The 135,449-nt window shown below is 46.6% G+C and overlaps 2 protein-coding genes across 2 annotated transcripts; both read left to right on the top strand.

Annotated features, from left to right (window-relative positions):
* Positions 1–40,180: 40,180 nt before the first annotated feature.
* Positions 40,181–72,736, top strand: C1QTNF2 (C1q and TNF related 2). The gene is made up of 3 exons (XM_069763775.1): positions 40,181–40,334; positions 66,228–66,485; positions 70,540–72,736. The coding sequence occupies exons 2-3, from the start codon at positions 66,236–66,238 to the stop codon at positions 71,190–71,192; spliced, it is 903 nt and encodes a 300-aa protein (XP_069619876.1). The 5' UTR covers positions 40,181–40,334; positions 66,228–66,235; the 3' UTR covers positions 71,193–72,736.
* An 18,441-nt stretch (positions 72,737–91,177) lies between these two features.
* On the top strand, positions 91,178–119,535 carry WDR55 (WD repeat domain 55). The gene is made up of 9 exons (XM_069763774.1): positions 91,178–91,385; positions 97,640–97,690; positions 98,003–98,160; positions 101,049–101,149; positions 101,597–101,684; positions 110,369–110,548; positions 113,718–113,817; positions 116,127–116,296; positions 118,896–119,535. Exons 1-9 carry the CDS (start codon positions 91,368–91,370, stop codon positions 119,239–119,241), a joined length of 1,212 nt encoding a protein of 403 aa, XP_069619875.1. The 5' UTR covers positions 91,178–91,367; the 3' UTR covers positions 119,242–119,535.
* The last annotated feature ends 15,914 nt before the right edge of the window (positions 119,536–135,449 follow it).

Below are 135,449 nucleotides of genomic sequence, written 5' to 3'. Positions count from 1 at the left end.
GCCCCAATAGAGATATGCCGCTCCTGGGGCCCCAATAGAGATATGCTGCTCCTGGGGCCTCAATAGAGATATGCTGCTCCTGAGGCCCCAATAGAGATATGCCGCTCCTGGGGCCCCAATAGAGATATGCTGCTCCTGGGGCCCCAATAGAGATATGCCGCTCCTGGGGCCCCAATAGAGATATGCTGCTCCTGGGGCCTCAATAGAGATATGCTGCTCCTGGGGCCCCAATAGAGATATGCTGCTCCTGGGGCCTCAATAGGGATATGCTGCTCCTGGGGCCTCAATAGAGATATGCTGCTCCTGAGGCCCTAATAGAGATATGCCGCTCCTGGGGCCCCAATAGAGATATGCTGCTCCTGGGGCCCCAATAGAGATATGCTGCTCCTGGGGCCCCAATAGAGATATGCTGCTCCTGGGGCCCCAATAGAGATATGCTGCTCCTGGGGCCCCAATAGGGATATGCCGCTCCTGGGGCCCCAATAGAGATATGCTGCTCCTGGGGCCCCAATAGAGATATGCTGCTCCTGGGGCCCCAATAGAGATATGCTGCTCCTGGGGCCCCAATAGAGATATGCTGCTCCTGGGGCCCCAATAGGGATATGCAGCTCCTGGGGCCCCAATAGGGATATGCTGCTCCTGAAGGCCCCAATAGGGATATGCCGCTCCTGAGGCCCCAATAGAGATATGCTGCTCCTGAGGCCCCAATAGAGATATGCGGCTCCTGAAGGCCCCAATAGGGATATGCGGCTCCTGGGGCCCCAATAGGGATATGCCGCTCCTGGGGCCCCAATAGAGATATGCGGCTCCTGGGGCCCCAATAGAGATATGCCGCTCCTGAGGCCCCAATAGGGATTTGCCGCTCCTGAAGGCCCCAATAGGGATATGCTGCTCCTGGGGCCCCAATAGAGATATGCTGCTCCTGAGGCCCCAATAGAGATATGCCGCTCCTGGGGCCCCAATAGGGATATGCCGCTCCTGGGGCCCCAATAGAGATATGCCGCTCCTGAAGGCCCCAATAGGGATATGCTGCTCCTGGGGCCCCAATAGAGATATGCGGCTCCTGGGGCCCCAATAGGGATATGCTGCTCCTGGGGCCCCAATAGAGATATGCTGCTCCTGGGGCCCCAATAGAGATATGCCGCTCCTGGGGCCCCAATAGAGATATGCTGCTCCTGGGGCCCCAATAGAGATATGCCGCTCCTGGGGCCCCAATAGAGATATGCTGCTCCTGGGGCCTCAATAGAGATATGCTGCTCCTGAGGCCCTAATAGAGATATGCCGCTCCTGGGGCCCCAATAGAGATATGCTGCTCCTGGGGCCCCAATAGAGATATGCTGCTCCTGGGGCCCCAATAGAGATATGCTGCTCCTGGGGCCCCAATAGGGATATGCAGCTCCTGGGGCCCCAATAGAGATATGCTGCTCCTGGGGCCCCAATAGAGATATGCTGCTCCTGGGGCCCCAATAGAGATATGCGGCTCCTGGGGCCCCAATAGAGATATGCGGCTCCTGGGGCCCCAATAGGGATATGCTGCTCCTGAGGCCCCAATAGAGATATGCCGCTCCTGAAGGCCCCAATAGGGATATGCTGCTCCTGGGGCCCCAATAGAGATATGCGGCTCCTGGGGCCTCAATAGAGATATGCTGCTCCTGAGGCCCCAATAGAGATATGCCGCTCCTGGGGCCCCAATAGAGATATGCTGCTCCTGAGGCCCTAATAGAGATATGCCGCTCCTGGGGCCCCAATAGAGATATGCTGCTCCTGGGGCCCCAATAGAGATATGCTGCTCCTGGGGCCCCAATAGAGATATGCTGCTCCTGGGGCCCCAATAGAGATATGCTGCTCCTGGGGCCCCAATAGGGATATGCAGCTCCTGGGGCCCCAATAGAGATATGCTGCTCCTGGGGCCCCAATAGAGATATGCTGCTCCTGGGGCCCCAATAGAGATATGCGGCTCCTGGGGCCCCAATAGGGATATGCCGCTCCTGAAGGCCCCAATAGGGATATGCTGCTCCTGGGGCCCCAATAGAGATATGCGGCTCCTGGGGCCTCAATAGAGATATGCTGCTCCTGAGGCCCCAATAGAGATATGCCGCTCCTGAAGGCCCCAATAGGGATATGCCGCTCCTGGGGCCCCAATAGAGATATGCGGCTCCTGGGGCCTCAATAGAGATATGCTGCTCCTGAGGCCCCAATAGAGATATGCCGCTCCTGAAGGCCCCAATAGGGATATGCTGCTCCTGGGGCCCCAATAGAGATATGCGGCTCCTGGGGCCCCAATAGGGATATGCAGCTCCTGGGGCCCCAATAGAGATATGCCGCTCCTGGGGCCCCAATAGGGATATGCTGCTCCTGGGGCCCCAATAGGGATATGCAGCTCCTGGGGCCCCAATAGAGATATGCCGCTCCTGGGGCCCCAATAGGGATATGCCGCTCCTGGGGCCCCAATAGGGATATGCTGCTCCTGGGGCCCCAATAGGGATATGCTGCTCCTGGGGCCCCAATAGGGATATGCAGCTCCTGGGGCCCCAATAGGGATATGCCGCTCCCGGGGCCCCAATAGGGATATGCAGCTCCTGGGGCCCCAATAGAGATATGCCGCTCCTGGGGCCCCAATAGGGATATGCCGCTCCTGGGGCCCCAATAGGGATATGCTGCTCCTGGGGCCCCAATAGGGATATGCTGCTCCTGGGGCCCCAATAGGGATATGCAGCTCCTGGGGCCCCAATAGGGATATGCAGCTCCTGGGGCCCCAATAGAGATATGCGGCTCCTGGGGCCCCAATAGGGATATGCCGCTCCTGAAGGCCCCAATAGGGATATGCTGCTCCTGGGGCCCCAATAGGGATATGCTGCTCCTGGGGCCCCAATAGGGATATGCTGCTCCTGGGGCCCCAATAGGGATATGCAGCTCCTGGGGCCCCAATAGAGATATGCGGCTCCTGGGGCCCCAATAGGGATATGCCGCTCCTGGGGCCCCAATAGGGATATGCGGCTCCTGGGGTCCCAATAGGGATATGCAGCTCCTGGGGCCCCAATAGAGATATGCTGCTCCTGGGGCCCCAATAGAGATATGCTGCTCCTGGGGCCCGAATAGGGATATGCTGCTCCTGGGGCCTCAATAGGGATATGCAGCTCCTGGGGCCCCAATAGAGATATGCGGCTCCTGGGGCCCCAATAGGGATATGCCGCTCCTGAAGGCCTCAATAGGGATATGCTGCTCCTGGGGCCCCAATAGGGATATGCTGCTCCTGGGGCCCCAATAGGGATATGCTGCTCCTGGGGCCCCAATAGGGATATGCAGCTCCTGGGGCCCCAATAGAGATATGCTGCTCCTGGGGCCCCAATAGGGATATGCCGCTCCTGAAGGCCCCAATAGGGATATGCGGCTCCTGGGGTCCCAATAGAGATATGCTGCTCCTGGGGCCCCAATAGGGATATGCCGCTCCTGGGGCCCCAATAGGGATATGCGGCTCCTGGGGTCCCAATAGGGATATGCTGCTGCTGGGGCCTTAATAGGGATATGCCGCTCCTGGGGCCCCAATAGGGATATGCGGCTCCTGGGGTCCCAATAGGGATATGCTGCTCCTGGGGCCCCAATAGGGATATGCCGCTCCTGGGGCCCCAATAGGGATATGCGGCTCCTGGGGCCCCAATGGGGATATGCCGCTCCTGGGGCCTCAATGGGGATATGCCGCTCCTGGGGCCCCAATAGAGATATGCGGCTCCTGGGGCCCCAATAGAGATATGCCGCTCCTGAAGGCCCCAATAGGGATATGCTGCTCCTGGGGCCCCAATAGAGATATGCTGCTCCTGGGGCCTCAATAGAGATATGCTGCTCCTGGGGCCCCAATAGAGATATGCCGCTCCTGAAGGCCCCAATAGGGATATGCTGCTCCTGGGGCCCCAATAGAGATATGCTGCTCCTGAGGCCCCAATAGAGATATGCCGCTCCTGGGGCCCCAATAGGGATATGCCGCTCCTGGGGCCCCAATAGAGATATGCCGCTCCTGAAGGCCCCAATAGGGATATGCTGCTCCTGGGGCCCCAATAGAGATATGCGGCTCCTGGGGCCCCAATAGGGATATGCTGCTCCTGGGGCCCCAATAGAGATATGCAGCTCCTGGGGCCCCAATAGAGATATGCTGCTCCTGGGGCCCCAATAGAGATATGCTGCTCCTGGGGCCCGAATAGGGATATGCTGCTCCTGGGGCCTCAATAGGGATATGCAGCTCCTGGGGCCCCAATAGAGATATGCAGCTCCTGGGGCCCCAATAGAGATATGCTGCTCCTGGGGCCCCAATAGAGATATGCTGCTCCTGGGGCCCGAATAGGGATATGCTGCTCCTGGGGCCTCAATAGGGATATGCTGCTCCTGGGGCCCCAATAGAGATATGCGGCTCCTGGGGCCCCAATAGGGATATGCTGCTCCTGGGGCCCCAATAGAGATATGCAGCTCCTGGGGCCCCAATAGAGATATGCTGCTCCTGGGGCCCCAATAGAGATATGCTGCTCCTGGGGCCCGAATAGGGATATGCCGCTCCTGGGGCCCCAATAGGGATATGCCGCTCCTGGGGCCCCAATAGAGATATGCCGCTCCTGAAGGCCCCAATAGGGATATGCTGCTCCTGGGGCCCCAATAGAGATATGCGGCTCCTGGGGCCCCAATAGGGATATGCGGCTCCTGGGGTCCCAATAGGGATATGCAGCTCCTGGGGCCCCAATAGAGATATGCTGCTCCTGGGGCCCCAATAGAGATATGCTGCTCCTGGGGCCCGAATAGGGATATGCTGCTCCTGGGGCCTCAATAGGGATATGCAGCTCCTGGGGCCCCAATAGAGATATGCGGCTCCTGGGGCCCCAATAGGGATATGCCGCTCCTGAAGGCCCCAATAGGGATATGCTGCTCCTGGGGCCCCAATAGGGATATGCTGCTCCTGGGGCCCCAATAGGGATATGCTGCTCCTGGGGCCCCAATAGGGATATGCAGCTCCTGGGGCCCCAATAGAGATATGCTGCTCCTGGGGCCCCAATAGGGATATGCCGCTCCTGAAGGCCCCAATAGGGATATGCGGCTCCTGGGGTCCCAATAGAGATATGCTGCTCCTGGGGCCCCAATAGGGATATGCCGCTCCTGGGGCCCCAATAGGGATATGCGGCTCCTGGGGTCCCAATAGGGATATGCTGCTGCTGGGGCCTTAATAGGGATATGCCGCTCCTGGGGCCCCAATAGGGATATGCGGCTCCTGGGGTCCCAATAGGGATATGCTGCTCCTGGGGCCCCAATAGGGATATGCCGCTCCTGGGGCCCCAATAGGGATATGCGGCTCCTGGGGCCCCAATGGGGATATGCCGCTCCTGGGGCCTCAATGGGGATATGCCGCTCCTGGGGCCCCAATAGAGATATGCGGCTCCTGGGGCCCCAATAGAGATATGCCGCTCCTGAAGGCCCCAATAGGGATATGCTGCTCCTGGGGCCCCAATAGAGATATGCTGCTCCTGGGGCCTCAATAGAGATATGCTGCTCCTGGGGCCCCAATAGAGATATGCCGCTCCTGAAGGCCCCAATAGGGATATGCTGCTCCTGGGGCCCCAATAGAGATATGCTGCTCCTGAGGCCCCAATAGAGATATGCCGCTCCTGGGGCCCCAATAGGGATATGCCGCTCCTGGGGCCCCAATAGAGATATGCCGCTCCTGAAGGCCCCAATAGGGATATGCTGCTCCTGGGGCCCCAATAGAGATATGCGGCTCCTGGGGCCCCAATAGGGATATGCTGCTCCTGGGGCCCCAATAGAGATATGCTGCTCCTGGGTCCCCAATAGAGATATGCCGCTCCTGGGGCCCCAATAGAGATATGCTGCTCCTGGGGCCCCAATAGAGATATGCCGCTCCTGGGGCCCCAATAGAGATATGCTGCTCCTGGGGCCTCAATAGAGATATGCTGCTCCTGAGGCCCTAATAGAGATATGCCGCTCCTGGGGCCCCAATAGAGATATGCTGCTCCTGGGGCCCCAATAGAGATATGCTGCTCCTGGGGCCCCAATAGAGATATGCTGCTCCTGGGGCCCCAATAGAGATATGCTGCTCCTGGGGCCCCAATAGGGATATGCAGCTCCTGGGGCCCCAATAGAGATATGCTGCTCCTGGGGCCCCAATAGAGATATGCTGCTCCTGGGGCCCCAATAGAGATATGCGGCTCCTGGGGCCCCAATAGAGATATGCGGCTCCTGGGGCCCCAATAGGGATATGCTGCTCCTGAGGCCCCAATAGAGATATGCCGCTCCTGAAGGCCCCAATAGGGATATGCTGCTCCTGGGGCCCCAATAGAGATATGCGGCTCCTGGGGCCTCAATAGAGATATGCTGCTCCTGAGGCCCCAATAGAGATATGCCGCTCCTGGGGCCCCAATAGAGATATGCTGCTCCTGAGGCCCTAATAGAGATATGCCGCTCCTGGGGCCCCAATAGAGATATGCTGCTCCTGGGGCCCCAATAGAGATATGCTGCTCCTGGGGCCCCAATAGAGATATGCTGCTCCTGGGGCCCCAATAGAGATATGCTGCTCCTGGGGCCCCAATAGGGATATGCAGCTCCTGGGGCCCCAATAGAGATATGCTGCTCCTGGGGCCCCAATAGAGATATGCTGCTCCTGGGGCCCCAATAGAGATATGCGGCTCCAGGGGCCCCAATAGGGATATGCCGCTCCTGAAGGCCCCAATAGGGATATGCTGCTCCTGGGGCCCCAATAGAGATATGCGGCTCCTGGGGCCTCAATAGAGATATGCTGCTCCTGAGGCCCCAATAGAGATATGCCGCTCCTGAAGGCCCCAATAGGGATATGCCGCTCCTGGGGCCCCAATAGAGATATGCGGCTCCTGGGGCCTCAATAGAGATATGCTGCTCCTGAGGCCCCAATAGAGATATGCCGCTCCTGAAGGCCCCAATAGGGATATGCTGCTCCTGGGGCCCCAATAGAGATATGCGGCTCCTGGGGCCCCAATAGGGATATGCAGCTCCTTGGGCCCCAATAGAGATATGCCGCTCCTGGGGCCCCAATAGGGATATGCTGCTCCTGGGGCCCCAATAGGGATATGCAGCTCCTGGGGCCCCAATAGAGATATGCCGCTCCTGGGGCCCCAATAGGGATATGCCGCTCCTGGGGCCCCAATAGGGATATGCTGCTCCTGGGGCCCCAATAGGGATATGCTGCTCCTGGGGCCCCAATAGGGATATGCAGCTCCTGGGGCCCCAATAGGGATATGCCGCTCCCGGGGCCCCAATAGGGATATGCAGCTCCTGGGGCCCCAATAGAGATATGCCGCTCCTGGGGCCCCAATAGGGATATGCCGCTCCTGGGGCCCCAATAGGGATATGCTGCTCCTGGGGCCCCAATAGGGATATGCTGCTCCTGGGGCCCCAATAGGGATATGCAGCTCCTGGGGCCCCAATAGGGATATGCAGCTCCTGGGGCCCCAATAGAGATATGCGGCTCCTGGGGCCCCAATAGGGATATGCCGCTCCTGAAGGCCCCAATAGGGATATGCTGCTCCTGGGGCCCCAATAGGGATATGCTGCTCCTGGGGCCCCAATAGGGATATGCTGCTCCTGGGGCCCCAATAGGGATATGCAGCTCCTGGGGCCCCAATAGAGATATGCGGCTCCTGGGGCCCCAATAGGGATATGCCGCTCCTGGGGCCCCAATAGGGATATGCGGCTCCTGGGGTCCCAATAGGGATATGCAGCTCCTGGGGCCCCAATAGAGATATGCTGCTCCTGGGGCCCCAATAGAGATATGCTGCTCCTGGGGCCCGAATAGGGATATGCTGCTCCTGGGGCCTCAATAGGGATATGCAGCTCCTGGGGCCCCAATAGAGATATGCGGCTCCTGGGGCCCCAATAGGGATATGCCGCTCCTGAAGGCCCCAATAGGGATATGCTGCTCCTGGGGCCCCAATAGGGATATGCTGCTCCTGGGGCCCCAATAGGGATATGCTGCTCCTGGGGCCCCAATAGGGATATGCAGCTCCTGGGGCCCCAATAGAGATATGCTGCTCCTGGGGCCCCAATAGGGATATGCCGCTCCTGAAGGCCCCAATAGGGATATGCGGCTCCTGGGGTCCCAATAGAGATATGCTGCTCCTGGGGCCCCAATAGGGATATGCCGCTCCTGGGGCCCCAATAGGGATATGCGGCTCCTGGGGTCCCAATAGGGATATGCTGCTGCTGGGGCCTTAATAGGGATATGCCGCTCCTGGGGCCCCAATAGGGATATGCGGCTCCTGGGGTCCCAATAGGGATATGCTGCTCCTGGGGCCCCAATAGGGATATGCCGCTCCTGGGGCCCCAATAGGGATATGCGGCTCCTGGGGCCCCAATGGGGATATGCCGCTCCTGGGGCCTCAATGGGGATATGCCGCTCCTGGGGCCCCAATGGGGATATGCCACTCCTGGGGCCCCAATAGGGATATACCGCTCCTGGGGCCCCAATAGGGATATGCCGATCCTGAAGGCCCCAATAGGGATATGCCGCTCCTGAAGGCCCCAATAGGGATATGCCGCTCCTGGGGCCCCAATAGGGATATGCCGCTCCTGGGGCCCGAATAGGGATATGCGGCTCCTGAAGGCCCCAATAGGGATATGCCGCTCCTGGGGCCTCAATAGAGATATGCTGCTCCTGGGGCCCCAATAGAGATATGCGGCTCCTGGGGCCCCAATAGGGATATGCAGCTCCTGGGGCCCCAATAGAGATATGCCGCTCCTGGGGCCCCAATAGGGATATGCTGCTCCTGGGGCCCCAATAGGGATATGCCGCTCCTGGGGCCTCAATAGAGATATGCTGCTCCTGGGGCCCCAATAGAGATATGCCGCTCCTGGGGCCCCAATAGAGATATGCGGCTCCTGGGGCCCCAATAGAGATATGCCGCTCCTGAAGGCCCCAATAGGGATATGCTGCTCCTGGGGCCCCAATAGAGATATGCTGCTCCTGAGGCCCCAATAGAGATATGCCGCTCCTGAAGGCCCCAATAGGGATATGCTGCTCCTGGGGCCCCAATAGAGATATGCGGCTCCTGGGGCCCCAATAGGGATATGCTGCTCCTGGGGCCCCAATAGAGATATGCTGCTCCTGGGGCCCCAATAGAGATATGCCGCTCCTGGGGCCCCAATAGAGATATGCTGCTCCTGGGGCCCCAATAGAGATATGCCGCTCCTGGGGCCCCAATAGAGATATGCTGCTCCTGGGGCCTCAATAGAGATATGCTGCTCCTGAGGCCCTAATAGAGATATGCCGCTCCTGGGGCCCCAATAGAGATATGCTGCTCCTGGGGCCCCAATAGAGATATGCTGCTCCTGGGGCCCCAATAGAGATATGCTGCTCCTGGGGCCCCAATAGAGATATGCTGCTCCTGGGGCCCCAATAGGGATATGCAGCTCCTGGGGCCCCAATAGAGATATGCTGCTCCTGGGGCCCCAATAGAGATATGCTGCTCCTGGGGCCCCAATAGAGATATGCGGCTCCTGGGGCCCCAATAGAGATATGCGGCTCCTGGGGCCCCAATAGGAATATGCTGCTCCTGAGGCCCCAATAGAGATATGCGGCTCCTGGGGCCTCAATAGAGATATGCTGCTCCTGGGGCCCCAATAGAGATATGCGGCTCCTGGGGCCCCAATAGGAATATGCTGCTCCTGAGGCCCCAATAGAGATATGCGGCTCCTGGGGCCCCAATAGGAATATGCTGCTCCTGAGGCCCCAATAGAGATATGCGGCTCCTGGGGCCTCAATAGGGATATGCCGCTCCTGAAGGCCCCAATAGGGATATGCTGCTCCTGGGGCCCCAATAGAGATATGCGGCTCCTGGGGCCTCAATAGAGATATGCTGCTCCTGAGGCCCCAATAGAGATATGCCGCTCCTGAAGGCCCCAATAGGGATATGCCGCTCCTGGGGCCCCAATAGAGATATGCGGCTCCTGGGGCCTCAATAGAGATATGCTGCTCCTGAGGCCCCAATAGAGATATGCCGCTCCTGAAGGCCCCAATAGGGATATGCTGCTCCTGGGGCCCCAATAGAGATATGCGGCTCCTGGGGCCCCAATAGGGATATGCAGCTCCTGGGGCCCCAATAGAGATATGCCGCTCCTGGGGCCCCAATAGGGATATGCTGCTCCTGGGGCCCCAATAGGGATATGCAGCTCCTGGGGCCCCAATAGAGATATGCCGCTCCTGGGGCCCCAATAGGGATATGCCGCTCCTGGGGCCCCAATAGGGATATGCTGCTCCTGGGGCCCCAATAGGGATATGCTGCTCCTGGGGCCCCAATAGGGATATGCAGCTCCTGGGGCCCCAATAGGGATATGCCGCTCCCGGGGCCCCAATAGGGATATGCAGCTCCTGGGGCCCCAATAGAGATATGCCGCTCCTGGGGCCCCAATAGGGATATGCCGCTCCTGGGGCCCCAATAGGGATATGCTGCTCCTGGGGCCCCAATAGGGATATGCTGCTCCTGGGGCCCCAATAGGGATATGCAGCTCCTGGGGCCCCAATAGGGATATGCAGCTCCTGGGGCCCCAATAGAGATATGCGGCTCCTGGGGCCCCAATAGGGATATGCCGCTCCTGAAGGCCCCAATAGGGATATGCTGCTCCTGGGGCCCCAATAGGGATATGCTGCTCCTGGGGCCCCAATAGGGATATGCTGCTCCTGGGGCCCCAATAGGGATATGCAGCTCCTGGGGCCCCAATAGAGATATGCGGCTCCTGGGGCCCCAATAGGGATATGCCGCTCCTGGGGCCCCAATAGGGATATGCGGCTCCTGGGGTCCCAATAGGGATATGCAGCTCCTGGGGCCCCAATAGAGATATGCTGCTCCTGGGGCCCCAATAGAGATATGCTGCTCCTGGGGCCCGAATAGGGATATGCTGCTCCTGGGGCCTCAATAGGGATATGCAGCTCCTGGGGCCCCAATAGAGATATGCGGCTCCTGGGGCCCCAATAGGAATATGCCGCTCCTGAAGGCCCCAATAGGGATATGCTGCTCCTGGGGCCCCAATAGGGATATGCTGCTCCTGGGGCCCCAATAGGGATATGCTGCTCCTGGGGCCCCAATAGGGATATGCAGCTCCTGGGGCCCCAATAGAGATATGCTGCTCCTGGGGCCCCAATAGGGATATGCCGCTCCTGAAGGCCCCAATAGGGATATGCGGCTCCTGGGGTCCCAATAGAGATATGCTGCTCCTGGGGCCCCAATAGGGATATGCCGCTCCTGGGGTCCCAATAGGGATATGCTGCTGCTGGGGCCTTAATAGGGATATGCCGCTCCTGGGGCCCCAATAGGGATATGCGGCTCCTGGGGTCCCAATAGGGATATGCTGCTCCTGGGGCCCCAATAGGGATATGCCGCTCCTGGGGCCCCAATAGGGATATGCGGCTCCTGGGGCCCCAATGGGGATATGCCGCTCCTGGGGCCTCAATGGGGATATGCCGCTCCTGGGGCCCCAATGGGGATATGCCACTCCTGGGGCCCCAATAGGGATATACCGCTCCTGGGGCCCCAATAGGGATATGCCGATCCTGAAGGCCCCAATAGGGATATGCCGCTCCTGAATGCCCCAATAGGGATATGCCGCTCCTGGGGCCCCAATAGGGATATGCCGCTCCTGGGGCCCGAATAGGGATATGCGGCTCCTGAAGGCCCCAATAGGGATATGCGGCTCCTGGGGCCCCAATAGGGATATGCCGCTCCTGGGACCCCAATAGGGATATGCGGCTCGTGAAGGCCCCAATAGGGATTTGCCGCTCCCGGGGCCCCAATAGGGATATGCAGCTCCTGGGGCCCCAATAGAGATATGCCGCTCCTGGGGCCCCAATAGGGATATGCCGCTCCTGAAGGCCCCAATAGGGATATGCCGCTCCTGGGGCCCCAATAGGGATATGCCGCTCCTGGAGCCCCAATAGGGATATGCCGCTCCTGAAGGCCCCAATAGGGATATGCCGCTCCTGAAGGCTCCAATACGGATATGCTGCTCCTGGGGCCCCAATAGGGATATGCCGCTCCTGAAGGCCCCAATAGGGATATGCCGCTCCTGAAGGCCCCAATACGGATATACTGCTCCTGGGGCCCCAATAAGGATATGCGGCTCCTGGGGCCCCAATAGGGATATGCCGCTCCTGAAGGTCCCAATAGGGATATGCCGCTCCTGAAGGCCCCAATACGGATATACTGCTCCTGGGGCCCCAATAGGGATATGTGGCTCCTGGGACCCCAATAGAGATATGCCGCTCCTGGGGCCCCAATAGGGATATGCCGCTCCTGGGGCCCCAATAGGGATATGCCGCTCCTGGGGCCCCAATAGGGATATGCCGCTCCTGGGGCCCCAATAGGGATATGCGGCTCCTGGGGCCCCAATGGGGATATGCCGCTCCTGGGGCCCCAATAGGGATATGCCGCTCCTGGGGCCCCAATAAGGATATACCGCTCCTGGGGCACCAATAGGGATATGCCGATCCTGAAGGCCCCAATAGGGATATGCCGCTCCTGAAGGCCCCAATAGCGATATGCCGCTCCTGGGGCCCCAATAGGGATATGCCGCTCCTGGGGCCCCAATAGGGATATGCCGCTCCTGGGACCCCAATAGGGATATGCGGCTCCTGAAGGCCCCAATAGGGATATGCCGCTCCCGGGGCCCCAATAGGGATATGCAGCTCCTGGGGCCCCAATAGAGATATGCCGCTCCTGGGGCCCCAATAGGGATATGCTGCTCCTGGGGCCCCAATAGGGATATGCTGCTCCTGAGGCCCCAATAGGGATATGTGGCTCCTGGGGCCCCAATAGAGATATGCCGCTCCTGGGGCCCCAATAGAGATATGCGGCTCCTGGGGCCCCAATAGAGATATGCGGCTCCTGGGGCCTCAATAGAGATATGCGGCTCCTGGGGCCCCAATAGGGATATGCAGCTCCTGGGGCCCCAATAGAGATATGCGGCTCCTGGGGCCTCAATAGAGATATGCTGCTCCTGGGGCCCCAATAGAGATATGCGGCTCCTGGGGCCCCAATAGAGATATGCCGCTCCTGGGGCCCCAATAGGGATATGCCGCTCCTGGGGCCCCAATAGGGATATGCTGCTCCTGGGGCCCCAATAGAGATATGCCGCTCCTGGGGCCCCAATAGGGATATGCTGCTCCTGGGGCCCCAATAGGGATATGCTGCTCCTGAGGCCCCAATAGGGATATGCTGCTCCTGGGGCCCCAATAGAGATATGCCGCTCCTGGGGCCCCAATAGGGATATGCTGCTCCTGGGGCCCAAATAGAGATATGCAGCTCCTGGGGCCTCAATAGAGATATGCTGCTCCTGGGGCTCCAATAGGGATATGCAGCTCCTGGGGCCCCAATAGGGATATGCAGCTCCTGGGGCCCCAATAGGGATATGCAGCTCCTGGGGCCCCAATAGGGATATGCCGCTCCTGGGGCCTCAATAGAGATATGCTGCTCCTGGGGCCCCAATAGGGATATGCCGCTCCTGGGGCCTCAATAGAGATATGCTGCTCCTGGGGCCCCAATAGAGATATGCCGCTCCTGGGGCCCCAATAGGGATATGCAGCTCCTGGTGCCCCAATAGGGATATGCAGCTCCTGGGGCCCCAATAGGGATATGCCGCTCCTGGGGCCTCAATAGAGATATGCTGCTCCTGGGGCCTCAATAGAGATATGCCGCTCCTGGGGCCCCAATAGGGATATGCAGCTCCTGGGGCCCCAATAGGGATATGCAGCTCCTGGGGCCCCAATAGGGATATGCCGCTCCTGGGGCCTCAATAGAGATATGCTGCTCCTGGGGCCCCAATAGGGATATGCCGCTCCTGGGGCCTCAATAGAGATATGCTGCTCCTGGGGCCCCAATAGAGATATGCCGCTCCTGGGGCCCCAATAGGGATATGCAGCTCCTGGGGCCCCAATAGGGATATGCAGCTCCTGGGGCCCCAATAGGGATATGCCGCTCCTGGGGCCTCAATAGAGATATGCTGCTCCTGGGGCCCCAATAGAGATATGCGGCTCCTGGGGCCCCAATAGGGATATGCAGCTCCTGGGGCCCCAATAGAGATATGCCGCTCCTGGGGCCCCAATAGGGATATGCTGCTCCTGGGGCCCCAATAGGGATATGCCGCTCCTGGGGCCTCAATAGAGATACGCTGCTCCTGGGGCCCCAATAGAGATATGCCGCTCCTGGGGCCCCAATAGGGATATGCAGCTCCTGGTGCCCCAATAGGGATATGCAGCTCCTGGGGCCCCAATAGGGATATGCCGCTCCTGGGGCCTCAATAGAGATATGCTGCTCCTGGGGCCCCAATAGAGATATGCGGCTCCTGGGGCCCCAATAGGGATATGCAGCTCCTGGGGCCCCAATAGAGATATGCCGCTCCTGGGGCCTCAATAGAGATATGCCGCTCCCGGGGCCCCAATAGGGATATGCAGCTCCTGGGGCCCCAATAGGGATATGCAGCTCCTGGGGCCCCAATAGGGATATGCCGCTCCTGGGGCCTCAATAGAGATATGCTGCTCCTGGGGCCCCAATAGGGATATGCCGCTCCTGGGGCCTCAATAGAGATATGCTGCTCCTGGGGCCCCAATAGAGATATGCCGCTCCTGGGGCCCCAATAGGGATATGCAGCTCCTGGGGCCCCAATAGGGATATGCAGCTCCTGGGGCCCCAATAGGGATATGCCGCTCCTGGGGCCTCAATAGAGATATGCTGCTCCTGGGGCCCCAATAGAGATATGCGGCTCCTGGGGCCCCAATAGGGATATGCAGCTCCTGGGGCCCCAATAGAGATATGCCGCTCCTGGGGCCCCAATAGGGATATGCTGCTCCTGGGGCCCCAATAGGGATATGCCGCTCCTGGGGCCTCAATAGAGATATGCTGCTCCTGGGGCCCCAATAGAGATATGCCGCTCCTGGGGCCCCAGTAGGGATATGCTGCTCCTGGGGCCCCAATAGAGATATGCTGCTCCTGGGGCCCCAATAGGGATATGCCGCTCCTGGGGCCCCAACAGGGATATGCAGCTCCTGGGGCCCCAATAGAGATATGCTGCTCCTGGGGCCCCAATAGAGATATGCTGCTCCTGGGGCCCCAATAGAGATATGCGGCTCCTGGGGCCCCAATAGAGATATGCGGCTCCTGGGGCCCCAATAGGGATATGCCGCTCCTGGGGCCTCAATAGAGATATGCTGCTCCTGGGGCCCCAATAGGGATATGCAGCTCCTGGGGCCCCAATAGGGATATGCAGCTCCTGGGGCCCCAATAGAGATATGCCGCTCCTGGGGCCCCAATAGAGATATGCGGCTCCTGGGGCCCCAATAGGGATATGCAGCTCCTGGGGCCCCAATAGAGATATGCTGCTCCTGAAGGCCCCAATAGGGATATGCAGCTCCTGGGGCCCCAATAGGGATATGCAGCTCCTGGGGCCCCAATAGAGATATGCGGCTCCTGGGGCCCCAGTAGGGATATGCTGCTCCTGGGGCCCCAATAGAGATATGCTGCTCCTGGGGCCCCAATAGGGATATGCGGCTCCTGGGGCCCCAATAGGGATATGCAGCTCCTGGGGCCCCAATAGGGATATGCAGCTCCTGGGGCCCCAATAGGGATATGCCGCTCCTGAAGGCCCCAATACGGATATGCTGCTCCTGGGGCCCCAATAGGGATATGCCGCTCCTGGGGCCCCAATAGGGATATGCCGCTCCTGAAGGCCCCAATAGGGATATGCCGCTCCTGAAGGCCCCAATACGGATGTACTGCTCCTGGGGCCCCAATAAGGATATGCGGCTCCTGTGGCCCCAATAGGGATATGCCGCTCCTGAAGGCCCCAATAGGGATATGCCGCTCCTGGGACCCCAATAGGGATATGCCGCTCCTGGGACCCCAATAGGGATATGCGGCTCCTGAAGGCCCCAATAGGGATATGCCGCTCCCGGGGCCCCAATAGGGATATGCAGCTCCTGGGGCCCCAATAGAGATATGCCGCTCCTGGGGCCCCAATAGGGATATGCCGCTCCTGGGGCCCCAATAGGGATATGCTGCTCCTGGGGCCCCAATAGGGATATGCTGCTCCTGGGGCCCCAATAGGGATATGCAGCTCCTGGGGCCCCAATAGGGATATGCAGCTCCTGGGGCCCCAATAGAGATATGCGGCTCCTGGGGCCCCAATAGGGATATGCCGCTCCTGAAGGCCCCAATAGGGATATGCTGCTCCTGGGGCCCCAATAGGGATATGCTGCTCCTGGGGCCCCAATAGAGATATGCTGCTCCTGGGGCCCCAATAGGGATATGCAGCTCCTGGGGCCCCAATAGAGATATGCGGCTCCTGGGGCCCCAATAGGGATATGCAGCTCCTGGGGCCCCAATAGGGATATGCAGCTCCTAGGGCCCCAATAGAGATATGCTGCTCCTGGGGCCCCAATAGAGATATGCTGCTCCTGGGGCCCCAATAGAGATATGCGGCTCCTGGGGCCCCAATAGGGATATGCCGCTCCTGGGGCCTCAATAGAGATATGCTGCTCCTGGGGCCCCAATAGGGATATGCAGCTCCTGGGGCCCCAATAGAGATATGCAGCTCCTGGGGCCCCAATAGGGATATGCAGCTCCTGGGGCCCCAATAGAGATATGCGGCTCCTGGGGCCCCAATAGGGATATGCAGCTCCTGGGGCCCCAATAGAGATATGCAGCTCCTGGGGCCCCAATAGAGATATGCGGCTCCTGGGGCCCCAATAGAGATATGCGGCTCCTGGGGCCCCAATAGGGATATGCAGCTCCTGGGGCCCCAATAGGGATATGCCGCTCCTGAAGGCCCCAATAGGGATATGCCGCTCCTGAAGGCCCCAATACGGATATGCTGCTCCTGGGGCCCCAATAGGGATATGCCGCTCCTGGGGCCCCAATAGGGATATGCCGCTCCTGAAGGCCCCAATAGGGATATGCCGCTCCTGAAGGCCCCAATACGGATATACTGCTCCTGGGGCCCCAATAAGGATATGCGGCTCCTGGGGCCCCAATAGGGATATGCAGCTCCTGGGGCCCCAATAGAGATATGCGGCTCCTGGGGCCCCAATAGGGATATGCTGCTCCTGGGGCCCCAATAGGGATATGCAGCTCCTGGGGCCCCAATAGGGATATGCAGCTCCTGGGGCCCCAATAGAGATATGCTGCTCCTGGGGCCCCAATAGAGATATGCTGCTCCTGGGGCCCCAATAGAGATATGCGGCTCCTGGGGCCCCAATAGGGATATGCCGCTCCTGGGGCCTCAATAGAGATATGCTGCTCCTGGGGCCCCAATAGGGATATGCCGCTCCTGAAGGCCCCAATAGGGATATGCCGCTCCTGGGACCCCAATAGGGATATGCCGCTCCTGGGACCCCAATAGGGATATGCGGCTCCTGAAGGCCCCAATAGGGATATGCCGCTCCCGGGGCCCCAATAGGGATATGCAGCTCCTGGGGCCCCAATAGAGATATGCCGCTCCTGGGGCCCCAATAGAGATATGCCGCTCCTGGGGCCCCAATAGGGATATGCCGCTCCTGGGGCCCCAATAGGGATATGCGGCTCCTGGGGTCCCAATAGGGATATGCAGCTCCTGGGGCCCCAATAGAGATATGCTGCTCCTGGGGCCCCAATAGAGATATGCTGCTCCTGGGGCCCCAATAGGGATATGCTGCTCCTGGGGCCCCAATAGGGATATGCAGCTCCTGGGGCCCCAATAGAGATATGCGGCTCCTGGGGCCCCAATAGGGATATGCCGCTCCTGAAGGCCCCAATAGGGATATGCTGCTCCTGGGGCCCCAATAGGGATATGCTGCTCCTGGGGCCCCAATAGGGATATGCTGCTCCTGGGGCCCCAATAGGGATATGCAGCTCCTGGGGCCCCAATAGAGATATGCTGCTCCTGGGGCCCCAATAGGGATATGCCGCTCCTGAAGGCCCCAATAGGGATATGCGGCTCCTGGGGTCCCAATAGAGATATGCTGCTCCTGGGGCCCCAATAGGGATATGCCGCTCCTGGGGCCCCAATAGGGATATGCGGCTCCTGGGGTCCCAATAGGGATATGCTGCTGCTGGGGCCTTAATAGGGATATGCCGCTCCTGAAGGCCCCAATAGGGATATGCGGCTCCTGGGGTCCCAATAGAGATATGCTGCTCCTGGGGCCCCAATAGGGATATGCCGCTCCTGGGGCCCCAATAGGGATATGCGGCTCCTGGGGTCCCAATAGGGATATGCTGCTCCTGGGGCCCCAATAGGGATATGCCGCTCCTGGGGCCCCAATAGGGATATGCGGCTCCTGGGGCCCCAATGGGGATATGCCGCTCCTGGGGCCCCAATGGGGATATGCCGCTCCTGGGGCCCCAATGGGGATATGCCACTCCTGGGGCCCCAATAGGGATATATCGCTCCTGGGGCCCCAATAGGGATATGCCGATCCTGAAGGCCCCAATAGGGATATGCCGCTCCTGAAGGCCCCAATAGGGATATGCCGCTCCTGGGGCCCCAATAGGGATATGCCGCTCCTGGGGCCCCAATAGGGATATGCGGCTCCTGAAGGCCCCAATAGGGATATGCGGCTCCTGGGGCCCCAATAGGGATATGCCGCTCCTGGGACCCCAATAGGGATATGCGGCTCCTGAAGGCCCCAATAGGGATATGCCGCTCCCGGGGCCCCAATAGGGATATGCAGCTCCTGGGGCCCCAATAGAGATATGCCGCTCCTGGGGCCCCAATAGGGATATGCCGCTCCTGAAGGCCCCAATAGGGATATGCCGCTCCTGGGGCCCCAATAGGGATATGCCGCTCCTGAAGGCCCCAATAGGGATATGCCGCTCCTGAAGGCTCCAATACGGATATGCTGCTCCTGGGGCCCCAATAGGGATATGCCGCTCCTGAAGGCCCCAATAGGGATATGCCGCTCCTGAAGGCCCCAATACGGATATACTGCTCCTGGGGCCCCAATAAGGATATGCGGCTCCTGGGGCCCCAATAGGGATATGCCGCTCCTGAAGGCCCCAATAGGGATATGCCGCTCCTGAAGGCCCCAATCGGATATGCTGCTCCTGGGGCCCCAATAGGGATATGCCGCTCCTGGGGCCCCAATAGGGATATGCCGCTCCTGAAGGCCCCAATAGGGATATGCCGCTCCTGAAGGCCCCAATACGGATATACTGCTCCTGGGGCCCCAATAAGGATATGCGGCTCCTGGGGCCCCAATAGGGATATGCCGCTCCTGAAGGCCCCAATAGGGATATGCCGCTCCTGAAGGCCCCAATACGGATATACTGCTCCTGGGGCCCCAATAGGGATATGTGGCTCCTGGGGCCCCAATAGAGATATGCCGCTCCTGGGGCCCCAATAGGGATATGCGGCTCCTGGGTCCCCAATGGGAATATGCCGCTCCTGGGGCCCCAATAGGGATATGCCGCTCCTGGGGCCCCAATAAGGATATACCGCTCCTGGGGCCACCAATAGGGATATGCCGATCCTGAAGGCCCCAATAGGGATATGCCGCTCCTGGGGCCCCAATAGGGATATGCCGCTCCTGGGGCCCCAATAGGGATATGCCGATCCTGAAGGCCCCAATAGGGATATGCCGCTCCTGGGGCCCCAATAGGGATATGCGGCTCCTGGGGCCCCAATAGGGATATGCCGCTCCTGGGACCCCAATAGGGATATGCGGCTCCTGAAGGCCCCAATAGGGATATGCCGCTCCCGGGGCCCCAATAGGGATATGCAGCTCCTGGGGCCCCAATAGAGATATGCCGCTCCTGGGGCCTTAATAGGGATATGCCGCTCCTGAAGGCCCCAATAGGGATATGCTGCTCCTGGGGTCCCAATAGGGATATGCCGCTCCTGAAGGCCCCAATAGGGATATGCTGCTCCTGGGGCCCCAATAGGGATATGCAGCTCCTGAGGCCCCAATAGGGATATGCCGCTCCTGGGGCCCAATTTATGCAGTGATTTATGCACACATGGAATTTTTGTGCAAATTTTCCGGCATTGTAGCAAAACATTTTCTGCTAAAAAGTCTCAGGCTGCCGTCACACTAGCAGTATTTGGTCAGTATTTTACATCAGTATTTGTAAGCCAAAACCAGGAGTGGGTGATAAATGCAGAAGTGGTGCATATGTTTCTATTATACTTTTCCTCTATTTGTTCCACTCCTGGTTTTGGCTTACAAATGCTGAGGTAAAATACTGACCAAATACTGCTAGTGTGTCCCCAAATCCAGGTGTGAAAAACTTGTTGCATCATTCCCAAGAAGACTCATGGCTGTACTAGCTCAAAAGGTGCTTCTACTCAATACTGAGCAAAGGGTCTGAATACTATTGACCATGTGATATTTCAGTTTTTCTTTTTTAATAAATTTGCAAAAATTTCCACATTTCTATTTTTTTTCAGTCATGATGGGGTGCAGAGTGTACATTAATGAGAAAAAAATGAACTTTTTTGAATTTACCAAATGGTTGCAAAGAAACAAAGACTGAAAAATTTAAAGGGGCCTGAATACTTTCCATACCCATTTTACATAAAGAGAGGGCACTGTGTAATAAGGGGCGGCAATATATATACTGAGAGGAGACTGTAAAAAATATGTATAGCTGTAGCTTGGTCACCATAAAAGGAGGGGGTCCCAGATACATTTCTTGCACAGGGGCCCCAAGTTGTCTGTGTCCACCCCTGCCCCCTACTTAGGCTGGAGTCACACTAGCGAGTTTTACGGATGTAAGAGCGCAGAAAATACGTCCATAAAACTCACCAAACAAACGTCCCAATTATTCTTTATGCCCCAGCTCCTATCTGCCGTATTTTACTGATCTGTATTATACTGGCTTCTACGGCCGTAGAAAATCGCAGCATGCTGCGTTTGTCACCGTACTGCGCAAAAAATACGCCAATGAAAGTCTATGGAAGCCAGAAAAATACGGATCACACACGGACCAACAGTGTAACTTGTGAGAAATACGCAGCGGTGTTAGAGAGAAAAGCCGGTAATTCATTGCGGTGTACAGTAAAATCACACTGACAGCTTCCAGTAGAATAGGTAGAATAAATGTGTACACATAGAATAGGTATATATATATATATATATATATATATATATATGTCAGTAGACACATATATGTATATATATTATTACTTCATCCAGCACTAGATAGCTTTAAAGCCGGTAATTCAATTACCGGCTTTTGCTATCTACTTCCTAAACCCGACATGATATGAGACCTGGTTTACATACAGTAAACCATCTTATATCACCATTTTTTTGCATATTCCACACTACTAATGTTAGTAGTGTGTATATGCAAAATTTGGCCGTTCTATCTACTAAATTAAAGGGTTAAATGGCGGAAAAAATTGGCGTGGGCTCCCGCGCAATTTTCTCCGCCAGAGGAGTAAAGCCAGTGACTGAGGGCAGATATTAATAGCCTGGAGAGGGTCCACGGTTATTGGCCCCCCCCTGGCTAAAAACATCTGCCCCCAGCCACCCCAGAAAAGGCACATCTGGAAGATGCGCCTATTCTGGCACTTGGCCACTCTCTTCCCATTCCCGTGTAGCAGTGGGATATGGGGTAATGAAGGGTTAATGCCACCTTGCTATTGTAAGGTGACATTAAGCCTAATTAATAATGGAGAGGCGTCAATTATGACACCTATCCATTATTAATCCAATACTAGTAAAGGGTTAAAAAATACACAAACACATTATTAAAAATTATTTTAATGAAATAAACACAAAGGTTGTTGTAATATTTTATTCAACGCCCAATCCAGTCACTGAAGACCCTCGTTCTGTAACAAAAAAAAATAATAAACCAACAATATTCTTACCTTCCGAAGATCTGTAATGTCCAACGATGTAAATCCATCTGAAGGGGTTAAAATATTTTGCAGCCACGAGCTTTGCTAATGCAATGTTGTTCGTGGCTGCAAAACCCCGGGGAATGAAGGTAAAGTAGGTCAATGACCTATATTTACCTTCATTTGCGGTGAGGCGCCCTCTGCTGGTTGTCCCTAGATCGTGGGAACTTTTCTAGAAAGCTCCCTGGCTCGAGTTCATATGAGGACAACCAGCAGAGGGCACCTCTTTCTAGGAAAGTTCCCACGATCTAAGGACAACCAGCAGAGGGCGCCTCACCGCAAATGAAGGTAAATATAGGTCATTGACCTACTTTACCTTCATTCCCCGGGGTTTTGCAGCCACGAAGAACGTTGCATTAGCAACGCTCGTGGCTGCAGAATATTTTAACCCCTTCAGATGGATTTACATCGTTGGACATTACAGATCTTCGGAAGGTAAGGATATTGTTGGTTTATTATTTTTTTGTTGTTACAGAACGAGGGTCTTCAGAGATTGGATTGGGCGTTGAATAAAATATTACAACAACCTTTGTGTTTATTTCATTAAAATAATTTTTAATAATGTGTTTGTGTTTTTTTTAACCCTTTACTACTATTGGATTAATAATGGATAGGTGTCATAATTGACGCCTCTCCATTATTAATTTGGCTTAATGTCACCTTACAATAGCAAGGTGGCATTAACCCTTCATTACCCCATATCCCACCGCTACACGGGAATGGGAAGAGAGTGGCCAAGTGCCAGAATAGGCGCATCTTCCAGATGTGCCTTTTCTGGGGTGGCTGGAGGCAGGTGTTTTTAGCCAGGGGGGGCCAATAACCATGGACCCTCTCCAGGCTATTAATATCTGCCCTCAGTCACTGGCTTTACTACTCTGGCGGAGAAAATTGCGCGGGAGCCCACGCCAATTTTTTCCGCCATTTAACCCTTTAATTTAGTAGATAGAACGGCCAAATTTTGCATATACACACTACTAACATTAGTAGTGTGGAATATGCAAAAAAAAAAAGGTGATATGACATGGTTTACTGTATGTAAACCATGTCACAAATCATGTCGTGTTTAGGAAGTAGAAAGCAAAAGCCGGCAATTGAATTACCGGCTTTAAAGCTGTATAGCACTGTATGAAGTAATAATATATACATATATGTGTCTAATGACACACATATATATATATATATATATAGACAGTATATATATATATATATAATTTTTTTTTTTAAACACATGGATCCCTTGTATAGCCGTGTGTTGGTTTTGCAAGCCTGCGAGAAAAACACGCAGTACAGATGCCATACGGATTGCCATGCGCAAAATACGCTGACACACCCTGCCTACCGAGGAGCTACGGACCACTTTTTTGGGGACTTTTCAGCGTATTACGGCCGTAATATACGGACCGTATTGTCTTACGCTGAGTGTGACTCCAGCCTTAGTATGATTGTCACCACAGCCGCCCATACGGTATGATATCCACAACAAGCATTTGTGCATTAATAGCCCTCTGTGTCTGTACTGTTACATACTTAGGCTGATAACCGGTCCTTGCAGCACTACATGAACACCCGATTATTACACTATGGCTGGTCCGAACAACTAAACTAATTGTTACCATCCACCTCTCGTCTCTCCCCTTTTTCCTCATAAATTGTAAGCTTGCAAGCAGGGCCCTCATTCCTCTTGGTATCTGTTTTGATCTATGTGTTTATTGTTATGCTGTAATGTCTATTGTCTGTACAAGTCCCCTCTAAAATGTAAAGTGCTGCGGAATATGTCGGCGCTATAGAAATAAAATTATTATTATTATTATTATTAACAAGCCGCCAATATATAATATAGTCATCACCACAGACCCCCTATATAGTATGATATCCACCAAAGACCCCCCCATGTATTCTATGATGAACCCCACAGCACCGCATACAGTATTATGGCCCACAAACAGTATGATATTCACCACAATCCGCTATCCAGACTGGTCCTCACAGCCCCAAGTATAGTGACCTCCACAGCCCCATATACAATATCATCACTACATCTCCTCATATACTTTGCTGTGTCCCAACACAGCCCATTTCATGGCCCAAATACACAGCCCCTCGTTTCACAGTCCCTGCACAACCCCTCATTTCATGGACCACCTTCCCCAGCACAGCCTCTCGTTTTGTTCCCCCATCTGCACAGCCCTCATTTTATGCCCCCCATCTATGGAGCCCCTCATTTTATTCCCCACATTTTCAGAGCACCTCGTTTTATGCCCCCATCAGCACAGTCCCTCATTTTATTCCCCCCATTTTCACAGCACCCCATTTTATTCCCCCCATATGCACAGCACCTCATTTTATTCCCCCCATCTGCACAGCCATTCATTTTATTCCCCCCATTTTCACAGCACCTCATTTTATTCCCCTTTTTTGCACATCACTTAATTCTATTCCCCCCATCAGCACAGTCCCTCATTTTATTCCCCTCATTTTCACAGCACCTCATTTTATTCCCCCATCTGCACAGCCCCTCATTTTATTCCCCATCAGCACAGCCCCTCATTTTATTCCCCCAATTTGCACAGCACCTCATTTTATTCCCCCTATTTGCACAGCCCCTCATTTTATTCCACCCATCAGCACCTCATTTTATTCCCCCCATTTGCACAGCACCTTATTTAATTCCCCATGAGCACAGCCCCTCATTTTATTCCCCCCATTTCCACAGCACCTCATTTTATTTCCCTAATTTGCACAGCACCTCATTTTATTCCCCCCATCTGCATGGCATCTCATTTTATTCCCCCATCTGCACAGCACCTCATTTTATTGCCCCATCAGCACAACCCCTCATTTTATTCCCCCATCTGCACAGCCCCTCATTTTATTCCCCCCATTTTCACAGCACCTCATTTTATTCCCTCATCTGTGTAGCCCCTCATTTTATTCCCCCCATTTTCACAGCACCTCATTTTATTCCCTCATTTTTACAGCACCTTTATTTTATTCCCCCATCAGCAAAGTCACTCATTTTATTCCCCCATTTTCACAGCACCTCATTTTATTCCCCCCATCTGCACAGCACCTCATTTTATTCCCCCATCACCACAGCCCCTCATTTTATTCCCCCATCAGCACAGCCCCTCATTTTATTCCCCCCATCTGCACAGCACCTCTTTTATTCCCCCCATCAGCACAGCCCCTCATTTTATTCCCCCCATTTTCACAGCACCTCATTTTATTCCCTCCATCAGCACAGACCCTCATTTTATTCCCATTTTCACAGCACCTCATTTTATTCCCCCATCAGCGCAGTCTGTTGTAAATTCTGTTGTCGAACTCCCTCCTGTGGTCGTGAATGGTACTTCGGCGAGTTCTGTCCATGGACTCCCTCTGGTGGCTGTGAGTGAAGCTGCTGCTTCTGAGGTACCTTACACAGGTGACGTGGTTTATCCTTTGGTTGGCTGCTCTATTTAACTCCACTCAGATCGTTACTCCATGCCAGCTGTCAATGTTCCTGCATTGGTTCAGTTCGCTCTTGGATCTTTCTGGTGACCTGTCTTCTCCAGCAGAAGCTAAGTTCCTGATAGTTATTATTTGTTCATTGTTTCCTTGTCCAGCTGGTTATCATGATTTTGTCTTGCTAGCTGGAAGCTCTGGGATGCAGAGTGGCACCTCCGCACCGTGAGTCGGTGCGGAGGTCTTTTTGCACACTCTGCGTGGTCTTTTGTAGTTTTTGTGCTGACCGCAAAGATACCTTTCCTATCCTCTGTCTGTTTAGTAAGTCTGGCCTCCCTTTGCTGAAACCTGTTTCATTTTTGCGTTTGTGACTTTCATCTTTACTCACAGTCAATATATGTGGGGGGCTGCCTTTTCCTTTGAGAAATTTCTCTGAGGCAAGGTAGGCTTTATTTTCTATCTCTAGGGCTAGCTAGCTTTTAGGCTGTGAAGAGGCGTCTAGGGAGAGTCAGGAACGCTCCACGGCTATTTCTAGTTGTTGTGATAGGATTAGGGCTTGCGGTCAGCAGAGCTCCCACATCCCAGAGCTTGTCCTTTGTGAGTTTAACTATCAGGTCGTGCCGGGTGCTCCTAACCACCAGGTCCATAACAGTACAGCTGGCCCAAAGTATTAATGCATCTCAATAGAGGGATAAGAGAAATTCTGAGACCATTATTTTTTTCTTTGCACTGTGTTTTGTCTTTCTTTTCCCCTAAACCTTTGGGTGGTTCAGGACACAGGTGTAGATATGGACATTCAAGGTCTGTCCTCTTGTGTGGATCATCTCACTGCAAGGGTACAAAACATTCATGATTTTGTGGTTCAGAATCCTATGTTAGAGCCTAGAATTCCTATTCCTGACTTATTTTCTGGGGATAGATCTAAGTTCTTGAATTTCAAAAAATAATTGTAAACTGTTTCTAGCTTTGAAACCCCGCTCCTCTGATGACCCCGTTCAACAAGTAAAAATCATTATTTCTTTGTTGCGTGGTGACCCTCAAGACTGGGCATTTTCCCTTGCACCAGGAGATCCTGCATTGCGTGATGTTGATGCGTTTTTTCTGGCGCTTGGATTGCTTTATGATGAACCAAATTCAGTGGATCAGGCAGAGAAAATCTTGCTGGCTTTGTGTCAGGGTCAGGATGAAGCGGAGGTGTACTGTCAGAAGTTTAGAAAGTGGTCTGTGCTTACTCAGTGGAATGAGTGTGCCCTGGTGGCAATTTTCAGAAAGGGTCTTTCTGAAGCCCTTAAGGATGTCATGGTGGGATTTCCCACGCCTGCTGGTCTGAATGAGTCTATGTCCTTGGCCATTCAGATCGATCGGCGCTTGCGTGAGCGCAAAGCTGTGCACCATTTGGCGGTATTCTCTGAGCATAGGCCTGAGCCTATGTAATGTGATAGGACTTTGACCAGAGCTGAACGGCAAGAACACAGACGTCGGAATGGGCTGTGTTTTTACTGTGGTGAATCCACTCATGCTATCTCCGATTGTTCTAAGCGCACTAAGCGGTTTGCTAGGTCTGCCACCATTGGTACGGTACAGTCTAAATTTCTTTTGTCCGTTACTCTGATTTGCTCTCTGTCGTCCTATTCTGTTATGGCATTTGTGGATTCAGGCGCTGCCCTGAATCTGATGGACTTGGAGTTTGCTAGGCGCTGTGGTTTTTTCTTGGAGCCCTTGCAGTATCCTATTCCATTGAGAGGAATTGATGCTACGCCTTTGGCCAAGAATAAGCCTCAGTACTGGACTCAATTGACCATGTGCATGGCTCCTGCACATCAGGAGGATATTCGCTTTTTGGTGTTGCATAATCTGCATGATGTGGTCGTTTTGGGGTTGCCATGGCTACAGGTCCATAATCCAGTGTTGGATTGGAAATCTATGTCTGTGTCCGGCTGGGGTTGTCAGGGGGTACATGGTGATGTTCCATTGTTGTCAATTTCGCCTTCCACTCCTTCTGAAGTCCCTGAGTTTTTATCAGATTACCGGGATGTATTTGAAGAGCCCAAATCCGGTGCCTTACCTCCTCATAGGGATTGCGATTGTGCTATTAATTTGATTCCTGGTAGTAAGTTTCCTAAGGGCCGACTGTTTAATTTATCTGTGCCAGAGCACGCCGCTATGCGGAGTTATGTAAAGGAATCCTTGGAGAAGGGTCATATTCGCCCGTCGTCGTCACCATTGGGAGCTGGGTTCTTTTTTGTGGCCAAGAAGGATGGATCTTTGAGACCTTGTATTGATTACCGCCTTCTTAATAAGATCACAGTCAAATTTCAGTATCCTTTGCCGCTGCTGTCTGATTTGTTTGCTCAGATTAAGGGGGCAAGTTGGTTCACCAAGATAGATCTTCGAGGGGCGTATAATCTTGTGCGAATTAAACAGGGCGATGAATGGAAAACAGCATTTAATACGCCCGAGGGCCATTTTGAGTACCTGGTTATGCCATTCGGGCTTTCTAATGCTCCATCTGTGTTTCAGTCCTTTATGCATGACATCTTCCGAGAGTACCTGGATAGATTCATGATTGTATATTTGGATGACATTTTGGTCTTTTCGGATGATTGGGAGTCTCATGTGAAGCAGGTCAGAATGGTGTTCCAGGTCCTTCGTGCGAATTCCTTGTTTGTGAAGGGGTCAAAGTGTCTCTTTGGAGTTCAGAAGGTTTCATTTTTGGGTTTCATTTTTTCCCCTTCTACTATCGAGATGGACCCTGTTAAAGTTCAGGCCATTTATGATTGGACTCAGCCGACATCTGTGAAGAGCCTGCAGAAGTTCCTGGGCTTTGCTAATTTTTACCGTCGCTTCATCGCTAATTTTTCTAGTATTGCTAAACCGTTGACTGATTTGACCAAGAAAGGTGCTGATGTGGTCAATTGGTCTTCTGCGGCTGTAGAGGCTTTTCAGGAGTTGAAGCGTCGTTTTTCTTCTGCCCCTGTGTTGTGCCAGCCAGATGTTTCGCTCCCGTTTCAGGTCGAGGTTGATGCTTCTGAGATTGGAGCAGGGGCTGTTTTGTCGCAAAGAAGTTCTGATGGCTCGGTGATGAAACCATGTGCCTTCTTTTCTAGAAAATTCTCGCCTGCTGAGCGCAATTATGATGTTGGCAATCGAGAGTTGTTGGCCATGAAGTGGGCATTTGAGGAGTGGCGACATTGGCTTGAAGGAGCTAAACATCGCATGGTGGTCTTGACGGATCACAAGAATTTGACTTATCTCGAGTCTGCCAAACGGTTGAATCCTAGACAGGCTCGATGGTCGCTCTTTTTCTCCCGTTTTGATGTTGTGGTTTCATACCTTCCGGGATCTAAGAATGTGAAGGCTGATGCCCTGTCAAGGAGTTTTGTGCCTGATTCTCCGGGTGTTCCGGAGCCGGCGGGTATTCTTAAAGAGGGGGTAATTTTGTCTGCCACCTCCCCTAATTTGCGGCGCGTGCTGCAGAACTTTCAGGCTGATAGACCTGACCGTTGTCCTACGGAGAAACTGTTTGTCCCTGATAGATGGACTAGTAGAGTTATCTCTGAGGTTCATTGTTCGGTGTTGGCTGGTCATCCTGGAATCTTTGGTACCAGAGATTTGGTGGCTAGATCCTTTTGGTGGCCTTTTTTGTCACGGGATGTGCGTTCTTTTGTGCAGTCCTGTGGGACTTGTGCTCGGGCTAAGCCCTGCTGTTCTCGTGCCAGTGGGTTGCTTTTGCCCTTGCCGGTCCCGAAGAGGCCCTGGACGCATATTTCCATGGATTTTATTTCTCATCTCCCTGTTTCTCAAAGGATGTCGGTCATTTGGGTGGTTTGTGATCGCTTCTCTAAGATGGTCCATTTGGTACCCTTGTCTAAATTGCCTTCCTCATCTGATTTGGTGCCATTGTTTTTCCAGCATGTGGTTCGTTTGCATGGCATTCCAGAGAACATCGTCTCGGACAGAGGTTCCCAGTTTGTTTCGAGGTTTTGGCGGTCCTTTTGTGCTAAGATGGGCATTGATTTGTCTTTTTCTTCGGCTTTCCATCCCCAGACTAATGGCCAAACCGAACGAACTAATCAGACTTTGGAAACATATATGAGATGCTTTGTTTCTGCTGATCAGGATGATTGGGTGTCCTTCTTGCCTTTGGCTGAATTCGCCCTTAATAATCGGGCCAGCTCGGCTACTTTATTTTCTCCTTTTTTTCTGTAATTCTGGTTTCCATCCTCGTTTCTCTTCAGGGCAGGTTGAGCCTTCGGACTGTCCTGGTGTGGATACGGTGGTGGACAGGTTGCAGCAGACTTGGACTCATGTGGTGGACAATTTGACATTGTCCCAGGAGAAGGCTCAACGTTTCGCTAACCGCCGGCGCTGTGTTGGTCCCCGACTTCGTGTTGGGGATTTGGTTTGGTTGTCATCTCGTCATGTTCCTATGAAGGTTTCCTCTCCTAAGTTTAAGCCTCGTTTCATTGGGCCATATAAGATTTCTGAAGTTCTTAATCCTGTGTCATTTCGTTTGGACCTTCCAGCTTCTTTTGCCATCCATAATGTGTTCCATAGGTCGTTGTTGCGGAGATACGTGGCGCCTATGGTTCCCTCCGTTGATCCTCCTGCCCCGGTGTTGGTCGAGGGGGAGTTGGAGTATTTGGTGGAGAAGATTTTGGATTCTCGTGTATTGAGACGGAAACTCCAGTACCTGGTCAAGTGGAAGGGTTATGGTCAGGAAGATAATTTCTGGGTTTTTGCCTCTGATGTTCATGCTGCCGATCTAGTTCGTGCCTTTCATTTGGCTCATCCTGATCGGCCTGGGGGCTCTGGTGAGGGTTCGGTGACCCCTCCTCAAGGGGGGGGGTACTGTTGTGAATTCTGTTGTCGAACTCCCTCCTGTGGTCGTGAATGGTACTTTGGCGAGTTCTGTCCATGGACTCCCTCTGGTGGCTGTAAGTGAAGCTGCTGCTTCTGAGGTTCCTTACACAGGTGACGTGGTTTATCCTTTGGTTGGCTGCTCTATTTAACTCCACTCAGATCGTTACTACATGCCAGCTGTCAATGTTCCTGCATTGGTTCAGTTCGCTCTTGGATCTTTCTGGTGACCTGTCTTCTCCAGCAGAAGCTAAGTTCCTGATAGTTATTATTTGTTCATTGTTTCCTTGTCCAGCTGATTATCATGATTTTGTCTTGCTAGCTGGAAGCTCTGGGATGCAGAGTGGCACCTCCGCACCGTGAGTCGGTACGGAGGTCTTTTTGCACACTCTGCGTGGTCTTTTGTAGTTTTTGTGCTGACCGCAAAGATACCTTTCCTATCCTCTGTCTGTTTAGTAAGTCTGGCCTCCCTTTGCTGAAACCTGTTTCATTTCTGCGTTTGTGACTTTCATCTTTACTCACAGTCAATATGTGTGGGGGGCTGCCTTTTCCTTTGGGGAATTTCTCTGAGGCAAGGTAGGCTTTATTTTCTATCTCTAGGGCTAGCTAGCTCTTAGGCTGTGAAGAGGCGTCTAGGGAGAGTCAGGAACGCTCCACGGCTATTTCTAGTTGTTGTGATAGGATTAGGGCTTGCGGTCAGCAGAGCTCCCACATCCCAGAGCTTGTCCTGTGTGAGTTTAACTATCAGGTCGTGCCGGGTGCTCCTAACCACCAGGTCCATAACAGCAGTCCCTCCCCTCATTTTATTCCCCTTTATCTGCACAGCCCCTCATTTTATTCCCCCCCATTTTCACAGCACCTCATTTTATTCCCCCATCTGCACAGCACCTCATTTTATTCCCCTATCTGCACAGCCCCTCATTTTATTCTCCCCCATTTTCACAGCACCTCATTTTATTCCACCCATTTGCACAGCACCTTTATTTTATTCCCCCCCATTTTCACAACACCTCCTTTTATTCCACCCATTTGCACAGCACCTTTATTTTATTCCCCCATCAGCAAAGTCCCTCATTTTATTCCCCCCATTTTCATAGCACCTCATTTTATTCCCAATCTGCACAGCACCTCATTTTATTCCCCCATCAGCACAGCACCTCTTTTATTCCCCCATCAGCACAACCCCTCATTTTATTCCCCCCATTTTCACAGCAACTCATTTTATTCCCCCATCATCGCAGCCCCTCCCCTCATTTTATTCCCTTTTATCTGTGTTAAATATTAATTATTCTTATTTTTATTCTGTACTGAGCACATTGCTTCTTGCTGACACTATGAAAAGCTATTTCTGTGTATGTAGCTCAGAGTATAAGTTAACTCCATATACAGAAGACACGTGATCTGTAGAAACCATATATAAACGTCTCTTAGGAGGGGGTGGGGGGCTTTTTGTCACGTGGGACGGTCACCTCCCTGCCTTCACCATCATTCTCCATGGACATGAGACAAGACACGAGGAACAACAGCTGTTAGCTACTCCATGCCATGATGACTTCAGACTTTCACACAGACAGATGACTTCTACCATTCAGGACCCTGGAAAGATGAGTAACAGGAGAAGCGCTGATATCTACACATGGACACTCTGTTTGTAATTGTTTCATCTACCTTTTATGTTTTTGCTGCGATGGTGGATAACTCAATAAACCACTATACTTTCTTCAGAAAATCATGACATTTTTCTTTTAAGAATAACGCACCTGGTTAAGTCTTGATTAGATATTTTTGCTCAATAACGATTTTTAACATTTGGCCTAGCCAGCCAGTTTTGATTTTTTGTGCTATTTTTGCGTGAATTTCCTTCTTCTTGCACACGGGGGAAGACAGAAGAGTTCCGCTAGATTGTGCAAGTATTCAGGAATTCCACTTCAAAACTTCAAGTCACAAAGAACTCATACAAGAACCTACGAATTACGGAGACTTTAACAGGTGTCAGACGGATTGACAGCAAGCACTGGTAGTGCTGAAGATAGATGTGCTAAAAATAGCCGTGCTGAAGTCCGGAGCCCAGCGTTGTAAAAGCAAAGGGATTACAAGCTGAGATTTCAAGGTAAGACAAATGGATTTGATAAATTCATATGCTAAATCAAGTCAGATAGAATTTGTAAGTTTGTACGGATCTAGCTTAGAAATATTTTGGTCTAATTTATTTGCAGAATGCAGAACCGCGAATTTGAATTTAGATTCTAAGCTAATGTCTAAGAAAAAAGAAAAAGAGCAACTTAAAAATATTTTACATATGGTTTATGTATTTAACGAGTTTGTGACAGAGAAGTCCAAAAAAGACAGTGTAGAAAGAATTTCTAAGGAAACTAATGATGTTCCCAAGATTGACTGTAATGAGAAGAGTGAGAAAGATGTGACGCACGTATCTGTAATGACGATGACCACCCAAAGTGACATTGACTTTGTGACACAAGATGAAAAACAAGATGGAGGAAGTATAGGAGTCATGACAATTGACAAAGATGATCTACGAGGGACAGATGTACAAGGGCCACTAAAAATAGACGACTCAGAGGCCCAACTCCAACTTAAATCTAGGAAAATCCTGCTAAAATTATGCAAAATCATTCCTGCATATGATGACAAAATCCATGTGTGCAGAAATTCAGAGATATTTGAGAGTTTTGCTGATAAGTTTGATTTGACTAATGTGCAGAGAAATAATTTGTTTAAAATTTGGCTTCCGGTAATCTTCTCCAGAAGACTCTCACTAAAAATGCAGACTGATGAGTTCCACGAAAAGATGACTGATGTAGAAAGATTAAGAATTTTGATTTTCTGTGGATTGAAAGAAAATTATCCAGATCTTGATATTCTTCTAAAATTGAAGATTGGCCGGGAAGAATGTACGTTTACTTTTATGGCCATTTTTGAAAGGATTTATAAATTGGTCTGTACGAATTTGAATCAACAATCCATGATAAATTGTTTTGTAAACAAGTTTAAATTCTTAAATCCTGTATCTCGTGCAATTGCTACACAGAAAAATTCTTTATACGAATGCGCCCAATCCCTTGATTTTTCTAGAAAACACGAGAATCTTGAAAGGAAAACACATTTTACTAAGTTTTTGAAACCAGTCAGAATTCAATCTTATCAAAAGCCAAAATCAAAATCTTCAAATCTGATCCAAAATCAAATCTATGAAGTACGAAGAAAATTACATATTTGTTACAAACCGTATGAAAAGATTCAGGAGTCTATTAAAGAAATTTCTCTGAAAGATTTAAAATCTGAAGGCTCAGATCTGTCTCTAAAGATGGCGGAAACTGACAGACGGAAGCAGGTGAGTATCCCAGGGGGAGCTCAGCTGAACACTCCATTATCACAGCAGTTCTTCAAAGAGTCCATAGGGTTAAATCTGACCTTACTAAATAAAGCATTTCAGATAATCGACAGAGAGTTACATTTTGGGATAGGAATTGGCTAAATATGTAATTATATTATATGATGAGTTATACAATGTATTATTTATTAATATGTAATTATTTTATTCAATATAATTCTTCAGTTATATATATTAATATAGTATATAGTAAATACTGTAGCATATTTGTATAAATAGAGATTATATTAACTGTATTTTTATATGTATAGTGAAATAATTAAAATTTACTCCAGTAAAAAATATTTAGAATTACAATTAAATACATTTATTAAATATATACATATGTATAAGATATTTAAATTATTTTGTTTTTAAATAAATATGAAATTAACCTTTATCTTTCATTTTCCCTTAGAATTTTACTTTCAGAGCGAGGATTGAACAAAAAATACCTGTTTCATGAATTTATGTCTTATTCACACAGGAAGCTATATTAACTGCATGATATATATATATATATATATTTAACACTTAAAAATAAATAATATATCTAATAACCTAAAAATGTGTGTACTACATGTTTTTCTGTAACATTATGTTTTTTTTTCCTCCCACTGTATGGTGCATGACGTGACAGCTGTGAGTTAAGAAATATCATATAGCCTTGTTTTTTTAGTTTTAGGAATTTTCCTCAGCTTTACATGCAAATGGATTCCTGTACCGAAATAGCGTTGAAATATTCAACTCGGGTTTCTTGTGAATGGAGGAGTCCTTTCTATAGGTTAAAACATACTGTTAAATAATATTTGGGGAATATTCAAAGGAATATTAGAATACTAAATTTAATAGATTACAATGCGCATTGATTGATAATTAGGATACAATATTTTGGGTTAATATACATGTTTTTTATTCTATGTATGTGAAATGTATTGTGAACGTCTATGTGAGTCACATGTGACAGGTGAGAGAACATATGAGCAGCTGCTGAGTGAATTTGACATGAGATGTGATGTAAGAGTGACCAGAGCGTGGTATGTGGAATGTGGAATGTGTATGCACAGTTTGACAGAGGCCTCATGATTCATGGTATGTCGAAGAAGAAAAAAACAACAACTTTGTGTTTAATTTAATAATAGCATTCAGTTAAATTATTAGAATATTAAGATATATTTAAATATTATTATGCAACATATATTTCTTTGGTGATTATTATTTAATAAGTACAATAATACATCAATATGATTTTTCTAGAAAACCTACATTTAGAATAATTTTTCCAAATTATAATTTTTTCATATTCAGTGTTTTTTTATGGTTACATAGATGAGTACACATCTTCAAACAAATATATGACACAAGTTGATATGACAGTTATAAAAATAATTATTTTTCACTTGGGTTTTTTACAAATTAAGTTTTTCACAAAATAATATTTTTTGATATTAAGGGGGAAATGTGTTTTTGATCCTGATCACATCATCACATTTCATCAATACCTCTTCTTCACACATTTTAATAAAGAAGAAATATTAATAAGGTATTATTGGGTATAATAACAATAAATATTATAAATATCATTTTTTCCTCTAATGAAGGGTATTATATGCAAAGCTGCATAATTTCAATATTTTGGTGATCCAAGGTTATGACAACATCTACATGGGGAAAATATTAAGGGAATGTGTTACTGAGACATAATCTCAGCATTTGTCATCAACATATAAAGGCCTTATTTTTATTTTTATTTTTTATTCTCATTTTTATTTTTCATTTTTTTCCACTTTTCTTTCAATTTTTATTTTTCATTCTTATTTTTCATCAAGGAAAAATCAATATTTAATAGAGTAATGTCTACAAGCATATTGCTTTATCAAATATAGTGATCATATGGTTTCATTATATAAGAAAATTTCAATTCTGAGTTAAATACAACAATTCTTTCACTCATTCATTCATTCATATATATATTCTTATTTTGGTTCATGGCTATACATACTTACATATTATTGGTTTACTGAACATAAATTAATAAAGTTTTAATAATAAATATCAGCACTTGTTACATAAAAGACACACTGACATCTATGGGTTCAAAAAGAAATTACACCTATGACATAAAAATGTCCAATCACATGAAGAATATGGTTAATAATATACTATCATTTATTATTATTATTATTTTATTTTTCCAAATATAAACTCCATTTTAATATCATTTAATAATTATATGGATATTATTGATTGCTATGGTACGCTGTGATATTATAAGTTAGGAAAATTACCAGATTTGGTATAGAATAGGGAATGAAGACTTCAATCAAGATACTAAAGACGTTAATAAAGATTTTACATTTTTCTAAATTCAATTGATTCTTAAAAATTGCAAGAAGAAAAGCCGTTATCCAGAAGTTCCACAAGGTAACAATGCTATGATTTCTGAGTAATAATAGACTGTGTCAAATACAATTCATGTCACCATTCACAACTACAGCATCCATCACTGACAACTGAGTACAGTATCAAAGATGAACGGTGTTATCACGTTCCAGTGGTTTCCTATCACCTATAAGACTTCCATGAAAGCTGGTGAACACTCAGGTAATTGTCAGGTAATAACCCTGACATGTGTCCTGTGCACTAAGGACTGGTTATGGTGCTATGTTTGGCAAGGAAGAGTCAATGTAACCCTTGCTGTGCTGACCAAAGACGTCACACCTGTCCCAAGACCAGTGCGGACGATATGAGGATTCCAGATGATTTCCAAGGCGAGCCAATGTAAGTCCAGGTCTCTAAAGGTGACACTGCACAGATATTAAAGCTTCATTTCATCTATGAACTTTGTTTTCTTATCAACATTTGAATTTATGGACTTTGATTGACACATGACACAGTCTCTACATATCTACATGCTATCATCTATTGCAAAAGACATATTAAAGATTGTTTGAAAGAACCAAGAAGAAGAACCAAGATGAAGACCAGATGACATCAGATGACATCACACCTGAGATGCTTCAAGTAGATATAGGGAAGTATAATATATATTTTATATGAATATTAGTCACGGCTTACCATAACATGAATTACCATAACATGAATTACCATAACATGAAGTTACATATCATTATATTATTGAGAACATATAACAATATTATTATTAATAATATTATTTATTACATCATTTTGCCAAAGAAGAAAGAAGATTTTATTAATATTTTAATTTGAGGGTTCCAATCAATGTCTGTCACCCTCAAAAGGGGGAATTGTTAAATATTAATTATTCTTATTTTTATTCTGTACTGAGCACATTGCTTCTTGCTGACACTATGAAAAGCTATTTCTGTGTATGTAGCTCAGAGTATAAGTTAACTCCATATACAGAAGACACGTGATCTGTAGAAACCATATATAAACGTCTCTTAGGAGGGGGTGGGGGGCTTTTTGTCACGTGGGACGGTCACCTCCCTGCCTTCACCATCATTCTCCATGGACATGAGACAAGACACGAGGAACAACAGCTGTTAGCTACTCCATGCCATGATGACTTCAGACTTTCACACAGACAGATGACTTCTACCATTCAGGACCCTGGAAAGATGAGTAACAGGAGAAGCGCTGATATCTACACATGGACACTCTGTTTGTAATTGTTTCATCTACCTTTTATGTTTTTGCTGCGATGGTGGATAACTCAATAAACCACTATACTTTCTTCAGAAAATCATGACATTTTTCTTTTAAGAATAACGCACCTGGTTAAGTCTTGATTAGATATTTTTGCTCAATAACGATTTTTAACAATCTGTGGAGCGCCCCCAGACACAGGGTCACGCGTTTCGGTACCGGGCCTCTCTGGTTCGGTTCTGAGGCTGTCACGGTGGCTAGACCCGGTCCGCAACCCTGCTAAGGGGCGTCCAATGAAAGTAGTGGAACAGTCTGTCAGGGGTTCGTGACGCCACCTGTGGTGTTCGGTCAGGGTGACCGACGCTGCTATGGGGTCCACTGGGGTGATGGAATGGCAGCTGGATGGTATACCTTCCCACAGGTGAAGTATGTCCCCAGGGCTTCCCAGTAAGGTGGATGGTGATAGTGTGAGGTGCAGTCAATAACGAGTACACAAGGTTGCAGTCTCTTTACCTCTTTACTGAAGGCTTCAGGATCCTCTATCCAGAGTACGTTTAACAGGGCTTTCAGAGACCGGCCGGTCCGATGGGCACTTCCAGAGTTTCCTTCACAGATGGAAATCGTTGCCTACCAATAGCGCCTGTGTGTTGTAGTCCTATCCTGCTGAGCATTCGGAATAGTCCTCACAACTGCTGTTCTCGTTCGTTCGTTCTCTGCAGCTCTCTCTCTTTCTTTGGTTCCAGATGTTACTAGTTTCTAACGTCCCCCAGGTATGGTATGGCTAGGACACCACCCGTATGACGGGAAGGCTTGGAGGTCTTCCGGGACCCTAGAGACGCCCCTCTCCCAATGTTGCACCCTATGTCTTCGTAGGTGTAGAAGGTAGACAGCCAACCTATGACTGACTGTCCAGCGGAGTTTGAAGTAAGGCCTGAAGTCAGCTATTCCTACGGTGTTCCGGCCACCGACTACGCGCCTCAGTAAGATGTTACCTTTCTCTCTCTCGGCACGACTCTTACTGGCTCTCCTTTGTGCTTGATCTCATTTACACGGTTCCACAATATCCTTCCCTTCGTGTCTCTTTCTTAGGATACCGCCGCAGGGTGTGCAGGCGCGGTTCCGTTACATTCTGTTTGCTAGGCACCTGCCAGGTTCCCACGCCCGACAGGGACCCCCCTGTGCCTTCTCCCCGCAACACCCCCTGCCACGGGATGTTGCCTGAATCCAACCCAGTCAGCTTCTGACTAACTTCCTCCTCGGCCCCTAGTTTTACCAGTGTGAGGAGTGGCCCAATAAATAAAGCCTTTTTCTCCCCCTAGTGGCCGGAGTGTGAAGTGTAATGTGTGCTGGTGATACCTGGTCAGGAGAACTCCTTAGTGCCATAAGACTTACCGCTGCTCCCCTTAGCGGCAGAGCGCCATACTGCAACGACCAGGTCTCTGGGGCGCTGCATCTGCACAGCCCCTCATTTTATTCTCCCCATTTTCACAGCACCTCATTTTATTCCATCTGCACAGCCCCACATTTTATTCCCCCATCTGCACAGCCCCTCATTTTATTCCCCCATTTTCACAGCACCTCATTGTTTTCCCCCATCTGCACAGCACCTTATTTTATTCCACCCATCAGCACAGCCCCTCCCCTCACTTTATCCCCCCTCAGCACAGCCCCTCCCCTCATTTTATTAACCTCCATCAGCACAGCACCTCATTTTACTCCACCCATCAGCACAGCCCCTCATTTTATTCCCATTTTCACTGCACCTCATTTAATTCTCCACATCAGCACAGCCCCTCCCTTCATCTTATCCCTCCCCTCTGCAGCTGCAGGAATGTGTTGGGCTGCTGCAACCATTCAGGAATTTTTTTTAAAGTGTGCCCCATCGGGTAGGCAGGAGGTGCACCTTGGCAGGTACCTACCCCTCGTCCCGGCCCAGTTCAACAGAACCAAAATGCTCTTGAGCCTCAATGGGCTATTAAACGACAGTAATGGAGTGCTGCTTTTGTTTTGTTTGTTTTTTAACTTCCCTATGCATTAGATAGATTTATGACCCCAAATAGGACACTTTAAAGATTGCAAGATTGTCCTACAGATATTTGGGGAAGTTTAGTTATGTCCTGCATGTGAATGCTAAAATTTAATGTAAAGATTGCAATTACACATCAGTATACATCAGGGATGTCAAACTGCATTCCTCGAGGGCTGCAAACAGGTCATGTTTTCAGGATTTCCTTGCATTGCACAGGTGATAATTTAATCACCTGCAGAGAATGATTCCAGCACCTTGTGCAATGCTAAGGAAATCCTGAAAACATGACCTGTTTGCAGCCCTCGAGGAATGCAGTTTGACACCCCTGGTATACATATTACCTACTTTATATACAATATGCGCCTGTGGTCTAACCCTAAGGCCACATTCACACGTTCAGTATGTGGTCAGTATTTTACATCAGTATTTGTAAGCCACTTCTGCATTCTGCTTTTTTTCACCCACTCCGGGTTTCGGCTTATAAGTACTGATGTAAGAAACGGACCAAATACAGATTGTGTGAATGTTGAATTCGACTAGAAGCTAAGTAGAAGAGACTCGTAAGTTGGGAAAATAGCAGATTTTTCTTGTAATATTTATTACAAAAGTTTCTTACATTCATTCCATTGATTTATGTAAAGTTTGTAGAAAATATTTAATAAAAATACTCCAAAAACTTGAGCTCAAGTTATTCCTAAGTAACTACCTTATATCATAAAAATGTAAATGATTGGAAAGCTATGGGTAAAGCGAATGTAGACTCCTGGATCTGTTACATAGTGCCGGGATGTATATCTGCTGTGTAGTATGGAGGGGTCCGCATACTCCCCAACCATCTGTTTAGAAGGCTGATTTCCTTTGTGACGTAACAAGCAAAGAGCTCAAAGCCAATTACAACATTAGAAAAATATGTTTGGCAAAAGCAAATGAAAACGTTCAGACTGAAGGGAAGCGGAGAGGATCTGAGCAGACGAGACTGTACCCAAGGCAGGCTGAGAATGTCAGACAATGTGATCTTCTGAGGATATCACCAACTACATGAGTGAGCGACACGGAAAGCCACCGGCTGTTCATCCGAGAGGTCCTTGCCCTGTGAGTACATGGAGACTGTGATTTGTCTATTAGGGGCGATCAATTGATTTATCTATTATCTATCTATTATCTACCTATCCAATCCCCTGAACAGGAAGAGGCAGCTCTCCAAAAACCATGAAAGAAAAAGGACTCCGTTATTCACCCATAATGTAGTGGTGAATAAAGGAGTCCATTTTTTTTTTACAAAAAGAGCATTGCCTCCCGTCCCTGGGTTTTATGCATCTATATTTATCTACTGTAGAAACAGAAAAGGAAAAGCAGCACTTTTCCATGCAAAGATGAGTGAAAAGTTCCTAAGGTTGTTGCCAAAATGTTTTCCATGCAAAACCTCCCCCAAAAAATGGGAGCAAATCCATTTTTTCATAATATAACTTTGAAGTGCTGCTTCCATGTTTCTGATTTTGTTTATCTATGTCAAATACCTCCAAAAAGGGGGTATAAAGCAGCACTAATCAAAAACATTTGGGGGCAACAATAAAAAATAAAATATCTAGAATGAAGAATGGCAGCACTTCCATTTCAAAAAAGTAAAACATTATATTTATTCTAAACCCATGTACACAAATGTAATCATTATGATCCATGTCATGGTGCTGTTCACATGTTTGTGCTTTTTGCAGACTCAGTGCTTTTCACAGCAGTCTGGTAAAGAATGGATAGAGCCGAGTTACATGAGATTGACCTATGCTCCATTCAGACCAAGCTCTTCAGAGCCCCATTCAAAAGATAAGTGAGAGAACCACATGTAGGACCCCCAGCCGTGAGAAATTATCCACTATGTCATAGATAAGGGAAAAACTTCCAAACTTGTACAATTCCTTTAAGGCCTGTCCCACACGTCCAGATAATTCCGGTACCGGAAAAATCGGTACCGGAATTATCCGTGTCCGTGTGCTCATGTAACACATCAGTGTGGCACACGTGCAGCATCCGTGTGCCGTCCATGTGTGGCCTGAGGACCACACGGACCGTGCAGGAGAGACAGCGCTACACTAAGCGCTGTCCCCCCCTGCATGGTGCTGAAGCCGGCATTCATCTCTTCTCCCCCGCAGGAGAGAAGAGATGAAAGATCAAGTTTTTGTTATTTTTTGTTAAAAATAAAGTTTGCTGGTGAGCTCCCGCCTCCCTTCCCCCGTGCGCCGCCCGACCCCTTGCATAGAAATACTCACCTAGCTCCCGCAATGTCTCCTCTCTCCTCTCAGCGCTGGCAGCTTCTCCTGTATGAGCGGTCACGTGGTGCCGCTTATTACAGTGATGAATATGCGGCTCCACCCCTATGGGAGGTGGAGCCGCATATTCATCACTGTAATGTACGGCACCACGTGACCGATCATACAGGAAGAGCTGTGATTCTGAGAGGATGGAAGCGCCGAGGGAGCTGGGTAAGTATTTTAATGCCAGCGGGCGGGCGCACAGGGGGTGGGAGGGGGGAGATTACCGGGAACTTTATTTTAAAAACAAAAAAAATTTTAAAAAAATGATTTTTCATTCCTTCTCTCCAGCGAACGCTGCTGGAGAGAAGAAATGAATGGGGCTTCAGCACCACAAGCTGGGGGGACAGCGTTTACAGTAGCGCTGTCTCCTGCACGGCACACGGCTGCACACGGACAGCATCCGTGTGCGGTACGTCGGTATGTGTTTTACACGGACCCATTGACTTTAATGGGTCCGTGTGATCCGTGCGTTCCCACAAACACTGACATGTCTCCGTGTTTTCCAAATGCTGACATGTGCAGAGACACATTGATTTTAATGTGTCTACGTGAGTCAGTGTCTCCGGTACGTGAGGAAACTGTCACCTCACGTACCGGAGCCACTGACGTGTGAAACCGGCCTAAAGGGAATATGTCAGCAGGTTTTTGCTACCTCTTCTGAGAGCAGCATAGTGTAGACAAATAGAAGGTGAATCCAACAATGTATCACTTAGTTTACTGGGTGCAGCAGTTCTGACACAGACGTATAGATTTAGCATTAAGCAGAGCTGAGAAACCAAACCCTGTCCACACCAGTGTCATGAGTGTGTCACCCCATCCTGGGAGATCTGGAGTGGAAGATGGTGCTGAAGAGGTTAACGACCCTTTCTATGCTGGTCAGAAATTGCAGCTCCATTTCAGCTGCTTCTGATCTGGTCTTTAACTGTTCCTATAAGACCTGGCCAGACCCTCTCTGTCTTGCCAGTGAAAGATTTGCTTCTTTGATCTTAGGAGATGCTGTGCTGAATAGGAGTTTGTTGTTGCTGTTGAAGAATTATCTTCCTATACAGTGTGGTTAAGATAAGTGTTTTGGAGAGAAGTTGTTGTGAAGGTGTTAAGTAGTAGGTGTGTGTTTATCTCCTGATCCCTGTTCCCATTTAGTTTATTCCTCCCTGTCCCTATCCTCCTTCCTATTGTTGGTTGGTGCTTTTGTATAATAGAGGTTTCCTATTATCCCCGTGTTGTTTTGTTCACATTACATTTCTGTCCCAGGCTCCATTTGGTGGGGGAGGGGACAGACCAGGGATTAAGGGTGCGTTTCTACGGTCAGGAAACACTGCGTGTTTGATGCTGTGTAGAGCCACAGCGTCAAACACGCAGCGTCCAGGTGTTACAGCATAGTGGAGGGGATTTAATGAAATCCCATCTCCACTATGCGTTAAAAGACGCCTGCGTCAGATCCGCGTAAACGGACATGCGGCATGTCTTTTCAGAACGCAGCTTGTCTGTTTACAATGCGGCGACGCTCCGTCACCGCACCGTAAATTAACTATAGACTATCATTAGATGCGGTAAAACCGCATCTAAAGATTAGTCACATGCGTAGTAACTGCGTAAATTACTACGCATGTCTACTAATTTACATGCGGGCATACCCGTCCCACCGCCGGAAGTCCGTGTCCACTGCAGTTCTCGCGATAACTTAGTTTAGTGCGAGATTTGCCGTGCACGTGACCGGGGGTTATCTCTGGTCACTAGTCTGGTTCTCACGGTCAGCTGATCGTGAGAGCACTGCAGTGTAGGGGATCGCTGGAGAGTTATCTCCGGCGGTCATCTACAAGCTCTACTATGTCTGGATGTCAGGCATCCAGCTGTAGCAGAGCTGGACTCGTCGTGGGACACTCGTAATTAAATGGACTATGTCAGATATAGGGAGTAAACTGTAGGTTTATTATTTTCCAGGAGAACGAGGGCATCGCAGGAATAAACATACAATAAAGATATCAAAACTGTGTGGTGTTTTACTTCATTAACATACTTTATTCTGCATGTGTGCGTTTTATTAACCCTTTCACAACTATAGGATTAGTAATGGTAGGTGTCTTATTGACGCCTCTCCATTACTAAGCTGGCTTAATGTCACCTTACAAAGTTGACATTAACCCCATATGCCACCACTACAGGGTAGTGGGAAGAGAGAGGCTAAGTGCTGGAATTGGCGCATCTTACAGATGCACCATTTCTGGGGTGGCTGGGAGCTGGTATTTGTAGCCAGGGGTGCCAATATCCATGGTCCCTTCCTAGGCTATGAATATCAGCCCGCAGCTGTCTGTGTAGCCTTTCTGGCTAAAAATTATAGAGGGACCCCACGTCATTTTTTTTTTTGGGGGGGATCCCTCTATTTTTATAGCCAATAAAGGCTAAATATACAGCTGTGGGCTGATATAGCCTGGGAAGCTCCATGGGTATTAACCCCTTCCCAGGCTACAAACATCGGTCCCTCAGTCGCTGGCTTTCCCTCTCTGGTGCATTAAATTGCATGGGAGCCCACGCCATTTTTTTTTTCAATTTTTTTTTTTAAATTAAGCATATTGCGTTTAAGGCCGAGGTCACGCTTGTGAGAAACTCACACGAGTCTCTCGCCTCACTAGCCGCCACTGCCCCCGGCACTCGGGACCAGAGTGTTCAGCTGCATAGAAAGGCATGCAGCCGCACACTCTGATCCTGAGTACCGGCGGCAGTGCCGAGTATTGAGGCGAGAAAATCGTGTGAGTTTCTTCTAAGTGTGACCCCGGCCTAATGCAGATTTCGTGTGTGTGTCTTAATTTAAGGCCGGGATCACACAGGTGAGAAACTCGGACGAGTCTCGCATCTTAATACCCGACACTGCTGCCTGCACTCGGGAGCAGAGCGAGCGGCTGCATAGAAATTCATGCAACCGCATGCTCTGCTCCCGAGTGCCGACGGCAGTGTCGGGTATTAAGATGCGAGACTCATCCGAGTTTCTCGCCTGTGTGATCCCGGCCTAACTATTAACATTTTATTATGTTTATTACTAAAAATCGGGCTTGGTATTATCTATCGAATCTATTATCTATCGATATATCTATCTAGCTATCTATAGAAATATCTATGTATAGATATATTTATAGATATATCAATAGATAATAGATATATCGATAGATGGATACGATAGATAGATATATCTATCTGTGTGTCTATACATTATTCTTCAATGGAGTATGTAAATGAAGAGGTTGGACAAGAAATGCGATCACAATTTTCTTGTATATATTTAGCTTACAAAAACACAAAAAAAACGCATGTAAAAATGCATCAAAAACACAGGTGACCTGCCAGTGACCTCAGGTGCAGATTTGGTGCATATTTTACCTGCGTCAAATCCTGAGCAAATCCTAATGCAATCCTGACCATGGAAACATACCCTAACATGAGCATAGTGAGGTAGGAGACTCATATGCTGAGCTTCATAGGAGGCCGATATACACTGTGGTATTGCATTATATAGTATAGGTAATAGGACAAATGCAGGTTCCAGTCCCATAAGAAATCTAAAAAAAACAAGTAAAAAATAAAGTTTTAAAAATAATAAAAACATAAATAAAAAAACATTGCTGAGTTCATAAAAGTCTGATCGATCAAAATATTCAATTAACCTATTTGGTAAATGTCTTAATGAGAAAAAAAACAAATTGCCTAAAATGCAGTCTTTTGGTCTGTACTCCTTTCTAAAATGAAATCCAAATTTTAAAAAATCAACACGTAAAAAATGGTTTCAATTAATCTATCAGCTTGTCACACACAAAACAAGCCACCACCCAACTCAATCAACGGAAAAACAAAAAAACAAACCGTCTTACAGCTATGCGAATGGAAAAATAATAAAAGTTATGGTTCGCGAAGAAGTTGAGGAAAGAACAAAAGCGCAAAGATGAAAATTAGACTAGAAGGCGATAAATACTATGTGTGGGCAACTGAGAGATGTTTTCCATAATTTTTCAATCTTCGCCAAGAGGATGGCTCTGCTACAAAATAAAACAATTAGGCTATGTTCACACTTTGCAGATTCCACTGCGGATTTTTCCGCAGCAGAATTCCAAAATCCGCAGTGAAAACCCGTCGCGGTTTTTACTGCGGATTTATCGCGGTTTTTACTGCGGTTTCTTCTGCGGATTTTCATCTGCAGTTTTCTATTGGAGCAGGTGAAAATCCGCAGAAAAGAAGTGACATGCTGCGGAATGTAATCCGCAGCGTTTCCGCGCGTTTTTTTCCGCAGCATGTGCACTGCGTTTTTTGTTTCCCATAGGTTTACATTGGACTGTAAACTCATGGGAAACTGCTGCAGATCCGCAGCGGTCAAATCCGCTGCGGATCCACAGCGAAATCCGCAAAGTGTGAATATAGCCTTAGTGTTTCTTGTCACTCTGGTTGTCTGCTGCTCCAACACCACCGCGCCCTCCATTATGATGTCCTGTCTATTCAGTCACTGGACCACTAAGGGTCAGGTTACTAATATGGAGGACTTATCTTTTCGGGTCCTTTTAACAACCACTGGAGCAGAAGCACTGGAGCAGCACACAATTTAGTAGGTAGTGGAAACTATGGTTAAACTGCGCCCCGAGAAAATGCCCAAGTATTACTGACTTCATAGATTTACTTAAAGGGACTCTGTCACCTGAATTTGGCGGGACTGGTTTTGGGTCATATGGGCGGAGTTTTTGGGTGTTTGATTCACCCTTTCCTTACCCGCTGGCTGCATGCTGGCTGCAATATTGGATTGAAGTTCATTCTCTGTCCTCCATAGTACACGCCTGCGCAAAGCAATCTTGCCTTGTGCAGGCGTGTACTATGGAGGACAGAAAATGAACTTCAATCCAATATTGCAGCCAGCATGCAGCCAGCGGGTAAGGAAAGGGTGAATCAAACACCCAAAAACTCCGCCCATATGACCCAAAACCAGTCCCGCCAAATTCAGGTGACAGGTTCCCTTTAAATGACATTTTGCAGCTCCATATTTGATTTGCCCAGAAGGAGAGTCTGGAATATGTGAGCCAGAAATAAAAGGGTATAAGATATATTTCTGTCATTTATTAAAACATGTGGCTTTACTGTCTGGATTTAATATGACATTTTCCATTGGTAAATGCCAAGTCGAAATCCTAAAAATCTCTGGAGAAATTAAAATGGTTATTTTACAGCAAAGCTATGACGTAATTGTATGGTTGTAGCTTGTATGAAGGAAACAAATGACAGATGGCAGCTATTTCTGTCACTTGGGGTGTCTGAGACTTAACACTAGGCTTCATCCATACTTGGATTTCCTTAGTATTGCACAGGTGATAATTGCATCACCTGCACAGGCAAGCATTCACTGACCTGTGTAAGGGCTCCTTTCCACTTGTGAAGAAAACGGACGAGTGCAATCTGATAAAAAATCGGATTTCACTCGGACCAATGTTAGTCAATAGGTGTCTTTTTCATTTGCGATTTTTTTTTTTTTTTCTCATACGAAATCGGACTGAGAAAAAAATCGCAGCATGCTGCGTATTGCTGCGATTCTCGGTCGAGACTCGCCAATGCAAGTCAATGGGTGCAACAAAAAAAATGCACAGCACTCGCACCATGCGAGTGCTGTCCGATTTTAACGCACCGGTGTCCATTGAAAAGCCGGTAATTCAGCGCGGTGTACAGTAAAATCACACTGACAGGTTAGATTAGAGTAGATATATACACATAGAATATGTGTACGGTATATATATATATATATAATGTCAGGGAGACACCTATATATTTATATTTAATGCAGCGCTAGATAGCAGAAAAGCCGGTAATTCAATTGCCGGCTTTTGCGATCTCCTTCACAAACCCGACATGATATGAGACCTGGTTTACATACAGTAAACCATCTCATATCCCTTTTTTTTGCATATTCCACACTACCAATGTTAGTAGTGTGTATGTGCAAAATTTGGGCGCTCTAGCTATTAAATTTAAGGGTTAAATCACGGAAAAAATTGGCGCGGGCTCCCGCACAATTTTCTCCGCCAGAGTGGTAAAGCCAGTGACTGAGGGCAGATATTAATAGCCTTGAGAGGGTCCACGGTTATTGCCCCCCCCCTGGCTAAAAACATCTCCAATGTTGTCCTAAATGCCTAATGATGATAAATATAATCCACCTGTGTGTAATCAAGTCTCCATATAACTGCACCTGCTCTGTGATAGTCTCAGGGTTCTGTTTGAAGCAGAAAGAGCATCATGAAGACTAAGGAACACAACAGGCAGGTCCGTGATACTGTTGTGGAGAAGTTTAAAGCCAGATTTGGATACAAAATGATTTCCAAAAACTTTAAACATCCCAATAAGCACTGTGCAAGCGATCATATTGAAATGGAAGGAGTATCATACCACTGCAATCTACCAAGACCCGGCCATCCCTCTAGACTTTTATCTCAAACAAGGAGAAGACTGATCAGAGATGCAGCCAAGAGGCCCAGGATCACTCTGGATGAACTGCAGAGATCTACAGCTGAGGTGGGACAGTCTGTCCATAGGACAACAATCTGTTGTACACTGCACAAATCTGGCTTTTATGGAAGAGTGGCAAGAAGAAAGCCATTTCTCAAATATATCCATAAAAAGTGTTGTTTAAAGTTTGCAACAAGACACCTGGGAGACACATGTATTGAATGGCACAATAATCATAAGTGTAGAGTGGAGAAGAAATAAATAGGTCATGTACAGTATTGCTTACCCTCAGCTGTTCCCAGCATTGCGCTTTTCTGGACAGAGAGCTCAGATGTTGCTCCTGGGATCTGTTGTAGCCATTCTTCCAACTTAGGGTATGTTTCCACATTCAGGAAACGCTGCGTGTTTGACGCTGCATAGAGACGCAGCGTCAAACACGCAGCGTCCAGATGTTACAGCATAGTGGAGGGGATTTAATGAAATCCCGTCTCCACTATGCGTGGTAACACGCATCCGGCGGCCCTGGGATTCTGGACATGCGGCGCGTCTTTTTAGATCGCAGCATGTCCGTTTACCTTGCTGCGCTGCTGCAAGGTATAACACAGGGCCCTATGTGTGGGGTGCGATGATACTGGATGTGTGCAATGAACACATCCGGCATCATTGCGTCCCCAGAAGGGGGCGGAGCTTTGGGCGAAGCGAGTTTGCCGCTCCGTCCAAACCGCCAGCCATCCTGAACGTGGACACATACCCTTAGGGGTCACTGCTCCAAGTGCTCCTATCACCACTGGAATCACTGTTGTCTTCACCTTCCACATCTTCTCCAGTTGAGGCCCTGGTATTTCTCCAGCTTCTCATATTCCTTCTAAACCAAAAGAGCCCTCTCGGCCAGCAGAGGGCATACCTCTAAGCCACAACATATAAACCTATAGAAACACACTGGGTTGTGGGATATAATAAGGTAGAGAAAATACAAAACCTATCAGAATCATAAATATGCCCCAATTCCACAACCAAGCAGTAGAGGTATCAAAAACAATTTTATTAGAAATGTCAAATACACAGAGCAACAATAAATACACATGGACAAAAAAATGATTGGAGAAAACAGGAAGAACCACACCAGCATAGAAGATGTTAACTAACTGCTGGGGAAAGACACAGAGAATCCAGGCCTCCTGACTACACCAACACGCCGGGATATGCTCATTGGTGGAAAATATATAAAGAGAGTCACAAGTGGGCAAACCTACGTGAAAGAATCATAATACAAGGTAATATATAATATGCCCGTAAAGGTAGCCCATAAGAGTAAGAATAGCTAAAAAAGGAGTATATAACTATATTCAAACAAGAGATCCCGAGCATAACGATGTAAAAGTCACCAGCAAGCCCAAGTCCTAGGAAATATATGTGCATGTCCTTGAGACATGCTGGTGTCAGAACACCGGCGTGGTGGGAGCACGTCCCAGTCTCAGGTCTTTTGCAGACTCCAACAGGTTTTCTTCAAGAATGGTCCTGCATTTGGCTCCATCCAACTTCCCATCAATTTTAACCACCTTCCCTGTTCCTGCTGAAGAAAAGCAGGCCCAAACCATGATACTGCCACCACCATGTTTGACAGTGGGGATGGTGTGTTCAGGGTGATGAGCTGTGTTGCCTTTACGCCAAACATATCGTTTGGCATTGTTGCCAAAAAGTTCGATTTTGGTTTCATCTGACCAGAGCACCTTCTTCCACATGTTTGGTGTGTCTCCCAGGTGTCTTGTTGTAAACTTTAAACAACACTTTTTATGGATATCTTTGAGAAATGGCTTTCTTCTTGCCACTCTTCCATAAAAGCCAGATTTGTGCAGTGTACGACAGATTGTTGTCCTATGGACAGACTGTCCCCCCCTCAGCTGTAGATCTCTGCAGTTCATCCAGAGTGATCATGGGCCTCTTGGCTGCATCTCTGATCAGTCTTCTCCTTGTTTGAGATGAAAGTTTAGAGGGACGGCCGGGTCTTGGTAGATTGCAGTGGTATGATACTCCTTCCATTTCAATATGATCGCTTGCACAGTGCTCATTGGGATGTTTAAAGTTTTTGGAAATCATTTTGTATCCAAATCCGGCTTTAAGCTTCTCCACAACAGTATCACGGACCTGCCTGTTGTGTTCCTTGGTCTTCATGATGCTCTCTCTGCTTCAAACAGAACCCTGAGACTATCACAGAGCAGGTGCAGTTATATGGAGACTTGATTACACACAGGTGGATTATATTTATCATCATTAGGCATTTAGGACAACATTGGATCATTCAGAGATCCACAATGAACTTCTGGAGTGAGTTTGCTGCACTGAAAGTAAAGGGGCCGAATAATATTGCACTCCCCACTTTTCAGTTTTTGAATTTCCACAAAAATTTAAAATAACCAATACATTTCGCTCAACTTCACAATTGTGTTCCACTTGTTGTTGATTCTTTACCAAAAATTTACATTTGGTATCTTTGTGTTTGAAGCATGATATGTGGGAAAAGGTTGAAAAGTTCCAGGGGGTCGAATACTTTTGTAAAGCACTGTAAGTACACAGCACATTGAGTGTTGCTTTACCTGCTGGATCTACCCTTTGCCCTCCACCATTTTTGCACTTTATGTTGACATATTTGTATACTGATGGTAATTATGTTTTATGTTTTTCTTTAATAAATAGTTTTTAACTTATTTGTGGTTTGTGCCTACTGCACTTTTTGTTTTCTCAGTATAACGCCCTGGCACTGACTGATAGTTGGCTCAGCATTGCATCAGTGGAGTGATGGCTGTCAGTGCTTGCGCATGGTTATAGCTCACTATGTACTGAACAGTGACGGAAGCCGCGCTAACCACGCCTCTATGGCTGAAAGTCAGAGGTTGCCTGGAGGAATAAAGTTCATTTCCTCCAGACAGCCAGGCTTTGAGTGCAGTGGCTAAATGGCTTCAGAATGCTATTAACCTGCCGATTAAATCTATATCTGCTGATTTTTTTTTTTGCATTATTTTTATTTAGGACTTGGGTAAGTTACTGTCCTGCAAAAATTAGGCCCTGGAATAGAATCCTTGCAGGAGTGTTGAGCATTGTGTGCTAAGTTATCGATACGACATTTTCTCAGTATGGTTTCCTTGAGTACTCCCACACATAGTATACCGGGGATGCGTCTGTGCCTCTGCTTTCAATTTACTCTCCTGAACTCAAAGAACAAATGTTTCCAGTTATGACCAATCCATGGAGCTTAGGCAGGAATGTAAGCCAGCTAGAACTGAGCCAGAGAGTTTGGATGTGAAAGAGTAGCTTTTGGATACCTTTTTATATTTCAGGCCATTTTAATTGTATGTAGATCGGTGGGGCTCTGAGTCATGAGACCCCCGCAGATTGTTGAAAAGACCTTAAAGTGAATGCGCAGCTTACACGGCCGGAGCACAATGCCAGGACCCCCATCAGTCTGCACAGGATTAAAGTGATCACAACATATAAAAAAATTATTCGAACCTTTAATTCCCTTTAAAGTCAGCGATATTCTCTGAGAAATTCACCGATATAATTTATTACTGGTGTCGAATAATTTATCATACATAAATATTAGTGATATGCATATTCAGGACCCTTGCTGGTCACTGCAGGATGCAAGGACACATTGTCTTAGTTTTGCGAATTCAGACTCCTATTATTTTTATCCAGTGTGATGATCTGCAAAAACAGGGCCCATGGCCAAACACAAAGGGAGGGAGTTCTAATGAGACAAGTTCTTGAAGTCTGTGTCCTTGTGGCTGTGTTGCCATTATTTGCGCTAAACTTATCGAAATGTTGCACCTTGATAAATTTTGCATATACATACATATAACACTCTAGCCTAGAAATGATTCTCTCCATTTTTTGTCGCCCCTTACTAGAGTAAAATTGCAGCTTTTTGTGTGACTTTGTATGGTTTGAATCTTATTTGCATAGCTAATAACGCCCCAATTAGACCCATTTTTTAAAATTGGGGAGGTTGCTTGTTTTTTGCAAAGAAGTAGTGTGTGGCAAAAATGTGCAACTTTTTGATGCCAAAAAAACTGGTAAGAAAGCCTTAATATACTTCCCCCTCATGGGTTTCATGTAAAAACCAGAACAAGACAAGTTAGGCTACGTTCACACACTGCACTACCATAGTGGCCAAAAGCCACGTGGATCTGCAGGGGAAAATAAGACTACGAATATGCAAATAAAATTTCAACATTACTGAAAATGAATGCGCTCATTGGTGACTGCAGGTGGTCGTGACTGTCAGCCTTTTGCTCTAGCCCCACCATCAGGTCTCAGTCTAAGGCCGGCGTCACACTAGAGAGGGATACGGAGGAGGGAGAGGCGCAAAATCAACGCATTGCACATGGACCAATGTTTCTCTATGGGGCAGCTCCCATCAGCCGTATATTTCTCAGCCGTTTTTTACGGGCTGAGAAAATCGCAGCATGCTGCGATTGTCAGGGTATTCCTCCAAAAATACACCAATGAAAGTCTATGGGGGTGAGAAAAATACGGATTACACACGGACTATGCGTGTGACTTGCGAGAAATACGCACCGGTGTTCTAGAGAAAAGCCGGTAATTCAGTGCGGTGTACAGTAAAATCACACTGACAGGTTAGAATAGAATAGATAAAATAAATGTCTATACATAGTATAGGTAGATATACAGTGCGGACCAAAAGTTTGATCAAGAGAATGCCAAGAGTATGCAAAGCAGTCATCAAAGCAAAAGGTGGCTACTTTGAAGAACCTAGAATATAAGACATATTTTAAGTTGTTGCACACTTTTTGTTAAGTATATAATTCCACATGTGTTAATTCATAGTTTTGATGCCTTCAGTGTGAATTTACAATTTTCAGTCATGAAAATACAGAAAAATCTTTAAATGAGAAGGTGTTTCCAAACTTTTGGTCTGTTCTGTGGAGAGAGAGAGAGAGAGAGAGAGAGAGAGATGAAGAAATGAAATAGTGGCACTCACCAAGCGATGCGTTTAAAAGTCCTTATATTCTCCCACTTAGTGGGGTGAGGACATACCTCTAGGGCGGCGGGTGTACATGAAGGTGCAAGGAGCAAACAGAGTACCCAGAGGAAACCCACGCAAACACAGGGAGAACATACAAGTGACATTATACACAGGACCTCTGTATATAGTATACAGTGTATAGTGTCAATGTACGTCTCTAGTTGAAGTCCTTCATCTTCGCTTTTCATCTTCATCCAGCGCACACCGCCATCACTTCTTCCAGCCAGGACTCGTCTCTGGAGAAAATAAGTTATCTAGAGCAGATGCCCAATTTTTCCCCAACCTCTACACTATGCCAAATGAAGAAAAAAAGCGACGGTGTCGCCCTGCACAGTACCAGGACTTATCCTCCGCCACACTGAAAACAGTATCCTTAAAAATAATATCCTTTAATTAGCTCCTCCAGTAATAATATCCCTCATTCTGGACCCCACATGTCCTTCAATTCAGGACCCCATGTGTCCTCCCATTCTGCCTTATGTCTGAGCCACCGTGCTGCCCTTGGAGAGACATTAGGTCAGTATGGTGGCTCAGTGGCTAGCATGCAAGCGCTGGAGTCCTGGGTTCAAATCCCACCAAGGTCAACATCTGCAAGGAGTTTGTATGTTCTCCCCGTGTTGGCATGGGTTTCCTCCAGGCACTCCGGTTTCCTCCCACATTCCAAAGACATATAGATAGGGAATTTAGATTGTGAGCCCCATCGGGGGCAGCGATGATAATGTGTGCAAACTGTAAAGCGCTGCGGAATATGTTGGTGCTATATAAATAAAATGATTATTATTATTTGTATTATATTGCCCCCATAGTCATACATAATAGTATAATGCATTCTATAGTCATGTATAGTAGTATAATCCACCCCCATATTAGTATAATGCGCCCCCATAGTAATATAATGCACCCCATAGTGCAGCTTTACAAAAACAAATGTTTTTCCTAAGGCTAAGTTCACACTGCGTTAGTGCAGTCCGTTCAACACACACGTTAAACGGACTGCGCTAACGCAAGTGCCGACGTTGGCACAGCGCTAGCGCAGATGGACTATCTGCTAGCTCCATCTGCGCTAGCAGTGATGGACCCGGAAACGCTGCAGCCCGCTTCTCGGGTCCGTCACTCAATGACGGCACATCGCTAGCGCACGCCCATTGTGGGCGTGCGCTAGCGATGCGTCCACCATAGAAAGTAATGGCGTTAACGGACTACGTTACACTGCGTTATGCCGCATGTTGTGAATTCTGCTTTTGGGTTCCCTTCAGTGGTTGTAGGTGGTAATGCAGTTGTCCCTGAGTTGCAGTCCTGGTCAGGTGTTTCTGCTGATTGCAGTTCTGACTGAGGTATTTAGGTGTGCAGGATTCATTAGTCCTTGCCAGTTGTCCATGGTTCTGGGAGGTTTTGGATCTTTGTCTGGTTCCTCCTGCCTTGCTGCCAATTCAGCAAAGATAAGTCTCTGGTTTTTGTTTCTGTGGCACACATGCAGTGTGCTTATATTCTGTGCTATTCATCTGTTTTCTCTTGTCCAGCTTAGACTGTGTCAGTGTTTTCTCAGTCTTGTTGGATTCTCTGGAGTTGCAGATATACGCTCCACATCTTTAGTTAGATGGTGGATTTTTTTGTATTTTCTGCTGTGATATTTTTGGAAGGATTTTAATACTGACCGCTGTTATGAACAGGTAATTCAGAACCACAATGGACCTTGTAGTTCAGAGCACACAAAGTGACCTGACAATTACCAAAAACATAGGACGAGCTCTGAGACGTGGGAACTCTGCTGACCGCAATCCCTAATCCTATCCAACCACACTAGAGGTAGCCGTGGAGCGCTCCTGACCAGTCCTATGCGCCTCGAGCACAGCCTGAGAAACTAGCTAGCCCTTAGAAAGAAAAATAAGCCTACCTTGCCTCAGAGAAATACCCCAAAGGAAAAGGCAGCCCCCCACATATAATGACTGTGAGTTGAGATGAAAATACAAACGCAGAGATGAAATAGATTTAGCAAAGTGAGGCCCAACTTACTGAAGAGACCGAAGATAGGAAAGATTGCTTTGCGGTCAACACAAAACCCTACAAACAACCACGCAGAGGGGGCAAAAAGACCCTCCGCACCGACTAACGGTACGGGGGTGCTCCCTATGCGTCCCAGAGCTTGCAGCAAGCAAGAAAAACCAATATAGCAAGCTGGACAGAAAAAGTAGCAAACAAAAATAACACAAGCAAAACTTAGCTTATGCAGGATAGACAGGCCACAGGAACGATCCAGGAGAAAGCAAGACCAATACTAGAACATTGACTGGAGGCCAGGATCAAAGCACTAGGTGGAGTTAAATAGAGCAGCACCTAACGACTTAACCTCATCACCTGAGGAAGGAAACTCAGAAGCCGCAGTACCACTCTCATCCACCAAAGGAAGCTCATAGACAGAACCAGCCGAAGTACCACTCACGACCACAGGAGGGAGCTTGGCCACAGAATTCACAACAGTACCCCCCCCTTGAGGAGGGGTCACCGAACCCTCACCAGAGCCCCCAGGCCGACCAGGATGAGCCACATGAAAGGCACGAACCAGATCGGCAGCATGGACATCAGAGGCAAAGACCCAGGAATTATCTTCCTGACCATAACCTTTCCACTTAACCAGATACTGGAGTTTCCGTCTCGAAACACGAGAATCCAAAATCTTCTCCACTATATACTCCAACTCCCCTTCAACCAAAACCGGAGCAGGAGGATCAATAGATGGAACCACAAGTGCCACGTATCTCCGCAACAATGACCTATGGAAGACCTTATGGATGGAAAAAGAAGCTGGAAGAGTCAAACGAAAAGACACAGGATTAAGAACCTCAGAAATCCTATATGGACCAATGAAACGAGGCTTAAACTTAGGAGAGGAAACCTTCATAGGAATATAACGAGATGACAACCAAACCAAATCCCCAACACGAAGTCGGGGACCCACACAGCGCCTGCGGTTAGCGAAACGTTGAGCCTTCTCCTGGGACAAAGTCAAATTGTCCACTACATGAGTCCAAATCTGCTGCAACCTATCCACCAAAGTATCCACACCAGGACAGTCCGAAGACTCAACCTGCCCTGAAGAGAAACGAGGGTGGAACCCAGAATTGCAGAAAAACGGCGAAACCAAAGTAGCCGAGCTGGCCCGATTATTAAGGGCGAACTCAGCCAAAGGCAAAAAGGACACCCAATCATCCTGATCAGCAGAAACAAAACATCTCAGATATGTTTCCAAGGTCTGATTGGTTCGTTCAGTCTGGCCTTTTGTCTGAGGATGGAAAGCCGAGGAAAAAGACAAATCAATGCCCATCCTAGCACAAAAGGCTCGCCAAAACCTCGAAACAAACTGGGAACCTCTGTCAGAAACGATGTTCTCTGGAATGCCATGTAAACGAACCACATGCAGGAAAAACAATGGCACCAAATCAGAGGAGGAAGGCAATTTAGACAAGGGCACCAAATGGACCATCTTAGAGAAGCGATCACAAACCACCCAAATGACAGACATTCTTTGAGAGACGGGGAGATCCGAAATAAAATCCATAGAGCTATGTGTCCAAGGCCTCTTCGGGACCGGCAAGGGCAAAAGCAACCCACTGGCACGAGAACAGCAGGGCTTAGCCCGAGCACAAATCCCACAGGACTGCACGAAAGAACGCACATCCCGCGACAGAGACGGCCACCAAAAGGATCTAGCCACCAAATCTCTGGTACCAAAGATTCCAGGATGACCAGCCAACACCGAACAATGAACCTCAGAGATAACTTTATTCGTCCACCTATCAGGGACAAACAGTTTCTCCGCTGGGCAACGGTCAGGTCTATTAGCCTGAAATTTTTGCAGGACCCGCCGCAAATCAGGGGAGATGGCAGACAAAATTACCCCCTCTTTGAGAACACCCGCCGGCTCAGGCAAACCCGGAGAATCGGGCACAAAACTCCTAGACAGGGCATCCGCCTTCACATTTTTAGAGCCCGGAAGGTACGAAACCACAAAGTCAAAACGGGAGAAAAACAGCGACCAATGAGCCTGTCTAGGATTCAACCGTTTGGCAGACTCGAGATAAGTCAAGTTCTTGTGATCAGTCAAGACCACCACGCGATGCTTAGCTCCTTCAAGCCAATGACGCCACTCCTCGAATGCCCACTTCATGGCTAGCAACTCTCGATTGCCAACATCATAATTTCGCTCAGCAGGCGAAAATTTCCTGGAAAAGAAGGCGCATGGTTTCATCACTGAGCAATCAGAACTTCTCTGCGACAAAACAGCCCCTGCTCCAATTTCAGAAGCATCAACCTCGACCTGGAACGGAAGCGAAACATCTGGTTGGCACAACACAGGGCCAGAAGAAAAACGACGCTTCAACTCCTGAAAAGCTTCCACAGCAGCAGAAGACCAATTGACCACATCAGCACCCTTCTTGGTTAAATCAGTCAACGGTTTAGCAATACTAGAAAAATTATTGATGAAGCGACGATAAAAATTAGCAAAGCCCAGGAACTTCTGCTGACTCTTCAGAGATGTTGGCTGAGTCCAATCATAAATGGCCTGAACTTTAACAGGGTCCATCTCGATAGTAGAAGGAGAAAAAATGAACCCCAAAAATGAAACCTTCTGAACACCAAAGAGACACTTTAACCCCTTCACAAACAAAGAATTAGCACGCAGGACCTGGAACACCATTCTGACCTGCTTCACATGAGACTCCCAATCATCCGAGAAGACCAAAATGTCATCCAAGTATACAATCAGGAATTTATCCAGGTACTCTCGGAAGATGTCATGCATAAAGGACTGAAACACTGATGGAGCATTAGAAAGCCCGAATGGCATAACCAGGTACTCAAAATGGCCTTCGGGTGTATTAAATGCTGTTTTCCATTCATCGCCCCGTTTAATACGCACAAGATTATATGCACCACGAAGATCTATCTTGGTGAACCAACTAGCCCCCTTAATCCGAGCAAACAAATCAGACAGCAGCGGCAAGGGGTACTGAAATTTGACCGTAATTTTATTTAGAAGGCGGTAATCAATACAAGGTCTCAGCGAACCATCCTTCTTGGCCACAAAAAAGAACCCCGCTCCCAATGGCGACGATGACGGGCGAATATGACCCTTCTCCAAAGACTCCTTCACGTAACTCCGCATAGCGGCGTGCTCAGGTACAGATAAATTAAACAGTCGACCCTTAGGAAACTTACTACCAGGAATCAAATCGATAGCACAATCACAATCCCTATGCGGAGATAGGGCATTGGACTTGGGCTCATCGAATACATCCCGGTAATCAGACAAGAACTCTGGGACCTCAGAAGGGGTGGATGATGAGATAGACAGAAATGGAACATCACCATGTACCCCCTGACAACCCCAGCTGGACACAGACATTGATTTCCAATCTAATATTGGGTTATGGACTTGTAGCCATGGCAACCCCAACACGACCACATCATGCAGATTATGCAACACCAGATAGCGAATATCCTCCTGGTGCGCAGGAGCCATGCACATGGTCAGCTGGGTCCAATACTGAGGCTTATTCTTGGCCAAAGGCGTAGCATCAATTCCTCTCAATGGAATAGGACACTGCAAGGGCTCCAAGACAAACCCACAGCGCCTAGCAAACTCCAAGTCCATCAAATTCAGGGCAGCGCCTGAATCCACAAATGCCATGACAGAATAGGAAGACAAAGAGCAGATCAAAGTAACGGACAAAAGAAATTTCGACTGTACCGTACCAATGGTGGCAGACCTAGTGAACCGCTTAGTGCGCTTAGGACAATCGGAGATAGCATGAGTGGAATCACCACAGTAGAAACACAGCCCATTCTGACGTCTGTGTTCTTGCCTTTCAGCTCTGGTTAAAGTCCTATCGCACTGCATAGGCTCAGGTCTATGCTCAGATAATACCGCCAAATGGTGCACAGATTTACGCTCACGCAAACGTCGACCGATCTGAATGGCCAAAGACATAGACTCATTCAGACCAGCAGGCATAGGAAATCCCACCATGACATCCTTAAGGGCTTCAGAGAGACCCTTTCTGAAAATAGCTGCCAGCGCACATTCATTCCATTGAGTGAGCACGGACCACTTTCTAAACTTCTGACAATAAATCTCTATCTCATCCTGACCCTGACACAGAGCCAGCAAATTTTTCTCTGCCTGATCCACTGAATTAGGTTCATCGTACAGCAATCCGAGCGCCAGAAAAAACGCATCAATATTACATAATGCAGGATCTCCTGGCGCAAGGGAAAACGCCCAGTCTTGAGGGTCGCCACGTAATAAAGAAATAATGATCTTAACTTGTTGAACTGGGTCACCAGAGGAGCGGGGTTTCAAAGCCAGAAATAGTTTACAATTATTTTTAAAATTCAAAAACTTAGCTCTATCTCCAGAAAATAACTCAGGAATAGGAATTTTAGGTTCTAACATAGGATTCTGAACCACTAAATCTTGAATATTCTGTACATTTATAGCGAGATTATCCATCAAAGAGAACAGACCCTGAATGTCCATGTCCACACCTGTGTTCTGAACCACCCTGATGTAAAGGGGAAAAGAAAGACAGAACACAGTGCAAAGAAAAAAAAATGGTCTCAGAACTTCTCTTTTCCCTCTATTGAGAAGCATTAGTACTTTGTGGACAGAAAAAGTAGCAAACAAAAATAACACAAGCAAAACTTAGCTTATGCAGGATAGACAGGCCACAGGAACGATCCAGGAGAAAGCAAGACCAATACTAGAACATTGACTGGAGGCCAGGATCAAAGCACTAGGTGGAGTTAAATAGAGCAGCACCTAACGACTTAACCTCATCACCTGAGGAAGGAAACTCAGAAGCCGCAGTACCACTCTCATCCACCAAAGGAAGCTCATAGACAGAACCAGCCGAAGTACCACTCACGACCACAGGAGGGAGCTTGGCCACAGAATTCACAACAGACCGCTTAGTATTCTGTCCTATCCTTTCCTATTTTAGCTTGAGTGGCCTCTTTTGCTAAATCCTGTTTCCTGCCTGCGTGTGTCTTTTCCTCTACTACTCACAGTCAATATTTGTGGGGGGCTGCCTATCCTTTGGGGTTCTGCTCTGAGGCAAGGTAGAATTCCTATTTCCATCTATAGGGGTATTTAGTCCTCCGGCTGTGTCGAGGTGTCTAGGATTTGTTAGGCACACCCCACGGCTACTTCTAGTTGCGGTGTTAAGTTCAGGATTTGCGGTCAGTACAGTTTACACCAACTCCAGAGAAAGTTCCATGCGGCTCCAAGGTCACCGGATCATAACAGCCGCAGCCTAACGTAGTCCGTTTAACAGGTCACACTAATGTAGTGTGAACCCAGCCTTACCTCGTAGAGGTCCAATGGTGTCCCCTGCAAGATTCATCTGAGGCGTGGACCGTCGTTCCCGGTGACGTGTGCCCTGACGTCAGCTGCTGGCCTGTGATTGGCTGGCGGCTGTTAACTATTGTTGTGCGGGAGGAATCTCCTGCACGGCAACAGATTTGAACGAACATGCCTCTGAGGACGCACAATGAGTTACTGCAGATGCAGGATCCTGCTGCTGGGGCCCGGTGAGCAGAAGAGATCGGGCGCGCTGTGGGCCCTCTCTGCTCGCTGGGCCCCGTACATCAGTATGGGCAGTATTGCCCTGATGGCGGCACTAGCGACGTATCTTGCCTTATTTCCTGTATCCGCCCTCTGTCTGTACCCTTCCCCACCTGGGGAAGAGGGGAGTAATAGTGCACCGCAGTACACCACCCTAACAAGCCAACATGAACAAGGGCAACTGAAAATACCAGGCATACAAATATTCACTTATATATAACAGAAGAATGCATCGGGGAGTGGAGGATGGGGAAAAACCATAGGAGGAGAAGAAAAGGGAATTATCACACTTACAAACCCAAGCAACAGTCACTTATAAACCCACCATACGCCTTCTCATATAACCACTAACTCCTCTCCTCCCAGCCATGCAGCATAAGCTAACTCTGACAATGTGTGTCAGTCAGGACCCAGATTATACAGGGGATAGGAGTGGCTAACCGTGCTCAGCTGAGAACCCAGACTCTCAGAGCTCCCAACATGAACGATTAACCCCTGTACTGCCAAAAGAAATTTAAAACATTTAAAAAGAAGGTGAAGTGCTTCTTTTCAGTGCAGGAGTAGGAGCAATCAGACGCTGCGTCTTCTTGCTCCTCTCTGTCATGGTATCCCTCTGACAACACTTTTCTAATGAAGTCTGTAATGTTCTTTCATTGTTTCCTCAAAATACCAAACAAACAAGAAAAGAGACTATGCATATAGGGCGCACACCCAGAATACAATTAAGTTGGAAAAATACAAAAATTTATTTATTAATGAGGAAGACAGAAAACACCAATTAAAACATATATTAAAATACAACCAACACACCAATGGTCCTATACAGAGTCAATATATGGAGACAGCTAAAGATACAATAATACATGGTGAGTCACGCCACTAACACACAGCTGGTACTTTCGTAAATCTAAGATACAAAGATGTAGCATAAATAGCACAACACATGTGCACAAACGGTGACTTATGTGCACAGTGGCTTATGTGCACAGAGCAAGGTAGCAGGTAAACCCTGGGCTTTCCCAGAGTACCATATAGTGCAGGAGTGCCCCTATATAAATGAAAAGGCTAATGCTAGCAAGGGGGCCTCAATAAACCTAATAAATTGCAGCAAAAGGAGATAAGTATAAATCCCCTCAAAAAAAAATTAAAAAAAAAATTGGAGTTTAAATACCAAAAATAGTCCCTATAAAAAGGCAAGGCTATGAGGGAACATCACCGTATCAGGCAGTCCAGAGTGTGGCGTCGGCCGTCAGCCGTCATACAGTCAGAAGGGAATGGTCCCAGGACCCAAGTAGTGTCGGGAAAGCCCCACGCGTATCGCTACAGGATGCGGCTTCGTCAGGGGAAACTTCCCCTGGGACCATTCCCTTCTGACTGTATGACGGCTGACGCCACACTCTGGACTGCCTGATACGGTGATGTTCCCTCATATTTAGCCTTTTGGATTATTTCTCTGACATTGGTCTGCCTTTTTTCCTTCCACTGTGATGGTTTGAGTTGGCGAGTTTATCTTATACGCTCCCATATCACTTTAACAGGCTCGTCCCTCTGTGATACTGGCAGCCTTGCCTTTTTATAGGGACTATTTTTGGTATTTAACCTTCGTCCGGCTGAGTAGGTACAATTGTAACTATTCCGTTTTAAAATTGCAATAACTTTTTTTTTCGAAAAGCCATAGAGGGCCTGAAATTTCGTGACATCTCTGCAGTTTTGGTGCAGAATATATTGGCCAAATTAAAAATAAAGATCCCTGTCGCCAAGCCCCTCCCACACCCTGTGCGCCCCCCCGCTGTTACTAAAATACTCACCCGGCTCCCTCGCAGTGTCATGTCCTCGTCGCACCTTTTCCTGTATGAGCGGTCATGTGGTGCCGCTTATTACAGTAATGAATATGCAGCTCCACCCCTATGGGGAGGAGAAGGTGCGGCGAGGACAGGACGCTGCGAGGGAGCCGGGTGAGTATTTTAGTAACAGCGAGGGGGGGGCGCACAGGGGGTGGGAGGGGGTTGGCGACAGGGATCTTTATTTTAAACACGAGGACAAAAAAAAAAAAAGGATTTTTCATATCTTCTTTCCAGCGAACGCTGCTGGAGAGAAGATATGAATTGCCACTTCAGCACCACGTGCGGGGGGGGGACAGCGCTTACAGTAGCGCTGTCTCCTGCACGGCACACGGACTGCACACGGACAGCATCCGTGTGCGGTACGTGTTTTACACGGACCCATTGACTTTAATGAGTCCGTGTAATCCGTGCGCTCCCACGAACACTGACATGTCTCCGTGTTTTGCACACGGACACACGGTCCGTGAAAACACGCTGACATGTTCAGTGACACATTGCTTTCAATGTGTCTACGTGTGTCAGTGGCTCCGGTACGTGAAGAAACTGTCACCTCACTTACCGGAGCCACTGACGTGTGAAACCGGCCTTATGAACATTGCCTAGAAAAAAAACTGCCTTTGCTCCCCATAGCAGCCAATCACAGTGCTGCTTTCAGTTCTTATACAGCTGAGGTAAAATGAAAGTTGTGCTCTGATTAGTTGCTATTGACTCCACCACACGATTATGGATTTTGACAAAAAAAAACTGTTTTTACTGATGATAACAACCAATCACAGCACAGCTTTCTTTTCTTATACTATACTGCTGAGGTAAAATGAAAGGTATGCTGTAAATGGATGCTATGGACACCACCACCACACTCTTTTGGAAGCTTCTTCTCTGCAACAGCAGCTAATCACAACACAGCGACCATTAATTTCTGACCAGTCTGACACCACAATCATCCATCACAGGTCACGCAAAGGGGTCAAAGCATGGTGCAAGAAAAAGCCTATGGAGTCAGTGTTTGTGAAAAAAAAAACTGCATGATGGATTTTTTTCTATATTTTTACTGATAAAAACCATATCAAGCTATGTACAACTAAATAAAAATCAACTCTTATTATCAAACGATTTTACCCTTGCAGACCTGTGTAATTTAAACCTCTGCTCTTTTGGAGAATTTGGGTCCAGTGGGCGATCCTATCAGTGACTGACAGCTATCTCTATATGCATACTTATACAAAGGAAGCTGTCAGTCACTGATAGGACCACCCACTGGACCCAATCAGTGACTGACAGCTATCTCTATATGCAGACTTATACAAAGGAAGCTGTCAGTCACTGATAGGACCACCCACTGGACCCAATCAGTGACTGACAGCTATCTCTATATGCAGACTTATACAAAGGAAGCTGTCAGTCACTGATAGGACCACCCACTGGACCCAATCAGTGACTGACAGCTATCTCTATATGCAGACTTATACAAAGGAAGCTGTCAGTCACTGATAGGACCACCCACTGGACCCAATCAGTGACTGACAGCTATCTCTATATGCAGACTTATACAAAGGAAGCTGTCAGTCACTGATAGGACCACCCACTGGGCCAAAAATCCCAGAAAGACCAGAGGTTTAAATGATGAAAACAGAGGTTATACTGAATGATTTCTCACAAAACTACATATCAATCTGCTCCGCTCCCACTGCTCTATAACATGGTGCCTGCAGGTTGGATGGTGACAGGTTCCCTTTTAAGCCAGTTTCACATATCCAGTTTTCACGGTCCGTTTGCAGACTTTGATTTTAAGACAAACTGCAGGTCTCCTCACCCGAATTCGATAGTCTCACGTTGCCATGAGGCCATTGAGTTTGGCTTTGGAGACCTGTGGCTGGTCTGACCATTGTGTTCTGTACACGGATGGTGTAACGCAGACGTGGGAAGCAGGGCTATGGCTACGTTCACATTTGCGTTGTGCGCCGCTGCGTCGACGACGCAACGCACAACGCAAATAAAAACGCACCAAAACGCACGCTAAAATGCTGCGTTTTGCGACGCATGCGTTCTTTTTTGCCGAAATTTGGACGCAAAAAAATGCAACTTGTTGCGTTTTCTGCGCCCAACGCTTGCGGCAAAAAAAACGCATGCGTCGCACAACGCAGCACAACGCATGTCCATGCGCCCCCCATGTTAAATATAGGGGCGCATGACGCATGCGTCGCCGCTGCGGCGCCCGACGCAAACACGCAAAACGCTAATGTGAACGTACACTAAGTTGTCCTACAGCCTGTGTAGCAGATTTTTTAGAAGTATAAGGCAATGAAGGAAGCATTGGTCTGACTGCGGACACTGCTGGGAAGAACTATGGGGGCACGTCCAATGCTTGCTCCACAGAGTGGCTGGTGGTTTCCTGTTGCTGCTCCAGCTGTGCTTAATATAGCAGGAATCCTGCTGCTTCAGACCTCAGGAGCACGATAGTTATGTTAGGGTCACTTTTATCCGGCATTCATAGCTCTCAGGGTCACACTACATTTGTGGCTCTGTCAGGGCTGCCATGGGAGTTCCTGAAAAACAGGATTTGGATTGAACTCACAACAGGGCCATTCACTATAATGAGGCAGACAGAGTCACTTTATGCTGTTTGGCCTCCATTTTGGCAGTGTCCACCTTCACATAAACGTGGTCAACTGCATTGTGGCTAAATCCTGTTTACGGCGCTTCGACAGAAGCCTCGACAGCCACAAACTTGTAGTCCAAAAGTAATGTTAATTTGGCCTTAGGGCTCATACTCACTTGCGAGAAACTCGGATGAGTCTCGCATGTTAATACCCGGCGCTGCTGCCGGCACTCAGATCGGAGCCTGCGGCCGCATAGGAGTACATGCAGCCGCACGTTCCGCTCCCGAGTGCCGGGTATTAACATGCGAGACTCATCCGAGTTTCTCGAAAGTGACTATGACTTACTTCAGTACTCCGAATAATTGTCAATTGCTGCATTCTCTGTATAACGGTATTATTTAAAGGGGTTGTCCACGACCTGGACAACCCCTTTAAAATAAATTAAATTAATAAATTTAAAATAAATTAGACCCCCTTGTAAAATAAATATAACATTTACTCACCTCCTGCACTGGGACTGTTTCAGCAATGTCCGTGCTAGTCGGCCTCCTGGGGCTCACTTGACATTTGTCACTTGATCTCTGGCTGCACTCAATCATCTTCCTCTTGTTTGAGTCTCATCCGAAGAAAGTGAGCGCACAACAGCCCAATAGCAGCCGCTGATTGGCTGCAGGGCTCACGTGACCGGCTCCGACATTGGAGCGCCGCCTGTGGGTGAGGAGAGTATATGTTATTTTTATTTTACAAGAGAGACTACTTTATTTATAAAGGGGCTGTCCAGGTAGTGAACTACCCCTTTAATAAACGGTCACTGTTAACGAGGTATCAAGTCAGGACAGCTGAAAAATGTCACGCCATGAGGGTGTCTGACTGCTGGGACCGCCATGATTAAGGATCATTAGGCTCTTAAGAAATGACTGCAAGTAGAGATCAAGATTTAATTGGCGCTGTTGGAAAATTGTATAACCTTTAATCAGGTGTTTGGAAAGTTAGCTTTATTTGATACCACTTTGTCCACGTTCAGCATATTACAGAATCATATAAGGCTTTCTTCTAATGTGAATCATCTCTTTTTTTTGCTGTCATCCTTATGTAGGTCCCAAAATGATGTTTCTGATGCTCCTCGCTTGGGTCGTTTATTGCTCAGCAGATAACCTTGTCAGCAGCACTGTTCGTGGAGAATCCCTCTACCTGAAAGGTTCCTCTCAGCTTTCCTGTAGTTTACCGGGACCCGCAGGGCCCCCTGGAGTGCCAGGACATCCAGGATCAGCTGGCATTATTGGAAGAATGGGATTTCCAGGAAAGGATGGCAAAGATGGAAAAGATGGAGATAAAGGAGAGCAAGGAGATGAAGGTAATTAGTGTTTGCTGTAAGGGCCAGTTCCCACAAATGCAAGGCTGTCTTAGGCCGGTTTCACACGTCAGTGGCTCCGGTATGTGAGGTGACAGTTTCCTCACGTACCGGAGACACTGACTCACGTAGACAGATTGAAATCAATGTGTCACTGCACATGTCAGCGTGTTTTCACGGACCGTGTGTCCGTGTGCAAAACACGGAGACATGTCAGTGTTCGTGGGAGCGCACGGATTACACGGACCCATTAAAGTCAATGGGTCCGTGTAAAACGCGTACCGCACACGGACGCTGTGGGGTGGGGACAGGGATCTTTATTTTAAACACGGAAAAAAACAAAAAAAAAAGGATTTTTCATATCTTCTAGCCAGCGAACGCTGCTGGAAAGAAGATATGAATGGCGGCTTCAGCACCAGATGCAGGGGACAGCGCTTACTTGTAGCGCTGTCTCCTGCATGGTCCGTGTGGTACCCAGTTGGCACACGGGCGGCACACGGCTGCCGCACGTGTGCCACACTGATGTTCACGGTAAGCACATGGACACGGATAATTCCGGTACCGATTTTTCCAGTACTGGAATTATCTGGACGTGTGAGACTGGCCTTATTCACTTCTGGCAGAACTCCCATAATTGTAAATATTATATATATTGCCTTACCTTATACTCCACCACTGACAATTATCTTATACCCCACCACTGACAATCTGTCACTTTTCTCTTTTTCCTCCTGCTCTGCATTTGTTGCTCATTTCACCACTCCACCCAGTATCCATTATAAATAAAACCATCTACAGAATATAAAAAGAAGGGGTTTGCGATACTTTATTATTCCTAACAGGACATACCTACCAGTATATCTCTTCCCAAAGGGGATGTGCAGCGCCCAAGGGTCCTGGTCGTTGCAGTAATGTCATTTTCCTCTAGGGGAGAGTGATATTACGTTTGGAGGCAAAGAAGGACAACTGAATCCAGGTATCACAAACATGCAACACATTTCGCACTCCAAGCCACCAGGGGGAGCTCTGCTCCTATTTATTAGGGCACTCCTCACACTTAGGTAAAACTGGTTGCCTGGGGAAGAAGTTAGTCAGTTGCTGGCTGAGCTGTTGTGAATTCTGTTATCGAACTCCCTCCTGTGGTCATGAATGGTACTTTGGCGAGTTCTGTCCATGGACTCCCTCTGGTGGCTGTGAGTGGAGCTGCTGCTTCTGAGGTTCCTTCCACAGGTGACGTAGTTTATCCTTTGGCTGGCTGCTCTATTTAACTCCACTCAGATCGTTACTCCATGCCAGCTGTCAATGTTCCTGTATTGGTTCAGTTCGCTCTTGGATCTTTCTGGTGACCTGTCTACTCCAGCAGAAGCTAAGTCCCTGCTAGTTTATTATTTGTTCATTGTTTCCTTGTCCAGCTGGATATCATGATTTTGCCTTGCTAGCTGGAAGCTCTGGGATGCAGAGTGGCATCTCCGCACCGTTAGTCGGTGCGGAGGTCTTTTTGCACACTCTGCGTGGCCTTTTTGTAGTTTTTTGTGCTGACCGCAAAGATACCTTTCCTATCCTCTGTCTGCTTAGTAAGTCTGGCCTCCCTTTGCTGAAACCTGTTCCATTTCTGTGTTTGTGACTTTCATCTTTACTCACAGTCAATATATGTGGGGGGCTGCCTTTTCCTTTGGGGAATTTCTCTGAGGCAAGGTAGGCTTTATTTTCTATCTCTAGGGCTAGTTAGCTCTTAGGCTGTGAAGAGGCGTCTAGGGAGTGTTAGGAACGCTCCACGGCTATTTCTAGTTGTTGTGATAGGATTAGGCGTTGCGGTCAGCAGAGCTCCCACTTCCCAGAGCTTGTCCTGTGTGAGTTTAACTATCAGGTCGTTCCGGGTGCTCCTAACCACCAGGTCCATAACACTGAGCTTCACTCAGTTAGTTGGTCCCTGTCAGGGGTGGGATCCTGTCAGAGGTCGAGACAGAAGGACATGGAGCTGTGCCTGCCCTAAGTGCGGCAGCTTCTAGAAAGAGACACTGGAGGAAAACTGTATTGTAGAGAGGGTGAAGAAGTCATAGCAAAGGAGTGGATATCAGAGGAGTTCTGCCCTACACAGGCGGCCTCCTTCTGATGTGCAGGATCCCGGTAGCCGGAACACCGAGGGAGCAACGATCCTTTATGCCTTGCTCCAGAGACCGGCAGGACAGCTAATTTTATATTACCTGGCCGCCCTATACCCAGGAGGCAAGGTGGCACCCCTTAGAGGCTGGGGCATGATAGAGTCCCTGTAAAACGCCTCAAGCCACCGGTCATGCGGGTTTGTCCTATCCATCTGGGGGACAGAGAGAGACATAACATCTGAAACATCTTCAACAGTTGTGAAGACCTTATGAGAAGCTTAGCAGTAAGGTACTACAACACCACGGCGCTAGGGAAAGGCTACTGATTTCTACCTGGACAAGGGGACTCTGGAATTGCCTCCAAACCGGCCGGACTCTGCCTGCCCTGTGATCTGTGCTCTGGACTGTGGATGCTGAAACCTTCAGTAAAAGGTAAAGAGGCTGCAACCTTGTGTCCTCGTTCTTCACTGCGCCTCTCACCATCCACACATCGGGAAGCCCTGGGGACATTTCACCTGTGGGAAGGTATACCATCTAGCTGCCATATCATCACCCCAGCGGACCCCTTAAAGCAGCGTTGGTCACCCTGACCGAATACCACAGGTGAAGTCAGGAACATTTCCTCTTTAAAGACCTTTCCCTTTTACACGGACGTCCCAGGGCCACGGACCGGGTCTGCCACCGTGACATCCCCCTGTGAACCGAAGGACCCAGTACCGAGTACACCACGGCCCCATGGGGGCGATCCAGATGCACGAGTACGACTTGTTGATGCACCACTAGAACGGTATGTCGACCTCTTTCATCTGTTTAGCTCTTATCCTTCCATCTCACCACGATATACAACTATAACTCCATCTTTACCTGGCCTCTGATTTATGTTCTTGCACCAATGATACGTGGTCTTTTACACAACTGTGATCAGTGAATAACCCTACTTATTCGTTTTGATTCTACCTGACATGTTTTCAATTTCTTTGTAAATATGTATGATATGACTCACTGTATATACTGTACATTATATATATTTATTTATTTATTTATTTTTTTTCATTTTTTTCAGCGACATTGTGATCAAGGCCACAGTGTGGCCGAAACGTCAATATTGCCTGTCGCTTATCATCTATAAATAAAAAATTCACTTGAAGCAAATCTCCTCTCCTGGGATCATTGATTCCGCTCACTAGCACCGTACATCCAAGCATAAGTCGTGTGCTAGCCATTTGTTTCTTCTATACTGTCGATATGGCATAATGGTCTATAATGAGACATCCCTTTAAGGGGAAGCTTCACCTCGAGGAATACTTTTTTCCTGCAGATATAGTGCTAATCTGCAGGTAAAAAGAGTTTTAATCTTGTGTATTTGTCTTATTGGAAAGACGGCTGGTGAACAGATTGCATGAGCTAATACGTTTATAGTGACAGGTAGGGGCCTAAGTAAGGTTGAGGGCCACCTGTCACCATGTCAAAAAGGCCAAGTTTGGGTTCTTGTTTGGCTCCTGCTGCTCCCCTGAGTAATATGTTTTCTTTTTTCTTTATTAAAATCTGTCAAACGGTTACAGAGATAAGATCCTGTTTATTTAGCGCTAATTTTTAAGGTCTATACAAGGAGGTGTGGCTGACGGGACTCTGTGGGGCGTGTGACTAGGCTGCTCTGTATTACTACCCTGTGAGCCACACCCCATTGGTAAAGACCATGAAAGTTAGCTCCAAATAAAAAAGGTCCATATCTCTGGAAAAGGAATGGCAGAATGAAAACACAAGCAGAGTATTCAGGGGAACAGCGGGGATAAAATAAGAGCAAACAATGGCCACTTTTGACCTGGTGACAGGTCCTCTTCAAATGTACAATTTACAAAGCTTTAGTGAAGGGCAGTAATCCAGTCAATGAAACGGCCATGCTAAGCTGAATGTGCCTGCCCTCATCTAATCCAGTCAATATCTTCCTTCCTTAGGTACTCCTGGTCGGGTTGGAAATCCAGGAAAGCAAGGAGGCAAGGGCAAGCAGGGTGCCATAGGAAGAGCTGGCCTAAGAGGACCCAAAGGCATCCGTGGTGATCCTGGAAAAGTAGGAGAAGGAGGAGTAAAGGGCCTAAAAGGAAAAAAAGGTGATACAGGAATGCCTGGACCATGTAGCTGTGGGTCCAAGAAAGCAAAGTCAGCATTTTCTGTGGCAGTTACAAAGAGTTACCCAAAAGAACGTCTGCCCATTAAATTTGACAAAATCCTCATGAACGAAGGAGGGCATTATAATGCAACAAGTGGGAAATACATATGTAGCATACCTGGCATTTATTTCTTTACGTATGACATCACTTTAGCCAACAAACACTTGGCCATTGGTCTGGTCCACAACGGCCAATACAAAATAAAAACATTCGATGCAAACACTGGGAACCATGACATCGCCTCCGGCTCCACCATACTTCCACTCAAGGCTGGAGATGAAGTGTGGCTACAGATTTTCTACTCCGAACAGAACGGACTTTTCTATGACCCATATTGGACAGACAGTTTATTTACAGGATTCCTCATTTACCCTGACCAAGAATATTTGGAGGAAATGAAGAAAAAGATCAAGGTCATGGAAGCAAAGGATGCGAGCTGAGGACTGGTAAAGAAGCTTCTACTCAGTTATGATCAAGGACTTCTTGTACCCAGAACTGGATCATTTTCTAGCATTTAACATGTATTGTTTCCTGTAAAGAAATTAATGATGTATTGTATGGATAATGCCATAAACATCTTACCGGTGAGGGTCTGCTGGCAACGACCCCTCCAAACCACAGACTCCTCATTATTGAGACCACGAGATAGCACATTTCCCAAGCTCTGTAAGGCTAGAGCTATGTGGCCACACTGGCTGGGCGACATCAAGATCGCAACGTTGCTGCATCAAATCCAGCAAGTTTAGATGTTTGGCAAATGTGACATAGTCAACTTGTGTCACAAGAAACCTCATTTGATATCATCAGTTGCGATTTAGCCATGAAGCTCCAGCCACACGCTCAGTATTTGGTCAGTATTTTACTTCAGTATTTGTAAGCCAAAATCAGGAGGGGGTGATAAATACAGAAGTGGTGAACGTGTTTGTTGGCAGATCTGCAACAGATACAGACTTATTTGTGTGCAGGAGGAGTTTACGCTTTTCTGACAGTAGATGGCGATGTTGTTACTGTTATTTGCTTAGTTGAATGTAATGCATATACTTGTTGTAGTTTGATTTCACTTTCTCTCTGGTAAAAGGTCCTTCAGACTTCCTGTTATGCTGTATTAAGAAGCTGATGCATGTACCTCATGTTCTGTGTAGATAAAAGTTGAATTACCCCACATAATCTACTCTCACAAGTTTCTTCTGTGACCAAACTATGCAACAGTATTTCTATTATACTCTTCCTCTGATTGTTCCTCTCCTGGTTTTGGCTTATAAATACTGAAGTAAAATACTGATCAAATACTGAACATCTGAATATGGGAATATGGCCTAATGGTGATTTACACTCATGGATGACAACTATAGGGGGAAAAAAGATTTGTGCTGCCCTGGTTCATTGTCCTGTTCTGTTCTCCATGGCAGCCAGATCAGAGCAGTCTGCACATGCTCAGTCCACCATCCTGGGCACCTCTTACATGTGCTAGGCCCAATGACATCATGACAGGCATCACACTATGACCCCATAACATCAAAGAGCCTGGTAAATGCTTCAGGTGCCTTGGATGTGGGGCCGAGGATGACGGACACAGACGTGAAGACTGTCCAGGTCTGGCTGGCAGAATGGAGGACAAGACTGGACATTGGACCAGAGTTGTGCAATTATTTTTGCTGAACTGTAATGACAACTTCTACTTATAGAATACTCTCAAGATCAGTTTTCAGGATCAGTAGTTTCCTTGTATTTGAATGGCTAAAAATAAATAGCTTTTATTATAAGATTTTGGTGCTGTTTTATACAGACTTGTTGAGGCTAGTGTACTTACTTTGAAAATCAGAATGGCTGTAAAATCCCCTTTGAAAGAGTTCCTGCTTGATATTAAAATACGTATTTTATTAAGGTTTTTTTCAGCTGTTATGTTCCCATGCTGAGTATTTGGTGATTTTTTTATGCTGCTGATTTTCTGCACCAATTATGTAAATTAGATTATTTGCAGTCTTTGAGTGCGTCTTTTTCCATGCGTCTTTGTCGCATTTTGGATGCTGCATGTTTTGTCTGTGGTGTGAGCTGTTTTGTTTTTTTATAGTTTCTGGTATTTGGCTTTGACAAAACTTCATTGCTACAGTCATGTGCGGATTACATGTGTTTTTCTGTCTCTGGATTTTCCGCATCTAATTCAAGTCTATGGAGAAAATCCGCACATAAAACTCACCGTATTTGCAAGAGAAATTGACATGTTGTGGACTTCAAACGCGAACTGTAAGTCATTTACGTAGCGTAAAAAAAAGTTATTTTTCTCCTTGGCCCAGGTAATACGCTTCTGGTGTTGTCTGTTGGTCATGAGTGGCTTGACACAAGAAATGCGACACTCGTAGCCCATGTCCTGGATACATCTGTGTGTGGTGACTCTTGAAACAATGACTCCAGCAGCCGTCCACTCCTTGTGAATCTTCCCTCAAATTTTTGAATGGCCTTTTCTTAACAATCCTTTCAAGGCTGCTGTTATCCCGGTTGCTTGTGCTCCTTTTTCTACCACACTTTTTCCTTCCACTCAACTTTCCATTAATATGCTTGGATACAGCACTCTGACAGCTTCTTTAGCAATGAACCTTTGTAGCTTACCCTCCTTGCGGACTGTGTCAATGACTGCCTTCTGGACATCTGTCAAGTCAGTAGTCTTCCCCATGATTGTAGACAGTGGCGGATTATCATGAGGTCAATCTGGGCGGTAGCACAGGGTCAGGGCCGGACTGGGACTAAAATTCAGCCCTGGTATTTGAAGTTACACAGGCCCACTTGTCACATGGTGACTGTATAATATCTTTGTACACTTGTAGGCAGGGCCGGTTTTAGGCAAAGTGGGGCCCTAGGCAAAGTTTAAAATGGGGCCCAAAATGCTAACATATTGCACATCACACAAAAGCATTTCGGTTGTATATACAAGCGCTGAGTTCAGGCCGCTGAATAAGTTTGATCGACAATACTGAAGTTGCTCAACACTTGTTTCCCGGCCTCTTTCCACCGTCTGAGAAAGAATGATGGGACAGAACGATCACTAATAGATCACTAACAGATCACCATACAGTATCATGTTATCAGCAGCACATCTACAGTTTACAGTGGCAATGTGCTGCTGAGAACAAGGATTTTTGTTCCGGCAAAAACAATCTGAATATGCAGCATTTTACTTGTTTAGTAAAATACACCCCACAGTCCTCCATATAGTATAATACACTCCCTATAGTCCTCCATATATTAAAATACACTGCTCAGTCCTCCACATAGTATAATACACTCCTCATAGTCCTCCATATAGCATAATACACTCCTCATAGTGCTCCATATAGTATAATGCACCGTCATAGTCATCCATGTAGTACAATTCACTTCCCATAGTATAATGCACCCCATAGTTCTTCATATAGTATAACGTATTCCCCATAGTCCTCGATACAGTATAATGCAGCCCACATATAGTATAATGTAGCCACCACCCTACAGAATATAATGCGGCAACCACAGAGTATAATGCAGCCACCCCACAGTATAATGCAGCCACCCCACAGAGTATAATGTAACGCCATAGAATATAATACAGCCCACCTCCCCATAATATAGTATATAACCCAACCTCCCCCATAGAATATAATATACCCCCACAACAGTATATACCACAGCCACATAGTACATAACATGGCCTCCCCATAGAAGATAATATACTCCCCATAGTATATAGCAAAGCACGCATAGTATATAGCACAGCCCGCTTAGTAGATAACACAGCCCACACAGCAGTATACAGCACAGCCCACACAGTAGTATATACAGCACAGCCCAAACAGTAGTATATACAGCACAGCCCAAACAGTAGTATATACAGCACAGCCCACACAGTAGTATATCCAGCACAGCCCACACAGTAGTATATACAGCACAGCCCGCACAGTGGTATATACAGCACAGCCCGCACAGTGGTATATCCAGCATAGCCCGCACAGTGGTATATACACAGCACAGCCCACACAGTGGTATATACAGCACAGCCTGCACAGTGGTATATCCAGCACAGCCCGCACAGTGGTATATCCAGCACAGCCCGCACAGTGGTATATCCAGCACAGCCCGCACAGTGGTATATCCAGCATAGCCCGCACAGTGGTATATACACAGCACAGCCCACACAGTGGTATATACATTACAGCCTGCACAGTGGTATATCCAGCACAGCCCGCACAGTGGTATATCCAGCACAGCCCGCACAGTGGTATATCCCGCACAGCCCGCACAATGGTATATACAACACAGCCCGCACAGTGGTATATCCGGCACAGCCCGCACAGTGGTATATCCGGCACAGCCCGCACAGTGGTATATCCGGCACAGCCCGCACAGTGGTATATCCAGCACAGCCCGCACAGTGGTATATCCAGCACAGCCCGCACAGTGGTATATCCAGCACAGCCCACATCTCTCCTCCTCCCCCCGAGAATGTCCCCACAGTCCAGCAAAAAAAACACTCTCCTCACCTTTCCTCGTGCCCCGTGTTGCTTCCTGCTCCTGTCTCAGCGGCTGCAGTCTGCCCGGGAAACAGCAGGTGCGCGATGATATGACGTCATCGCGCACCCGCAGTGTCAGAGGCAGAGCGGGGAATGATGGGAGAGGGAGCGTCTGTAGACGCTCTCTCCTCCATCATTGCATTCAACTGTACCGGCGTCATAGACGCCGGTACAGTTGAATGCAACGGCAGGGGGGTGAGTCGGCGGCGGCGGGGGGAGGCGGATCGAGCGGCCCACGACTGGCACCGGCCCTTCTGGCATTTGCCAGAAGTGCCCGACTGCCAGTCCGGCCCTGCACAGGGCCCAGTGGTGTGGGGGGGCCCTGGGCAACCTCTCAGATTGACCGCCACCATCAGGGCATTACATCAGGGCAGAGGGGGCCCGCATCGGGCTCCATCTCATCTGCTCACCGGGCCCCTACTGGCGCTGCGGCAGTTTAACGCTATTGAAGTGCGGGCACGCGCCCGCACGTCAATAGTTAATAGCCACCAGCCAATTGGAGGCTGGCAGCTACAGCGCACACGTCACCGGCGTCTGATGTCATTGTCAGTCGCCGGCGAGTGCGCGCTGCTGGAGAGAGCATCGCCGAAGGAGCGCGGACAGGTGAGGAGAACTAGGTTTTGGGTTTTTTTTATTGCGAACGGCAATCCGGGGGGCCTGGGCCAGAATGCTGGACACACTGGGGGCAGAGATGCTGGACGCACTGGGAGCAATATGCTGGACACACTGGGGCAGTATGCTGGACACACTGGGGGCAATATGCTGGACACGCTGGGGGCAGGATGCTGGACACACTGAGGGCAGGATGCTGGACACGCTGGGGGCAGGATGCTGGATACGCTGGGGGCAGGATGCTGGACACATGTATGGATTCTGGACTTTCCTGGTGCCTGTTCGCCCTGATCCAAGATGGAGTCTTGGATCTCGCCCTGTCATGGAACTTCCTGTCTGTCCTGATTATTTAAGTCTGGGTCTTGTGTTCACCTGTGCCTGAGTATTTTGTGCTGCTGGCTCCTGTCGGGATCACACTCAGTCGGAGCAGCCTTTGGAAGTGGGGAATCACCAGAAATAATACACAAGACACGTCTTGTATAGTGTATCACTGGGAAGTCTCTGAAGCACGCCTGCCTTCAAGGTGCTATCCCTTCTTTATATAGTTGTTTCAGTAGGTTTAGTGGTTATACAAGTTTTGCATGTTTAAACAAAGAGACAAAACAGGAAAGAAAGAAAAGAAAAGAAAACAGTTTCGTGGGCGGCAGTTTCACAACAAACAGTACAAAGGCAATTCCACAGACAAGAAAAACAGGATTTCATACTATAGCTAAAATATCCTTGAATGGACAGGTCAATATTTATCACAAATTCTTTTTTTTATTTTTGTTCATTGAGGTAATCATTTTTGTTCTGCTCTTCACAATCCCCCCTTTGACATATTCCATTCAAAACCTTGTCGATCATTTTAGTCATTCTTTTTTTGTGATATTACAAAAAAAAACTTTATATTCTCGCATCCATTACACAAAATTTATTTGTGCATACCGAGATACCCTTGAGTACAACCTTGAATAATACATATATAATTACAATAACCATAACTGTATGTATTAGGCTTTGCATAATCCCGGTAACCCACCCACCGATCCCTCTGAACCAATTGGCCGGGTTAAGAAAAGAAAAGGTATCTGACCACCAGCTATCCTTATTTTGGTCATTGTCTTTGTCATACTGATCCCTGAGTCGTTGTACGTCTTATAATTTAAATCTCATACTCATAGTACTATTCGGGTCTATATAATGACAGCAGGTGGGTCCGATGATTTGACACATACCCCCTTGTGAGGCAGTTAGGTAATCCAATACCAGGGTATGTTGGTTAGTGACTATTATAAGCTGATTCTGTACAGCTATACTAGTATTTAATATGTCCAATATATCCCAAATCTGATCATCTAGATAATCCGTGGCTCTAACTAATTTATCCCACATTTGTGTTAACATAGGATAAATAAAAATGGTACTAGCAATTTTGTTGGGAATTCCCATTTGTACTATATGTGGCCTCCCTGAGGGACGTGGTGAGTTATCTGCAGCTCTTTTATATAGTGTGTGCTTGGGCACGGCTTGCATATTCACTTGTTTATTTGAAATTATGAAAGTAGCCGGGGTTAGGCGTCCTAATGTACAAGTACCCTTTATACCTACGGGAAGCCATTTATATGCTCCTTCTCCGCATATCCAAAATGTACCCTCAGGCAGATCCCACAAAGCTGAGTGCTGCAATACCAATCTGTGAGCCAAATCCACAAAACTAGATACATTCTGAAGCATACACCAAGAGGGTTTTTGTCCCAAGGGGCTACAGTACCCGGCTGCGGGATTCCCACATACATGCATTCCGTTGACATACTCATTGGATTCATTACAAACCAGGTTCCCCGGCTTACTTGTACAACTGTCTGCATCACCTTGGGGGAACAACTCAGAATGTTCCCATTTTCTATTATGTATGTATCTTTCCAATACTGTAGGTTTGAAAGCATCAGAGGAAGGGGTGGTTGTACTGAAACTGAGCTGTAGATTTTCAGTGGGGACCTGTCCTAAATCAGTTAATCCAGTCTTATTCCTAGGTACCCATTTTTCTCCCTTGAATGCTAAATATTGTAAGTTGTCTATTTTTCCTGTAAGATTGCCCTGCCACCAAGGAAATTCTACCCATCCCACAATTGGTATGGCGATTGTAGTATTCCATAGTTTAGTATTGCCAGGTTGGTTGTTGGCCAGGTTGTCTGAACAATTAGGCCAAGCGAATATTTCTTCAGCTGACACGGGAACTGCTAGAAAAGGTATACTTGTGGCTGATACTGGTGAATGGGTACAGATCCAACAATCTGCCAGGGGTTGCGTATTATTTAACAAGTCATGCACTAATTTTCTATGATGTTGTACGAATCTATTGTTCAAAGGGGCTAGAGAATTCAGTCTTTCCCATGCCTCCGTTGAGGTTAACATTATTAACATCAATATCATGAGTCTTATACTGCTTTTTTGCAATGGCTTGCATGTATCCATGATGCCTTTCCTTCAAGCTTGACTGCTGTTGGAGTTGTTAACAGGACTTGGAAAGGTCCGTCAAATCTCGGTTCCAGAGTCTTTCTGGTGTGTCTTTTCACGTAGACTTGATCACCAGGTTCCAACTTGTGGCCTCCTTCGAGATTTTCTGGATCTGGAAGGGAAGCAAAAACTTGCGAATGCACTTTAGTTAAACGTTTTTGTAATTCTTGTACATAAGCAGTTAAAGTCTCAGTATTCAACATCAGTTGTTGTGGAAAATAACAACCCAAATTTGCTGCTCTACCAAAAAGAATCTCATGTGGTGACAGCTTAGCCTTCCCCCTTGGGGTGTTTCGGATGGAATACAGGGCAAGTGGTAGACACTCGGTCCAAGGCTTTCCTGTTTCTGCCATGGCCTTCTGGATTTTTAATTTTATTGTCCCATTTAATCTTTCCACTTTACCTGAACTCTGTGGATGATATGGAGTGTGAAACTGGTTTTCTACTCCCAACATTTTCATAACATTCTGGAATATTTCCCCAGTAAAATGGGTACCCCTATCTGACTCGATCACCTCAGGCATGCCGTAACGAGGTATCAGTTCATGTGCTATTTTAATGGCAGTAGTTTTTGCTGAGGCTTTACGAACTGGATAAGCCTCTGGCCACCCTGAGAACATGTCCACACACACAAGCACATATTCGTATCCATTGTACCTAGGAAGTTGGATGTAGTCGATCTGGAGTCTTTGAAAGGGATACAGTGGTCTTACATGATGCTTGGTTGGGGTTTTAATGGCCTGACCTGGATTGTGTGCCAGGCATATAGCGCATGCAGCACACATGTTCCGAGCAAAATTACCAAAGCCTGGAGCCAACCACCTTTCTTTTACCTTGAGCGTCATACCATTTGCCGACACATGCGTGGGTAGGTGGAGGTCACTTGCCACTGCGGGGTACCAGGCTCTGGGTAAACACAACAAAGTTCCTTTTTTCCATAATCCTTGCTGATCTTCTGCCCCTTTTTTCTGCCACTGCCCTCGTTCTTCGTCGTCTACCTGTTTCTGAGCTTCCTTCAATCTTTCCTCATCATCTTCAGAGCTATCTAGTGTGTGGGCATGATGTAAGGGTTTACGTGCTGCCTGTTTTGCTGCCTTATCGGCTTTATCGTTACCCCTGGCTTCCTCGGTGTCGAGTCTCACATGTGCAGCTACCTTTATCACCGCTATTTCTTTAGTTTCTTGTGCTGCCTCCAGAATCTGTCTAATGAGGAAGGCATGTTTAACAGGTTGGCCTGAAGCAGTCATATAACCTCTGGCTCTCCATATTACGCCAAAATCGAAAATAATGCCATGTGCATATCTAGAATCAGTGTATATGTTTGCTGTCTGATCTTTGGCTATTTTTAGAGCTTCAACTAATGCCGTAAGTTCTGCTTCTTGTGCAGACTGATTAGCAGGGAGAGGTTCTGCTTTCAGCACTTCATGCTGAGTTACTACCGCATAACCTGTATGAAATTGTCCATTCATATCTGCATATCTACTGCCATCTATGAAAAGTTCAAATGTAGCATTACAGAGTGGCTTGTCACGTACATTACATAAGCCCTGAGTCTCTTGTTCCATTAATTGTACACAATCATGCATTGACTTTGATGGGTCAAAGGAGTTGGAGAGTGCAGTTTCCTCAGGTATGGTACCCCCCTCAGACTCTAAAGGGAGCAAAGACGCGAGATTAAGAGTCTGAATCCTGGCAAAGGAAATGTTGGGCGGCAGTAGTAGGGAACATTGGAGACGGAGGTGTCTGGCCATTGAAATATGTTTAGGTTGGACCTGGTTAAGAATGCCATGTACATCATGAGTGGTCTGAACTAGAAGTGGGTGATCAAGAACAATCTCAGAAGGTTTATCTAATAACAGTGAAATTGCGGCTACTACTCTTACACAAGAAGGTGCGGCTCTAGCTACAGGGTCCAGATGAGCTGATATGTATGCCACAGGTCTCTGTTTGTTTCCATGTTTTTGTGTGAGCACCCCTGTAGCATGTGAGGATATCTCAGCTGCCATCAATTGAAAAGGTTTAGTGTAGTCTGGGAGTCCCAAAGCCGGAGCTGATACCAGTGCTGTTTTCAAAGAGGAAAATGACTGTTTAGCCTCTTCACTGAGTTTATATGGTGTGTTGGCAATACAGTCATATAAAGGCTGCATGAGTTGACTTGCATGTATGATCCACTGTCTACAGTGTGAAACAATACCTAGGAAAGCACGCAGCTGTTTGTGATTCCTGGGTTCAAGCATGTTACGTATGGCTTCCGTACGTTGAGGTGTGAGGTGTCTGATGCCCTGTGATATGCAGTGACCTAAAAACACGACTGTTTGTTGACAAGCCTGGAGTTTCTGTCTATTTACTTTACAGCCTTCTTGCGCTAGGAAAATTAAGAAATTAACAGTTGAGGTAACTGCCGTCTGCTCATCAGGGCAACAAATAAGTAAGTCATCTACATACTGTAGAATGACTACTCCTGGTTCTGGGATGAAATTTTTTAGCACGGTCTGCATTGCTTCAGAGTACAAAGTTGGTGAGTGTACCATACCTTGTGGCAATCTTGTCCATGCTAATTGTTTACCCTTGAATGTAAAGGCAAACAAATGCCAACAGTTCTTATGTAGTGGCACAGAAAAAAATGCGTTTGATAAGTCAATTACCGTAAAATATGCAGCAGTGCTGGGAATTTGAGACAGTAAGGTATGAGGATTCGGTACCACAGGGGTGACCGGTGCCAAAACCTTATTGATTTCCCGTAAGTCGTGCACCATGCGATATTTCACCATAGTTTCTTTGGAGGACACTTTCTTTTTAACAGGATATAAGGGTGTATTGGCGGTGACCTGATTTCTACCAAAACACCTTGTAACACATAATCCTGAATTTGTTGAGAAATCGCCTGTTCTTGCTGGGCGCTGATGGGGTATTGCCTAAGCTGAGGTAATATGGTTCCCGAGGCAGTTTCTAACAGTATAGGAGCTACTGATAAAAATCCTACATTAGTGTCTCCTTTTGCCCATAGGCTGTCAGGAACCCGAGACAAGTCAATTTTTGCTTGTTGAGTGTAAATTTCGGGAAAATCCTCCATTGCCTGTATTCTAACATATGGTTCCAGAGTTTCTGCATCTTCAGGGATGGTCAGCATAACTGTGCCATCTTCTCTAAAATGGATGTTTGCATGCATTTTACTTAAGACATCAGTACCCAACAAGCAGGTAGGTGCACCTTTAGCAAATAAAAATTTGGATACAAAAGTTTTAGGGCCAAAGCTCACATTTAAAGGTTTTGTAAAGGGCAACGCCTGAATTTTACCATCATACCCTTCTGCATATGTAACCTTTGAGGATATATTGTCAGGATATGGTAAAAAGTCCTGATTTAAAATGGAGGATGTTGCTCCCGTATCTATCAGAAAAGGTACATTTTTACCCTCAACTTCAACTTGTATTATTGGTCTTCTAGAAGGAAGAGAGACCTGCATAACTTTCAGTCATTCTGAGCTGTCTGTTTGATCAGGCACTGGGTTATTTATCCTATTTTTGGGTACAAAGGTTCCTGAATCTATATCTGTTTTTCTCTTCCTACATTCCCTTTGGAAATGTCCTGGCTTCTTACAGTAATGACAAGTAAACTTTTGATTAGCAGAGCCAGTATTAGCCTGTGCAATTCTTACTGGCTTAGAATTTTCTCTTAAGTCCATTTCTATCCCTACAGCTTTCTGTCTAGCCAGGTGTGGGTCTTCCAAGGTTCTCCAATCAGGGGTTGCGGCCTTAAGCTTTTCCTTCACTTTTGGAGACAATCCATCTATAAAGGTTTTTGTAACTAACCTCATCATTCCTGGAGCGGTTAGATCCATGCCTTCATCTCTGAAATTATTTTCTACACTTAGATAATATTCGTCTACTGATTGTCCAGATTTCTGAGCCACCACTCCCGTTGTTCCTCTCTGCCTCTGTCTCTCCCTCATGAAAACCATTAAGTGATCTACAAATTGTGTACCTGATTCTATCGTTTGTAAGGCACCATCTCCTGCTTGGGGCCTATGTACCTGTAGATTTGCTAATAGCTCCTGGAAGAGTCCAGGAGTCATTTTCATTCTACATAATTCTTCTCCATCTGCCCAAACTCCAGCGTGAGTCTGCATAATTTGCTGTATATATTGTGCAAATCTAACTGGACACTGGGTGGGATCTGGTGCGTTATGCAAGAGAGACATGCCTTCAGCGGGGGACCAAGGGAAATATTGTCGAGTTTGGTGATATCTAGTTCCCATTACTCCGTCAGCACCAGGTTCCCTAAAGGGTCTTGGTACTACCCTAACAGGGGCAAGTACAGCGCCATGTCTAGGTGTACCACAGGCTAGGCAATCATTTCTCCAGTCTGGATTTTGTTGTCCACAGTGCGGACATACCCATCCTCCTGGTCCGGCTAAACTTTGAGGTGGTGTTTGGAGAAAAGATGGGGCATGTGGGTTAAGGTATGGGGGTGGGGTATTTTTAGATTCCACATTTTGTTTTTCTCCACAGCCTGTGGGTCTAATACACCACTTTTTACTCTGTTGATTATATGTCCATCCCTCATTTTCTGCTACCCTAGAGACATCAATCAATGCTTGGATCTGATCTATCCATTTCTTGTCTCTGATTATGCCTTTTTTCCTTTCCTGAATTCCTTCCCATAGTTTTCTACTAAAAGCTTCTGCCCTAGTAACTCCAAACTTACTAAAAATCTTTTTCAGCCCCTTATTGGCATCTTCACCACTTCTCTCCTTTATGATAGTATAGATATCTAATTCTTCTGGTTCCGACTTTGTTTGCTTATTCCCCATTTTCTTATCCTGAGCTTTCTTGCCCTAGGTGGCGTTTGGGTATGAGAATACCTCGTTACCTTCTTCCTAAGGAGCTAGGATGTCTTTTTCTTGCCCTAGGTGGCGTTTGGGTATGAGAATACCTCGTTACCTTCTTCCTAAGGAGCTAGGATGTTTAAACTGTGTTGATGTAAGAAAATCCTGATTCCTACACCTATAGCAAACAACACAAATGCAACCAGACAGAAAAAGAAAAAGAACATACAACGTATCTTGTCCCAGGCTAATTTATCTGTCCTGGGCTTATACTATCACATACAACGTATTCTTGTCCCAGGCTAATTTATCTGTCCTGGGCTCATACTATCATACACTTATCCGTCACCAGGTTTTTGTCAAAGACAGGATCAGAGATTGAACATAGGCGCGGAGGTCTCCCCGAAAGGACGCAACCACGTTGCCCAGTGGGACAGTCACTTCTTCTGTTTCAACCCCCTGGGCGGCTTATAGGGCTATTCCCAACTTCCACACACCTTCTATTCACATTCACTCTCATTCAATGCCGTACTCCGTGAGGTGATCAATTCCTAAATAGTTCAAGAACCCGAGCTATAGGTATCCTCCTCTACTAGAACTACCCGCTAAAGAACACGACACAGAAAATCTTACGGACAGTGCAGGGCAGATATAAGAGATCTAACAGTGTCTCTTACCTGGCCAGGTTTTTGTTCATCTGCCGTCCATTATCCCAGATTCTCTTTTCGTTCGTATTCTGCCGGTGTTCTTGAAGGAACACACAGACCTCGGGTCCCTGTTCAGGCGCCAGGAAATGTCGGGATCACACTCAGTCGGAGCAGCCTTTGGAAGTGGGGAATCACCAGAAATAATACACAAGACACGTCTTGTATAGTGTATCACTGGGAAGTCTCTGAAGCACGCCTGCCTTCAAGGTGCTATCCCTTCTTTATATAGTTGTTTCAGTAGGTTTAGTGGTTATACAAGTTTTGCATGTTTAAACAAAGAGACAAAACAGGAAAGAAAGAAAAGAAAAGAAAACAGTTTCGTGGGCGGCAGTTTCACAACAAACAGTACAAAGGCAATTCCACAGACAAGAAAAACAGGATTTCATACTATAGCTAAAATGTCCTTGAATGGACAGGTCAATATTTATCACAAATTCTTTTTTTTATTTTTGTTCATTGAGGTAATCATTTTTGTTCTGCTCTTCACACTCCTGAGCATCTGCCTGTTTGCTGGTTAACGCCCTGCTTCTGCTGCTCACTACTCGGTGGTCTGCTTCACCCCATTCAGCTACCTCTCGCCTCTGGAACTGCTGCAACGTGCAGTACACCAGTGGAAGGATTTCCTTTGTGTACAAAACTTTTCCCAGTGTTGTGCCTCTTTGCCCAACCACACCAGGTGAGCAAGATTCAAGCTGTGCTTTTCTCTCCAAGAAAGATCTACTCATCTACTACGCTTAGATAGCGCTCTCCCTCTTTCTCCCTTCGTCCTCTCTTTTCCTGTAATAATTATATGGGTGGTATGGAATCTGATAGCATGGGATAAAGCCAGTCTGAGAGCAAAGTTGCAGCAAAAGATGTATTTACTCAAAAACAGAAATGTAAACAGAACTAACAGATATTTCTGCAATTGTAACGAGGTCCTCAGCCCTATATAGAAAATAGCCAACAGGATAGCGAACAAAACATAGTACAGATATTCCTGCAATAGTAACGAGGTCCTCAGCTCTATATAGGAAATCACAGCAAACTGAGTAGCGGGGCCCGCTAATGTGAACCAGTCCAGCAAGGAAATTATGTGGAAGCAAACAAGACACTTAAACGAGGAAGACCAATAAGGTTATAGTGCAAATGCACACAGTACTTAAATGATGAAGTCCAGCAAAACTTGCTCACACGTGTGCACAGTACTTGTTAGTAGGAGTCCAATTGTTCACAGATGATGCGTAATGTGAATGACATCCTGGAAAAGAGAGGACGAGGGGAGAAAGAGGGAGAGCGCTATCTAAGCGTAGTAGATGAGTAGATCATTAACGTGCAAACCACACTTGGGGGTAAAGTGGTTAAAGCACCACTCAAACATTTTTTATTTCACCGCTGGAGTGGCGCCTTAAAATCAAGACCTCTACCGAGTGTCTGACACTCACCTTCCAGCATTTTCGCCTCCACTCTGCTAAATCTCCTGCAGATTGTGACCTGTCCACTGCCCCAGTGTTTCATGGAGCGGCGCAGTGGTCTCTAATTAATGTAAATCTATGAGAGCCTATTTCTGGCCTATTTCTGGCCCTCATAGACTTACATTGAGCTCTTGTGACGTAGCTTCCAACTTTTCTGGCCAGTCAGAAGCTGCGCTCACAAAATTGAGTTGCGGGACTGGAGCGGCGCCAAAAAGTGGTGAATATGCCAGAGGATGATTATATGACCGGGGAAGGGAACTTGCTCTTGACCCCTTCATGACATGATATGGATTACACCGTGGGACTGTTCACCGAACATGTATGGTATATTGCACAGTGGCGCGGTGGCGCAGTGGTTAGCATAGCAGCCTTGCAGCGCTGGAGTCCTGGGTTCTAATCCCACCCTGGACAACATCTGCAAAGAGTTTGCGTGGGTTTCCTCCGGGTACTCCGGTTTCCTCCCACATTCCAAAGACATACTGATAGGGAATTTAGATTGTGAGCCTCATCGGGGACAGTGATGATAATGTGTGCAACCTGTAAAGCGCTGCGGAATATGTTAGCGCTATATAAAATAAAGATTATTGTTGATTGTTTATTTTTTATTTCTTATTTTTTACAGGAGATCAAGGGCATCGTTTGGATTAGCAGAAGAATAAAGATGGCAAAACTGTGTGTTTTCTTTTTTTTCATTAAAATACTTTACTCTGCCAGTGTGTGTTTATTTAACCCTTTACAAACTTTAGGATTAGTAATGGATAGTAGGTGTATTATTGACACCTCTCCATTACTAAGCCGGCTTACTGTCACCTTACTATACAACGGTGACAATAACCCCTTTTTACCCCATATGCCACAGCAATAGGGCAGTTGGAAGAGAGAGGCTAAGTGCTGAAAATGGCGCATCTTACAGATGCACCTTTTCCCTTTTCTGGGGTGGCTGGGGGCATATTTTTTTAGCCAGGGGGGGGGGGAAATATACCTCGTCCCTTTCTAGGATATTAATATCTGCCCTCAGTCACTGGCTTTCCCTGTCTGGTGCAGAAAATTGCCACGCCAGTTTTTTCCGTGAATACATTCCTTTAGTAAATACATACAGGTCCAAAATTTTACACACACATACTAACAGTATTAGTCACCGACATATATAAATCTAACTGTTCTGTAGTGGTTTACTGTATGTAAACCACGTCTTCTATCCTGTCGACTTCTGCAATGATTTTATAAAAGCCAACAAATGAATTGTCAGCTATTCGGCTATCTAACTCTCTGAAATATAAAGATATATATATATACATATATATACAGTATGTGTGTCATTGACATATATATATATATATATATATATATATATATATATATATATATACAGTGCTCAAAAAAATAAAGGGAACACTAAAACAACAGAATATAACTCCAGGTCAATCAAGCTTCTGTGAAATGAAACTGTCCACTTAGGAAGCAACACTGTTTGACAATCAATTTCACATGCTGTTCTGCAAATGGAATAGACAACAGATGGAAATTATTGGCAATTATCAAGACACATTCAATAAAGGAGTGGCTCTGCAGGTGGCGACCAAACAAAAACCGCATCTCAGTACCAATGCTTTCTGGCTGATGTTTTGGTCACTTTTGAATGCTGGTTGTGCTTTCATACTCATGGTAGCATGAGATGGACTCTACAACCCATGCAAGTGGCTCAGGTAGTGCAGCTCATCCAGGATGGCACATCAATGCGAGCTGTGGCAAGAAGGTTTGCTATGTCTGTAAGTGTAGTGTCCAGAAGCTGGAGGTGCTACCAGGAGACAGGCCAGTGCACCAAGAGACATGGAGAGGGCCGTAGGAGGGCAACAACCCAGCAGCAGGACCGCTACCTCAGCCTTTGTGCAAGGAGGACAAGAGGAGCACTGCCAAAGCCCTGCAAAATGACCTCCAGCAGGCCACAAATGTGCATGTGTCTGCACAAACGGTTAGGAACCGACCCCATGAGGATGGTCTGAGTGCCCGACATCCACAGATTGGGGTTGTGCTCACAGCCCAACATCGTGCAGGATGCTTGGCATTTGCCACAGAACACCAGGATTGGCAAATTCGCCACTGGCGCCCTGTGCTCTTCACAGATGAAAGCAGGTTCACACTGAGCACATGTGACAGACATGACAGAGTCTGGAGATGCCGTGGAGAGCGATCTGCTGCCTGCAACATCCCTCAGCATAACCGGTTTAGCAGTGGGTCAGTAATGGTGTGCGGTGGCATTTCTTTGGAGAGTCGCACAGCCCTCCATGTGTTCGCCAGAGGTAACCTGACTGCCATTAGGTACCGAGATGAGATCCTCAGACCCCTTGTGAGATCATATGCTGGTGCGGTTGGCCCTGGGTTCCTCCTAATGCAGAACAATGCCAGACCTCATGTGGCTGGAGTGTGTCAGCAGTTCCTGCAAGATGAAGGCATTGAAGCTATGGACTGGCCCGCCCATTCCCCAGACCTGAATCCGATTGAACACATCTGGGACATCATGTCTCGCACCATCCACCAACGTCATGTTGCACCACAGACTGTCCAGGAGTTGGCGGATGCTTTAGTCCAGGTCTGGGAGGAGATCCCTCAGGAGACCATCCGCCGCCTCATCAGGAGCATGCCCAGGCATTGTAGGGAGGTCATACAGGGACGTGGAGGCCACACACAGTACTGAGCATCATTTCCTTGTCTTGAGGCATTTCCATTGAAGTGGGATCAGCCTGTAATTTCATTTTCCACTTTGATTTTGAGCATCATTCCAACTCCAGACCTCCATTGGATATTAGTTGTGATTTACATTGATAATTGTTAGGTTTTATTGTTCTCAACACATTCCACTATGTAATGAATAAAGATTTACAACTGGAATATTTCATTCAGTGATATCTAGGATGTGGGATTTTAGTGTTCCCTTTATTTTTTTGAGCAGTAGGAGATGGGAGTGGCTAACAGTGCACAGCTGAGAGCCTTAGCTCCCCTCAACTGAGCAAATTAACCCCTGCACTGCCCACAGAAATTTATACCAATAAGGCCTCTTTCGCACTTCTTTTTTTTACAATCAGTCACAATCCGTTAAAATGTTGAAAAGACGGATCCTGTGCAGATTGTAAAAAACGGGTGCACTGGGTCCGTTTTTTTGACGGATCCGTCGAGGTTATGTGCACACATTGTGTATGTGTCTTCGCCGTGTTTTTCCGCTGCGAAAAAGCATACACAACACAACCAAGGTTAAAAATAATAAAAAATAAAAAATCGTGATATTCTTACCTTCTGGCGTCCCCCGCAGCCTTCCCAATGCCCACGATGATCCCAGCAGCTGCCGTTCCCAGTAATGCCTTGCGAAATCACCCGATGACGTCGGCAGCACCGCGAGCATCGGCAGGAAGGCTGCGGGGGACACCGGAAGGTGACAATATCACGATTTTTTTTTTTGTTTTTTATTATTTTTAACATTATATCTTTTTATTATTGATGCTGCATGGGCAGCATCAATAGTAAAAAGAGAGAGAGAGAGAGAATTTCCCTGATGGGAAATTCTTCCGCGCATGCTCAGTTTCAAAAGACGGCATTGAGGTTCTACAGTAGCTGAGATTTGTATTATGAGGTTTTTGCAGTAGCTCAAGTATGTATTATGATGTTCTGCAGCAGCTGAGGTGTATTATGAGGTTTTGCAGTAGCTGAGATGTATTATGAGGTCCTGCAGCAACTGAGGTGTATTGTGAGGTTCTGCAGCAGCTGAGGTGTATTATGAGGCTCTGCAATAGCTGAGTTTTATGAGGTTCTGGTGCAGCTAAGGTGTGTAATATGAGGTTCTGCAGCAGCTAAGGTGTATTATGAGTATCTGCAGCAACTGAAGTTGGTATTATCTGTTTAATCAGGTTCTGCAGCAGCTGAGGTGTATAATCTGAGTATCTACAGCAGCTGAGTAATCTTAAAATGAGATTCTGTAGCAGCTGATGTGCCTAATAGGAGGTTATGCAGCAGCTGAGGTTTACAATATGAGATTCTGCAACAGCTGAGGTGTCTAATATGAGGTTCTGCAGCAGCTGAGGTATCTGATATGAGGTTCTGCAGCAGAGATATCTGATTTGAGGTTCTGCAGCAGGTGAGGTATCCAATTTGAAGTTCTGCAGCAGCTGAGGTATCTAATATGAAGTTCTGCAGCAGTTGAGGTTTCTGACATGAAGTTCTGCAGAAGCTGACGTATCTAATATGGAATTCTGCAGCAGTTGAGGTATCTAATATGAAATTCTGCAGCAGCTGAGGTTTCTGATGAGGTTCTGCAGCAGCTGAGGTTTCTGATATGAGGTTCTGCAGCAGCTGGAGTATCTAGTATGAAGTTATGCAGCAGCTGAGGTATTTAATATGAAGTTCTGCAGCAGCTGAGGTTTCTGATATGAAATTCTGCAGCAGTTGAGGTATGTAATATGAAGTTCTGCAGCAGCTGAGGTTTCCGATATGAAGTTCTGCAGAAGTTTAGATATCTAATATGAAGTTCTGGAGAAACTGAAGTTTCTGATATGAAGTTCTGCAGCAGCTGAGGTATCTAATATGAAGTTCTGCAGCAGCTGAGGTTTCTGTTATGAGGTTCTGCAGCAGCTGAGGTTTCTGATATGAAATTCTGTAGCAGCTTGATGTATCTAATATGAAGTTCTGCAGCAGCTGATGTTTCTGTTATGAGGTTCTGCAGCAGCTGAGGTTTCTGATATGAAATTCTGTAGCAGCTTGATGTATTTAATATGAAGTTCTGCAGCAGCTGATGTTTCTGTTATGAGGTTCTGCAGCAGCTGAGGTTTCTGATATGAAATTCTGTAGCAGCTTGATGTATCTAATATGAAGTTCTGCAGCAGCTGATGCTTCTGTTATGAGGTTCTGCAGCAGCTGAGGTTTCTGATATGAGGTTCTGCAGCAGCTGAGGTATCTAGTATGAATTTCTGCAGCAGTTGAGGTATCTAATATGAAGTTCTGCAGCAGCTGAGGTTTCTGATATGAAGTTCTGCAGCAGCTGAGGTTTCTGATATGAGGTTCTGCAGCAGCTGAGGTATCTAGTATGAAGTTCTGCAGCAGCTGAGGTTTCTGATATGAAGTTCTGCAGCAGTTGAGGTATCTAGTATGAAGTTCTGCAGCAGCTGAGGTTTCTGATATGAAGTTCTGCAGCAGTTGAGGTATGTAATATGAAGTTCTGCAGCAGCTGAGGTTTCTGATACGAGGTTCTGCAGCAGCTGGAGTATCTAGTATGAAGTTCTGCAGCAGCTGAGGTATGTAATATGAAGTTCTGCAGCAGCTGAGGTTTCTGATACGAGGTTCTGCAGCAGCTGGAGTATCTAGTATGAAGTTCTGCAGCAGCTGAGGTATGTAATATGAAGTTCTGCAGCAGCTGAGGTTTCTGATATGAAGTTCTGCAGCAGTTGAGGTATGTAATATGAAGTTCTGGAGAAGCTGAAGTTTCTGATATCAAGTTCTGCAGTAGCTGAGGTATCTAGTATGAAGTTCTGCAGCAGCTGAGGTTTCTGATATGAAGTTGCAGCAGCTGAGGTTTCTGCTATGCCGTGTCCTGGGAAACTAGATAAAAATGAGCAGGGTGAGGGCCCCAAACAGTAGTTTTGCAGAGGGCACCATTCTGCCTATGACCATATAGCACAGAGGCTCCGCCTGTGGGGGGCGCTGGCTGCAGGCTCGGAGCGCAGCTCTCTTATTTAAATAGTAAGATTTGAATTTGCGTCTGACATATTCATAAGTTGCCATGGTTACAGTGGGAGTGAGGCAGGTCACAGGCCGCACAGCACATACACAACACATAGGCGGCGCTGCAGCGAGCGGTCACGTGGTCCCAGACCCTGCGTCATCACCCAGGTCCTTGCAGGCTGCAGGAAGCTGCCGCTGGTGTTCCCCAGTGTAACGGCGGTTCGGTCTCTGCAGCTGCCAGGACCTGCCTGCAGTCAGTGTTTACAAAATGGCGGCGCCCTTGGAGGTGAGCGCGGCGTGTGTGTGTGTGCAGCCGGCTGTGGCGCCTGTCTGCCCGGTGTTTGCTCTGTCCTCTCCCCGGTACCGGGCGTTATGTGCAGCCACAGAGGTCCGCGCCGTGCTGCTCCGCCGAAGATGTGTCCTCAGCCTCCCTGTCACTGCGCTCCTGGCACAGGCCGCACTACAACCCCCATCTTCTTACTTTGTTGGGCCATTTGTGACGACCCCCACTGCTTGTTAACCCGTTTGTCCCCGGTTCCCTTGTGATTCCTCACACAGTCCACTGCAGGATCTAAAAAAAATAGCAAAACTGGATCAGATTCTGTGGGGTTTTCTTCTGTAATTCGGCCATCACTTTGAGAGAATTGGTAATGGGTCCCTGATAGGTGGGATATAGGTGGGATGTGACCGCGCGGACCCCACCATCCAGAGCGTAACACTTTCATCCCTGTGACCGTGGATCGGCACATTGGGCCGCTGTCCATTCCCTATGGAGCTGTGGGGCTGCGCTCCGCTTTCTCTGGCAGCCCCATAGAGACTGTATGGGGCCGAGGTGGAGGGAGCCCCGTGTCTCCATGCTAATGGCTAAACCTTCCCCGTTCTGCCCATCAGTGAAGATCCCAGTGCGACCAGCAACCGATTGCCTATCTTTTGTATAGGGGATAACTTGTTTTCTCTGGACAACCCCTTTAAGTGGTTCCAATTTATTAGTAATGATCGAGCACTGAAATGCTCTCTACTCGAATTGAGCAACTCAGACGGGCTCGGCTCAAGTAGCGAGCGTAATGGAAGTGAGTGGCTAATGCTACCATTTTTCTGGGGGAAAATCTCTCCTGCGCCCATCACTACAAATCTATAATATAACGCCGGGAGCGTCACTCTGTCCGAAGCCTTTATAGACTGCGCAGGCGCGATGCTCCTAGCGTTACATTATAGAGTGTCAGGAAAAAAAAAAAGGCGCGGACTGCCGGGAGCAGGGGGTCGGGAGCAGGGGGACACCGTGCACATATTTGCGCCCTGATTATGCTGTGGCACTTCATGCCACAGCAATGTGTTAATCACGCCATTCCTTTCCACCCATTTTCTTCGTCCTCCTGCTGCCGGAATCATTGCCTGCGCTTTCCGGCGCCATTTTCTTGAAGACACACTGCAGGTGTGTCTTCAAGAAAATGGCGCCGGAAAGCGTGGACTGCGCAGGCGCCGATTCCGGCAGCAGGAGGACGAAGAAAATAGGCGGAAAGGAATGGCGTAAGTAACAAATTGCTGTGGCATTAAGCTGCGGCACTTCATGCCACAGCAATTTGTTACTTACGCCACCTGATTCCTTTGTCCTGCTGCCGGAATCGGCGCCTGCGTAGTCCGCGCTTTCCGGCGCCATTTTCTTGAAAACACACTGTGTGTTTTCAAGAAAATGGCGCCGGAAAGCGCGGACTGCGCAGATGCCGATTCCGGCAGCAGGAGGACGAAGAAAATGGGCGGAAAAGAATGGCGTAAGTAACAAATTGCTGTGGCATAAATTTGTTACTTACGCCACCTGATTCCTTTCCGCCGCCATTTTCTTGGTCCTGCTGCCGGAATCGGCGCCTGCGCAGTCCGCGCTTTCCGGCGCCATTTTCTTGAAGACTGCAGTGTGTCTTCAAGAAAATGGCGCCTGAAAGCGCGGACTGCGCAGGCGCCGATTCCGCCAGCAGGAGGACCAAGAAAATGGCGGAAAGGAATCAGGTGGCGCAAGTAACAAATTGCTGTGGCATGAGGCTGTGGCACTTCATGCCACAGCTATTTGTTACTTACGCCACCTGATACGGGGCATATATTATGGAGCAGCGTATGGGGCATATGGATGGGAGCAGCAAATTAAAGAACGGTGGCGCAGGATGGGAGCAGCACATGACAGAATAGGGCAGCACATGACATAACGGGGGTGCAGGATGGCAGCAGCTCATGACAGAATGGGGGTGCAGGATGGAAGCAGCACATGACAGGATGGGGGCGCAGGATGGCAGCAGTACATGACAGGATGTGGGCGCAGGATGGGAGCAGCACATGACAGAATAGGGCAGCACATGACAGAACGGGGGAGCAGGATGGGAGCAGTACATGACAGAACAGGGGCGCAGGATGGGAGCAGCACATGACAGAACGGGGGCGCAGGATGGGAGCAGCACATGACAGAATAGGGCAGCACATGACAGAACGGGGGAGCAGGATGGCAGCAGTACATGACAGAACGGGGGCGCAGGATGGGAGCAGCACATGACAGAATAGGGCAGCACATGACAGAACGGGGGAGCAGGATGGGAGCAGCACATGACAGAACGGGGGCGCAAGATGGGAGCAGCACATGACAGAATAGGGCAGCACATGACAGAACGGGGGAGCAGGATGGGAGCAGCACATGACAGAACGGGGGCGCAGGATGGGAGCAGCACATGACAGAACGGGGGCGCAGGATGGGAGCAGCACATGACAGGATGGGGGCGCAGGATGGGAGCAGCACATGACAGGATGGGGGCGCAGGATGGGAGCAGCAAATGACAGAATGGAGGCGCAGGATGGGAGCAGCAAATTACAGAATGGAGGCGCAGGATGGGAGCAGCACATGACAGAATGGGGGCGCAGGATGGAGCAGCACATGTCAGAATGGGGGCGCAGGATGGGAGCAGCACATGACAGGATGGGGGCGCGGGATGGAGCAGCACATGACAGGATGGGGACGCAGGATGGAGCAGCACATACCAGGATGGTGACCAAATACCAATATAAATGCTCGCCACCCGGGCGTAGAACGGGTTCAATAGCTAGTAATCTATATGCACGATGAGTGTCAGATTGCTGGGACCCCACCAGTCACCAATTCACACTTGAATGGGGCATTGTCTAGAGATGAGCGAGCTGGAGCGCTCCCGATGATCAGCTGCATGTGTCGCGGCTCTGTGACAGTCACAACCCACAGGCTGTCCATGCATATTTTGTGACTGTCACACAGCCGCGGCACCAAGCAGCTGATCATCGGCAGCTTCTTCGGTAAGCGCTATAGCTTGCCAAATAAGGAGGGAGCCAGCGATGTTCGCTCATCTCTACTGAAGACCAAGACCCCCCCCATGGGTCACAACTTTGTGATATATGGCTATTAAGTCAAAGATTTTTGGGCACATTTAGTTACCCTTTAAAGCAGCTGTCTCATAATTACAACTTGTTTGTCCACAGAATAAGTGATAGGTTACACTGCAGATTTTTGTGCCGCCAACACCCCCAATTTATGCCATCTGGTGTGACAGATGTTCCCAAAAGGCAGGTGCTGTGGTTGAAGAGTCTGTCATGACAGACAGGCGGCAGCATAGATTAGGTAGGTGAGCTTTCCTCCATAAGGGTATGTGCACACGATGCGGATTTTGCTGCGGATCCGCAGCAGTTTCCCATGAGTTTACAGTGCGATGTAAACCTATGGGAAACAAAAAACCGCTGTGCCCATGCTGCGGAAAAAAAGGCACGGAAACGCAGCGTTTTATTTTCCACAGCATGTCAATTCTTTGTGCGGAATCCGCAGCATTTTTACATCTGCTCCAATAGAAAACTGCAGATGTAAATCCGCAGCGGAATCTGCAATAGAAACCGCGATAAATCCGCAGTAAAAACCACAGCGGTTTTCCCCTGTGGATTTATCAAATCCGCTGCGGAAAAATCCGCAGAGGAGCTCTATACGTGTGCACATACCCTAAGAGTTATGATTGCATGTAAAACGGGTCACAGTGTAGGCGTTAGGCTCAGACATCCAAACACACACTGATGGGGGATGTAGGTTGTGAGCCCCAATGGGGACAACAATGACAATATTTGTAAAGCGCTGTGGAATTTAATGCAGCTGTAGAAGTAAGCATAATAAAAAATATCCAAGCTTGTTTAGAAAACCTATTTTCAGATGCAGAATTATGATATTTTGCATGAAAAGTGGAGGGGATCCCTGTTCCGGACCCTTTTGTGTTCACAATTGCGGAGAGTGTCTCTTGCTCTGTTTTTTCCTTTACTTCTGTGCAGTATTCCTTAGTCACTCTTTCATGTTACCGTTGTATTTCTTACTATATGGACACATTCCCAGACATTGTATAGTTTCTAATGCGCAGAACCTTCCATGTGGTAACGTATGATCCACTAAGTTCCACCATAGAAGCCAAGTTGTCAGTGAATCAGGGAGGGGATATTGTGGTATACAGGGTGGTGGAGTCGGTGTCATGGAAATTGAGGAGTCTGAGGTTTGTCTTACAGTATACCACCAGGGCTGTGGAGTCAGTATGTGGAATGAGACAGATGAGCCCATTGTTTGTATCATCTTTTATTTCTCATATGGAAATTATTCAGTAAAATGACAAAACATTAGTGACCAAGAAGCAGAAATGCTCTAGGAGCAAGCCTTAGGCCGGGAGTGACAAATATTTGCCACCTGAGATTTTGCCTTGAATCTAGGTGTTGGGGCATGCGCAGAGGACATTTTTTCACGCTTGTCCCCTTAAAAGAACGGTGTGCATGAGCAGTTGTCTGTTCATGTTCAGGAGTCTAAAAACATCAAGCTGTTAAGAGAAGTGACTTGGCAATTCTTCAGGTGTCTGTCACTTGGAAAACGCTGTGTCCTTTATTGTCCAAGTCATTGGGAAAGGTGTCACGTCGGGAAAAGTGACTTTGGGCACCTACTCGATCCCTCAAACTAGGGGAGGCTTAGGCTATCCCTGTCCCCCGGGTTACCCTGGATGATGGAGATGACAGAGTCTTGTACCTTGCTATGCTCCTATCTTAACCTTACCTGCCCCCCCCCCCCCCAAAAAAAAAAAAAAAAAGGTGTGAGGCCGAAGTGTACAAAGTGGGGAAAATAAGTATTTGATACAATGCCGATTTTGCAAGTTTTCTCGCCTGCAAAGAATGGAGAGGTTACCTGTGTACACAATCAATCACACTTTAACCTCTCCACCATGGCCAAGACCAAAGAGTGGTCTAAGGACACCAGGGACACAATTGTAGTCCTGCACAAGGCTTAGATGGGCTACAGGACAGTAGACAAGCAGCTTGGTGACAAGGCAACAACTGTTGGCACAATTATAAGAAAATGGAAGGAACACAAGTCCCTGTTAAACGGAATCTGTCACCTCATATTACGTATATAAACTGCGGCCACTGGCATCAGGGGCTTATCTACAGCATTCTGTAATGCTCTAGATAAGCCCCCGATGTAACCTTAAAGATAAGAAAAACAAGTTAGAGTATGCTCACCCAGGGGCGGTCCCGGTGCGGTCTGGCCCGATGGGCGTTGCGGTCCGGGTCCAGCGCCTCCCATCTTCATACGATGACGTCCTCTTCTTTGCTTCCTGCCGTGGCCTCTGCACAGGCGTACTTTGTCTGTCCTGTTGAGGGCAGAGCAATGTACTGCAGTGCGCAGGCGCCAGGAAATTTCCGAGAAGACCAGCGTCTTCGCATTGCAGTACTTTGCTCTGTTGAGGACATCATCGTATGAAGATGGGAGGCGCTGGACCCGGACCACAACACCCATCGGACCGGACCGCAGCGGGGACCGCCCTTGGGTGAGTATAATCTGACTTGCTTTTCTTATCTTTCAGGTTACATCGGGGGCTTATCTAGAGCGTTACAGAATACTATAGATAAGCCCCTGATGGCGGTGGCCGCAGCTTATAGACGAAATGTGAGGTGACAGATTCCATTTAATCTTCCTCGATCTGGCGGGGACATACAGCGACCCGAACAGGTAACACCAGTCACTGCCTCACAATACATACTGTAGTAAAACACAAACCAGACAGACGGGGGGTAAACAGACAGAGATAAAAGAAAACTACAATCATACAAATACCCTCACAAAACAGCAGAGTGTGAACCAGGGGAGAGGAATGAGAAGGATGAAACCAAATGCTGGAGGATAAGGATAAACATGCTCATTTATTATATTTCAGTGAATACATTTGCAGAACCCTGGTACCTCAGCCACATCAGCATTCCATGGCAGTCAGAGAGGAGCTCTACAAACTGACTCTAACCTACTTACCTACATATCCCGGTGACTCTTCTAGTTAGTAGGTAAGGTGTGACATCATCATTGGTGTGATGACATCGTGTCAGGCCTACTAATCAGAAAAGGACCTGAGGATGCTAGCAGGTAGGAAGAGGTTTGCCATGGAATAATTGTGTGGCCGATGGACTGGAATCCCGTGAATCAATTTTCTCATCTCTATTATTTATCGTTTTTTCCTTTCCTTGTAGACCGTGCCAATCAGTAAAGACCTGGACACAAGCCATGAAGAAAGCCTGCAGGTCAGAATGGCCCCTTGTAGTCCTGCTAAAAATGGAGTCACGAAGGCTGAACATGACACCTATAGGAGAGCTTGTGCACAAAGCGGCTTTTGCTTTGTTACAATTGTGCCTTGATTAGAACACATTTATAAAACATGGCTGATTTCTTCCAGAAATTGTGCATGTGCTATTTTCTGCCCCATCTCCCATTGAGTAGATTCGAGAATGGCTGCTCACGTGTGGCCACTTCTTCACTAGGAATTGGGAACCGAGCATCCCATTGTCCCGCATTTGACATGATTTTAAATATCTATATAATATTAACCCGACCAGGAGGACTCCGAAGAGCTCGACGATATTCCAGGTCCCTCAGAACCCCGGGTGAGGGACACTCCCGGGGACATATTTTTCGAGGCTGCTGTGAACACCATTGCCTTCCACCCCAGTCGGGACATCCTCGCTGCTGGAGATATAGATGGAGATGTGTTTGTGTAAGTCTTCACTCATTTTTTCTTTTGGAGTAATCTTAGTTCCTGAGTCATTATCTTCTTCTTATCTACTGTGTTTTTTTGGATTATAAGATGCGCTTTTTAGCAAGAAAAAAAGTTACTAAAAAAATGTGTGCATCTTAAAGTACAGAGGCAGCTTACTGTGAGTAGAACTCCAGCACATTGTCTTACACAATCACGGTCAAAACGTCCTTCTCTCCTCTTGCTCCTTACTGACCAGTCTGATCGGTGCAGGGCAGGAGAGGAAGCTACCGGGAGCGGCATGGACGCTGGTCATCCTGAGTAGCTGAAGGATATTTTAGGTCATGAATAGTGATGAGCGAATATATTCGTTACTCGAGATTTCCTGAGCATGCTCGGGGGTCCTCCGAGTATTTGTTAGTGCTCGGAGATTGTTTTCCTTGTAGCAGCTGAATGATTATTACAGCTACTAGACTGCTTGATTACATGTGGGGATTTCCTAGCAACCCGGCAACCCCAACATGTACTTATGCTGGCTAACAGCTGTAAATCATTCAGCTGCGGCGAAAAAAAACGAAATCTCCGAGCACTAAAAAATACTCGTTGGACCCCCGAGCATGCTCGAGAAATCTCGAGTAACGAGTATATTCGCTCATCACTAGTCATGAACAGTCACAATCCTGGAAGGAAATTCAAAATGTTGTGTATACACTGTGTACAGCAGAGATGTATGAGTGTGTGTATGCAGCATAGCATTGTGTGTATGCAGGAGTACAGTGTGCATGCAGAAGTTCAGTAAGTGGAATATCTTTGTGCATGTAGCAGAGCAGTGTGTGTATACAGCAGTGTAGCAGAGCAGTGTGTGTATACAGCAGTGTAGCAGAGCAGTGTGTGTATACAGCAGTGTAGCAGAGCAGTGTGTGTATACAGCAGTGTAGCAGAGCAGTGTGTGTATACAGCAGTGTAGCAGAGCAGTGTGTGTATACAGCAGTGTAGCAGAGCAGTGTGTGTATACAGCAGTGTAGCAGAGCAGTGTGTGTATACAGCAGTGTAGCAGAGCAGTGTGTGTATACAGCAGTGTAGCAGAGCAGTGTGTGTATACAGCAGTGTAGCAGAGCAGTGTGTGTATACAGCAGTGTAGCAGAGCAGTGTGTGTATACAGCAGTGTAGCAGAGCAGTGTGTGTATACAGCAGTGTAGCAGAGCAGTGTGTGTATACAGCAGTGTAGCAGAGCAGTGTGTGTATACAGCAGTGTAGCAGAGCAGTGTGTGTATACAGCAGTGTAGCAGAGCAGTGTGTGTATACAGCAGTGTAGCAGAGCAGTGTGTGTATACAGCAGTGTAGCAGAGCAGTGTGTGTATACAGCAGTGTAGCAGAGCAGTGTGTGTATACAGCAGTGTAGCAGAGCAGTGTGTGTATACAGCAGTGTAGCAGAGCAGTGTGTGTATACAGCAGTGTAGCAGAGCAGTGTGTGTATACAGCAGTGTAGCAGAGCAGTGTGTGTATACAGCAGTGTAGCAGAGCAGTGTGTGTATACAGCAGTGTAGCAGAGCAGTGTGTGTATACAGCAGTGTAGCAGAGCAGTGTGTGTATACAGCAGTGTAGCAGAGCAGTGTGTGTATGCAGGAGATCAGTGTGTATGCAGTAGTCCAGTAAGTGGAATATCTGTGTGCATGTAGCAGTGTTGTGTATATGTGTACGCTGTAGGGAGTATAAATAATTTGCCTGCTGGAAAGTTGTATATGAATAATGCAGATAGAATCATAGAATGTTGCAGAGGAAAACTTAAAAATAAGAGATATTGGCCCCTCCACTTCTTTACACCAATAAGGAAGTTATAATTACAAGGAAATACTGTATGTTTTTCCTATTTTCTGCTGTTAAAACCTGGGGTGCGTCTTATTGTCTGAAAAAATATAATATACGGTGAATGCTTTTGAGTATTTGTATGGCTGCATATGTTTCATAAAACACCTAGTAGTGAATCCACCCTTACATTTGTATGTGTTTAATTTCGCAAGTACAGTAATGAGACGCCATACTGCTGCGTGATGCCATAGTTATTGGAGCCTCCATCATGTGGTAACAGCCGGGATCAGAAATTAATATTTCACCCCCTCCAGTGTGGAGGTCAATAGTGCTTGAAGCACGGGGTGCCAGCCTAAGGGTGTGTGCGCCTGACGTCTTTTCGACATGTGTATTTTTTTTTTTTTTTCGTCTTTTTGGTCGTGGATTGCAGCAACTTCGGCTTTCTTGTTTTTCTTTAAAATTTGTATTGAATAAACTAGTGAGCGGTTTCCAATTTGAAGTCACCTAACTACGGTAATTCATCAGCCGCTTCTTTTAATTGCTTTGTGTCTTTGCAAGCTGTTAAAAAAAGCTCAAGACTGATCATATGTGCAGCAAGTCGCTTTACATTGCAGTGCATGTGTTTATTTATTTTTTTGCGCTTATTTAGCACTTTTTCGGGGGTTATGTAGTGTATTCACCTGAAAAAGAGTTTGCGTTTTTTTCCTTTTGTCTTTAGCAGTGCCCCCCCACTCCCCAGCCCCCTAACTTGCTGCTAGCACCCAATTCATTGACAGTTCGGACCAGCAGGCGCTGGCAAGAGCTGTGCACTCTCCAGCACAACATTTTTTAATGGATCTATGTATCTGTTCTGTTAAACTCAGTGCAGATCTTATTCTCATCCACTTTACATCACTTTTCTATCTGTGTTTTTTCATTGATTCATTGGTAAGATGGACGCTTAAATAACATGCAGAACGGTTGGCACGTGGGAAAATAATGGTGCCTCTTAGATGGTTGTAAAAACAGAAACAGGTGTGTGAATGCAGCCTGACACTTGGCATCTCCTCTCCCCAGGTAGGCCGATATTAGCATTGTCATCAACCCTGTGTTGTTTCTAGGTATTCATATTCCTGCGTTGAGGATGGGAACAAAGAACTTTGGTCTTCTGGACACCATCTAAAGTCATGTAGGGATGCCTCATTTTCCAGCGATGGCCAGCGTAAGAAACTGGGTTTCTCTTGGATTTTTGTTTGGCTGTGACAGAATAACGTCAGTAGGGCAATAAGTAATATACAGGGTGCAGTTGGGTCTTATTACAGCTTTATAAGCTCCTTATGCAGAATGCAGTAAGTTGTATGCGCTCCACTAGTTTTATAGGGGATGTCTGATGACAGACATTTATTGCTTGTCCTCCTGTGGAGGCATCATATATATCTCCAGAATGGGGGTCCCCTATCCCCCCATTCCGACCGGTGCTGTCAGAAGTGCTGGCCGTGCATGCGTGGCTCCCTCATATCACTTATTAGAAACCCAAATACAATCTGACACCCTATAGCTTCTTTATTAATCCATGTCCACTTTTTTGCTTGATTTCTTTTTGGGGGGTGGTAGTGGCAAAAACATTTGATGTAATATTTCACTGTTGCTTTTTTGTTTGTTTTTTTAGAACTTTTCACAGTTTCCAAAGACAAGTCCATTCATATCCTTAATGTGGAGGAGGGAAAACTGGTGAAACGCATCAACAGAGCGCATGAGTAAGAGTCCTGATTGCATCTATAAGAAGCTAAGTGTGCGCCTCTGCCATGTGCGCCTTCCCTTCATATGATCTTGTAATACTACTTTGGGCCTCCTTCACACATCCTGATATTTTCAGCACTGGAAGTTTCAATGTCCTGTTGTTGTCCATGTGTGTCTTCCATGTGACATGTTCTAGAATAGAATTCAGAATAGAAATAACAAATGTTTAGGTGTTAACCCCTTACCGACTGCCGATGCGCCTTTTAACGGTAGCATTTAAGGGTACTTATTCCTCATATAATAAATAAGGGTATAGCGCCTCCCAGCATCTGAAAATCTCCGGGGAACATGATTCGGGTTGGATTTTACAGACCCCAGTGTTGCGATTGCCGAATAACGGCAATCGCAAAAAAAACAAACCTGATTTCCAATTTATTTCTCTCTCCTCTGATATGATCTAGTATACCAGAGGAGAGAGAAATTTGTTCCCCTGAGCCGATACCTCCGGTGTCTCTGGACCATCCCGCTCTGTACCCCAACCCTTGGCGTCTTCTTCCGAGAATGCACATGTGCCCACCGAGATCTGCTGGCCGGCACCTGGCAGCAATAGATTTTTCCTATTGGTTCATTTTGATCACTGTGATACACCCTATCGCAGTGATCAGAATACAAAATATAGTAAATCAAATCCCCCGTTGTCACCCCTTTAGTTAGGTAAAAATAATAAAATAAAAAATGTATTTATTTCCATTTTTCCATTAGGGTTGGGCTAGGGCTAGGGTTGAGGTTAGAGCTAGGGTTGGGGTTAGGGTTAGGATTGGGGTTAGAACTAGTTAGGGTTGTGTTGGGGTTACGGTTGTGTTGGGGTTAGGGTGGTGTTGCACTTGGGGTTAGGGTTGTGGTTAGGGTTGGGAGTTGGAGTTAGAATTGGGGGGTTTCCACGGTTTAGGTACATCAGGACGTCTCCAAACGCAACATGGTGCCCGCCATTGATTCCAGCCAATTTTCGGTTCAAAAAGTGAAACGGTGCTCCCTTCCTTCTGATCCCTGCCATGCGCCCAAACAGTGTACGGGGTATCGGTGTACTCAGGAGAAATTGCACAACAAATTTTGTGGTCCGTTTTCTCTTGATACCCTTGTGAAAATAAAAAAAGGTTGGGTCTAAAGTAAAATTTTTGTGAAAAAAATAAAATGTTCATTTTTTCCTTCCACATTGCTTTAGTTCTCGTGAAGCACCTGATGAGTTAATAAATTTCCTGAATGTGGTTTTGAGCACCTTGAGGTGTGCAGTTTACTCTGTCGCCTCATTGGGGGACACAGGACCATGGGTGTTATGCTGCAGTCCACTAGGAGGCGACACTATGCATAATCTGAAAAAGATTAACTGTGGCTCCTCCTCAGCAGTATACACCCCTGGACGGCGTCAGCCTTCTCCAGTTTTTGCTTAGTTTCGCATCGGAGGCACACCTAAGATTTTTTTTTTTACTCCGTTTTTTTCCGACTGATTACAGAGTGACTCTGACTCAGACAGGGAAACGGAGGGGTCTCTGATCCCAATATCCTCCTAACAATACAGCGCTAGTCAAGGACATAACCTCTTCCATCCATCGGGTGCTGGACATTTCTAATCTGCCACCAGAAGCCCCAAGATCTCCTTTGAAGGACCTCTGAGGCTGCCTAAGGTTTTCTCTAACCACCCAGAGTTTAAAGCGATCCTTAAAAAGCAGCTCTCACAGCCTGACAAAAAATTCGCTAATCGCAAATATCTGGAGGCAAAGTACCTTTTCCCACACCAAGGAATGGACAGATCCACCCGAAGTGGACCCCCCAGTCTCTAGACTAGCAGCACAGACCCTCTCTTCACTGCCAGATAGCTCAACCCTCAGGGACGCAGCAAACCGGCAGGTAGAACGCATGGCTCGTTCAATTTTTCGAGGCGGCAGGGGCCTCCCTGGCTCCCGCGTTCGCTTCAGTTTGGGCCGCCAAGGCCATCCTGGCTTGGGCCAAAAATTTACAAGCTGGCCTCCAAGCATCTGCCCCTGAGCTGTCGGATCAAGCGGTTTAAATAGCAGTTGTAGCAGATTACATGCTTCATGCAGCTCTGGATTCAGCAAGGAGCGTAACGAGGATAGCATCAAACGCCATCACGACTCGGCGTATCCTCTGGCTGCAGAATGGAAAGCGGACGCAGCCTCAAAGAAGTCCCTCACACACCTCCCGTATCTCAGTGGGTGACCTTTTTTGGTGAAAGGTTGGACACAATGATATCCAACGCCACCGGGGGTAGGAGTATTTCTCTCCCTCAACTGAAACCTATACGCACTGACAAAAAGTGTAACAAACCCGATTCCGATTCTTTTGGAATTCCTCGGGCTGGTCCGTCTTGCGTCCAGCATGCAACCGTTCCCCACACAGGGACAACTCACGGTCGACGCAAAGGTCGGACAAGACCTGGCAGTTAAAAGCAGGCCAGTCAAAGACCAAAGGAGGAAAACCTCAGACTTTTTTCCTCCTCATGACTCAGGGACCCGGAAGACATCCCACCCGTAGACGACTTTGCTCCTTTCAGCAAGTCTGTATGCCTACTACTGAAGACAGGTGGATCGGGGAACCAGTGTCTTCTAGATACAAGATAGTGTACAACTTCCAACCACGAACCGATTCTTCCTCTTGGCCTCCTCCTCCCCCCTTCCCCCCCCCCCCCCCCCCCGAAACCGTCAGCCAAGGCTCGTGCCTTCCACCAAGCGGTTTCCTCGCTTCTTCAAGCAGGATTCATAGTACCGGTCCCCACGGCAGAGCGCTTCCGAGGTTTCTACTCCAATCTATTCGTAGTACCCAAGAAAGGAGGCAGTGTGCGGCCCATACTGGACCTAAAACAACTCAACAAATATGTACGGGTCTGTCACTTTCGCACGGAGTCTCTTCGGTCCATCATTGCGTCCATGGAGAAGGGAGAATATCTCGCCTCCATGGACATACAAGACGCATACCTGCATATACCGATTGCACCGGCCCATCAGAGGTTTCTCAGGTTCGCAATCGACCAGGACCACTACCAGTTCGTGGCTTTCCCGTTCGGACTCGCCACGGCTCCCAGAGTGTTTACCAAGGTCATGGCAGCCACCATGGACGTCCTGCACTCCAGAGGCAGCCACCATGGACATCCTACACTCCAGAGGCATAGTAGTCGTTCCATACCCAGACGAGGCAGCCACCATGGACGTCCTGCACTCCAGAGGCATAGTACTCGTTCCATACCCGGACGATCTACTCATCAAGGCTCCTGCCTTCAATGACTGCGAACTCAGTGTCTCAATCACAAACGACACTCTAAGTCGCATGGGCTGGTTAGTCAACCTGCAAAGGTCATCACCAACCCTGAGTCAGTCTCTGACCTTCCTGGGAATGCTAGACAACACCTCCAGGGGTCTAGTGTCCTTTCCCAGGGACAAGGCTCTGGCTCTCCGCCTATAAGTTCGCATCCTCCTTCGCAAACCCCTCTGATCTCTCCGGTTTGCTATGAGAGTCCCTGGCAGGATGGGGGCAGCAATAAAGCGGTCCCATTTGGCCCAGTTTCACCTCAAGCCTCTCCAACTAGCCATTCTCAAGTCCTGGGACAGGAATCCTGTTTCCTCTCGACAGGGAATTCCAGCTGTCAACTGCACTGGCTGCTCAAGCCAACCTTGCTAGCAAAGGAAAAATCCTTTCTCACAGGTCAATTGAAGGTTCTGACCACCGACGCAAGCCTGACGGGTTGGGGTGCAGTGCACCTACAACACAGGGCAAGTGGTCCCCAGTGGAAGCGACCATGCCCATCAACAAAATTTGTGCCATCCTGGCATTGAGGGCCTTCCATCTCTTACTGGCAGCCTCTCACATCAGAATACAATCGCACAATGCCACAACTGTGGCATAGGTGAATCGCCAAAGGGGGACCCGCAGTACCCAGGCAATGCGAGAAGTGTCGCACATCCTCCACTAGGTAGAGGACACAGGCTCGGTTCTCTCGGCGGTCCACATTCCGGATGTGGACAACTGGGAAGCAGTCTTCCTCAGACGACAAAGAATAGATTTGGGACAGTGGTCTCGCCATCCCGAAATTTTTCACCAGATCTGACATCGCTAGGGGACCCCAGATGTGGACCTAATAGCATCCCACTTCAATGCCAAGGTCTCCAACTTCATGGCTAGAACACACGATCCGTGGTCGCTCGGAGCAGATGCTCTGGTTCAGGAGTGGACCCAGTTCCAGCTTCTGTACTTTTTTCCACATCTCCCCCTGATATCCAGAGTGGTGAGGAAAATCAAGCAAGATGGAGTTCCAACCATGTTAATCGCACCGGTCTGGCCCAGACGTACATGGTACGCTGACATCGTACAACTTACAGCAGACGCCACCTGGCGCCTCCCCAACCGCCCGGATTTTGGATCACAAGGCCCGTTCTACCACCAGAACTCAGGGGCTCTCACTTTGAAGGCGTGGCCCTTGAAACCTAGGTTCTAACCCAGTCAGGGCTCTCGACGGACGTCATTGGAACCATGATCAGGGCATGGACGCCAGCCTCTGCCAACATCTATTACCGTACCTGGAAAGCTTTCTTTGCCTGGTGCGAATCTCGTGGCCAGACTCCACTCCCTTATTCCTTACCCAAAGCACTTGGTTTTCTCCAATCGGGTCTGGAGGCCAGGCTGTCCCTGGGCTCGCTTAAGAGCCAGGTGTCAGCCCTCTCAGTGCTTTTTTCAAAGGCGCATTGCTACCAAGCCGCAAGTAAGGAGTTTTTCTTCAGGGGGTTTCCTGATTGGTTCCCCCCTACAGACGACCACTAGAAACGTGGGACCTCAACCTGGTCCTGACAGCATTGCAGGAATCGCCCTTCAAACCCCTTAAGGAGGTCCCGCTCTGCCTTCTATTCCAGAAGGTGTTTTTTTTCCTGGTGGCAATCACCTCGCTACGCAGGGTGTCTGAACTGACAGCACTCTCCTGCAGACGGCCCTTCCTGGGTTTTCACCAGGACAAGGTAGTTTTTTCTGTACGGTCCCATCCTTCCGAAGGTTGTGTCCCACTTCCACCTTAATGAAGAAAATTTAATGCCACCCTTTTGTTCGGTCTCGGTTCATAGAGTGGAGAAGGCTCTGCATACGCTTGACCTTGTCAGGCAATTGCGTATATATGTGTCTAGGACCACGTTCTTCCAGAGGTCTGATTCTCTTCCTTCTTCCGGAAGGCGGCCGCAAGGGTCTGCCAGCTTCCAAAGCTACCCTTGCAGGTGGATCAGATCCACCATACAAGACGCCTACCGCCTTAAGAATTCTCCTCTTCCAGCCGGTATTACGGCACACTCTACACGGGCGGTAGGGGCCTCCTGGGCCATTCGGCACCAGGCTTCGGCACAACAAGTGTGTAAGGCGGCCACTTGGACTAGCCTATACACGTTTACTAAACACTACAGGGTTCATACCCAGTCCTCAGCGGACGCAAGCCTGGGTAGATGTGTTCTGCAGGCGGCGGTGCCCCAAGTGTAGCGGCCTGTCTGCACAATATTCGTCCATTGCTTCCCACCCAGGGACTGCTTTGGGACGTCCCATGGTCCTGTGTCCCCCAATGAGGTGACAGAGTAAAGGAGATTTTTGTGTACTCACCGTAAAATCTTTCTCTTGGCCTCTAATTGGGGGACACAGCTCCCACCCTGTTGAGTTCTCATATTGTTCTTCTTACATAGTGGCCTTCTTCTAGGCATGCCTATGTTATTCATGTTACATTCCTCCTACTGCTTTTGCATAAAACTGGAGAAGGCTGACGCCGTCCAGGGGTGTATACTGCAGAGGAGGAGCCACAGTTAATCTTTTTCAGATTATGCATAGTGTCGCCTCCTAGTGGACAGCAGCATAACACCCATGGTCCTGTGTCCCCCAATTAGAGGCTAAGAGAAAGAGATTTTACGGTGAGTACTCAAAAATCTCCTTTTTAGAATGGTGTTAGTTTTGGGGTATTTTCTGTTATATTGACCCCCCAAGCTCAATTCAAATGTGAGGTGGTCCCTAAAAAAAAAAGGTTTTGTAAATTTTGTTGTAAAAATGAGAGATCACTGGTCAACTTTTAACCCTTATAACATCCTAACAAAAAAAAAATTGCATTTCCAAATTTGTGCTGATGTAAAGTAGACATGTGGGAAATGTTATTTATTAACTATTTTGTGCGATATGACTCTCTGATTTAAGGGCACAAAAATTAAAAGTTGAAAAATTGCAAAATTTTCTAAATTTTTGCCAAATTTCCGTTTTTTTCATAAACAAACGCAAGTCATGTCGAAGATATTTTACCACTATCATGAAGTACAATATCAGTGGGATCCTTTGAAGCATTCCAGAGGTATAACCTCATAAAGTGACAGTGGTCAGAATTGTAAAAATTGGCTTGGTCATTAAGTACATAATTGGCTCTGTCACTAAGGTATTAAAGATGTGCAAAGATATAGATTGATAGATTGTAGAATAAATGGAGGCAGCACACCAGCTTGTAAAGGCAAAAAAAGTGTGATTTAATAACTCATAGTGATGATGTTTCGGCTCTAAGTGTGAGCCTTTCTCAGGCTTGTAGTTCCAAGTGGAGCCGAAATGTCACAAAATGTTCTCCTGTGTAGATAAGCCGACCCAAGTATAAGCCGAGGCACCTAATTTTACCACAAAAAACTGGGAAAACTTATTGACTCGAGTATAAGCCGGATATGCATTGTCCCCTCATCCTCATCCTGGTATGCACGGCCTCCTCTTCCCCATCCTGGTCTGCACGGCCCACTCTTCCCCACCCTGGTCTGCACGGCCTCCTCATCCCCATCCTGATCTGCACGGCCTCCTCATCCCCATCCTGATCTGCACGGCCTTCTCATCCCCATCCTGGTCTGCACGGCCCCCTCATCCCTATCCTGGTATGCATGGCCTCCTCATCCCCATCCTGGTCTGCACGGCCTCCTCATCCCTATCTTGGTTTGCATGGCCTCCATCATAAAAACATTAAAAAGTAAACTATCTTACTTACTGTCCCTGCGCTCCCTCGCAGAATCTTGTTCCGGTGCAGCGGCCTGGCGGTCACGTGTGCCGCTACTTAAGGGAATGAATATTCACTGCCCTCCACGCCTATGGGAGTGGAGAGAAGTGAATATTCTTTTTTCTTAAGTAGTGGGCACACGTAATTGCCTGGCCGCTGCAGGAAGCTTGCGGCTGACACTGTGTGCGCTATTACAGAGAAATGAATATTCACTGCCAGCGCACAGGCTTTAGCCGCAGCAGCCGGCTCTTGCCTCCTGTGGCCCGCTGCTCCCCCTCCATATTCTCGGACCTTTCCAAGTGTGGAGCGAAACGTTGCCGTGACATGATGGGTCAGTAAACCACTATATTCTGGACTTTTGGAGTGCTGCCTTCATCTTTTTTTGGATATATTGAGGTTTGGTTTTGCCTGGTAAGCTTTACACTCGCTTATATAGTTTGCCTTGCTAGTGCTGCACCTATACATAGATAGATAGATAGATAGACTGATGGATATATTGATAGAATAGATAGGATAGATGTCTTGAAGATATTTAAAGGGAAGGTGCCATAAAAAAAAATGTTTTCCAGCGATTGAAAAAATGTAAAGAATTAATGTTTAAATTTTCTTAAAAAATATTATAATTTCTTTATAATTTAGTAAAGGGGGAGCAGCTACTGAAATTTGACAAAAACCTAGTGCACAACTAGCTCACATTACTGCACTGCAGTAATTATGGGCAGAGTCTGCTGACATGGCTGTGAACACAGTGAGAAGCCATTTTGTTGGTGACTGCAATGTTATACTGACAAGTAGACAGTCGCCGAGGATGGCTGGCAGCAAGGATTCTGGCAGATGTATGGTGGAGGGAGCAGGGTGACAGCAGCACAGAGTATTTCAGGAGAGCAGTGTGCTGGTCTATGGGGGGCCCCCTGTTCGGTGCATGGAGCAGCCAGAAATTGTACATAGAGCGCTGTCTTTTATATACATGGATGGACCGTCTGCCTTTTTTCTTGCACTCACTGACTTGCATTGACGAGTGCTATCCCATTCTCACATCCTCTAGAAGCATGCTGAGGTTTTTTTCCTCATTGAGTAACATAGGTCAGAGTGCACTATGACGTTCTGTAATGCTGTAGATAAGCCCCCGATGTATCCTGAAAGATGAGAAAAAGAGGTTAGATTATACTCACCCAGGGGCGGTCCCGCTGCGGTGGGTGTTGCGGTCCGGGGCCTCCCATCTTCTTACGATGACCTCTTCTTGTCTTCAGGCTGCGGCTCCAGTGCAGGCGTACTTTGTCTGGACTGTTGAGAGCCGAGCAAAGTACTGCAGTGCGCAGGCGCCGGGCCTCTCTGACCTTTCCCGGCGCCTGCGCACTGCAGTACTTTGCTCTGCCCTCAACACAAACTGCGACGCCCATCGGACCGGACCGCAGCGGGACCGCCCCTGGGTGAGTATAATCTAACCTCTTTTTCTCCTCTTTCAGGTTACATCGGGGGCTTATCTACAGCATTCTAGATTGCTGTAGATAAGCCCCTGATGCTGGTGGGCTTAGTTCACCTTCGATTTTGGGGGTGACAGGTTCCCTTTAATGCCTGGTCCTTGTTCTTCAACAATCACAAAACTAATTTTTCTAGTAATCTTTTTACTTTTTTTTTTTTTTTTTTTTTTTTAAGCTCTGCACTGAACAGACTGCTCTTGATAGACGAGAACCTCTTTGCCACTGGGGATGACAGTGGGATGTTGAAAGTGTGGGACCTCCGAAGAGGGACATCCTTCATGGAGATGAAGAACCATGAGGAATACATAAGTGACATGGTCATTGACCAGAACAAAAAGATGCTCCTTACAACCAGGTACTGACTGTATACTACTATGTGCACTCTGATAGATGCTTCTTACATCCAGGTACTTACTGTATACTACTATGTGCACTCTGATAGATGCTCCTTACAGACAGGTACTGACGGTATACTACTATATGCTCTGTGATAGATGCTCCTTACAGCCACGTACTGACTGTATACTACTATGTGCACTGTGATAGATGCTCCTTACAGCCAGGTACTGACTGTATACTACTATGTGCTTTGTGACAGATGCTCCCTACAACCAGTTACTGGCTGTATACTACTGTGTGTACTGTGATAGATGCTCCTTACAACCAGGTACTGACTGTATACTACTATGTGCACTGTGATAGATGCTTCTTACATCCAGGTACTTACTGTATACTACTATGTGCACTCTGATAGATGCTCCTTAGACAGGTACTGACTGTATACTACTGTGTGCACTGTGATAGATGCTCCTTACAGCCAGGTACTGACTGTATACTACTATGTGCACTGTGATAGATGCTTCTTACAACCAAGTACTTAATGTATACTACTATGTGCACTCTGATAGATGCTCCTTACAGACAGGTACTGACGGTATAATACTATGTGCGCTGTGATAGATGCTCCTTACAGCCAGTTAATGACTGTATATTACTATGTGCACTGTGATAGATGCTCCTTACAGCCAGTTAGTGACTGTATATTACTATGTGCACTGTGATAGATGCTCCTTACAGCCAGGTACTGACTGTATACTACTATGTGCACTGTGATAGATGCTCCTTACAGCCAGGTACTGACTGTATACTACTATGTGCACGGTGATAGATGCTCCTTACAGCCAGGTACTGACTGTATACTATTATGTGCACTGTGATAGATGCTCCTTACAGCCAGTTAGTGACTGCATATTACTATGTGCTGACTCTATACTACTATGTGCACTTTAATAGATGCTCCTTATAGGCAAGTACTGACTGTACACTACTATGTGCACCGTGATAGATGCTCCTTCAAGCCAGATACTGATTGTATACTACTACTATGTGCACTGTGATTGATGCTCCTTCAAACCAGGTACTGACTGTATACTACTATGTGCTTTGTGACAGATGCTCCCTACAACCAGTTACTGGCTGTATACTACTATGTGCACTGTGATAGATGCTCCTTACAGCCAGGTACTGACTGTATACTACTATGTGCACTGATAGATGCTCCTTACAGCCAGGTACTGACTATACGAGGGGCGATCCAAAAGTAATGATAATCAATACTAAACACAATGAATATAGTCAAACAAAATTTTTATTTTTCTACATAGTCTCCTAACAAGTCTATACATTTAGTCCATCTCTTTTCTAAACATAGAATTCCCTTCGAAAAAAAATTCTTGATCTTGACCCTCAAAAAAATTCCCAACAGCTGTTATCACGTCGCTATTGTCGTCAAATTTCTTGCCCCGGAGGTGTTCCTTGAGCCGAGGAAAGAGAAAGAAGTCACTGGGGGCTAGATCTGGCCAATAGGGGGGGTATTCCACCAGTTCAAAGCCCGCTTCTTGAATGGTAGCCATGGCAACTGCAGCTTTGTGAGCCGGCGCGTTATCTTGGTGAAACAACACTCCAGCCCGCAGTTTGCCGCGCCTTTTCTCCTTGATAGCCTCCCACAATCTTCTTATTTGTTCTGCGTAGTAGGAGCCCGTAATAGTGGCTCCCTTCTCCAAATAGTCCACCATAATAATTCCTTCAGTGTCCCAAAAAACGGACGCCATAACCTTCCCTGCTGAGCTTCACACTTTGAATTTCTTCGGCGTCGGTTCGTCGGCTCGTTTCCATGTCATCGATTGTTGTTTAGTTTCGGGATCAAAGTGGTGGATCCAGGTCTCGTTCATGGTCAAAAAACGTGACAAAAAATTTTCCTTGTCTGCTTGGAACTTTTTGAGATTTGCTATTGAAATGTCAACTCGTTTCTTCTTTTGCTCGTCGGTTAACATTTTTGGCACCCAACGCGCGGAGACCTTTCTCATATGCAATTCTTTTGCAAGGATTCTTTGAATACTGCCATATGAGATCCCTGGGACCTCAGCTACATGCCTGATAGTCACTCTTCGATCTGCCAATACAACTTCTTCAACTTTTTTCAAGTTTTCTTCATTGAGGGACGTGGATGGGCGTCCTTCACGATGTTCATCTTCCCTCGATGTTCTTCCCAGCTTAAATTTCTTGGCCCAGCATGCAACTGTGGAATATGGAGGAGAAGAGTCCCCCAATGTTTCCACCAAGTCGCTGTGTATGTCTTTGGTAGTCATTTTTTTCAAGCAGAGGTATTTCATGACAGCTCTGAGCTCGTTTTTTTCCATTTTGATGTTCACTCCTCGGCAGTTCATATTCAAATGAATGTAGCTCCCGGGAATCGTGGTCTATTTAAGTGATTTTTTTTTTTCCTGGACTAGTGGGTACCTAAGAGAGAAGAAAACATTTTATTTTAATTTCTGTGTGCAATAGAAATAACCGATTATCATTACTTTTGGATCGCCCCTCGTATACTACTATGTGCACTGTGATAGATGCTCCTTACAACCAGTTACTGACTGTATACTACTATGTGCACTGTGATAGATGCTCCTTACAGCCAGTTAATGACTGTATATTACTATGTGCATTGTGATAGATGCTCCTTACAGCCAGTTAGTGACTGTATATTACTATGTGCTGACTCTATACTACTATGTGCACTTTAATAGATGCTCCTTATAGGCAAGTACTGACTGTACACTACTATGTGCACCGTGATAGATGCTCCTTCAAGCCAGGTACTGACTGTATACTACTATGTGCTTTGTGACAGATGCTCCCTACAACCAGTTACTGGCTGTATACTACTGTGTGCACTGTGATATATGCTTCTTACAGGCGATTACTGACTGTATACTACTATGTTCATTGTAATGGGGTCCGATATTATAAGGTCGTTTGTTAATTACGCAACCACTCAACAACAATACATGCCAGTTTTTTGGGGTGATTTTAAGGCTTTTCTTGAGATTTTGTTTAAAAGACTCACTTGTCTTATTATTTTTGTATCTAGTCTCATCTTGTTCTATTGGGGAACATATAAAATACCCAGGAATGTAATTTCATTTTTGTAGAAAATCTCTGTAATCTTATTCTTTTTTTTCCCCTAGTGGAGATGGAACAATGGGAGTCTTCAACATTAAGAGGCGCAGATTTGAATTGCTTTCTGAATATCAGAATGGAGATTTGACATCTATAGCTGTAATGAAGGTTTGTTCTGCCTTGTTTTTTTCTGATGCCTTATGATTTTTTTATTATTATTATTACATTTGCTGCTGATAGGGCAAATCTCGGACAACCTCCCTATTCCTGCAGGTAAGCAAGGACTCTACTGTACAAATAAATCTATCTATCTTTTTTAATTTGATCAGGCTACATTTACAAAGAATGGAATTGCTGCCAAAAATGTTCCCAAACTCCACAAGAGTCAGTAGTTGTAAAGCCACAAAAAGCCCTTTGCAAGACAAGGGCTTTAAAGAAATAAATAGATGAAATAAATATTTACATAGTTATATATATATCGACTCTCTTGCCTTTGTGCATTCTTTCTTTATTGCACCACTGGAATGGTGCTTTATTGTAATTCCCCGCCCCGTCTCATACTCACCTGCCGCCGCCTTCATCGTTTTCCATCATTGATCCATCGATAACCTCCCGGCAGTTGCAGTGTTTCATGATGGTGCGTGGAGGTCACTTCTCTGTACAAGTCTATGAGCCTGGTTCTGGCCTCGTTCTGATTCTCACAGACTTGCATTGAGACCTTGTGACGTAACGTCTGACTCCCGTCAGTCAAAAGATGCGCTCACAAGATGGCGCCGTGGGACCAGCGTGTCCCCTAAAAACAGTGAAGGCGCCAGGAGTTGAGTATATCACAGGGGGTTGTGGACTTATATTTAAAGCGCCACTACAGCGCTGGAAAGAAAACTCTGGAGGGCAGCATTTAATGGTTTCCTTTCCGGGTTCCCTGCCGGTCTTCCAATGTGTGCCCAGCAGCAGGTGATCGGCTGATTGTCATTTATCCAGTAGAGACCGGCAGGGGACCAGTGACGGAAGCCATGGCAGTGCCGGGGGGAGAGAGCATCTTGTTTTTTGAACCTTGTTGTTGTGTTTGTGTCATCTTGTGGTTTCTTTGTTTGTAATATTTTCTGATTTTGCTGTAGATCTGTGGCTATGCCACCTAAAAAATGCAGAAAGAAGCGATCAAATCTATCCCAGTATATTATCAATAAAACCGTGATTTTGTTCCATAAATAACCAAGCCCTCGCACAGCTATATTGACCGAAAAATGAAGCTATCGCTGGTCCTGGAGAATGACGACATAATCCCCCCAATGTTTTTTTCCACGACTAACATAATAAGAAAAAATTGACTAGTTTAGTATAGCCGTAATTGTACTGACCTTGGACAGTCACGGTGCCAGGTTATTTTTACTACATGATGTACGATGTAAAAGCAATTCCCTACAAATAAAGTCAGAAATGCGCGCTTGTTACGCTACGTTCACATTAGCGGTTTGCGTCGGGCGACGCAGCGGCGACGCATGCGTCATGCGCCCCTATATTTAACATGGGGGACGCATGGACATGCGTTGTGCGACGCATGCGTTTTTTTTGCCGCAAGCGTCGGGCGCAGAAAACGCAACAAGTTGCATTTTTCTTGCGTCCAAATTTTGGCAAAAAACGACGCATGCGTCGCAAAACGCAGCGTTTTTCCGTGCGTTTTGGTGTGTTTTTATTTGCGTTGTGCGTTGCGTCGCCGACGCAGCGGCGCACAACGCAAATGTGAACGTAGCCTTACAAGACTTTTAGGCTGTGTGCACACCTTGCGTTTTTTTCGCGTTTTTCCCCCGATAAAAACGCTATAAAACCGCAAAAAAAACGCATACAATAAGCATCCCATCATTTAGAATGAATTCCACATGTTTTGTGCACATGATGCGTTTTTTTTCCACGAAAAAAACGCATCGCGGTAAAAACCGCAGCATGTTCATTAATTTTGCAATTTTTTTTGCGGATTTCCCACTACAAAATGCATTGGGAAGTGTCCGGAAAAAAAGCTGCAAAATCGCAGCAAAAACGCATGCGGTTTTCTTGCAGATTTCTTGCAGAAAAAGTCCGGTTTTTCTCAGGAATTTTCTGCGAGAAATCCTGAACCTGTGCACATAACCTTACACTAGGTTGTAGCATGACTGGTGCAGACCATTTCATAGGAAAGTAATACAGCTCGGCAAACATTTTTGGAGGTTTTAAAAGAAACCCTGAGTACCTGGATGAAACATACATACAGATGGATCACATATTATCCATGCAGGAAGCGATTCACACCCAGGACCCCGATACTACAGGTCCATAGTGCCAGCCGCTGGGACCCCACTATATAGGGGTATTAGATTGAGCCTCCATTGACACGGACGAGTGTGAATGATTATACAACGTGCTGCCATCTAGTGTGCCTGCGGAGGTAACATACTGATATATACCGTTATCTCTAAGTCTAATACATGCCTTTCTTTTGTTAGAAAGGCAGAAAGGTGGCATGTGGATCAAGCGAGGGGACCATCTATCTGTTCAACTGGAATGGGTTTGGAGCCACAAGTGATCGCTTTGCGGTGAAGGCAGAGTCCATCGACTGTATGATCCCTATTACTGATAACATTGTGTGCACAGGGTCCATGGATGGCGTCATCAGGTCAGTGGGCACACGTTCCTTACCTACCTGTGATTCCTGCCATGTTATTTCTTGGCAACATCTGGCATTTCCAAGTAGCGGGTAGGCGGTCAGCCATCGCAGTGACAGGGACTTCAGTGTGTGACTTGTTAGTCTTAGCCATGGGGCTACTTGGGAACCATTACAGGACACTACACAACCGAGAACCCGATTCCAGCAATTTCTTTTACTGGGCTGCTTGCTGTCATTTTGATACAATCCCTGTTTGCACTGCTGCCAATATAGCAGTGCGCTGAATGCTGAGCCCTTTGTAACCCCGCCCACACTTCTGATTGGCAGCTTTCTATGTACCTTGTATATTGACCGCTGCTAATCACTGCTGTTGGGCGGGGTTACACAGAATATATGACTAAGATGCGCGAGCCATCTAGTCCTGCAGTGATAATCTCATGATGATAAAACTCTGAAGTTATTGAAACTGCAAAAAGCAGCCCAATTAATGACACATCTGTGGAATCAGGCTCTCAGACCCTACATCATTCTACTCCCAGATTACACAGCAAAAACCTGCTGATAGATTAATTTATGAAGAATTTTAATACAAATTTAGACAAAATTTAGAAATGTTTGTAATATTTAATTAATAACATTTTATGGGCTGTTAATCTAAGGCCCTAATTTATCAGTAGCCTAATGATAATGTTACCATTTTACTGCAGGAAATGTCTTCTTATTTCTCATTGGCCACTTACTGGGGCACGTGAGTGTGGAAACACAGGAGATGGGATCTTACTGACTCCTCAGCCCTGGTAGACGCTGCTTCCACATGAAACCCACGCCCAGCTTGGGGATGTGCAGCTTTCTCAGTTCACGTCTATGGGACTACTGAATGTAGCGTTCTTGCCTATCTTCTGGATTGTCTTTAAGTGAATGGAAAGAGCTCTCCTGCGGCGGCACAAGATGGAGCCTCAGTCTCCAGATGGGATCACATCGCTCAGGCATTTACAGCAGAATATGTGGATACACCATACACACAATACCAAATCAGTCTCACCTCCTGTATGATAGGGACATACACAATATATGGGCTGTTACGGTCACTGTTCATGATGAAATTCATCCAGTGCACACCTCTGACGTGCCCAGAAGTCATAGCTGACACGCATTTCTCTACAACCGTATGCTTTAAGTAAGATCTATTCAAGACCGTATATATGTTTTGGGTTTATTTTTATTTTTTGGGGGTGGGGGGTTCTATTTAAAATAATAAAATAATTTTGATTTTTGACATGCGTTGATTAAAAATAATAAACTGTGGCATACTCGCCTTCAGCGCTCCCGTTGATCCACCTCAGGACACACTTGAGGTCTACGCTTGCTCCAGATATGGTGACTGGCAGCAGCAGCGCTAGAAACATCCCACGACCTGCTCTTCTAGTCCCTTGACTGCGCCTGTCTGCGGACACTTCTTACGTCACCTGAGCTGGCTCCACAGGGGGTTTGCCTTGGTTTATTTGTAATCAATCTATGTCAAAAAATTATCAAATATTTTACAGTCAGCCATCCCCTTTAAACTTAGGCTTTTAGAAATCATAAGCCGCAATATAGGCATCCAGTTGGATCCATCCAAGGTAATTTTTTTGAGGGGCCAAGGGGAACGGAGAATTGTGTGATCCTATCCTAGGCGTGCAGTAAAGCGGGTTTTATGCTCCAGCACTGTCGTTTTTATATAGAGGTGATGTCTCATTCAGTAGAGCGGAAAACAAACTATACTTATGTCCCGAAGACAAACAGATGACAGACAAAGTAGATGGATTGTCTGGGAAAGGTTGATTTTGTTGATTGGATTTAAAGGGAACCTGTCCTTTGATTCATGCTGCCCAAACTGCGGGAAACAGAGCCCGGCAGCGTGATTTCAGATAGGTATGTTTTACTCTGAAACGCTTCAGTATTTCTGAAAAAATAACCATTAAAGATCGGGCCAAGAACAAAAGCCGGAGACGAGACTAGTTCCATGATAGTCCTGGCCGGCTCTTCCCAGTGCTGCTGCAGGTGCTTACAGGTCTCCTCCCCACCTGTACATAGAGAGAGAGCTGTCAATCACCTGCAGCAGCACTGGCAGGAGCCAGCAGGGGGCGTCACTGGACTATTGTGATCTCTGGCTATGGATCATCTAACTATATTTTCTCTGAAATACTGTAGCTTTCAGAGAGAAATCCGTACCTGTGTGCAAACATGCAGCCAGGCTGTGATTCATGCCGCGAACGGTACGGGCAGCACGAGCCGGCTGACACATTCCCTTTAATTGAGTGGAAAAAATCATCATTGAATCTGCAGCAAAATCTGCATGAGTTAATTGCAGATTTGTTCTGGGTTTTGCTTTGGATTTGTCATGGATTTAATTGGCTAAAGGTAAAATCTTTATCATAGCTGGACTTACTGCTTATGGATGGAACTGAGTAAAATCTCATTCACGTTGCTGGTCCTGTAAATGCGCTTTTTTGTGGCCTCTTATAAATGTGTCAGATTGTTTTGTATTTTATATGTAAATTATTAATGAACATAAGGGGTTTTTTTTGCATGATGATAAAATAATTAGATCTTTTTTTTTTTAATCTAGGGCCATTAACATTTTGCCCAATCGAGTTCTTGGTACAGTGGGCCAGCATCCAGGAGAGCCCATAGAGCAACTAGCAAAGTCCAGAGACGGCAGATTCTTAGCAAGCTGTGCCCATGACCAAAAAGTGAAATTTTGGGACTTGTCCAACATTAGCTCCATGACTGTGGATGTGTACAGGAAGAGGAAGAAGAACAGGCAGCTGCCAGCCTTGAGCAAGAAAGCGTTCGGGGGTGCTGATGACTTCTTTGCCGACCTGAAGGAAGACAAAGTAGAAAATGAGGACAAAGAGGAGGAGGATGAAGAAGATGAAGAGGAGAGTGACAGCGACGACTCAGACAGTGACTAAATGAACATTAACGCTGAACAGACGTTCAGAGGACTTATGGGGAGCGCTGGAGACATCCGTTGTTTAGAGTGCAGCACAATAACAACATATCCATTTTATTTTCTATTGTAGAGGTGGTACCCTCCATGTCCACTCTACCCAGCACAGTGAAAGGGCACACCAGCGATGCCCCCTGCATCTTGTAGTGATCTCACCACATACTTCCGCACCGTTCTTGGAGGCCTATGATGGTGACAAAATTCTGAGATGTGTGTCACAAGATGAACAGCTAAATTAATAAACATGTTTTTCTGATATTCTGTCAAGCAATGCCTATTTTGTAAGTGTGTACAATGGGTGAAATAAGTATTTGATCCCTTGCTGATTTTGTAAGTTTGCCCGCTGAGCGCCACACACTGCTGCAGGATGTGCTGCATATCCTGAGCGTTCGTTTCTGCCTGTAACCCTGTGCACACTGCAAACTGCAGACTGATGAAGGTCATTGTAGGACCGAAACGTTTCTTTGTTTTTGGATTGCCTGCACAAAACTAAAATTATCTGATTACAACATTTACCTGAGTGCCAAGATTTACATGGGATAGGATCCTACTTGGGCACCATCCACAGGAGTGCCGTAATTACCATTTTTGCCCACTGACAAAGACATGAACAGTCTATAATTTTAAGGGTAGGTTAATTTTACCATTGAGAGATAGAATATGAAAAATAAAATCCAGAAAATCACATTGTATAAATTATATAAAATTATTTGCATTTTGCAGTGAGAAATAAGTATTTGATCTCTCTGGCAAACAAGACTTAATACTTGGTGGCAAAACCCTTGTTGGCAAGCACAGCAGTCAGACCTTTTTTGTAGTTGATGATGAGGTTTGCGCACATGTCAGGAGGAATTTTGGTCCACTCCTCTTTTCAGATCATCTCTAAATCATTAAGATTTTGAGTCTGTCGCTTAGCAACTCGGAGCTTCATCTCCATCCATAAGTCTTCTATGGGAATACGGTCTGGAGACTGGCTAGGCCACTCCATGTCATTAATGTGCTTCTTTTTGAGCCCCTCCTTTGTTGCCTTGGCTGTATGTTTTGGGTCATTGTCTTGCTGGAAGACCCAGCCACGAAGCATTTATAATTTCCTGGCGGATGGAAGGAGGTTGTCACTCAGGATTTTACGGTACATGGCTCCATCAAAGTAGTCCTGTGCCCTTAGAAGAGAAACACCCCGAAAACATAACGTTTCCACCTCCATGCTTGACAGTGAGGAAGGTGTTCTTTGGGTCATAGGCAGCATTTCTCTTCCTCCAAACACGGCGAGTTGAGCTAATGCCAAAGACCTAATTTTTTTGTCTCAACTGACCACAGCACCTTCTCCCAATCACTCACAGAATCATCCAGTTGTTCATTGGCAAACTTCAGACGGGCCTGCACATGTGCCTTCTTGAGCATCGGGACCTTGCGGGCAATGCAGGATTTACACCTTTATGGCGTAATGTGTTACTAATGGTTTTCTTGGTGACTGTGGTCCCAGCTGCCTTGAGATCATTAACAAGTTCCCCCGTGTAGATTTAGGCTGATCTCTCACCTTCCTCATGATCAAGGATACTCCATGAGATGAGATTTTGCATGGTGCCCCAGATCAATGTCAATTGACAGTCATTTTGTATTTCTTCCATTTTCTTACTATTGCACCAACAGTTGTCTCCTTCTCACCCAGCATCTTGCTTATGGTTTTGTAGCCCATTCCAGCTTTGTGCAGGTCTATGATCTTGTCCCTGACATCCTTGTAAAACTTTTTGGTCTTGCCCATGTTGTAGAGGTTAGAGTCTGACTGATTAATTGAGTCTGTGGACAGGAGTCTTTTATAAAGGTGACTATGTAAGACAGCTGTCATTAATGCAGGTAACAAGTTGATTAGGAGCGTCTAATTGGTCTGTGGAAGCCAGAACTCTTAATGGTTGGTAGGGGATCAAATACTTATTTCTCACTGAAAAATGCAAATAAATGTATATAATTTATACAATGGGATTTTCTGGATTTTATTTTTGATATTCTATCTTTCAATGTAAATAATAAACCTACCCATAAAATTATAGACTGTTCATGTCTTTGTCAGTGGGCAAACTTACAAAATCAACAAGGGATCAAATACTTATTTCCCCCACTGTACAAAAAAAAGAAGAGAGCGCAGACCCAAATATAGATAAAATTATAAAAACGTCATATATTAAGAGGGAGCCCTAAATTAAAGGCAGGCAGATGGATTATAGCTGGCATACCCAAGTGCATGTAAACCAATATATAGAATGTGGCAGCTGTATCTGTGTAATGTGGCGCACACATATGAGAGTGGTATATGAAGAGGGAAAAGGAATTCATTGGTAGACATCACTCCGTAGCCCAATGTAATCTATGTATAAAGCACATTATCAGGAGAGCGGTCAGACACATCAGTGATAAGGAAACAGTTGCTAGTGTATAGAATCGCCATCCAGATAATGCATTGTAGTAACACTATATAGTTGGAGGCTCCTTGTACGAGTGGCGTTCACCCCAATGTGCGATTCGGCAAATGCCTTTGTCGATGGGTGATGTGTCATCAATAGGGCAGGGGTTTAAAAAGAAGGCGACAGTCAACAGGAGCAGCCTGGGCATGTGATGATGCATGTGTCACCCTGGGGGACCCGGAAATTCACCAGAGCCCAACTCATGTGACCCACAATGTCAGGAGCGTGTGATGAAGCATGTGACCCGCCATCTCAGGGCACATAAAGATGCAGGCGACGGCGAAGATCTGGGGCACAGTGTGCGCATGCGTGGAGATATATACAAGTAGCAAACAAATGTATAAAATTGTAATCAGTGCAACGTTGGAAACTGGCCACAAGATGGCAACAAACACCCATGGAAATAGTATTAAGTAACCACACAGTGCTGTGCTGTGAGATGATGTCAGATACAGTTGTTCCCAAAAGTTTACATACCCCGGCAGAATTTTTGCTTTCTTGGCCTTTTTTCAGAGAATATGAATAATAACACCAAAACTTTTTCTCCACTCATGGTTAGTGCTTGGGTGAAGCCATTTATTGTCACCCTACTATGTTTTCTCTTTTTAAATCACGATGACAACCCAAAACATCCAAATGACCCTGATAAAAAGTTTACATACCTGTCATGTCGGACGCTATTCACACCAGGACGTCCGACAGACAGCGGTAATTCCACATACGTCCACTATACGCTCAGTGGCACCAGCTAGACTTGATCCAGCTTTCCCAGGGTTAATCTAGCTGGTACTCGGGTTGGAGGCTGGGTCACGCCCACGGCCTTTAAATAGTCGTGCTGGACTTTGGGCGTCGACGATTATAGCTTGTGCCTCGTGATTCCAGTCTGGAGTGGTGGTCTTGGAGAAGAAATATCGTATCTGGTGGTGTATGATCCTTCGTTATATTTCTCCTCCCTATATTTGTATTTGTTTTACCCTGTGCACATTATTGTGTTTTCCTGTGTGTCTGTGGCGTGGTGCGTTTTAAGTTTTCTCTGTCTGTGCTTTCTGTGGGGGTTGGTGTGTGGTCTCTTCACTGGGTGGCGGGTGGTGGTTTCAGCATAGGGCTGAAACAGGAGTCAGGGCCAGGCCTGGTGGCCCAGACAAGCACACCTTTAGTGTAAATTCTGGGAGAGGGACAGACAGGGTTCCCCCTAGTCTGAGGGATATCGCAGGGGCCCGGGTAACCAGCCTTAGCCTCCCTAGGCTCCCCGTTACAATACCCTGGTGATTGTGGCCTGATAACATGCAAAGAAGTTGACACAAATGGGTTTGAATGGCTACTAAAGGTAACATCCTCACCTGTGACCTGTTTGCTTGTAATCAGTGTGTGTGCATAAAAGCTGAGTGAGTTTCTGGGATCCAGACAGACTCCTGCATCTTTCATCCTGCCACTGACGTTTCTGGATTGTGAGTCGTGGGGAAAGAAAAAGAATTGTCAACGGATCTACGGGAAAAAGTAGTTGAACTGTATAAAACAGGAATGGGATACAAAAATGATATCCAAGGAATTGATAATGCCAGTCAGCAGCGTTCAAACTGTGATTAACAAATGGAAAATCAGAGGCTCGGTCAGGTAGACCAACAATAATTTCATCCACAACTGCCCGGAAAATTGTTCAGGATGCAAAAAAAAAACCACAAATTATATCAGCTGAAATACAGAACTCTCTGAAAACTAGCGGTGTGGCTGTTTCAAGATGCACAATAAGGAGCTGTGTCCCCACATGATGTTTTATTCTTGACATGGAAATAAAATATTGAAGATTTTAATGAAGAGACGCCTGGTGCTGGAACTTTTTTCCTTCCTTTGCTATTGTTAATGAGGGGTATCCAGCCACTTGTTCCTGGCACCTGTGTTCATCCGGGTTCCGGTGAGGCACCACTAATCCCTTTCCCTGCTCCCTGTATGATGTTACAATAAGGAGGAACTTGAAGAAAAATGGGCTGCATGGTTGAGTTGCCAGAAGAAAGCCATTACTGCGCAAATGCCACAAAGTATCTCGCCTACAATGCGCAAAACAGCACAGAGACAAGCCTCAAAACTTCTGGAACAAGGTAATTTGGAGTGATGAGACCAAGATTGAACTTTTTGGCCACAACCATAAATGTTTGGAGAGAGGTCAACAAGGCCTATGATGAAAGGAACGCCATTCCTACTGTAAAGCATGGAGGTGGATCGCTGATGTTTTGGGAATGTGTGAGCCACAAAGGCACAGGAAACTTGGTCAAAGTTGAAGGAAAGATGAATGCAGCATGTTATCAGCAAATACATGACAACGATCCAAAACAAGGCCAAGTCGACTTGTCATTGGCTACAGCAGAGCAAAGTGAGGGTTCTGGAGTGGCCATCTCAGTCTCCTGACCTCAATATCATTGAGCCTCTCTGGGGAGATCTCAAGCGCGCAGTTCATGCTAGACAGCCCAGGAATTTACAGGAATTGGAGGCTTTTTGCCAAGAAGAGTGGGCAGTTTTACAATCTAAGAGAATAAAGAACCTCATTCACAACTACCACAAAAGACTTCAAGCTGTCATTGATGTTAGAGGGGGCAATACACGGTATTAAGAAATGGGGTATGTGAACTTTTCATCAGGGTAATTTGGATGTTTTGGGTTGTCATTATGATTTAAAAAGAGAAAACACAGTAGTTTGACAATAAATGGCTTTACCCAACCACTAACCATGAGTGGAGAAAAAGTTTTGGTGTTATCATTCATATTCTCTGAAAAAAGGCCAAGAAAGCAAAAATTCTGCTGGGGTATGAAAACTTTTCAGCACAACTGTACATAGATACTTTTATGCCCAAAAATGACAAAAGTATTATAGGGGTGACACCTTTATTGGATAACCAGAATCATTATATTTGTAAGCTTTAAGAGCATAGAGGCTTCTTTGTAAGTCAAGTTAACAAATTAATTTCAAGAGCACAACATTTAATAGATATTACAACAGAACATTTGTGTGCAGGGTGGATGGGGTGATGCCTCCAAAAGATATGCCAAGGAAATCAAATGAAGATTTATGTTACAAATGGAGAGGTGGTGGCCCCATAACACCCTATGTAATGTGCCTGGAGCTAATCGCAAAATAATCACCTCCGCTATCCTAAAAGGTCAAATGCACCACCTCTTGTGCAACACTGCTATGCGTAACTGCCAAGTCATGTGTACAACCTCACCGTATGTTCAGGAGGGTAAGCGCGCCCCTTCCAGTGCTGACCGCAGCAGGTGCTGAGTTACCGCTACTTCGTGCAGTGCCAGAGACGTCCCGGCAGGTGGCGTCCCTGGATGCACGAGGAAAAAAATGGCCGACACTGACAAGCAGCATGTGACATCCCTGGCCTATGGAGCCTCACCAGGGCCAAACTAACCAACGCATTTCAAAGTGTAACGCACTCCTTCATCAGGGTTACCGCCCCATACTTAATGCTCCATATACAAACACTCTGCATTAGGGTTGAGCGACCTTTACTTTTTTAGGGTCGAGTCGGGTTTTGCGAAACCCGACTATCTCTAAAGACGAGTCGAGTGAAATCGGCCGATTATGGCGAAAAGTCGGGGATCGACCGAAACACGAAACCCAATGCAAAGTCAATGGGAATTTTTTTTCTCTCTCTCTCTCTCTCTCTCTCGTCGGCGACTTTTGAAAATGAACGATCCGTTTAGCTCAACCCTACTCTGCATATATCCCGCTGTGTGCTCTGCCTTGAAACCCACCCTCCTGAGCTTACGGGTATTTTTCTGCCCTAGCTAGCGTCGTCGTGCGCAGGTTCCCCCCTCGCACTGGAATGCGGCCAGCCTTTCAGTAATCCGATACACACCTCTCTGGACTAGGTATGTAAAAACGTGCAAACAGGCATTTAACTGCATCTGTAACTAAATTTTGCACAAAGACTGCAGGTTATATGAGCGCAACATAAGGTGGTGTTGCATGTGTGTATTATACAGGGTGATTTGGCGGGTACGCATAGCAGTGTTGCACATGAGGTGGTGCATATAACCTTTTAGGATAGCGGAGGTGATTATTTTGCGATTAGCTCCAGGCACTAATAGCGTGGTATTTCTCATTAATCATCTGGTCTTTGTATTAGGCCGGCGTCACACTACCATGTTTTTCGGACGTAAGAGAGGTGCTGAAAATACGGATTGCATACGGTACAATGCTTCTCTATGGCCCAGCTCCTATCAGCCGTATTTTACTGATCCGTATTATACGGTCTTCTACGGCCGTAGAAAATCGCAGCATGCTGCGTTTGTCACTGTATTGCGCAAAAAATACGCCAGTGAAAGTCTATGGGGGCGAGAAAAATACGGATTACACACGGACCAGCAGTGTGACTTGCGAGAAATACGCCGTGGTGTTAGAGAAAAGCCGGCAATTCAGTGCGGTGTACAGTAAAATCACACTGACAGCTTACAATAGAATAGGTAGAATAAATGTGTACACATAGAATAGGTATATATATATATATATTGTACAACAAACACCATACCAGTATGCAGGTGAAAATGAGGCATAGGCACATATATAAAACCAATGTATTTTATTGAAACATATATACACAATCAAGACAAGGACAATCAATAAAAACAGTGAACTGATGGTCAGCAGAATCAATACATAAATATACATTCAAATAAGGCTATATAAAGAGCACTGCATACTACCTATGTATGAAGGAAGGTGAGTAATGACCAAACATAGTCTATAGAGTCACTCTATTTCTCTATTCATACAGTAGAGGCTATTATATATAGAGGGGATAGATCATATCGCTCCCAAGGGCATATATAAATAAATATAAAGCCTAAAATATAAGGCTGTCAACCCTCAAAGTAATATTCCCACCAAAGGTAAAAGAATGGCTGAGAAAAAGAACGCCTAACAAAACAAAGTAGTACACCAGTGCCCGATCTGCAGTACAATGTTCATTGCAGACCAGACCACCAGTAGTGATTCAATTACAAAAAGATGGTAACTTACATACTGATGTACTGAGTCCTGCGTGACCACCAGGGACCCCGACAGCGCCGTTTCGCCTTGTGGCTTCCTCAAAACAGGGGCATGTTAGCGTGCTGCCTGTACGCTCTTTAAATATCACTACTCACAGCTGATCCTCATGTCGGCGTACCCGGCTGATGATTGCGCATGCACCGGTGACGAGCTTCCCGAAGATAGTGACTTCCTGTTCTCCGCGCTTGGAACGCAAGCGTGAAACGCTCTGCGTTACCATGTGAGCGGAGCAGGAAGCACTGAGTCGCCCACATCAGCGCATGCGCCCGCCAGGCACCGACATGAAAGTAGGTAGTAACGAAGAGAAAATTATAAGGGATAATAACCGGAGTATAACATAAATAAAAAAAATGAAAAAAATGAAAAAATTTATATATATACACGGGACTTAGGGCAAACTACCAAAGAAAAATTAATAGAAAAGAAATAACAATGTGTCTCCTACTAATGGTGGGAATAATAAAGTGCTTAGCGCAAAAATATACCAAGTCGGTCATATACATCAATATCACTAACAGAAGTACATAAAATGCAGATGTATACGTATGTTAAACAAAAGTGAATATAGCAGCAATTAGAACCTACAGTGAATACATATATTTTTTTTTTCAGCAGAATACCTAATGTATCATCCCCAAAAGAAAGGAATGCACTATCCATATAATAATTGCTAAACAGTCTACAACAATATATGCGTACTCTATTCAAAAACAGCTACACTGCCATTGAATGAACAGACAATAGGTATTCTGATGAAATTCAGGACATAAAATTACAATCACCATCAGTTGAAAGACAATAACACAATAGTATATATATTATAATGTCCCATATATAATAAAGTTTAAAAATACATATCCCATATATAGTACAAAGAATATTCTTGTAAAGAGGAGATGGTTCGAGACATTATCATCAATGGACTCCGAAGCCATGAAGGGTTCTCTATCCAAAGTGGACATCATCCAAAGATATTTCAAAGAAAAACAAGTCCTCCTGAAACTAGGGATAGTAAAACATACCGTTAAAATCAGACAAACAGCACACAAAACACTTAATAAAATAAAAACAGGAAAAGCAGGATGGAAACAAACTTCTTCTCAAAAAATATTTAATAGAACAACAATAGAGACCTCAATTTACAGAAAGGCTGAAAAGCCCAGACTCTCATTCAGACCGTTTGGGGCCATAGTACCCAGTAGGTAGATCCACCTACTTTCTTTTTGGGCTAAAGATTTGCCAAGGTTACTACCTGTGGGGCCCATATGTATTTGGTCAATAGCTTTAATCTTAAGTCCTGTGGGGTCACCGTTATGATGTAGCCTAAAATGCCTAGGCAGGGTTTTTAGGGAGTTAATGTCTTCAACAATGACGGATTTCTCGATATCTCTTATGTGTTCCCTCGTCCTGACTCTTAATTCCCGTGTAGTCAGGCCTATATAAACCATATTGCACGGACAACAGGCATGATATATCACCCCTTTTGAGGTACAAGTAAGGGTTTTCCGGATATCAAAGGTTCTGGACCCATCAAAATTCTCAAATTTGTTACTTTTAATGTGATTGGTACAGGCCTTACAAGAGTTACAGGGAAAGAAACCCTTAGTTTCTGATTTCGGTCCTGATTTTGATGGTCCAGAATAAGGACTGTGTACTAATACATCATTCAAATTTCTAGAGCGTTTTGGCGTCATGAGTGGATAACTTGATATGATATTCCTTAGAATTGGGTCTGACCTCAAAATTCCCCAATGCTTATTCATAATAGAAACTAATTCAGGCCATTGTTTATTATATTCTGTAATGAATCTAACCTGATTAACAGTACCCGTCTCATTTGTCTTCCTCTGTTTGTATAGTAACTCCTCTCTAGAAAATTTGGAAGCTTTTTTAAAACCTCTCTTAATCTGTCTGTTACTATATCCCCGATCATGTAATCTACGGGCTAGATCTTCTGCCTGCTGAAGGAAATCCTCCTCAGTAGTGCAGATCCTCCTTATCCTCATGAATTGTCCTGTGGGGATCCCGTTTAAAGTTGACCTATGATGGGCAGAGGAGGCACACAGGAGGGTATTCGTGGCCGTTGGTTTCCTAAAAACATTGGTTACCACTTTACCACTGGGGAGTACCTCTATTTGAAGGTCAAGAAAATCGACCTTCCTACCGTAACTGAATGTTAACTTGATATTCCGATTATTACGATTTAAATCCTCCATTAGTTTACACAAATTCTCAATAGAGTCCTCCCAAACAAAAAGGACATCATCAATATAACGACTCCATCCTTGGATGGCCTCATTACCCACAACACCATCACTTTGAAGCACCTCCCGCTCCCAAAAACCCATAAATAGATTCGCATAAGTGGGGGCACATTTGGCCCCCATGGCTGTACCCTGTAATTGAACAAAGATGTCCCCATTAAACGTGAAGACATTGTGTTCAAGAATGAATTTAAGAAGACTCAATGACATCTCAATCAGAGGGGGATCCAGATTGCTCTCATACAGATAATGGGAAACTGCATTGAGGCCGTCCTCATGTCTGATGGAGGAGTACAGCGCCTCCACATCTGCTGTCACTAAAATAGACCCCTCCTCCAAATTCAAAGAGTCTAATCGCTGCAACATCATAGTGGTGTCCCTAACATATGAAGGTAAGGCTAACACAAAAGGCTGAAGATAATGGTCAATGACCGCACAGACCATCTCACACAAACCACCTATCCCGGACACAATAGGTCTTCCGGGCGGGTCCACCTGATCTTTATGCAATTTAGGTAAGATGTAGAAAGTGGCTAGTCTAGGTTGTAACTTACTTATTGCCTCTACGAATTTCTTAGGGATGATACCATCCTCATATGCGGTTTCTAATATACTGACCAACTCCTGCTGAAACTGGGTTAAAGGATTGAAACAGATTTTTTTGTAACACCTCTTATCGTTCAGGATTTTATATGCCTGTCTTTCATAAAGGGTTTTTGGCCATATTACAGTATTTCCCCCTTTATCTGCCTTTTTGATTACAATATCCTCCAAGGACTGCAATTCTCTCAATGCTTTGTTCTCATGTATACTTAGATTAGAGACCCAATTTGGGATTAGCGGTAAATTTTCGACCTCCTCCACCACTAGTCTTGTAAAAATCTCTACGGCTGAACACGTACTTAGACTTGGAAAAACTTTTGACTTCCCCATTAGATGAATTGGGAACTTACCATTGCCACTTTCATTCTCCTCTAACAAATCCTCCAAGTTTCTTAGGGTCTCCATTTCCAAATCACTGCCATCCATACTATTCAAATCATTTCTATGATGTAGCTTTTGTAATATGATTTTACGTGCAAAGAGGTGTATTTCTTTGACTACTTGGAACTTATCTAAGTGAGAAGATGGAGAAAAAGTCAACCCTTTTTCCAAAACATTTAATTGTGACTCACTCAAAACATGAGTGGATAAATTAATCACCTTAGGTTTGTCATTTTGTCGTCTGTTCCCTTTTCTATTGGTGAAAAGATCAGGATATTTCTTTCCCCCTTCCCGATTATCCCGGGTGTTAGTTCTTGTACGTATCTGGTATTCGTTGGAACTATCAGCATCGCTACATGAGGTGCTACTCTCGGCACATGAAGCCTGATCACGGCCCAAATTACCATGTTTTACTCCACCCATTTTTGTTTTTTTAGGGAGTTGCCACTTAAAGATTTTGTCTGATTCAAAGTCTGCTGTATCTCTTGCGAATTTCTTTGCTTTGAGTTCACTAATATCATTCTCCCATTTATCGATATCTTTTTCAATGGTTTTAATAAGACTCTCCATTTTCTCAGCAGCCACATGCTTCTTAATACTTTTATATAATTCCTCAATATCGGCATCTAAAGCTGTTATACTGTGTGCATTCTTATCGATAATGATCTTAATGAACTCTAAAGAACAATTAATTGCTGCCTTTCGCCACCTTTGTATTAATTCTGGGTCCTCTAGCTCGAAAGAGGGGTACACTTGTACTCTTAAGCCCCTGGGAACAATATTTTGTGCTAGATAATTTTCCAATGTGGTTTTGTTCCACCACAACTTAGTTTTTTTATGTATCGCATTTTTATACTGTAAAGAGAGGTCTCTATGTTCCACCGTGAAATCCTGTGATACAAATGAAGCTCCTTGCTTGAAAAGATCTGAAGCCTTGGACCGCCAGGTGGTCTCCCTAGCTTTCATGTCCATCATAAATATTACGGATAATCTGTTAGAAAACAGAACAAATGATTTAAACATAACCAAAAATCCACTAGTGGACTAGCCACCTCCAAAAACGTTATTGTACAACAAACACCATACCAGTATGCAGGTGAAAATGAGGCATAGGCACATATATAAAACCAATGTATTTTATTGAAACATATATACACAATCAAGACAAGGACAATCAATAAAAACAGTGAACTGATGGTCAGCAGAATCAATACATAAATATACATTCAAATAAGGCTATATAAAGAGCACTGCATACTACCTATGTATGAAGGAAGGTGCGTAATGACCAAACATAGTCTATAGAGTCACTCTATTTCTCTATTCATACAGTAGAGGCTATTATATATAGAGGGGATAGATCATATCGCTCCCAAGGGCATATATAAATAAATATAAAGCCTAAAATATAAGGCTGTCAACCCTCAAAGTAATATTCCCACCAAAGGTAAAAGAATGGCTGAGAAAAAGAACGCCTAACAAAACAAAGTAGTACACCAGTGCCCGATCTGCAGTACAATGTTCATTGCAGACCAGACCACCAGTAGTGATTCAATTACAAAAAGATGGTAACTTACATACTGATGTACTGAGTCCTGCGTGACCACCAGGGACCCCGACAGCGCCGTTTCGCCTTGTGGCTTCCTCAAAAGAGGGGCATGTTAGCGTGCTGCCTGTACGCTCTTTAAATATCACTACTCACAGCTGATCCTCATGTCGGCGTACCCGGCTGATGATTGCGCATGCACCGGTGACGAGCTTCCCGAAGATAGTGACTTCCTGTTCTCCGCGCTTGGAACGCAAGCGTGAAACGCTCTGCGTTACCATGTGAGCGGAGCAGGAAGCACTGAGTCGCCCACATCAGCGCATGCGCCCGCCAGGCACCGACATGAAAGTAGGTAGTAACAAAGAGAAAATTATAAGGGATAATAACCGGAGTATAACATAAATAAAAAAAATTAAAAAAATGAAAAAATTTATATATATACACGGGACTTAGGGCAAACTACCAAAGAAAAATTAATAGAAAAGAAATAACAATGTGTCTCCTACTAATGGTGGGAATAATAAAGTGCTTAGCGCAAAAATATACCATGTCGGTCATATACATCAATATCACTAACAGGAGTACATAAAATGCAGATGTATACGTATGTTAAACAAAAGTGAATATAGCAGCAATTAGAACCTACAGTGAATACATATATTTTTTTTTCAGCAGAATACCTAAAGTATCATCCCCAAAAGAAAGGAATGTACTATCCATATAATAATTGCTAAACAGTCTACAACAATATATGCGTACTCTATTCAAAATATCATTGAGACACATATATGTATATATATTAATATTTCATCCAGCGCGAGATAGCTTAAAAGCCGGTAATTCAATTGCCGGTTTTGCTATCTCCTTCCTAAACCCGACATGATATGAGACATGGCTTACATACAGTAAACCATCTCATATCACCATTTTTTTGCATATTCCACACTACTAATGTTAGTAGTGTGTATGTGCAAAATTTGGGCGCTCTAGCTATTATAGGGTTAAATGGCGGAAAAAATTGGCGTGGGCTCCCGCGCAACTTTCTCCGCCAGAGTAGTAAAGCCAGTGACTGAGGGCAGATATTAATAGCCTGGAGAGGGTCCACGGTTATTGCCCCCCCCCCCCCTGGCTAAAAACACCTGCCCCCAGCCACCCCAGAAAAGGCACATCTGGAAGATGTGAGGATTCACAAGTCTGCAGTCACAAATAGTCACATTGCGACTATTCCAGAGTGCTGAGCATGTGAAGAGGGTTTACAAACATATAAAATACAGTGAAAGCCGAACGTATCTTTGCTCAGTGCACTTTGTGCACATTATCCCCCTGCAGCTATTTACAGAGGTGTGTGTGGGGGGATAAATATTCCGGATGCTCGGGTTGCACATTACACAAATTTGTGTGCAAAGATACTGTAAGTTTTTCTGTACTTTTAAAAAAGCGTTAACTCTGCTTCATATCTGCCCCAAAGCAAATAAGCAGGAAAGCGCATAAAAGAAATGCAGCAAATATGTAATAATCAGAGAAGATTGTTACTGCGTTGAAGTGCTGAGGCACGAAACGGCCGTCGTCCGCTTTTTTCACATCCCTCCCTGCACTTTTTGTATTATGTCCGAATAAAGTATTGTGACCAGTATATACGGGTAAGTGCACTTCATTTTTTCTTTTGTTGGACTATTATGTTGCACTTTGGAAGCTGCACCCCGTAAGGTATTTGGCTCTCTGATTAGTTTGGGTTGTTGCATTTTTAGAATCCAACTAGATAGCAGCGGTGCGGGGGTTTCTCTTCTTTGTATCTCTCCATGACATTATCAAGGCTTGAGGCTCAGTAAATTATAGGGAATCTGTCACCCCCTGGAAGAATTTAAGCTATTACTATGGGCATACAGGTAATAGAATGGTTAAAATAGTTTTACCTGTATGCCTCATAGCTGCAGTGTAGATGTTGAGAAAAGCAGTTTTAATGTTATATGTTAATAATTTCTTCTGGGCTCCAGGGCGTGAGGTGCCTGGAAGAAATCCCTGCCTCCTCTCTTCAGTATAATGGCACCCACCTCCCATCAGCGTCACACTGACCTGTGACGTGAAGTTGCGGCGCTGTCATTCCTCGCATGCGTCGTCCACTCGTGGGGCTATGTGAATCTTATCCGCCTTTTTATGTGCAGTTTTTATCAATCTTCTGCACAGGCGCCGGCCAGTCACTGCGCAGGATGGAGACATTTGGGGCCAGGATGAGAGGACATATATGGGGCCAGGATGAGAGGACATATGGAGGCAGGATCGAGACATGTGGCCGTGGTCGAAGTACATATGGGGACAGGATGGAGACATATCGGGCCCAGATGGGAGGACACATATGGGGCCAGGATGGAAGGACATATGGAGGAGTAGATAGGGTGGAGACTGGGTGGAGACTCAAAAGGGGCCCGAAATTGTTGCCAGTATAGGACCCTGAAATTCCTGGTGGCAGGACTGAGGTTCAGTATGGAAAGAAACTAGTTACGAAGTCGGCAGACATCACTGGCAAGTGGAGACCCCTGCAAGGAAAAGCTTACATGCCCAGGAAACGTACTGTCCAGCGGAAAAGGGAGACCTTGGGACAAGGTATGCCCTGCAGTGGGCCATGGTACAAGGAGCAACAACTCTACGTGCGTCCCCCAGGGGTGGGTATAAGCGAGGAAACGGTATCAGGGTCATAGCGACACACCTGGACCCGTATGACACTACCCCCAGGAAAATGCAGGCAATTCCAACTTCTCCCCATTTCTTTGCTGTACACGTTTCCAGAAACAAAATACAAACTGTAAACCTGGGAAAGGAGCTGGTGCATTGTATGGAAGGTGGCGAATGAGAACGCATAACCTGTTATCCCCTGTTCAGCAGTGTGGCCGCGCAAAAAAAAAGGCATGGAAAGGGCTGCGCACTCACACGACTACCCCCGGGGGCCAGATTACAACCGCCCCACCATGTGTTTTACCAGGATTTAATAACAAGCTAATAAAATGATATATAGTCCATCAGTGCTATCTGTCACCCAGTCGGTTATACATGGGAGATCCACCACTGAAGATTGGCATAGGTGTGGGGAAGAGGCAACAGATTTATACACCCGATTTGGCCTTGCAGACTTTTGGAAGGAGGTCATAGCGATCCTCATCGAGGTCATACAAGCTCCTGTGCAGCTGTCAGAGGGGTGCTTATTGGGAATCCTCCCTCATTGAGGAGACCTGGCCTCCCTACCCTTCTTAGGGAGACTATGTTTTTGGCCCAAAGGCTGTCGCCATGAGATGGATGGAGTGATGACCCCCACGGATTTCACACTCAGTCTATAAGGTAAATACTGCAGCTTCCTATGAGAGGGTGGTATATAAACATTGACATGCTCCTCAAAAATGTGATAAGGTTTGGAAGCCTTGGTTTGATTCTCCTTTGACTCACATTAGTCCACAGATAATGAGGAGTATTATCTCAAGATTATAACATGAGACAGAGGTGTCTTATGCTTTTGGTTAAGATATTAGACCCATGATATGTGAAAGGGATTTCCAGGCTTGGGGATCAAGCTTGAAGTCACTCTATTCAACTTGTGAATCCTCATAGTGTGCAGAGTGTGGGAGCAATTGCATACTTCCGGCCACATTCCGACTAAACGTACCGGACCTCACTCAATTCACTTGCGCACGCCTAGTCAGCATGTGACTGCATGTATGCAAATCGCATACTTGCCGTCACGTTCCAGCCACCCCCTGCATGCGGTATGGGTTCACAAGTTCACAGTTACATAGACTGACTCCAGACTTGAACTACAAGACTGGACAACTCCTTTAAGACAAGGTTAACTTTGCCAGACAGTATTAGTGAGCAATG

This window comes from Ranitomeya imitator, chromosome 4, assembly GCF_032444005.1.
Source record: "Ranitomeya imitator isolate aRanImi1 chromosome 4, aRanImi1.pri, whole genome shotgun sequence".
Classification (NCBI taxonomy): Eukaryota; Metazoa; Chordata; class Amphibia; order Anura; family Dendrobatidae; genus Ranitomeya; species Ranitomeya imitator.
Note: the sequence above shows the minus strand (reverse complement) of the source record. Positions and strands in the feature narration are given on the sequence as shown.

Bases quoted from the DNA above. Each gene is read 5' to 3' on its own strand.
- C1QTNF2 (XM_069763775.1), top strand. From the start codon at position 66,236: ATGATGTTTCTGATGCTCCTCGCTTGGGTCGTTTATTGCTCAGCAGAT. The intron at 66,486-70,539 runs GTAATTAGTGTT...TTCCTTCCTTAG, and splicing joins AGGAGAGCAAGGAGATGAAG to GTACTCCTGGTCGGGTTGGA.
- WDR55 (XM_069763774.1), top strand. The intron at 110,549-113,717 runs GTACTGACTGTA...TTTTTCCCCTAG, and splicing joins AAGATGCTCCTTACAACCAG to TGGAGATGGAACAATGGGAG. The intron at 113,818-116,126 runs GTTTGTTCTGCC...TTCTTTTGTTAG, and splicing joins CATCTATAGCTGTAATGAAG to AAAGGCAGAAAGGTGGCATG.